This window comes from Genypterus blacodes, unplaced genomic scaffold (assembly GCF_046128005.1).
Source record: "Genypterus blacodes isolate CSIRO-AG114 ecotype Tasmania unplaced genomic scaffold, CSIRO-AGI_Gbla_v1 ptg000119l_1, whole genome shotgun sequence".
Lineage (NCBI taxonomy): Eukaryota > Metazoa > Chordata > Actinopteri > Ophidiiformes > Ophidiidae > Genypterus > Genypterus blacodes.
Window position 1 is genome coordinate 226473 of NW_027466922.1, and position 121208 is coordinate 347680.

Sequence of the window (121208 nt, forward strand, 5' to 3'; positions counted from 1 at the left end):
CAGGCGTCCCCTTGAAGTGGGAGACAGTGGTAGGAAGTGTGCAGATTTATGGCCGGTCTGTAGCCGGCCATTGTAGCTGCCTTCACCGTGGCTGTTGACCAGCAGACAGAAGGGGAGAGAGAGGGAGAGTGTGAGAGAAGCTGTAAATCACAGCGAGAGTGTGTCTCAGACACACACATACACAAACAGATCCAGCCCCACGCTCACAGCTCCCAGCCAGATAACGTGCAGAGGAAGGGCGGCTCCTTCTGTGCTCTGCTGACATGATAGAGCTGTTCCTCCATGAACACGCCGGATTAGTTTGACTCGCTTGAATTTACAATCTCAGATGAAGTCCATGAAAACCTTTGAAAACAATCACAGCTAAGAAGAATGCAAATCCTTTTACTTCACTTTGAAGACAGGCCTGGATAGGAAAATGCTCCATAGCAACAGTAAGTAGAAAGTACAAATCTAATAAAGTATCAAGAGTAAACAAACTCATTACGAAGCCTGATCAGGGTCAAACTGACTTCTTCAGCTCGACACACGGTGACGTTCCTCCACTGTGACTCAGGTCTCCAATTATGAGTTGAAAAGTCAATCATGAAATTATACAAAATCCTAAAATAAGAGAGATGCACATTTCTTCCACAGAGAAGTAAAAAGCTTCTAGCTCCTAAACTCATTTTCATGCTTTCAGGTCAGTTAAAGGGTAAAGTGCTGCTCCGCTCGCTCGATAAGCTCGCCCACCAGTTTTCAGGATAATTGGGGTAATTCATGAAGAATCACAGTAACCACACACACACACACACACCCCCACACGCACACACAGTAACCACAGCAGCAGCAGGCTTACAAATGTGTGCAGCCATAATTAGAGCTCCGGTGTAACATTCCTGACGTGTTCAGAGCGCATCAGGTGAGAGACCAGGAACAGCAGCTGCATGTTGAAGAGTCCAACCAATCCAAACTGCGAGGGGAGACGAGAGATGTGGTCTGTGTCTCTGTCTCTGTCTCTGTCTCTGTCTTACCTGCCACATGTTGACCTGCTGTTACTTTCCATGTCAACCAATAGAATCGTACCAGCATCCAGTATGTTGCAGGTTTCTGATTGTAGTCATCATATAAATCATTTCATAATAAATCAGTTGGTCCAATCACACACTCCCTTACCTTCACCGTTTCCCTCTGCTGCTCCGCTCTGTATAAACGTCGGCCGGATCTCTGGAGGCGTTCCTAAATGCTTTTCCACAGAATGGAGCCTCTACACGCAAAGAGACTTTTGTCCATCTGTTCCGATAAATATCTTCTGTGTTCATCTAGGATTCCATACTGCGCCTCTCCTGGGTGGAGGGTTAATGTAGACAAATAGCAGCACTGTTCCTCTCTGGGTCTCCTGGGCTAGCTGGGGCCTACACACACAGACACACAGACACACACACACACACACACACACACTTGTGGTCCTGATATCTCTGCCGACCGTCTTTCAGACACAGTAGAAATTACTTTGATGTCTGCAGAGGAAAACGTACGGCCTCCATCGCGTCTGTCTCACAGCGGTTTATTATTAGCTGCGGTCTTGCACGCTTGCGAGCGCGACTGTCACCATATTGTGTCTTTAGGTGAGTGTGCAGGAAGTCACATAAGAGGTGTCCTGTTACTCCACTTCACTCTAATGTTCCCCTCAGTGAAACGACTCTCTCTGTCTCTTTCAAGGACCATTGAGTCGGTTTCCTTCACAGGGCGGTTAGAGTATCGCGTAACGTATAAAGAGCACTTATATATGTATGTGTGTGTGTGTGTGTGTGTGTGTGTTCATGTATACATACACAAGCACGTGTGTTCATCTTGGCAAACAAACATGCGTGTCCGTCGGGGGTGTAGATCTTCAGATTTACACTCAATTGAAGATAATTCCATTGTTTTTCATCGTTTGAGTCTTTTGGAGAACATTTGTCTTTATTTGTCTCGTCTTTCCGCTCAAACTGTTGAGTAACCAGTTTGAGAAGTGGACCGGCTTGTTGTTTTTGACATTAATATACAAACGTCCATTACCAGAAGACAGATGGCTTCGCTTATGTCAGTCTTCTTGTCTCCTGTTGAGTTTTGAAAGCCTTATTTTCATTATACAAGTGAAAAGTATCTGCCCATGCAGCGAGACGATTCCAGCCTGTTTCTAATATAAACTCCTTCTGTGAATGTTCTAGAAACAAACCTTCAACATCTCAGGGTTTTGGAAATGTCTTTGGACATTTCGAAACATCTCTTGTTGTTTGGATGTTGGCAGAAAGGTCCAGAGTCTCTCATGCTAACATTTGTTGCCCATTAACTTCTATTAATCTATTTTCAAGCATATTTAACTTTAAAGGCACATGTTTAGTTCTTGCACACATGAAGCCAAACAGGCACAAACTGAATCTTTGCTACTTTTACACCATGCCAGATATTCTGCAGAGGGTATTTCTGCAGCATAATGGCTTTAGCAGATGGGGTGGTCTCGTCATACTTCGACTGCTGTGCCCACATGGACTCTGGCCCTGGTTAGACCATCCATCCTGGCGGCGGCGGCTGTGAGGCCCCCTCGGTGAACGTGCGCTGTGCCCCGTGTGTACACAAGATCTCTGGCCCCGGCAGGGAATGTTTACCCAGCTGAAGTCCAACTGTGTCCCACTCTCGTCCCAGCTGTACTGTATGGGCTGTGGAGCTGGAGGGGGATTCGCTCAGGACAAATCTATTGACCAATATCAGATCTGTCCAGAGGCTTTCAGGGGGGCTGCATTAAATCTGTTACTGTGTCTTTTTTGGAAAGTGGAGTTTCTCAACTGGAGGTTTCAACATAGGTTTCCCAGACGAGTGACGCCGTGAATATGGAGGTTTAAAGGAGGAAAAGTCCAGATTAAAGTCATCGTGTTCCATTCAGCAACAACTACCTATTTCAAAACAGACCTTTTCCAAATGGTATTGCATGATTTGTGCACAGGTTGGACGAGATTAATGCTACATAATCTGCATATTTACATTGGGAATAGATGACATGTAACGGGATTGCGGGGCTCTTTAATCAGGCGAGTCTAATCTCTGATGTCAGTTTAGCGTCAGAGAGGCAGCAGGTACAAATGAGCAACCGTCGCTTTTGATGGATTAGTCAGAAACGTGTTAGGACGAGCAGAAGGACATCTTGAAGGTGATGTTCTACACAATCGCACCATTTAAACCGCGCTCTCTTGGGTAAGCGCAGTGTGATTGCGTCACCTGATGTGAGGATTCGTAATCACGTAATGGTGTAATGTGAAATTAATTCGTAACCTTCTGCTCTGTTCTTACATTACGTCGCCTCTTTCAAGTCCAGAACAGAGAAAAGAAGAAGAAAACTACTCGACTACACCTTCAACCCTTTGCACTCCCATAATTCACCGACTCAATCTGTCTGCGGCGGGAGCGCTGCAGCTCCATCATCATGCAATAATGCTGGACTCAATGGTAGGTAAGGAGATGATGCTCCGCGGGGACGGGCCTTCCCCCCTCTGCGATAAACCAGCTTCTGGCGAGTGCTGAAGAGATTTATCGGCGTGTCTGTTTAAATGTAGCCAATTTTGCCTTAATGCGATATTAAAGAATGATGCATGCCCACGCTTCAAACGCTCCCGTCGAGGGAATCTCCTCGCCTGCCTGTGGCACTATTCACAAACCCAGCGTGGCGAGCCAGTGATAGCGCCGTGTAACGTTCAATATTGATAACAATCGTGAGCAAAAAATGGGGCTGTGATCATTTATGAAAATATTGCACAGCCGCCGCCGCGCGTTTTTTAACTACCGACTCTTGGCGCCGTGCCTGAATTTCACGGCATCCATCAGCTCGGCGCGATGGGCGGAGATCTGCAAACCTCTTATCGCCTCCATTCAAATGAAGTTTGCGGAGAAGCGGCGCTGTGCATACGAGGGGGAAATGTGTTTGGAGAGGCGCGCGGTAGATTTGTTTGTGAGATTATTGCGTTTTTTTATTTTATGGGATAAAAACATATAAGAGACGGCCGTGGAGAAAGATGCCATCAAAACACAGCCGCTGCCCTTGAATTGTATACAATCACGCCGGGGCTTATTCTCATGGTTTTTTAGACAAAATAGCTGTGTTTATGACTGTGTGTGTGTGTGTGTGAGGTGGTCCCCTCTTCCTGCCTCTGTGTGCGTCTGCAGCGTTGTGTGTGTCAGCTCTTGTTGATTTCCGTAAGGGAAGTTGCCTCAGTGCTATCCTCAGACAAAGCCCTGACCCCGGGGTTAAGGAATGTGAACCCTGGGCTGTGACGATGGAGACCTTCCCCCGGGGGCAGACAGCGGCGAAACACCTCCGACAAACGCCCCGGTGATCTCACGCGCTTTGGTGTTTCGCCGTAACGCACCTTCTTCCGATTGTGTCCTTTTGAGGGGGAAAATGGAAATGTAAGGCATTTCCTCCCAATATAAACTAAGTCCACACATGCTGAACTAATTGCTTTTATTTGTTTCCTCTATTCAGTGAAGAGCCTTGGCTTGGTTTTAATTGAAAACATGGGTCGCAGTGTATTTTTCCTCAATGTTAATGTATTTGATAGTAAATTCCTCCGCATTGGAAGCCATTGTCATTGCCACTGAAAGCAGCCATAATCACTTTTACGGATGAGCTTGTCGTGAATGGTCAAAGTACAAAGGAGACCAAAAGGCTCTTGTCTCATTTATCACCCACTTTAAGAGGGGGAGGGCGAGGAGGAGGGGGGCTGTCAGAGCAACCATAGCGGAGTGTATCGTAACAGTGGTGGTCTCGTCCCCCGAGGGGCCCGGAGCACATTGCTTAAAGTGAGGACGGACACAGAGAGCGAGAGAATGAGACGGAGGTGGAGAGAGAGAGAGAGCAAAAGAGAAGAGACAAGAAGGGGCAGAAAATAACTGAGAAGGGAGAAGAAGAACGCAAAGGAGTTGGTGAAGGGATTTGGTCGATTGTGCGAGAGCCAAAACAGCCTCCAGAGAACATCCAGGGATGGAGGTGAAGGGTCAGGCTGCCATTAATCACAGCCCGGGTTGAGGATTAAATAGCTCGGTCTAGCTGGCAGATGAGAGGACGAGGGACGGTGGAGGTGGAGGTGTTTGAAATAAGGACTGTTGTGTCTGTCTTCTATTACAGAGTGCAGGCCCAAGGCGACGAGTCCTCCTGAGCCCAGGACAAATGGGATATCCAGTCACCCCCTCCCCCCCCTCGCTCTCTCCTGCCCATCGGCCCTCCCCTCCCCTCACACTCCCCCAGCAGCATTTTTTTCACCCCACCAATTAAGTCACTTAACGTCCACTAGCAAACGGGACACTCGCGCATGATTGATTAATTGCTTACTTGGATGATGTATGGAGAGATTAAGGGCAGAGAGGTGAGGAGGACTTCACAGGCGCAATCAGCCTTCATCAAGCTCACTCCTCCCTCACTGCAACAGCTGAGGGAATACTTTTACTGCGGCGGAGTTCAGCTCTCTATGAAAGTGAATCGCTCAATAGATAAAGTATCAAGGTGAAGAAACACTGAGAGGAGATACACGGAGGTTTGGAGGAGGAGAGGACAGCAATTTAGAATAGCTACACTGATGTAAATGTTGTTATTGTGTCTGTTGGTTTCATTGATTTGGCACCTAAACATAGATCATCATCATACATTCATTTACGTTCTGAGAAATTCGTGAAATCTGCTGAGTTGTTGTGTTGTGTTGTGTTTGTGCTCCGGGGGTTAGAAATGCATCGTACCTTCCTGCTGCATAACGCTGAGATCGGCAACTAGTCGACAGTGATGAGCTAACTAGTGACTCCAGCCATCAGATACACAGAGTGAAGGCTAGAACACTGCATTCTAATGTATAGCGGAGTGGAATATAAGAGGAAAAAAGCTCAATATTGTGTATACGGTGATACTTTGTTCAACACTGTACTTTTGACTTCAGGGCTACACACACACACACACATTTGCATGCCTACATAGAAACACAGGCACACACACGCACAAACACTCATGAAATATGCATAGATTCTCCCGCGCAATGGCACACACACACACACACCTTGAATCAGTGCCCAGTCAAACTTAACTTTTCTCTTTTTTTTCTCTCCGCACAACTGCCTTTGATCTTCCATGTGCCACGCATCGCATTAATTATGTATCTCGCCTCAGTAGAAATGTTGTGAACACCTTGGAGTACTTAATGGTGTGAGTCTCCTCGCAGGCCTGGAGGAAGACTGCAGGATGGGATGTGTACCCAACACGCTGCACAACGTAAGGCCTTTTACTCAAACCGGCCTCGGACCGGCGTCTCACGCTCACGCAGTGTGTGTACGACTCGGCGGAGCTCGGAGCTCGGAGGTGGACGTGTGATGGATGTTGTTTTGATGAGGCATAAATCGTCACGCTCAGAAGAGAGATGGCAGCCAGAACAATGATGGAGAAATGATCTAAATCTAACATCAATGCCATGTGAGTTATGCAGATTGGATGCGCCTGGCTGCTCGGGGGGGCGGAGGGGGGCGATGTGTGTGAATCGGCCCCCCCAAACTTTTATGCGTCTGCAATAAATTAATTGATTTTTTGGTGCTGCGTTGACAGCTGGCGGTATGGATACAGTTAGCATTAGCAGATCCAGAAAGAGTGGCTTTGTAATGAGGAGAGATATTGATGTTGCTGCCGTGCGATTCTCTCCGATTGAATTCACATTTCACACGCTCCTCTGAACTGTTCACCTTTTGTGAAGGAGGTTGTGTGTTTCTGCCTGCATCTCATTGTCAATGTGTTTGTTTGTTTGTTCGTTTGGAACGCCTGAACCTGTTTATGAAGCGGAGCAGGGAAGATGTCTCATTTTCTCATGATTGGTCAACATCAGGCAACATATTGTGCAACATTTTGTTCAGTATAAATATATTAAAATAACTAATAAAAATAGCTATTCATATTGACAATGAATAATACATTTAAATACCAATAAGTCCATTTTTTTATTTGATTAATGTAAAATATTGCAGAAGTGCTGCTGTCTGCATGGACGGAGGTATGGGAGCCACCGTATCTAGCATCTCCTTATCTCCCATCTCACACGGTGCTTGTGTCATTAGCAGCCCTTTAAAGCAGATAAGGGTGATTGTTTTGGAGTAATGGATCAGCGCAGTTGTTCCATCTTCACACCGGGCCAGCAGCCATGTGACCAGGTTACAATAACAGCAGATAAGCGGCGGAGGAGCCGGTAGCCGCTCCGCACCGCTCATTCAGGAAACAATCACCGTCAAAGCGAGCGCACCTAAACTCTTTGCACACTTTGTGATGACACGCGTTGATCGATTGTGCGTTTTTGGTCGCATAAAGTGAATTAGAGGCGATAATAATGAGGCTGGTGGCGTCGCTGCAGCTCGGGGCGCGTCAGTGCGAGTCCCCCCCTGCGCGGTCCCTTTGCAGTGCAGATCCAGTAGTTGGAGTTGTTGTACACACACACACACACACACACACTCAATCCAGTAGAGAGAGAGAGAGAGAGAGAGTGTGTGTGAGAGAGAAAGGGAGAGAGAGAGAGAGAGAGAGGGGAGAAGTGTGTGCACAGCAGCGGAGTGAGCAAACAGAAGTAGAAACATCAGGTTTATCTCCGAGTCTATCAGCCGTCAGCAGACTTAGTGTCACTTTTACCGCTTCGACTCGAGTCCCGCCTGGCTGAAGCGGATCTGAACCCAGCAGCAGCACCAGTACCAGCAGAACCACCAGCAGCAGCAGGAGCGGCGGCGGCAGCGGCAGCAGCGCCCTGGTCTGGCCGACACAAACTCCCCCGAACGCGGTCGTGTCAGCGGGCATGAGCTAACCGAGCAGACATGGAAACCAAACCGTTCTTGTCATTGGGTGAGTTTGTTTGTTCTAATGTCGCTTTTTTTTGCGTTGCGCATTGGACTGGATCGCGTCCTCTCGTGCGGGTGTGTATGTGTGTGTTTTTGACAGCGCGTGCAGCCGAGTTGCCCCCAAAAAACGCATCAACACGTTGAAGAAAAACGCGCAGACGCTTTTTTAATCACGCCGCGGCGCTTTTAAGCGTTAATCGTTGTTATCGTTCACCTTAACTGTCCACGTTTCTACTGTTGCTACGCGACTTTCTTGACGTGTCGCGTTGACACGCTGTGACATCTCAATCGCGACGTTTCGCTCGTGCGCCCGCAATCAAAACGTACAACTTTCCAAACGCATTTCGCTTCAAACTAAACGTCGCTTTGTTTTTCTTGCGTTTTCAGGGGAAAAGCGCAGAAACCAGACGGCCGCGGTCGTTGAAAGTGTGAACGCGGCGCAGCTTCAAAGACGCAGTTTAGGTTTCAACTTGAACGCAGGAGTTTTGTTCCGCTTCGCTGCGCGGATTAAAGCAAAATTACACGCAAGAAATCTTCGATGGCGACGCGATAAACAAAGCTGATGTTGTTTTAGAAACAAACACACGCAAAGATCCACTCGTGTGTGTGACTCTGTGTGTCCTGCAGCGAAACGAGCTTCCGTTTGACTTTGAGTTATGATCTGTAAATGAGTTCAACCAGTAAAGCGTCAGGGAGAAAGTTTGGATGTACATGAAGAGTTTCAGCATCAGTCTCTGCTTTGTACTAAGTAGTTAAACTTGTTAAGTCAGTTTAACCTGAGAGATAAAGACTTCACTTACTATCAGCTGAGGTGGAATCTTCCTCCTAAGCTCCTACAGAGGTTTGTCTTTTAATCGTCATGTAGAGTCAAAGCGTGTTTAGTGAGAGTGGAGTGGAGCATGAAGCTTCTCGTCTGTGGCAGATTGTGGGTTTCAGCCAAGTTTCGCCATATTTTTGGGGGATTTTCACTTCTATTTCTGTAGAAAGGGAGAGTTTAGGAGGAAAGAGGAGTGAAAGTACTTTAAAACGGAAACAGACAAGAACAATCGCCTTCATTTGACTCCTTAAATCTCCTAGTTTGGACATTTCCAGCCTCCAGGTCAGCGAGGTCAACCTAATTTTCTAGTGAGTGTTGAGGATTTAAAGGCAAATAAAGATGGATCATTTTTGCTATCCACTTATGACACACACACACACACACACACACACACTCGCACACACACAGGCGGGCTGCAGTGTAAATCATTAATGCTGAGCCCTCCTGTGAGCTCGTAGCAGAGAGCAGACCTTGTCCCCTGTAGCAGAGACACAGCACAGAGCTGCAGGCCGGCCTTGTTATTGTGTCTGCAGCCCTTTCATCAGGGCGTCGTGTTACACCTTCACACACATCATCGGCCGCCTGCACACACACGCACCCGGCCGGGAGAGAGTCACTGGGAGTTGTGAGACGCCGGCCCTCCCCGCTTTCTTCTGTTACAGCCTCGCTCGTTGCTCGCTCGCCGGCCGCCGTCGCCGCAGCGCTCCCTTCATGTGGCTCCGCAGAAATCTGTTAACCTACCGCCATTACAGCGAGCGGACAGGCTGTTATTACAGGTGCGGCGTGTTGTGTGTCCTTATTGAAAGTGATCGGCGTGTCAGTCACCCTGAATGTTCTCCGGGCTGAGGTATCCCATGAACACGCCGGCTAGACAAAACACCCGGCGCTCTGACAGGCCAGCGCTCCCCCGTAGCGCCTGTGGCCAGCGTGCGGGTATAAGCGAGGGGAAGTCTTCGTCGTTCAGATCTCCTCTTCCCTTCCCGGGCCTCATGCTGGATCAGCAGCTCGCTCCTTGTTTGTCGCTCTTTAAACCTCCATTCACACAAACTTTCTCCATCAAAGCTCTGATTGTTAATTGCCCCCCCCTCCCCTCCCCGCCCCTCCTCTTCTTCAAGGACACCACTATCTGCTAGAAGCCCTTGAATGTATTGATTAGTCGCTCACTCTGTGTAATTATCCGTCGCGGCGCATTAGCAATTCTGACGCGCAACTGTTTGGAATGACAGCGAGTACATTTCACAGTTATAGATGGTTTGTTGGCTGCGGTGACGACATCCCCCTCGGCGCTGCGTGTGTGTGAGAGTGTGTGTTCTGTAGGTAGGCCTTACTCAGACGTGTCCCGTGTGACTTTAAAGCTCTAAGGACGGCGGGGGCGATGACATTGACAGGAAGAACGCGTCGTGTAAAGCAAATCATGACCGCCGAGCCAAACAAACAAACTTAACAGCAAACAGTTGAACTCCAGTGACGTCGCCCCATCGTTCAGGATAAGTTACTTAAAAGTTATGTGGTGTTTAGTTAGCGGTTAACCCTGCGTGCCGACTGAACCAACACGGCAGCAGAGTGACACTCAGAGGTGCCGCATGTCTACAGATTACAAACTCAACTCCAATAAGAAACGAAAATGTGACTTCAATGTGTTTTGTTGCTGTGAGTCGACCTCAGACGCAGGTTTCAATAAATATCCGTGTTTAAGTCTTTATTGTCTGCAATCGCTGTGAAGAAGATTGTTGGATTGCCTTGCATCATAATGAATGTTTAGCTCCCGGTTGTTCTCACTCTCTCTCTCTCTCTCTCCCTCCCTCTCTCTCCCTCTCTCTCTCCTTTTCCTCGCTTTACCGTCTGGCTGTAACGGGTGTTGTTGTTGTTGTTCTTGATTGCAGCGGTCCGCAGATCTCAGACACCCCACTGTACGTATACAGCACCCCAACACACACACACATACACACACACACACACACTCACCATGCTCCTTTCTCAAATCATGGTCTCTGTCTTTAAAAAGCTTGTGTGTGTGTGTGTGTGTGTGTGTGTGTGTGTGTGTGTGTGTGTGTGTGTGTGTGTGTGTGTGTGTGTGTGTGTGTGTGTGTGTGTGTGTGTGTGTGTGTGTGTGTGTGTGTGTGTCAGAGAGAGAGACACACACACACGCAGGGCTACATTCCATCTCTGGCTGTAGCTTAGGAACAAAGGTAAAAGTGGGAGAGGGTGTGTGTGTGTCTGTGTGGAGGTGTGTGTGTGTGTGTGGTGGGAGTGGGCTGGTGGAAGTGCGCTGCCAAAAGCATTTGGCCAAGTTTGTCTTTTATGGCCGTCCAGTTTTGTGTTCCTGATGTGATGCTGTCGCTCCTTTGAGTCGAGGCTGCAGCTGTCATTTTTATGGGAGGAGTTTTATAGAGAGACTTAATGGCTTAAAGTGACAGCTCTCTCTCTCTCTCTCTCTCTCTCTCTCTCTCTGCCTCTCTCTCTCCCTCTCCCCCCCCCCCCCCCCCCTCACGCCGCCAAGGTTTACACTTCAAACTCGGCCAAGAGAAATCAGATTTATGCTCCAATTATAAACGCGTCAAAGAAGTGATTCTACATGATTGCCTTTTAAGTGTGAAAGCAGCCTTTTGTAGAACGTCTCTGCCGGTGTGATTTAATGACCTCGTGACGACAAAGAAGAAGAAGTAGAAGAAGAAGAAGTAGTTGCCCTGATGGCTGCAGATAAAAAAGCGCTTGCACGTCTCCGTCACGTGTTGTGGCACACGCTGTTTACCTTCTAAACATAGCAGGAATCGGAGGCGGCTGCTTCCAGGACGCCGCGGCGCCCCCCGCGACTCCGAGCGCTTGTTAATTATTCACGTTTCTGGCGTTCGCAGGAGGTCTTTATTGATAAGGCCCGCGCTGAACTCTGCTCCTCAAACCTTGACCTCTGCCCCCCGTACGCTCGATCATTTCAGGAATTTGCCTTTGGCGTTAAACGTGCGGTTTGAAGCTTTTGGAAGACTGTCGTGTCTGTTCTCCCCTTCTTTCCCTCCTTTTTCCATACGTGAGGCCACAGCCTTCCCTCCCTCCTTCCCTTCTGTCCTTTGAAGACCGTTCCCTTCCTTTATGTGTTCTTCTATTAATCTTCCTCTACAACACACTCTTGGCTTTAAGTTGATCTGCGTTCGTAGTTCGGGAATTCTACCACCAAGGCCACAAACTCTTCTTTCTCTGACCTCACGCACACAAATGACTCACGCTCCCCTCCTCTCACTGCGGTTAACACGGCGTGACTTCTCTCCTCTCGACTCTGGGCTTAATCGCATTCTGCCTTTTAATCGCCAGTGAGGACAAATACCCTGAGTATTGAGTGCATGTAAACACAGAGAGCGGCGCTGTTAGGCTGAGGGTTTTTTTTTTTTACTGCAGGTCCTCAGAGCGTCTAAGTGTCCTTTTCTGTGGGCCGGCAGTATGCAGGGTGCGTACCGCCTCTCTTTTGAAGTGGAAACGTGGGCTCTGTGGGGATTTGACTAGATCACACTCATAATTCGCACTGAGAGGAAGGTCGGTTTGCCCTCTCGCACCTAGAAACTCTCTCTCTCTGCATAAGTGAAGGAGAGAGTAAGGGGGAGAGAGGGAGAGAGGGAGAGAGACAGGGGGTTGAGGCGGATAGAATCCGTGCGATGAAGGAGGGAAAGAAAGGAATTGGGAAGGAAGTAAAGCAGGCAGGCAGAGAGAGAGAGAGAGTTGGATTGAAACCTCAGCGAGCCTCTGCAGCTCCTTCAGTCCTGCCCCCGCTCTCTCTCCCCCACAGGCGTCAAAGTCGGCGTGTTTTTAATAATAAAAACAACTGTCAGCTCCCGCTCCGCCGTCGCTCTAACCCGTGGAACAGCACGGGCGCTGTTTGCGTGTGATATATGTTGTAATTAAGCGGCGGCCCGTGCGCTTTGATGGGTATTCACTGGAGAGGGATGAGGAATTGAGTGCAGTTCAGATATCTTCGTCTCCTCCAGTGTGTCGTTACGCTTCCGTATACCCGCACATTTCTCCACGCTAATTATAATCGGCCCCAATGAGAAGCGGAGATGAAAACAAACACATCATCCTTTATTCTGTCTCCACCAATCAGTGAGAGCGACGCAGCTGGATGATGAAAACAATGAACGCTTTAGTTTTCTGCGTCCGGCCGATAAGTCACAGAAGTGAGATTAGATTACAGCGGATTATTGCTTTATGTGTTGCAATGAAACGTATTTGTTACGCCCCCGCTTGCGAAATCACCAGAGTGTAGCCAGATCCCTAAAGTTGTGTTGAGTTTGTGGCGCGTTTGATGTTTTTTCGGCGCCCTTCAGAGAGCAAAACAAGGACGTCCAACTGTGAGCGCCTGTTTACCGAGCCGCACATGCAGGTGGATGCACGGAGGTACACACACACACACACGCACACACACACACACACACATACACACACACACACACACACACACACACACACACACACACACACACACACACACACACACACACACACACACACACACACACACAGATCGCCCCGCAAGCATTCTGGCTTGTGTACATGTAAACACTCCCCCCACCCCCCCCACCCCCAGAGCAGAAATAGAGCGGGGCAATAAAGAGCAGCGAGCCAGCGTGCGAGCCTGCAGGCCACAGAGGCGTGTGTGTGTGTGTGTGTGCACCCTCACAGGTCGGTTCTTTGTGTGGTCGGCGGGGCTGAGAGAAAGGTGTCCCAGTGCCCCCAGTCCCCCCCCACTGCCGCCGCCGCCTCTGTTACGGCGGACTGTCACCTCACCAGATGCCAGGCACTTCATCTGTAGGGGCGGGGCTCCTGTTCCCCCGTCATGTTCTGCATGTAGGAGAGGCTCATGCATGCCATCATGAACCGTATATATATGATGGCACGTCAGCTGTAATATCTGCACGTCTTTGTTATTTGATCTGAGTACTTTATACCGACTGCGTGAGCGTGGGGGCGACTGCTCTTTCACCACGCTCCCTAACTGAGACTGAAGGAGTGCAGTTCTGTAGTGATGCACCAATGATGGCACTGCGTTTGGGTAGACACGCCCCCTTGTTATCGTGACACGTCTACGATCTCTTTGGGCGAAAAGAAGGCACGTTTTTTAACCCACTTCCTCGCCAGTCGCCACGGGGCGGCTGCAGAATGTTTCTGTCATTAGCTCAGTCAGCTGCAGGCAGGAGCCCATAGGTACTTCAGTCAATCGCTGCTTCTTCCTGCAATTTCGTAATCTCACGTGGCCAAACTGTAATTTGGATGTGGATTTGATTAATTGGGGCATTTGTAAGTGATAAATGGAGCACATGTGCTGTGTTCAGACCCTCTAAAGTGGTTCTGAGTGAGTCTGCCCGTGCACACACACATCCACCATTGTTGTATTGTAGATGGGATCTAATTCCCTCTTATTTACAGAACATTACCATGCCGATTTGCCCTCATTACACCAAAATACACCAAACGTTGGCGCGTGTGAGTGTGTGTGTGTGTGTGTTGTTTTCCTTGCAGCCTGCCGGTGGATGTGAGCGCTGAAGTGCTGGTGCTGTTATTTCGGGCACCGTTCTCTGCATTGACACTGACTCGACTCCAGGGCCTCGGCTCCGCACAGAACTTTCTCAGTCCCATCACGAGTGTAAACCACGATGACCGACTGAAAAGAAATGACCTGTTGCGTAACGGCGGTATGAAGCCAGCGCCCTGTGGAGTCCACGCATGTGTGGGACGCTCACGCCGACGTTCCACACTGCAGCCCGAGCTTCTAACGCCTACATGAACACACTGGCTTCTCCTGCTGACTCATGAGGCGTCTGGTGTATTGATCTAACGTTTCTTTACATTATCAACAAGATTCCTGTGTTTCTGTGTAAGAACGCGCTGCAGCTCCGTGAGATCTAGAGGTCCAAACTCTCAGTACTTGGAGTCAGGAGTACTTGGGAGTACTCACCGCGGTCGCTTGGTCAGGTGGTATCGCTTGACTCTGACTCATTCATTATGATTGATCATTTTTAAAGCCCACCTGGTAACGGTTGCCGAGGCGAGGCCGCGCTCCGGAGCTGCGTCTCGTTAACGACGGCGGAGAACTTTGGCTAAAGCCGTTAATGCGTCTCGGCGAACTCGCTCGCTCGCTGCGCCCACCAGACGCAAATCAAAGCGGGAGCGAAGCCTGCGAACGATCCTTCAGTGTGAGAAACGCCAACATCTTTAATGAGACTTCACCAACGACTGCTACTCAACATTTGGAAATCATTGCTAAGCTTCCTGCAGCTATAATTCCCCCTTCTTACAAAAACAAACTTCTAAGCTCCATAAAAGTCGGTTTCACCTTAGGAGCTCTTTTACGGGCCGAGATGCTTTGCGGATGGCTTTTATTAGGAACGAACCTCATATTTACGGCGGAACGTTCTGAGGGAACGGCGTCGCTCTGAAGTCCCGTGAGAGTCTCAGACCGAACCGACCCTCTCTGTTCTTCTCCCCCCCGCGACTGAAAGAGTAAAGTGTTTGTGTTGGAGAAGAGTGGGATGAAGCCGCAGCCCCCTAATGTGCCGGTGTAACATCGCTGAAACAATAGGTCCTTTTTTTTCCTGGGGTTGGGGAAACAATTAGTGACCTCGTGGTGGCTTTGGAAACCGCCTGCTATTAGGAAACGAGCAAGGCACTTTCAGCCGCCGTTACCGCAGAACACGATATTAATGACAGGCTGTTATTACACTGCAGCGTGGAAACACTCAGCCTCTGTCCGTCTGTCCGTCCGTCCCGATCGGCTCGCCGCTTCTTTCAGTATCCTGAGGTTTCTTTCTTTGTTGCCGTTGTGGTGGAAAACGAGTGAAGCGCGTAAACTAAACGCCGGTGAAGGACGCTTTGTGTTCCATAAGACCACATAAGAGGTGGGATAGAGAGGGAATAGTTGATCGATCGCCACCTGGGTTTAATGTCCCCGTGCAGCCGAACGCAAAGAGAAAAAGCAAAGAAATGAGAAACTGAGAACTCAAAACGCACATTTTAGAATCAAAACTCCCAGACTCCAACTGATTTTTTACCAATTTTAATAATTACAACAAATACTGAAAGATTGCCTCATTTAAAACCCCAAACAGCCGTGTTTTGGCTTTATTTCTGTTAGATCCATGTTCCATCATCCGTCTGCCTCATTAAGTCACCATCAGGAGTTCTGGCGTCATCTCGTGATTCATCCTGTGTTCGATGCCTTCAGTTGGACCGCGGTTCAAACCCAAAGGGCGACACGAGTTTCCACCGGACACTGCGAGGGCAAGCGATGGTTTATTCGGTGTTTATTGTCGTGGAGCGTCGGCGAAACGGTCCATTAAATCAAGCAGGTAGAGATTAGAGTCTGAGATGGCAATTATGATAAGTAAAAGATCCATTACAGGAGGTTCTGGATTACTGATAGGATGCAGGACTCGAGGGAAGGGGGGGGGGCAGAGATGTAAGACCCCCCCCCCCTTTAGATCGAGGGCGCGAAGCCTCAAAGACCTGTATTCTAAATGATTGTGGCGATTCGGCGTGCGGGAGAGAGAATGGAGGAGAAAGTGATGAGATGGGAGATAGCAGAGTTCCTCTCAGGGTTTCTGTGCGCCTGCAGTGGAGGAGAACCAATGATTAACTGTTTGTTGACGCCTGCAGGTCTAGCGTGTACATACATCCGCCCAGACACACACACACACACACACACACACACACACACACACACACACACACACACACACACACACACACAGACACACCTGTATGCATGTGACCACAGAGACACACGCACACACTCACACACACACACACACACACATAGGAGTCTGCAGGGCTTTGTCACCTACGCTTAGACACCTTGCAGAGGCCGTCTGGTTTTAGGAATGTTCTCAGCAGCAGGAAGGTGTGTGTGTGTGCGTGTGTATATATGTGTGTGTGTGGGGCGGGGGTGTTAAGGAAAGAGGGGGAGAGGCCGTCTAGCTGGAAAAACAACACCGGTGACATGAAACCTTTTTTTTTTTTTTTGTAACCGTGCAAAACTTCACTGTAATCAACCGGAACGACGTGTTTGAAACCTCTCACTGCTCTCATACCTGCTCGCTCTGACCCAGCACACACATACACACACACACACACACACACACACACAGCCCGCCCCTTCGTTCAGGCTCATACAGTGAGACATTCAATCCGTTTTCGACTTCAAAACTTTTATAGCCCCATAAGGGAAATTTGGCTTGCAGACAGAGGGGAGGGGTGTGTGTGTGTGTGTGGGGGGGGGGGGGCAGTAAAGCCACATAATGGAGGCAAGCAACACAAAAACAACAAGACCACAGTGAAAATGTACGTTTACAAAAAGCAACAATGGAACACAGAGCTGCAGCCTGATTGGTCGTTCCATTGAACTCCGATTCATGGAGTCACAAACACCAACATGTGATCCAAGACGACACAAGACCGACATCAACGGCTCTCCTCCTCTCCTCCTCTCCTCCTCTCCTCCTCTCCTTATCTACAGACAAATGCTGCTTTGTGCTATCGAGGAAAAAGGTCTCACAGGGATGTTTGACATTACACACACACACACACACACACACACACACACACACACACACACACACACACATATGCAGCACTGACTGTCCTTGTCTATACTGTGTATACACTGATGGGAGAAGAGCCTTGAGCAACCAGGTTTACTAGGTACACACACACACACACACACACACACACACACACACACACACACACACACACACACAGGTAGGGAGGCGTGTTTGTAAATAAGTGCTGATGGCCCAAACGGCTCAAGTCCAAGTCCTCATCTCCCCTAAAGGATGGAGGGCAGAGGGGGAGAAGGTGGCAGATCAGTCGGGCCGAGTCTGAGTCAGAGCGCTGAGTCTGAGTCAGAGCGCTGAGGCAGCGTGCGTTTATCTAACTAAAGCACTTAATCCTGTGTGTAAATATCAGCGCTCTGCAAGTAAAACAGGACGCCTTATTAAACATTCTACCGTGTCTGAACGTAAACAAGAGTTCACTTCAAAGTTTAGGTTAAGAACCAGGAAGTCAGATAAGGGAGGAGCTCATGTAATGATGATGTCATCGAGTCTGGGCCCACATTTAAACGTTATCATGTTTAAAAGGTGAAGTAGATTGAGCTGCAAGATAAATGAAGAAACAACATGTGACTGAACAAACACACACAAGTACACACGCTAAACACACTCCCCTGTGTGTGTGTGTGTGTGTGTGTGTGTGTGGGCATGCCTGCACACACACCTGCACTCCTGCGTGATAGCTGATGGTTCTTCATGTGTGTGTGTTCTGAAGTGGAAGCAGCGAGGATGATCCATAAATGTGCAGCGACTTGTGTGTGTGTCTGGGAGAGGCAGGGTCAGGGGTTGAGGCTGGGTCACGCTCTGCGGGAGAGGAGCTGCTCGGCAGACGTGACAGCATGAGAGGAAGAGGAGGAGAGACTGATGGAAGGGGGAGAGCAGAAGGAAGGAAGTGTGTGTGTGTGTGTGTGTTTGTTTCTGTTGTCTTCCTGCTGCTGATCTGCTGCTGCTATTGTTAGCAACACGGCTAATTGTTAATTGATCCAAAACGTGATAAAACAAGACTGATAATTCTCTCTCTCTCTCTCTCTCTCTCTCTCTCTCTCTCTCTCTCCCCCTCTCTCTCTCTTTCACACACACACGCTGTGGGGAATGAGAGTGGATGTTTATTACAGGATCCTGCTGGATGCTCAGGTGCCCTGGGGTCTATTAAAGCCCCCCACTTAAGAGGCGCTATCAGGGAACGCCGCTGTAAAGGTGGGGGGGGGGGGGGGGGGGGGGGGTTGGTGCCAGGAGAGAGGGAGAGAGAGAGAGGGAGAGAGAGAGTCCTTGGAGCAGTGAGCAGCAGAGGGAAGGCATAAACACAGCGAGCACATCTGGATTGCCTCAGCAGAATATTTCTGCAACATCTGGAGAAATTCCCTGGAATTTAAGGGTCCCTCCTTTGATTTCACTCATTTCTTCCCCTTCTTTTTCACGTCTTCCTCCTGTTTTCCCCCCTCTTCAAAGTCTCCCTCCCTCTCTCTCTCTCTCTCTCTCTCCCCCTTTCTCCCTCCGATGTGGCGTCCTCTCAGACTTTACTCAGGGCCAGATTGGGCCCATGTGAGCGGCTCCCCTTCATGCCGGTCCAGGCTTATTAAGTGGCACAGAAGCGATGGGGGCCAAGACTGAGGCCAGACCTGAGCCGAACCCTCGTAAAGAAAGGAAACACAATCCTGCTACTAACCACAAACAATCTGCCTGTGCAAAGACGCGTCTGGTGCAGCATGAGAGACGACGTGTTTCTTGTCTACCTCCAGAGTTCTGATGCAGCTCTTTTTGAGGTGTGAGGCCGAGACGGGCCGGATCGTTGGACCCAGCCTGGGGGGGCGTTAGACGGGCTCGTAGCGAGGCCGCGCTCCTCTCTGATTAAGATTCAGGCGAGCTGGCAGCATCCTCCTGTCTCACCTGGGCCGGGCTCCTTCTGAGGCGCCCGCTGGCTGACGAGCAGGTAGCCGCTCTTTGTGAACGGCGAGGCGCGCGCAGGTACATGCTAATGCCGCCGCGGCTCCGTGATCAAAGGAGACGCACGGCCGCGCTTCCCTCTGATGGGCTCGCTGATGCCGGCGGGCCCCTCGAGAGCAACGGGCAGGCAAAGCCGGGCCGCGATCAGAGGGAGGCGAGGATGAGGAGGGGCTGAGGAGGAAGGAGGGGAGAGAAGGACATAGAGAGGAGAGGAGAGATGAAGACTGATGAGACTCCTGACCCTGTGAGGAAGAGCTCGGTGCTTTTTGCTGTGTGCAGCTCTGTGCTTCACCGGCCCGTTGCATCATGGGAAATCTGCAGGTAGAGGCAGTGAGGTCAGCGTTTCGGAGGTAGAAATGAATTTAATCATCACAACCTTCCGCTTTAAACATGAAGCAATTAGCATGGCAGATTTATTTAAAGGATCAATCTGGTCTTCACCTCTAATTGCTTTTAAATAAATAGGAACAAATGTCCTTTGATAGCAACACTGCCAAATAATTAACAAGAATAAACAAATCCCAGCCGCGGCGATGACATCATCCTGCTGGCAAACACCTGCAGATATTTACAGTAAATACCAGTAAAGTCCAGCTTTGTTTGGAGTTTGTTGTAGCAACCCGGCAATTTCTATATTAAACTCTTAAATTATGTTCTCTTATTGCAAAAAAAGGCCCACAAATGCAGTTTTCCACCGTTAGAAGCATCAAACAGGCGTCACACTGCAGTTTATCCCAGCAAACGATTGAGCGTAAGCACTTAGTGAAAGAGATGTTTAAGTCAAAATCCCCGTCTGAGGATAAATGTCAACCAAAGGTCAGCGGTGCACGAGCTCGCCCATGTTACACAACACCGGGCTGCGGCTGTGGCAACATCTGTGCGCTTTAGCTCCCCGCTGCAGCGACACGGCCATCTGCAGGCGCAGCGCCAGGCCCGCTGACCCAGAAAGCCCCGGGGTCAAACTGATTGGAGGGAATTGCCACGGGATCACAGCAGCGGCATTACACGGCATTGATTGGCTTAGATCCGATTGGCAATCAGCACGCGGGGGTTGAGGACTTCGGTGAGGATTTGCCTGACCTTGCTTGCAGAGTTTCAGGGTTTTCGCTGTGTCACAGACGGGTTTAGATCCTTCTTGTTTACCCATAATGCCTCTCTGTCTCTCTCTCTCCCTCTGCGCCACACATTTTCTGGGTCCGTCTCCCGGGTCAGCTGACCACTGATGTGAATGAGCGATTGGTATTCAGCTAGGCCGACACCGGGGGGATTTCAGCAAGCTTATGGCCGGCTTAGCCTGCTTGATTGGCAGCTTTAGTTTCCTCTTTCGATGCGGGGGGGAGCAGGGGTTTGGTCGATGCAGCACCCGTGGCATTTGGCATCTTGTGATATGTCACTCAGTGTTACACGTGGGTCTTAGTCATAAGTTTGATGATCTACTCAGACAGGAAGTGAGTCAGACAGTCAGATCAGTCTTTGCCATCACCTTATTGCTGTTTGTTGCTGTTATTATTATCATTGTGTTTTTGTTGACATCTCCATCCATCCTCCATACCTATAGTCTGTAGATTGGACCTGTATGGATCCATTATTTCCACCCAGGGAAGTTGTAGAAAAGTATCCAAGTTCTAAGTTTGGTTGCCTACAGCTCAGCCAATACCACGGCTCCGTTTGGAGACTGTAGGCCAATCACAGGGCTCCACTCACAAACATAACAAAGAGCCAGAAGCAAATGTACTGTGATGAGTAGGCTGCTTCACTCGTTTGGTCGTTGGAGGTTTAAGCTGCAGAAATGTGGATCTAAGCTGCAGCAACAAGTTTGAAAGGAAGTCTAGCAGAGATTTCATCACACATTTGGTTTCGGTGCATCTGGAGTGAAAACGCGCAACACATTTCTCCAAACATCTCAGTGTCCTTTGTTTTTGCGGCAGGGATAATGGACAGTGAATGTTGCTCCGTCTCATATTGGAACCATGTCTCTCTCCTGTTATGATCATTTTCATGCTATCTCAAGCTCCCCCTTTGTTTCCTGTCTCTGAGGGAACAGCTCGCTCCATCGCCCGCCCGCCCGCTCGGCTCCTTAAAGCTCTGTGTTTTTGTGTGCTCGCTCGCTCGCTCGCTGAAAAGCTTGGTTTCAAAAACCCAGAACACGCCGCCGCATCACACCCAGCGTTCCCACTGTCCTCAGCCCCCACGGAAGAGGAATCATTTATGAAATGAATTCTACATTTGTTGTGTAAATGACCACATGCTGCAGGAGATTTAATCCTGCCTGCAGTCGATCCCAGTCATGTGACTTGACCTAGTTTTCTCTGCCTCTCTCTCTCTCTCTCGCGCTCTCGCTCATTCTCTAAGCATTATTTCCCTCTTCCTCTCTCCATTCACTCAGCGTTGTGTGTGTGTGTGTGTGTGTGTATTTATGTATGCATTAGAAGCTCTGCCAAATCGCTCATGCCATCATCCTCCAATCCTCTTCTGGGCAGTACCACCTTGAAATCTCTCGCCCGCGCTTTGTTTTCCCTGTTTGCTGTACATCTCTATTCAGCGGCTCCGGTAGTAAATGGCGAGAGAGAGCTTTATCTGCGGCTTGAATGAGGAGCTTTGTGATGCGTCCTCTCCGTCAGCCTTGTCCTTCACTTTCCTCCTCTGTTAGCTTTGTTCTGCTCACCTTCCCCCTGTCCCTGGCCTCTGAGTGCACACACACACACATCGTTTTTCAATTTCTAAATTGTTTTGTCGGTGTTGAGAGAGACAAAGTATGCGGTGCTATGTGGACGTGTGATTTTTTTTTTTTTTTTTTTTTCTGTATTTTTCTCTTTTCCCGGCGTATGAATCAGGCGGTGAATGTCAGCTTGTCATGTTGAATTAAAATGGATCTCTGGATCTGCTGTGTTTTCTAATTCCTCTGCGACTATGATAACAAAACAACAAGAAACACTGGAACTGATAGGCGTCTATCTGATTCAACTTGATCCATAGTCTTTGACAAATGATACATTTAACTGTGATGCATAAATATTACATAAATCCCTGGTGAACCATTCCAACTCCCTTCTGTGTTTCACTTTTAAGCGGTGGGAAACTTTTACTCTTGCTGGAGAAATGATGATGATCTTACATTTGGCTCTCAAACTAGCGTTGAGAACAGACTTGGGTTAGTTAGCCGCTCCTCATGTAGCTGCAAACTCTCTCTGTGTCGGCAAATATACCTAATTTCATGCTTCCTGAGTCAGGAACGATCCGGTCCGGTTAACTCCGCAGGTTAAATCTCGGAATTTGTGGACTTTTTTAGTGTTTACATTTAAGAGTGTTTGTTCAGGCTTTTGTGTTCAGATTCCATGAATTTTTTCCCTCTCGCAGAAACTTCATGGTTTGGACAGCGGCTGATTGAGTGGGCGATTTATAAAAATTAGATCAGCCGTGGAATTTCTTCCTCGGAATTGGTACCGAGTCTATTTTTAAAAAGCTAAAGTAGGAAATTATAATCTTGCGGTGAAGTAAAACGAGGGCGTATCATAACTGTTTGCTTTTCAAAAAATGTAATCTAAAATGGAAATCTAACTACAGACACAGCCAAACGTAACCATGGGTACCTTTTTATATCATCTCATTTTAGAGCCAAGACAGGCACTTGGCATGTTTGATAGAAAAGCCTTCATGAATCAAAGCGACACAGCGAGCAGGAACACAAAACCTGAAGGAAACATTGTGTCCTACCTCCAACACCACTGCAGTAGTTCAGAGCAGTAACACTAAAGTCTTGGAGGGCATAATGAGGAAAAGGATGGACGGGATGGATGGATGGAAGGAGGGATGAGGGATGGATGGATGCGTTCCCTCGTGAGAGCAGCTGCAGGCCTGCTTGGCAGAGTCTCAGGAGGACAGAGTTGCCAGCCCCTTGGTATGCGCGGCATGTATCCATTCCTGAAGAGAACAAGAGATCACTCAGGCGTCAGGCTACTGTAACCCACCAGCAAACAGCTGTGTGTGTGTGTGTTTAATTTTGTGACATCTTGTGACGTACTGCAGTTTGTGTGCTGAAGTGGATGATATGTGGAGGCAGATAGAAATTGTCCATTATCATTTCCTTTCTTCTTCCAGGATTGGCTCATTAAGAGTTATTATTGGACTGTAGGATTGTTCTGTTGACGTTGAGCTCAGCTCCGTCCAGCTCCCAGCCACAATTTATAACTTTTACATAACGTGATTGCTAAACAGGGACCTGGTTTCTTAGCCAGAGCTTTCCCGGAGGCGCACAGCCCTCCGCTTAAGACGTCAAGATTAACACGTTGGGGAAAACCATGTCATGTTTAAGAGTTTTCGCTCTGTTTATGGGTTTGTGCAACTGTATAAACTTTGTGCTTGATGGTTAATTTATCTGAACGTGGGATTTATTCAGTGGCCAAGTGTGAGTCAGAACAATCCCAAATGTCAGAGGTGTGAACTATTGCGTCCCTGTACTTCTACATCATGCGTCTCAGAGCAGGACGGTCCGTCTAAAGCCCCTTCACTGCTCCTAAAAGGAAAATAATACTTTCTGCAATAGCCTCAAGGTTTCTTGGGACTTGTATTTTTGAGACGGCGGTTATTTGAGGCCGTTTCTGTTGCAACAATGGGCCGTTATTGCGTTATAGGGACACTGTTCATATCCATTAAATCAGCTTTGTGTTTTGTCAATGTTTGGACAACACAGGTGTTCGTATGTTTTTGGCCCATTTAATCACACCGAGCACAGAGGGCCTACACACAGGCAAGAGCATTCAATCACTTATTAGGCTGCTGAATTACCTTCATTCAGACGCTTTCTTGGAACGCTGATGCAGAGACGTGCCAAATTGAAGTCTGTTTGTTTTTATGAGTTAAGAGCGAGTATTACAAACAGTTATTTCCCACTCAAGCTAAAAGACTCTTAAGATGTGTCATTTAGATTGGAACTGAAAAGTTGACGCTTGGATGTTTTGCTCTCGCCGCGCTTTTGTGAGGGAGCCCTGTTGTCTCTAATCATTATCTTGGCCAAACGCCTCCATTCCTGTAAGTGCCGCTTTCCTGTCCAAGTCCTTTCCCCAGTCTGGCTTGGCTTGGTGTCACCTCAGGGCCTTTGTTGAGCTGGAGATACAGAATTGGGAGGTGTGCACTTCGGAACCAATTTGCTGAAGATTTGAAAGCCGGGGATGGGATTATTCCAATGATTCGTTCCTGGAGTCCTCTCACTAGAGTGGGCGGTGCTGTTGAAGGAATGGAATCAACATTACGGCTTCTAAAGCCAGCTATTCAGCTTTAATGAGGGGCATTGTAGGCAAAGAGTGCACTTAATCCCTGCTTTTAAATCCGTCCCACAAGCTCTCTGTCTCATTGAATATATGTACATTTCTTTGTTTTTGACAAGTCTAATATATTTCCTGTGTCAGCGTCTTTATTGTCGTTGTGCTGTTCTATGCACGCCCAAGCAGAGCCCCGGCTCCAGCTCCAGATGTTTTTGCTTTAGCTTTTGAAATACACCCGACTTCATACAGCATTAATACGTTTTACATAACAGGCCCAAACACTCTCTTTCCCAGGGTCTGGATGCGCTTTGTTTTCTTTTAATCATGTGGTTTCCAACATTGTTCTGTTGTGAATTTCCAGTTTAGGAATAGCAGGCTATCATTAATGAATCATCATCCCAAAAATATATAAGAATCCATGTCCCTGGAGTGTAGTGATGGTAACAAGACCCATCTGCTGAGCGAGCGCTCTTCACATATTGATATTAGATTTAGTTCAGTACTTAATATGTACATGTTGGAGGAAGAGGTCTCCACTCATTGGTGTCACACTTTTAAACAAGCAAGCATGAGGTTGTGTAGAAAGTGTTGTTGTGTTGTGTTGTTGACTTGTGTGTGATTCCTCTCATGAACCCCCAAGGGTCTCAGACTCTGGAACCACTGATCTTAAAATGTGTTTCTGGTTTGTATCTTATGCTACCATACATTCCGGAAAAAATGTTGTCTTCAATTGTGGATTGAAGAATGAAGCTCTGCATTGTGGGTTGGGTCAGACTCTGCAAGGCCACGCTTGAGTGCGACCGGGGGTCGGCCAGCAAAGGCAGAACGGTGATGTATCTCTGCACTTTCACGTCAATAGACCTTGATTGGCGCTAAGCGGCGTATTGTTCTGAAGGGCTGTGGGCGGCTGGGCTCGCACGTTGCCGCTTGTACGTGTTTACATCCTTGGTACAAAGATTTCAAAATGTACCAGAGCCGAGGCGGTGGCGGGAGGCTAATGAGAGAGACTGCGTGCCCCTGTAGAGAAGGAGAGGCGGCGAGCGGGGGCGTGTGGAGTCAATTTAGCAACGCTAACAGGAAGCGTGCTCCGGGACCCTCCATCAGGACACAGGTCACTTAAGCTCCATCGCTCCTCGCTCTCTGCCTGGAAGCGCTGATGAAGATACTGAAAATTCATCTCCACACCGTGAACTCCCGCTTTATTATTATTATTATTCTAAGGTTTGTTGCTGGAGGTAATATTCTTTGATCATTCCCGAACGTCAGCGATGATCAAGGGAAATCAAGGCCACGAACTCGGGATGGAAGCGCGTCCAATCGCTGAGGCTATAAATAGCTCTTCTGACTCTGGATTGATGCAGAGCAGGGCCAGGGTGAATCCCACAAAATGCTGAATGAAACTTCCAACAGCGACCCGTTACACGCTAGACAAAAAGTTATCTCCTGGTTTGTTTTCCGGCTGGTGATATTTCACAGAGAGGGTCAGTGTGCGCCGTGCCAAAGGCTGCAGAGACTCTGTCATGTGAACAGCTACTGTAAAGATCAGCAGAGGGATTGTAGACTTTAAATGCTTCCTTGTGTCCGCTCCCCCTTGCTGAAAGGAGCCTCTCTTACCGTGGCAGCTCTTCTGAGTCCAATCACAGAAATTTGATTAGAGTCGTTTGCCCAAGGAGCTGCTCTCCCTGCCGGGCTGCAGTGAGGCCCCTCGTCTCCCCCCTCCCCCACCCCCTCCCCCTCCTCCTCTCTCCCTCCGCATTCGCCCTGAAGAAAGGTTTTGACGTTCACAAGCAAGTCTTTGAACCAGCCCCCTTTCTTTTCTTCCCCACTAACGTCGTTTACCACACTCTCTCTAGTTTCTCTCTGTCTCTCTGTGGCCGTTCGCCTTTGGGTCCATCTCGTCAGGCTGAGTGAGACAAATGACTGTTATTTATTATCAGAAACCACCGCTTTGGCGTCTTCTTAGCTTAACCTCGGTGCTGCGCAATGTTTTTAACAATACCTCAGCAGTCAGGCTCCCCCTGTCCCGGGAGGCGGTGGATCACTGTGTGAAAGGTGAACCTGGGAGACGGAACTCTGCAGAGGAAACCCTAAACCATATCCATCTGTTCAAACCAGATATTCCCTACAACTTCAGTCACGACCTTCATCTGGCAAAAACCAACAGCACAGCGTATCTGTAGATGTGTGTCGTACATCTGGAAGTACCTGTGGTGGCTTTTGAAACCAATTAAATGGCAAATGAAGTTTGAAAAAGCTGTGGGTGGAGCCTTGTCAACCAGAATGTCATCGTCTTGTTGTCTCCAGATGTGATCCTTTACTCTCTCTAGTCACAGGAAGGGACAGAATCGTGTTTGACACGCAGAGCTGAGTCATAACAGGAACCGCCGCCACTCTCTATGTTCACATAGGTTAGGGTTTCGTCCAGGCAGTGAATGCAAAACAATCATTAACATCAGTGTTAATTGTATCAAAGTCCTGACACACACTTTTAAGTGCAGAGTGTTGATTGTTAAGGAAATAAACCACAGGGAGTATAGAGTTTTGATCTTGAAACTAAAATGATCTCGTAGCCTTGGCAGAATTTTCTAAGGACGCAATAATAGAGAAAAAAAGAAATTCGGATTTTGGCCTTTGATGTAAACATTCTTCATCATATTTATCATCATAGACTGAACACTTTGAGCACTCTGATAGGTGGCCTGAGTGTAAGTCAGGCCTGTAGACAGACATGTGCTGCTCATAATAGCCTTCCCTAAAGTTCTGCTTTCACAAAGGTCATCTGTGTCAGTTGTACCTTTTCCTGCAGATGCCTCGCGGCTCCAAATGCCACACCGGGGCAACTGCCACTTTCATTATGCTGCGGCTGTGTGAAAGTGCGAACTCAATTTGAGACGGAGTAGAAAGACATTTTGATTTTTTTTTTTTCAAAGAGCCGTTATTGAAAGGTGCTCTTGTTCATCTCAGAAGCGCCTCAGTTCAGGCCTCGCAAAAACACAGTTGCTTAATAAGTCATTCAATAAAGCTGTCCAGTAAAGCTTTTATTGCCGGTCCAGACCTCTGCAGCCGCCCGGGCCTGTGACACACAACTCGAGAAAGAAATAAGAAAATGCTTCTTTGTTTTACTCACTTTTTGTTATTGAGTTACTGAGATCAACTGGCAGCGTTAAGCATCTTGTGCAGATCTGGAGTCGTTGTGTTAAAGGCAGTTTCAGTGGGTGTGAATGTTCTGTTGTGGCTGAATCTGAGAATGCGGTGTCTTCCAGCCCAAGGTCTTCACGGGCATCTGTGTGTGTAGATGTAGTCTAACCTCCATTAGGGCTCAGAGCCCTCAGGTGGCTTATGTTGCCCTGTTAATGCATCCAAGGCAGAGGAAATTATGGCTCCAAAGAATCCGCAGCCATTCCGTCTCTTTGTCCGAAGTGAGTCACACATACCTGATACGCTGTTTGGAGTTTAAAGCAAAAAATTCCAAATGAAGAATTGAGCATAGGTCTGTAATTACCCTCAGTCCCACAGCCCTGATTCACCAGAGGGGTCAGCTGAGACCCATATGAGCCGGGCAGTTCTAGTTCAGCCCAGTCCAGAATCTAGATTGGCTGCTCGGGGGACGGCGAATGACAGCGACGGGGTCCCACTGCGTCTTTTAAGGTCTTAGCTTTAAGCTGATCCGAGTCCTCTCAGTCTCATAGCTACTGTCACAGTGTTAATTGTTGGTGTAATGGAATGTTTCTGCATGGGATTAGCTCTCTTTACACAGATCAAAGGCCTCTTTAAGTGCAGCGCTTTTGACTAATCGGAAAATGACATTGACATTTTCCTGACATGAAATATGAGCACTCAGAAATCATTTAACCGCTCTAATGTATTTATTACAAATCATAGATGTGTGCCGATCTTCAGAAAATGCATTTATAGGGGGATAAAAGAGGAAATGTGAGACAATCGACGGCAACTTGACAGTCAATAATCACACATTGAAGCTTTCTAGGCTGCCGAGAGAGTATACGCTGCGTGTCGTCCCTCATGTGGACCTGGCAGGCTGCGGCAGAGTGCTGCTGAAGGTGACTGGCGTTCACAAAGGAAACCGCGGCGATTGATAGCTCCTCTGCTGAACTGTCCTTCGGCGCGCTGCAAGGACCTTAACCTCGCGGAGTCCCATGTGGGAAAGGCTCTTTTTATTGCACCTGGGAGATGCATTAAGGGCCCAATGATCTTTGACCTTGGGCTTGATCACCCTAGCAACACCGAACGTGAACAATAGCCGGACTTTAAGAGAGCTCAGCTGCAATCCCTTAACTCTCGTAAAAGCTTGAATGTATTTCATTCAGAGGACTTTGGGTTTGTGGGGATATAGTAAAGAATGTGAGCACTTTCCCTGATGCGTCTGTGAGAAATGAGAAGGAAACGTTAATGAAAATACTCCCAGAGTGTTGTAATCATTGAGTGTAACTTCTGTTACAGGGGCAAATTTACACACCTTTGTTTCATTAGAGCGCTGTCATTAAGTCTTTCTTTTATTAGGCTTATATCAATAGAAGCCCTTCTTTCATTAGCAGAACATCTTAAAGGCTCTCCTTCATTAGAGCGAGGCTGTAAATGCTGGATGTGCTTTCATTAGCAGCCTATCTATAATGAGGAAACCCCCAGCGTGTTTACATTACCGGCTGGGAAAAGGAGGCCTCTGATTGGCTGTCGGCGGGCGAACGTCGGAGCTTGTCCCCTAAAGATGGGATCGAGACGTTATTAAAGCCAGCGAGATACATCCTCCCCCTCCCCCACCCCTTCCTCTTCTAACGAGTGAAGAGGAAGATCAAACGTCTCTGTAATCACCGTCCTGCAACAGAATACCAGCCCAGACGTAATGACGAGATGCGAGACCTTTTTAATAACGAGACGTGAACCCACCTCAAGAGGTCTCCAACCTGCAGGTACACGTCCGGGCTGCCGAGACGCCTTTCACTGTTTTAACATCAAGGTCAGAAAAGAAAAAAGCAAAAGCTCGTCACTAGAAAAGATTGATGGTGCCAATGTGGAGAGAAAACAGCCTTACATACGTGTGCAGACCTGTGTGTGTGCATTAAAAACAGCAAAAGGATCCAACAGCCCTTTGAGCCTCAGGTGAAATTGAGTGTTTGAACCCCAAACTCTGCCCGTCTCTGTGTCCCGTGTGAGTGTGGATTATTCCGGTGGTTGCCTGGCAGCGTGGCGGCGGCGGCGGCGGCGGCGTTCTTTGGGGCCTGCTGTCTGTTTAGTTTACTCCTGATTTTTTGGTAAAGTCCAAAAGCGGCCCGGGCTCATATGCTAATGACTTAATGTTCAGCGACATCGCTCAAAGCCCCACGCCGCTGTGTGTGTGTGTGTGTGTGTGTCATTGTTTGCCCTTCAACCCCCTTTACACAAGCAGGGACGGGCTGGTTTTTAGTGAAGATGTCTGAAAAGGCCAAACCCACTCCGAATAGACAAATACATCAAAACGTCATTGATCATTGCTTAAGTTTCCTTCAGGGTTGAACCACATCACAAGTTCTGTTCTGGAGATGTCACCTGTTATTGCTTAAATTCAGTGTTTGAAGCCTCATAACTCTACTATCTAATATCCGTGCGTGGTGTTTCTGAGTGATTCCATCACACTGAGCTCCGTCCTTCTGGAGGCTTTGTTACTGTGAGAAACACTGAGAGGCAATTAAGTCTCACTCATCCCCTGCCAGCGGGCCTTTAGTCTGTAATGCTGCTTGTAAACCTTTGTGCTCTCCACTCTGCTGACATTGTTTCATCTGATTACTCTGCCCAACATGTGAAAGTGAAAGGAGCTTTAATTCTCCTCAAATATACCAAAAATGAGGAGAATACATCTACTTTACTCTTATTTCCTGGCGGGATGAAGCTCTCGTCCTTTATGATGTAGCTCCAGATGATTTCAGTCAGTCTGTCTGTGTGTCTCTGACAGGTCCAGACTTGCTTTTCTTCCTCTGTCCCTGGATTCATCCCTAATAACAGACGAAGCATTGAAGAAAGCATCAGACCCCCACAACACTCCAACCCCCCCCCCCCCCACACACACACACACACACTTCCATATAACCCCATATGTGTGTGTGAAGACTCACACAGACACACACACGCACACACACACACTTATACGCAGAAAGCATCAGCATCCCAGACAGCTTATCATGGGGAACTAATTCAATATCCCTCTGCCTGTTTTAAATGTCATTCTCTGAGCTCATCTGGAGTGACATGTTTTTCATGGTGGAAATAATGGAGCTTTATCGGGCTCAGAACGCAGCGACAGGGGCTGTGTGTGTGTGTGTGTGTGTGTGTGTGTGTGTGTGTGTGTGTGTGTGTGTGTGTGTGTGTGTGTGTGTGTGTGTGTGTGTGTGTGTGTGTGTGTGTGTGTGTGTGTGTGTGTGTGTGTGTGTGTGTGCGTTCTCCTTGGCTTCATGCGCTTGATGTTTGCATGAAATCCTAAAGGTCCTCATGAGGAATAAATGAAGTTAGGATTTGGCGATGAAGATCCGCCCGAGCGACCCGGTCGATAATAAAGACGCGCTCGAATCGTCCGTCGGCGAAGCAAAGTGAAGCGCGAGCAGGAAGTTTTCTGCTGAGGCTGGAGGCTGGAGTGTCAATCAAGAAGCGAAATGCCACTCGGATGGCGTTCTAATTCTATTTAAGGGATCATCAGGAATTTCAAAAGGTCATAAATGTTGACGTAAACAGACTCTGAGTTTGGCGTTCCCGTTTGTCTTCCTTTCACTGGAACACTTCTCTCTCTTTCTGATTTTCATTATAATTCAAGAAGTGTTTCCAGACGACTATTTTTGTCCGTCTACGTTTGCTTGTTGCTCTGGCTCTTGGATGTGGATGATGTCAGGCGGCGGGGCGCATGCTGCTCCGGACGGCGTGCAGACGGCTCAGTCGCCCCATTGTGCCAGATAATAACTTCCCTATTGAAAATGACCCCCGCGACCTCGGAGACAGACAGTAAGACGGCCTGGTCCAAACCCCCGAGGCACCCTGGGCTTCATTTGGCATTTTGCCCACTCAGAGCTGCTAACCTCGGTCCCGTGGCGCTGAGCTTGTGAATGTGAGAGGGTTTGCGGGGTCGGATGGTGACAACAAGCTCCGGTCTCCTCAGAGTTATAAGCTTCTATATCTAAGATTCCTTGATGATGTTAAGTTAGTGACTTGACACTGACAGCGTGACTTTGATGACAGGAACTTGAGGTTTTCCTGAGTCGTAGCAGAAGTTGGCATCAGCGTGTGGTTTCTGCTGCCAAACCCTTTAACCATGATTGAGCCGTTGTGATTTCCTGACACTTGTTTCTGTTGTGAAAACGGTTTACAGTGAAGATTTAATGTGAAAGTGTCTTCAAAAAAGGAAGGACATGATCTTCCACTCTGATTCTGACTGATCCACCACTGCGTTCTGTAGCTGTTAACTCTGTTGCTTTATGTCTTCATCACCATCTCTCTCTCTCTCTCTCTCCTCAGGGTTCCTGAAGCCCCAGTGCTCGTTGGCTCCTCCCTCCCAGCGAGGCCGACCAGGTGAAGCTTGTACCTGTTTCAGCGGCGTATGTCACCTCCATCAGCGCCGCCTGTCCTCGGGTAAGGCAAAGCTCCAACAAGCTGCTACCGTGTGTGTGTGTGTGTGTGTGTGTGTGTGTGTGTGTGTGTGTGTGTGTGTGTGTGTGTGTGTGTGTGTGTGTGTGTGTGTGTGTGTGTGTGTGTGTGTGTGTGTGTGTGTGTGTGTGTGTGTGTGTGTGTGTGTGTGTGTGTGTGTGTGTGTGTGTGTGTTTTTGTGTACATGGTAAAGTAGTTTTGTTGTTGTGCGACTCATTCTCTGGCCTTCTAAAGGAGACGAGGTTGGGTGTATGTGTGGCATATTGTCAAAGTCCCACAATTTGACACGCACACACGCACACACACACACACACTTACATCCTGCTCTGGAAACATCTGCTTTGATTTTGATTGGTCCTTTCACACCTGGTGAGTCACTTCCACAAAGAAGGAAGCTTTGAGTGTGAGTGGTTGACCAGCAAGGAGACACTCCCTAAACGGTCTGTTTTCACTCAGTGTGCATTGCTGATCAGTGTGTGTGTGTGTGTGTGTGGTTAGGTTCACATTGAAGCATTGCAGCGGTTGGATAAATGGAAACAAGACCATGGGAATGTTTGTAACGTGACTAAGTTGGTTCATAATTATTAGAGGGTAGAATTATGGAGTGCAAACAGCAAATCAAGATAATTATGATTGATTATCATTGTTTAGCTTTAGATTAAGTTAAGCTTCTGTAAATGGTTAGAGAAGCTTTGTATTCTTTATTTTTAGTTTCATTCCCGCTGGTTTTATTGTGTAATGGAAAATATTAGTTGTGCTGCTGTCGAACCAGTCACACACACACACACACACACACACACACACACACACAGAGCCTAGCCTCCAGTCAGAGGTGTGGCCGGGGGCCTTTTTGGGAGGCAGCGTCGAGTCTGGTTTTCATGATTAATGGCGTCTTTGCATGTGGAGCCCCAGTGATGGACAGGTTAACAGAGGTGTACAGAGCCCCCCACCCACCCACCCACCCACCCACACACACACACACACACAGAGGCCAGCAGCTCCAACTGCATGGGTGCTGCATGGACTTATCGTTGTGGTTGCGTGGCCGATAAGACGTAGATGCACAGGCGGTTAACGCTGAAACGTTTATCAGTCCAGCCTCATGTGATCGAGGCAGGACTCACTGTTATGGCAGGGCTCACTCACATTATGCAGGTCCATGGGAGCAGCCATCTCTGAGTTGTTAGACATACTGTATAGAGAGAGGACGTGCTGCTGTGGAAAAGTTTTTCTTGGATGTAGAAAGTTTCTCAGTTCTGGTAGATTGGAGAGAAATCTGCCTGAGCTGATGTTTTCATACAGCTCAGACAAAAACAAGATGTGTTTGGAGCGATTCCTCAGCAGTCCTGCCTTCCACAGTGCGCTGATTCATTCCGTCAGGAGCTTTTAGCCGACGTACAGAGCAAAAAATTGGGAACAAAATAAGTATTGGACATAAATGGTTTTTAAAAGAAATTTCATGTAGAAATGTTGAGGAGGAGAGTCTGAGGCCAGCTGGCACCGGGGCAGCTGGGAATTACGCCTGAGTTGACCCGGAGCTCTGTCATGTCTCTCATCTCTCTCAGACACGACAAGAAACTCAAGTCTGTGTATATTAGGACTAAAAATACAGTCGGAGCCCTTCAGATCCGCTTATTATGTTAGCAGAGGCAAAGAAGCAGAACTCTCTACCCTCCGTCTCTCTCTCTCTCTTTCGCTCTCTCTCTCTCTCACACACACAAATGCACAAAGGCAAATACTTTTTCATCGACAAGTTTCAGCACGATCCTTGTTTTTCCGCCAGCCTTCATCGCCGCCGTTGCGACTGTTGCAGCGCCGTCCTGATTGATTGCAGCATTTTTTACTGTCACAGCCTGCAGTAAGGGTGGACATGCTTCCTGAACAATTAGGAGCATCTGGATTAGAAGTACAGTCTTGCTAAAGTATGCCAAAGGCTCTTCCCTCTTTGTGTTGTGAAGTTATTTTAAGACCTGGAACACACCAGGATGTGGGTCACATTTGGTTATTCATTTTTTTCCTTCTCCTACCTGAGACTCAATGGTAAATGGAGGAGAGGAGGAGAGAAGGAGAGAAGGAGAGGAGAAATATTGTGTCTAGAGGTTTTCCACAGTCATGGGGATCCTGGGAAAGTCATGGGGTTTGACCTCTTTCTCTCCAGGCTGTGAAAAGGTGATGAAATTCACCAATAGACCTGGAAATTGTTACCTTAGAAGCGGAAACGATTACAATGTGACTGATTTATTCCCTCCCACATCTGAGGAAACCCAGGAGCTGTGAGATGTTGTGCTGTGATTCCCTAACTCCACTTTATTTACCCCAAAGGGACACTCAGACACTAACTGTATCTACTGTATGTACAACTGGTTACTACGGAACAAATATAAATAATGGTTATGGTGCTAAACTGTAGCAGTGAAGAAGCCACGCAGCAGCTGAAGCTCATATAATGCCCCGTTTGCTGTCATAACTTTTAATGCCTTGATGTAAATTCTCTAAAATGGCTTAAATAATGCTCGGTTTTCTGCATATAAGTGTAAATTATGGCTCATAACGTTAAAGACAACACAGGATCGCATACGTTTGGGATTCTTCAAGTAGCAATCCGTGTTTCAGCTCTGCTAACAAGTTTAGTCATTGTAAGTAGCATTGCTAAGTAGCTGTAAAGGTTGATTTGCTTATGAGGCCATGACGAAGTTCAGGAAAACTCGAGGAAGTTTAATTGTTCATTAGAAGCGTGTATGTACTCTGTGTTCTGCTCCTGAGCCGGTTGTACAGGGTGTACTTTTGGAGTAACCAAGGTAACTGTCGAGTCATGTCAGTAGCAGCACATGCAGCGGGCGGACGGCCGCTCCGGAGTCTGAAGTTTATAGAGCCTGTAATGAACACGTGTTTAATTATAGAACGTGTTACTGTAAATCCAGCAGCATCCCTCAGATTGTGTGATTGTCCTCCAAAGCTGCGTGTTCCAGCCCGTCCGGCGTGCGACCGCAATGACAAGCTGCCGTCGGAAGGCACGAGGCGTGCAGCGGCGGTGACCGAGCGGGAGATTCTGGGAAGGCTTGTGAGCCTCGCCCGAGGAGCCGTATCCAGCAGTGATCCGCTGAACTCTGGGCCGCACACTGATGTGGCTGAGCTCCGGTTTCAGCGGTTTTACATTGTTTGGGCTTTTCAAAAACAAACTCTTACTGGAAAGGGACCGTGAGAAACGTAGTGTTCGGAACCTCGCTACTCCACAGATCCTTTAAAAAAAAAAAAAAGCAATCGTTTCTGTTTTTTTTTCCCTCTTTTTTTTTTTTTTATGAGGACTCGCAACAGAAAAAAGAGGAGGCATGATGGGGGGAAAAGTTTTTTTGTGTTTTTCTTTTTTAGAGTTGTGGTGTGTGAGGTGAGAGAGAGAGGGAAAGCGTAAAAGAGAGACGGCATTGAAAACAGGGCTTTCTGAAAGGCCCTCACAATGCCGTCCTTGTGCTGTGATTTGGTCTGTCCTCGCCGAGCTGAGCAGAGGAATGGAAAAGATTATCCGCAGGAATGTCTGGGGTGCCCTCAAACGGAGCGGGCCGCGTGACTGGCCAATGGGAGCGAGGCCTGCAGAGCGGCGGGCTAATTTTTTCCTGATGAACTCAGCCGCCTGCTCCACAATGCAGTCTGATTGCCAGGGACTGAACTCACATATGGTCTGCGTTTGGAGGGTCCAAATGACAGGACCAATTCCTGCCTGGAGAAAAAAGGTGGTGGGGTGGGGAGGGGGGGTTGGGATGGGATGGGAGGGGGGCGTTGGACAGAGATTCTTATTACTGGCTCCCCCTCTTTGTTAGAAAAAGAAAAAAAATTCATTAGCGCCGCTTTGGATGCGCTGCAGAGCTACGCCGGCTGATCCCAGCGCCCCGCCTCCCGGGTTCCTGGCCGCAGCTCGCTAGGATTAACCCTCCAGGTGTGCGCCTGTTCTCTTGATGAATCACTCCTTATTAATGCCACTTTGTTTGAATAAGTAGCCATTATCCACTGAGCCAGGGCCGTATTAGCGCTCATGGCTGCCCGCCGCCCGCCTCATCGCAGCGCCTCGGAATTATCGACCTCACAAATCCTGCCAATTAATTTGGAACCCATTTACTAGTCAGGGTAGTTGGAAGGAGGCTCCGGTGCCACTCCACCCTAGAACCGGGCCAGAGTCAACTACAGGGAAATGCAGCTGACACAACTCCAGCTCTGTTCAAGGAATGTGTGTGTGTGTGTGTGTGTGTGTGTATGTGTGTGCACGTGCGTGTGCTTATTGTTTTTAAGAGGCTGTGCAGAGCTTTTAGCATCAGCACGGCAGTAAAAGCCATGTGGCGGGCCTCTGGAGAGAGGCAGCATGTGTTTGTAGACCTTGTGGTCACACAGCAGGGTTTGAGACTACGGGATGGGGGGGGGCAAGAAGGCTAAAGAGAGGGTGGGGGGGTGCCGTGGAGTTAAAGTGCCTCCTCATATTTCCCATAGCGGGGTCCTACAGGGGTGAGGAGGGTCAGCGAGAGGGAGCTCGTTAGTTCCGTGCTCCCTGCGCTCTAATTGGCCGGCAGCAGTCGGTGCAGCTTCCCGGCTACTTCCTGCTCGGTCAGGATCAGTACGCCCAGCAGGTTATTTTCATACACACGCTCCCGACTATCACCGTGCGAGTCATCCGCAGAAGCAAAGGGCTAATCTCTGCCAATGCCTGTTTGTTTTAGCTAAATCCTCCAGCCGGGTGAGTGGAGGTCACTGGACTGGTGTTTGTCAAAGCAGGGATAAGAAACTTCCAAACTATTCTCTTAATTGGCTGTTTTGGTGATGGTTCCCAAAATGATCCGGTGGTGGGAACCGTACATATAATCCAATGAAACGATATCATCAGGAGATTGTAATCCTGCTCTGTTACTCATCAAACGCCTGATGAAGATCTCCTTGTTGCCGTGTTGTTCCAGCTCTTAGACCCCACCGCCGCTCTCTCTGGGTATCAGATAGCGGGTCCATAATTAAAAAATGGGGAAAATGTGTTTTTGTCAAATTGAAGCATGGGAATGATGCAATAAAGTGAAAAAACACATTATAATCTTTATTTCATGTTTGGTTGACTACATGCTGATGCAATCGTGGCTTATGTGAGTTCATTTAAAGCGACGGCTCCATATGGAGGCTGCATGTCGTTACTGTGTCCAGGCTGTTTGTGTTATTGGGAGGTTGTGTTTCCACCCAATTTGTTGGAACGGAGGAATGTTGGGATGAGACCTGTTTATGTTGTGGTGCCCAATTTTGGATTCAGGAATTTTTCTGTTTTGGCATTTCTCTATTTTCTAATGATTACAAATGAACTTAGTGACCACAGACTTCCCATAGATATGTTCTGTATATGTCCAGATCCAGACAAGGAGTCAAATCAGTGTTTGGACATGTACAGTACAGAAACCTGCATTAACTAGAGGGGTCACTACAGTGTATACCTCCACCAAGGCCCAATTATGGCTCCATCTCTCCATGATGAAATTTAACAGGTTATTGCCTCAACCTGACCTTTAATAATCCAAATGTCACCGAATACCTCAACAAATAAAGAGGGGGGGAAAAAATCGGATCCCAACTCCCAACTCCCAACCAACCCACCAAGTTTTATGATCTTCTATTGATAACTTCTCAAGTAATCCTGTTATCCTGTTTGTTATAGTGTTCAGTTGTGATACGCTGTGGCTTCTGCTTGCTCAGCCTTGTAGGAGGTTTAAGCTCTCAGCAGCAGCCTGTTCTGCTCTGTATTACCCACTTTTAACCTACACATCAGCTTGTATCTAATGGGGATTGCCTCGGTTCTGGTCTCGGTCTCCCCGCCGTGTCAGCCTGCAGGATTCCCCCGGCGTGGCACGACCTCTGCCTCGGCCCAGCTGCAGTGGCAGAGGCCCGGGCGCTGGCACAGAATGACAGCAGCCACTAGAAATCAGAGCGACTAAGCCTTTGATAACTCCCTGAGCCTATAATCCCCTCGCAGCGCCATCACAGTGAAATGCTATCTCATTGTTACAGCTCTGACACAGAGGAGAGCGAGGCGAGGCGGGCGAGCGAGCGAGCGAGGGACACGGCAGGGGGAGAGGGAGGAGGGGGGGCTGCACCCACCGTCACCTCTGTAATGTAACGGCAGGGTCGAGGTCCGCTAGGGACTGAACTCGTATTCTCAAAGGCCATCGGCACGGAGTTGAAACCGGAATTGCGGTCAAAAGGAGAAGCGGCTCACGTTAGCGCTGTCGATCACCTCGGCATATTTTAGCTTCTAAGCGATTCTAACTCTCATTGGAGATGATCCTGACGCTTAAGTGAGGTTTACAGTGTAGTGTGAGTGTGTGTGTGTGTGTGTGTGTGTGTGGCTCACATCTGGAAGGAGCGAAGGGAAAGAAGAAGAAGGAAAAAAAGAAGCTTGCATTTTTTATGAACATCAATTAAACATGGATAAGCAGGTTCTCCTTCTCCGGCCCCCTTGTTGCCTCACACACAGCAATATGTTAATCACGGCAAAGCGTGTTAGCTGCTCCGCTGTAACGTTTGGCTGAATGAACCACTGCAGCGGATATAAATGTAAACGTACATCTTAACCCAGATATCTCACGACTGCATCTCCAACGGTCCAACAATGCCTCCAACCTCTCTGAGCACTGAGACAAGATATGGACCAGCAGAGACTGATTGAGCTTTATTTAAGGATGATTTGAGTATTATAGAACATTAGGAGATTTGTTCCTTAGGTGTAGAAAAAAGCAACGCAGACGAGGAATAGAAAACGTCGAAAAAGACGTGTTTGATAGATAAACGGCAGAAATCGTTTCTCCCTTCTTTCGCCATGATGGAGAATCTTTAAAGACGACAGCAAACATCTGGGTCAGCTGGCGGCAGAAGGGTCCAGATTGATGCGGATGAGTCCAGACAACAGGAAGAGACCAATTTAGTCTCTTTACTTTTCCCCCTGCGATGCTTTCCACATATCGCAGTGTTTATTCCTGGTGTTGCTTTCTTAACTGACAAGAACAACAACACAAAGAATGCGGGGCCATTTCTCTTCCTTGGCGTTTCTGCCCCTGTAATGTCAGGACACCGGGTCACGACTCTGCAGATTATAAGTATTTGTGTTTCGGTGTGTGTCGTCTGCCAGTGATAACAGAACGTTCCCCTCCCTGCTTTGTATAAATATTCCTTTATGGTTTGCTGCTGCTGCTGCTGAAAATAGGAACCCGCCAACAAAGAGTGTGAGGAATATGGAAGTTCATGCACCCTGGCTTCCTTTAGGTTCTCCATAATGTTAGCATATGTTGACCCTCGCATGTGTTCACTTCGCTGGTGTGTCCATGCTTCACTTCTCTCTGCCAGCCTGTGTGTGGTGAGTTGTGAATGTTAAGTAGGTTTGAATTCCTCTCTGTCAACGCTGCCAGAGGAGAAGTGAAAGTGAAAGTGTGCACTGTTATTCCTGTTTACTGTATAGAACCCTTGTCTAATCCGTTTAAGTTCACAAAAACACACAAAATGCCTGTGAGAGATCCTGTTAATGATCCCTCTCCTCTCCTAGAGTTGGAAGTTGAAGCTGTTGTCCTCATTCATGTGATTCACCTCATTTTAATGCTACATATATACGATCCATATGTTCCATACGTGACACCTGAGTTTAGATGTTGAGGCCTGAAACAACCTGCCTGTGTACATGAGGGTTAAGGTTCTGAGCCGGAGCTAAGCAAACTGACACAGCGGATGCTGATGAGACAATTATACAGCATGAAAGGTCTGCAACCGCTTAATTATGGTGGAGAATCATGTGGAGGCTCCAGCAATGATCACTGCTACGACCTTCATGATGAATGAATGAATGCTTATTCTGTTGCAATAATGATAATATGGCAAAGGAATCTGATGTTCTTTTTCGATGCTGACAGCAGTTCTGGCTTTTCATCTTCTTGCTATGCTCACTTGCCTGCGTCGTCTTCTGTGTGAATCTGGAGGACGATGGCAGCTACAGATGGGCAAACTCCCCTCCTGAGGTGAATCCTGCCAGAAAAAGACAGAAGGAGATGGGAGCAGAGGCAGAGAGAGAGGGAGAGAGAGAGGGGAGGGTGAGGAGAGAGAGGGAGAGAGAGAGAGATGGAGGGTGAGGAGAGAGAGAGAGAGAGAGTGGAGGGTGAGGAGAGAGAGAGATGGAGGGGAGGGTGAGGAGAGAGACAGAGAGAGAGTGGATGGTGAGGAGAGAGAGAGAGAGATGGAGGGGAGGGTGAGGAGAGAGAGAGAGATGGAGGGGAGGGTGAGGAGAGAGAGAGATGGAGGGGAGGGGGGCGCTGTTGGTATTTTGACGCTAAAGCGATCCGACACGCTTGGCATTATAGCCGGCTCGGCGGCGGGGGGAGGGAGGGGCGGCGCGGCCGAGCGCTTGATCCGAATGTCACCGAAGCCGAGCTCATGCAGTGGAAGGTCAGAAGTGTAGCACCTGCCGCCCAGACCTTGCACAGGCTCCGCCCCCCCCCCGCCTGTCCTCCCACGAAGAGCAGACTAGAAACGGGGGGTTCACACAGGGTCGAGCAGGGCAGAGGAAGTTGTGTGTTTCTCAGTGTACTTTAGTGTGTGTGTGTGCGATTAGGATGGGGTGGCAGCACTCTGACCTCCAGATGTCACATGTCTCCGCCGCTGCACGGCAACAGGCCCAGCCGAGTGTGCTAATGCAGGCCGGTGGCACGCTGCGATGTGAGAGGTGGATGTGGTTGTGTGGTGGGGAGGGTGGAGTGTTCGCCTCTCCCACGTGCGCCTCCTCCTCCTCCTCCTCCTCCTCCTCAGAGAGCCTCTGGGACGCGTGGCGGTTGAGGAGCAGAGGTGGTAATGCGGCGGCTAATGGAAATGTCTTGTCGGGAGGCCGTGTTGGTCTGGGGAGATGGGTGGACCGGGGCGGCGGTGACGACTCTTAAGGCAACGGCTTTCGCTCTTTCACCGCACAAACAGAGCAACAATTTGAGTCACGCAGAGTCTGAGGGCTGTTTGGTTGTTTTATCGATCTGAACAGAATCACAACGGTCCCTTCGGCTGAGAGCTTCCCGGTCGTCGGATCCGAGGCCTCGGTCGGGGGAACTGTTGCAGAAAAGTGACCTTTAGCGTCGGGGCCGTGCAGGGAGCTCGTCGGCGGGACTTTGGGATGGACAAAGCGCCGCAGAGCTGACATGTCCTCCAGTCCCTCACAGTCACTGACATTGAGCTAATTGACTGACGTGGCTGTGCGGCGACTGCAGCGTGAAATCGGAGCACAGATGGGAAAGTTGGAGCAGGAGGCTTCGCTTGGGGAGGGACAGGTCAAAGGTCAAAGTCAGGACTTGCCTCCGTGCCGTCTGGTTATTAGTCGTCAGATGTTTGGGTTGTTTGTTGCGGCTGGGCGGAGCTACATGCGTTCCAACTCGACATGAATTGATGAAGCGTTCATAAATGGATGTATTCAGTCATGTGACATCTTAATCTAAGCTTTAATGTGTGGAGACAAACTGAGTCTTAATGCTTCTTGATTGACAACAGTTGGAAATACGACTTTAATAGCAGTTAACGTTCCATTCTTCTATACTCTATTCCAGAAATGACCTGAGTGACCTTTATTCTAGTTCTCACTCATGAGGTGCGTCACTCTCTTCTTCTCTCTCACCTGCCTCTCTCTCTCTCTCTCTCTCTCTCTCTCTCTCTCTCTCTCTCTCTCTCTCTCTCTCTCTCTCTTTCTCTCTCTCTCTCTCTCTCTCTCTCTCTCTTCCTCTCTGTTACTTGTCTCTCTCTCTCTCTCTCTCTCTCTCTCTTCCTCTCTGTTACTTGTCTCTCTCTCTCTCTCTCTCTTCTTCTCTGTTACTTGTCTCTCTCTCCTCTGTTACTTGCCTCTCTCTCCCTCTCTCTCTCTCTCTTCCTCTCTGTTACTTGCCTCTCTCTCTCTCTCTCTCTTTCTTCTCTGTTTAGCCTCTCTCTCTCCCTCTCTCTCTCTCTCTTCCTCTCTGTTACTTGCCTCTCTCTCTCTCTCCCTCTCTCTCACACTTCCCCAGTCTCGCCCAGGAAAGAGTTAAACATGTACGTGACAGTTTTACACTAAATATTATGAAACCACGCAGCGGCTCTGGAACATTTAGTCCTGGTGCGTTCGCGCACGCCTAGTAAAGACGCCTGCGTGTTCAACGGGGACGCAGCAGAACGAGGACAAAGCTTAGAGCCGCCGTCACAGGCCCTCATGCTGTGTGTGTGTGTGTGTGTGTGTGTGTGTGTGTGTGTGTGTGTGTGTGTGTGTGTGTAACTCGTCTAGGTAGAGTCACACTGAGGAGAATAAAGTGGTAATCTGAGTCGTGCTTCTGTGAGTAAACAGGAGGTGAACGAGGGGCCTGTGGAGGCTCTGGAGATGTTCGACTGCTTGTAAGCTTCCTCCTCTTTTGAAAGAAGCACCTCAGCACATTATTATTATTCTCTGTATCACAACATTAGATCGATTGTTCCCTGGAGCCCCGGCTGTGTTTCCAGCACACTCTGACCTCCTTCCTGTGTCTTCTGGAGATGTTATGACCTTATTATTTTCCAAATCCCGTGTTGTTCCCTCCCGACAGTGGCTCTAACACGCCGTCACACTCCCTCCAGCTGGACTTTGACAGTATTTTGGAATCGTGTCGTACCACCCAGGCCTAATCCTCAGAGCATCCCGACCCTCCCCCCCCTCTTAAACGACTTGTGTTTGGCTTCTGCTCGCCGATTAGTTTCCCGCCCCTCTGCCCTCCTGTGCAGAGTTCATCAGGCTGTGATTTTAGAAGAACACGGACGTCACCGGTGAAATGAGCAGCGGCAGCTGCCTGTAACCCAAGCTGATAATGAGCGTGTATTTGTGTTTATTTAACACCCTCCCCGCCATCTGTTCCATGTATTGTGATATGCAGACCGGGCACGTGTGTGTGAGCCTGATGATTACACAACAGCCGGGCTCGGTTTGTGGCGGCGGCGGCGGCGGCGGCGTCTCACCCAACACCGCCGAGGCCCCCGACTGCATTATTCAGACTCACTGTTCACTGACACGAGGCACGAATCCACACGCAGACGGAGACAGATCTCAAGTCTCAGGTACACGTACATACACAAGAGAGGGACGCAGCACTCCTACCGGGCGTCCTACTGGTTGCAGAGACACACACACACATAAGAGACGCCACCAACAAGCAGAGGATAGTGTTGTGTGTTTCTCTGCCCTCCATCTCCCTGCTGAAGGTCTCGGGGGTTAAAAGAGAAATTTAGATTCCGCAGAAAAACAAAGCGGGGTTAAAGCTCTCTGATAATTAAACCTCTCATTACCTGCTCACATCATAATTATCTGCAAAGCCTCCACATGTCGTCTGTGGGAGGGAGCAACACTTCAGCTTACGTAACCATGCTAATCTGAAAAACAGCTTTTCCTCTCCGCAGCGCTCAGACTCCAGCAGATATAACTCAGCTTTACGAGCCGTATCGGCAAAAATGTTGATAATATTTGATGTCAAATCGTGACTTTGGCCCGAGTTAATGGTTGAGGAGATGTTTTATCTGCTGGAACGTTACCTAATAGGGCTTTTCTGCTGCGTGTCAGCACAACACGAAGATAGAGATTTGGAGACGTTAAAGTGACAGGGGGTTGTGTACTTCTGTCTTATGTTCAAGATAAAGTGGTAACGCACACACACACACACACACACACACACACACACACACACACTCCTCAGTTTCCTCCTCAAAGGTCGCCCGGCCTCCTGGTCCCACCCACGGCAGTAACGCGATCAGACTTTAAGCTTCTCGGGGCCGAATCCTTGCAGCTGCAGCTTGGATTCACATTGAGGAGGGTGTAGACTGTAGACTGTAGACTTTGTAGTCTCCGATGACACACCGGCTCCTGCATGATACTTCAAGTGTCAACTTGAAGTATCATGCAGGGCCTTTGCAGGGCCTTTGTGGATCTGAAGGAGGGGGGCGGGGGGAAGTACTCACTCGCCTCAGCCATCTATGATCTACTAAATCAAAAGGAGGAAGAGCAGGAGCATCTAAACTCTAAAGGACTCGTTGTCGTGTCGTAAAGGAATGAAAACAGGGCCTGGAACTTTCTCCGACCCAAACGCACGGAAGGTCTGGGAGACATTAAGTGCAGTTTTTATAATCGGTTCTGTCGTATCAAAGATTCAGAAATGTCGTGGAAAAGAAAATGCACCTACTAGCAATTTAAAGGAGGAGGAACTTTAACGTCCGGATTACGGGAAGAGAAGAGAAAATTGTGGAAAACGGAGGGAGGGGTTGGAAGGGAGGAGGAGGGAGGAGGAAGGAGGGGATGGAACGAGGTCACAGTGTGGACAGGGGAGCCCGTCCACTGACCACAGCAAACCCAGTACATCTGCAGCTCACATATCCTGGTTTTGGTTTCTCCGCTTCAGCAGTTGTTTTCCGTGAGCGTGTGATGTGGTCGGATAAGGAGAGTCTGTTTTATTCCCTCTGACAAAGTTTGGAACGTCGTCCAGAGAGAGAGAGAGAGAGAGAGAGGGAGAGAGAGAGAGAAGGAAGGAGGGGGAACAGCGTGTGGTTCAGTCAGGCTTGATCGATGGTGAAAGCTGTATTAATTGATTACTTCGGTGACTCCGGGCTGGAAAATCGAGCCTTTAGCTTGATGGTATCCGGATGTCACACTTCTGTTCTGGTCCCTGTCCGGCTCATCAGCGGCTCTTGTTGAACCTTGAACCCTGGTATGTGGGAGATCAGGAGAGCTGTGAGAGTCGAGCACATGTATGCAAATAGAGGAATCGGAGGGATAACGAAGCAATTCCGATTTTCCAATATCTCCTCCCCTTCCCGCTGTGACGTGTGTGTGTGTGCAGTTCCTCTGCGTGTTTACCTCCCGGCCGCCCTCGTCTGAGGCTCGGCGTCCCTCAGCGCGGCGCACCAGGAAGACTTCAGTCCCCTGCCTTCCTGTTTGTGCGCAGCCGGGAAACCCAAAGGGAAGCCGAGCCTTGGAAAACCAGAGGGAACGTTTCTCCCTCACAAACAAAGCAGAAACACATCAGCCCCTCTAAAGCGTTTAATTACAAAGACAATGCTGCCTTGATCTCCGTTTAGGCTCTCCACGGAGCGGATCACCATGTTTCCCATTTCTTGTCTTAATGTGAGGGATTATTTGATATTTCTTCCCATTTTTGCTTCATTATGCCGTGAATTTCGCAGCAATTCCTCAATGTAAGTAAGTGGCCAGACGTGCTGATGAGCCCATCAGAGCTCAGCCAGACCCTCTTCCTCCCTCGCTCTGCCTTCCTCCTCAGCTTCCTCTCAACTCGTCTTCCTCTCCACATTTGTCCCTTTCGTTTCCATCTTCTCCTCAGTATTCCTTCTCTCTCAATTTCTCTCTCTCTCTCTCTCTCTCTCTCTTCCTCTCTCTCTCTCTTCCTCTCCCTCTCTCTCTTTCTCTTCCTCTCTCTCTCTCTCTCCAGCTAAGCCTGCCACTGCATATGGCCGAGGTGATTGGAGCCTTCTGCCCGTCTTGTTTACACAACAAGCGGCCGCCTGTACCCAGAAGAGGCGCTGACCTTTCTCTCACACACACACACTCACTCACAAGCACACACACACACACACACACACACAGGCCGGTTCACCTTTTAATCTTGCATCACTGTGCAGCTGATGAGTCAGCCACGGTCGGTCGGGTGGTAACGGGGCTGTTTCTGCGACTGGAGCTGTGAAGAAAAACACGCCGGCGTGTGTGTGTGTGTGTCTGTGTGTGTGTGCGTGTGTCTGTGTTGAGGGAAGAAGGGATGTTTTCTTCTGATGTTCACGTCCATATAGTTTCATCGCCCCTGGTGCAGGGCTTATTTATTGAACATGGTGTGTGTGTGTGTGTGTGTGTGTGTGTGTGTGTGTGTGTGTGTGTGTGTGTGTGTGTGTGTGTGTGTGTGTGTGTGTGTGTGTGTGTGTGTGTGTGTGTGTGTGTGTGTGTGTGTGTGTGTGTGTGTGTGTGTGTGTGTGCGTGTGTGTGTGCGTGGGAGACAGAGGGAGCGTTGTGCAGCCGCCGTCTCATGAATCAAGTGCTCCAGTGATCTCGTGACCCGATGTTCCCTCCAGTCAGCTCCAGGGTTCAAAGGTCACTTGTCTCTAATCTGCACTTCAGTGTTGTCAGAAGAAGGTGTCAATTGTCCCCCCGCAGGCCGAGAGTTGACACTGCACCCTCACGGTGAAGAGAAGTCTTTCTGCCAGCCGATAACAAAGAGGTGTCATCATCTTCATCACAGGCTCGGTTGTGTAATCACCTGTAGAGTCAGCCGTCTCATCTCCCGGTTGATTACATCCTGGTGTGTTGAGCTTTCTATGGCAGAATGTAATGAGGCTTGTTATCTGGGATTACGGAGACAACATGTGAGAGCCTTGTTTCGCACCCTAAGGTGTTCCTGGGCAAAAAAAAAATGACCTCATTATGTGGCCGGTGCATGACCAAGCACAGCAGTCATCAGACCTAACGAGGGCAGAGAGCCACGGTAACAATGGGACACAGGCCTGGTAAATAAAGGGTGAAGATAAGGTCCTTATTCTATAAATAGACGCTCGACTTGTTGCGCCAATTTGCCACTCGTTCCTCTGAGAAAGTGTGGATGGAAGTAGAGTTTGTTTTGTGGAGCTTCGCCGGTTCGAGTCCCCGTATGGACCCGGCGTGGACCGGCAGCTACAGAGTGGCCTCGGGGGCACTGCCCGGGTGCCCTTGAGCAAGGCACCGAACCCCCAAAACTGCTCCAGGGGGGCTCCGCGTCTTATCTATCCTGCAGTCACTTCCTGGTTCCTGGTCCAGGAATCTATAAGCTCCATTTAGCTTCTATGGCGTGCGTGTAACTCCTCTGTGTCTCAGTCAGAGTGAATGTTACACCTCCATGTGATTGTGTAGTTCATCAGGCGACGCCTCCTCCCCGCTGTATGTTTGACCCGACGACCCGACCACCAGCCTATCCCTGTTACCGCTCATGTCGCACGCCGGTGTTGATCTTATTATCGCCCAGATGTTGGCGTCGGGACCGCGTCTTGTTTGGTCCGCTGTCAAGCAAACAAGCGTGTGATGGGCGAGCGGGATCCCCAGCCTGGGAGCCGGCCGTTAGATTGTTTTAAAGAATGTTCCGCCCGCCGGTGTTTACGCTGCAACATGCACTTAATCCTTCCCTCATACCATCCTCCATCACTTCACTCCTCTGCTCCTCCTCTCCCAGCACTTTCCCCCAGGCTTTGGGGAAGTGGAAGGAGGGAGTGGAGCGAGAGAGAGGGAGAGAGAGAGAGAGAGAGAGAGAGAGAGAGAGAGAGCTGAGATATCCTGCTGGGGATTGTGGGAACCCACTGATAAAGGCTTGCATCTTAATCCACCCTAAGGCCTGACTTACGGTGCGCTGTGAGCTTTTATGTGATCATTAAGAATGTGTGTGTGTGTGTGTGTTAGCGTGCAAATGAGGCCTATGGATGTATGCGTGTGTGTGTGTGTGTGTGTGTGTTTGATATGTAAATGTTTTCACAGATGCAGTGGATCTTCTCTCTCACTGATCTTCTGAGCAGCTCCTGATGAGACGTGTGCGTGTGTGTGTGTGTGTGCGCGTGTGTGTGTGTGTGTGTGTGTCAGCCACTCTCCTCTCTGACAACAGGACAACAGTGGGAGTTTAATAAGTTGCTTTATGGCTGGCGAGTGTATAACAAGCATCAATTAATGCACCTCAGTCTCCCTCTAATGCTGACTGAGTGCCAGGATCTCTCCCTCCCTCTCTCTCTCTCTCTCTCTCTCTCCCTCTCTCTCTCCCTCTCCCTCTCTCCCTCAGCTCCCTTGCTCCTCTTTGAGCTTTAGTGGAATTTGGCTGATGTGCACTGAGGGGAGGAGATGAGGGAGGCGCTCATCTTGTTTCAGTGCTTTATGAGTCTGACGTGTACGTCTGTAATTGCGGTTATGGGTGATTAAACTCCCGATGCCCCTCAGGATCCTCAGCCGGCAATCACTCAGCGTCAATCCCAGGCACACAGCGCCGCTCTCAGAGCTCAGATGGCTCGGGTCTGAGCGCCTGTGCCTGGTACCGGGCCGCCTCGTGTCACCGTGCAGCGCCGTGCTTCAGAGGCTTGGTGAGGTAACGACACAGAGACGCAGATCTGCTTCCTTAGTTCAGTCTAAATTTATATTGTGTGTGTGCGTGGGAGGATGGAAGAGAAGAATCTGCAGTGTGTGCATCATATAGACGCTTGATCATTTCATGGTATCTATATGTTTATGCACTCATGCCTATGCACGATGTGCTTTCATGCATAGACACGGCAAAGGGACTGTGTGTGTGTGTGTGTGTGTGTGTGTGTGTGTGTGTGTGTGTGCATTTGTTTGTGTGTTCAGATTCTATTTCTGTTTTAAAGAAAGCGGCCTTGGGGCCTGCTGTTTCCTGGTCTAATTGGCATGTTAATCATGCCTATGTGGGTGGGATATTTGTGTGTGTGTGTGTGTGTGTGTGTGTGTGTGTGTGTGTGTGTGTGTGTGTGTTTGTGAAAGATCCATGACTTATCTCCAGAGGCAACATGTGACCACGGGGGTCCTGTCCTCATCCTCCTCGCCGTCCCGCTCTGGCACTCCCATGGTGAGGAGGAGGAGGAGGAGGAGGAGGAGGAGGGAGCGTCTCTATGGAAGCCAAACAGGCATCCAGGCATCCGAGCCGCATCGTATCTCACGGCGACGGGTCCAAATAAAACATTTTAGCGTGTGTGTGGTCATGGGTAGCTGCGTTTCTGTGTGAGAGAGGATCTGTCGGTGGCCTCCTCCCACCGGTTTGCCGGCTTGGCTCGGCCTGTGTTGATGTTTGGATGTTTTCTCTCTCTCCCCCACTCCACACACACACACACACACACACACACACAGTAGCAAAGAAGGGAGGAGAGGGGAGGAGGAAGGAGAGGAATACCACACCGCCTTCACCCTGAGGATGCCTCTGTGTTAGTCATGGCAGAGTGACCTCAGAAGAGTACAGAAGAAGAAGTGGTGTCAAAATATAGAGGGAGAGATTTGATAAGAACAGGAAGGGAAGAGAGGAAATGATAGAAGAGGACGAGGAGGTGAGAGTTAGGTGAGGAGAGGAGACGGAGAAGTGAAGAAGCAGCTGAAAGCGTTGGGCCGTGTCTGACGCCGAGCTTAGAGGCAAAGCGTCTGGGTCAGCTCGGCTCAACCTGGGTCCTCCTGGGTCCTCCTGGGTCAGCTCGGGTCCTGCTGGGTCAGCTCGGGTCCTCCTGGGTCAGCTCGGGTCCTGCTGGGTCAGCTCGGGTCCTGCTGGGTCAGCTCGGGTCCTGCTGGGTCAGCCTGGCCTCATTATATCCAAAGAGTGTAGCAGGACTCACAACATCACAAACACGCTGCTAAGCCTTTACAATTTCTTATCCAATTCAAAGCACGACTTAATAACGTGCAATTACCAGATCGCGACTAGATGCGATCCAATTAAAGGTGAAACAGTGTGAGGAGCCTCTGACGTGCTGCCAAACGGTGACTGTGCAGTAAATCAAGTTCCTTCCTGATTTAGCTGCAGCTGCTTGATCTCATGTTGTTTACACCGTTGTCATATGTTTAGCAATAATGGCGTTTTGTCTATTTTTAACCCCCGTCGGTCTACATCATGATTCAGCGGAGCGCTGGTTGACCGAACAAACACACAGTCTCAAGTCACGGCTCTAATTTGAAGTCTTCTGTTCTTCTCTGTGTTTTTCAACCTTTTAATCTTCATCTTCTCTTTCTCTCTGGGCCAAAGCTGAAAAATCCCCCTGATCTCTGTGGAAAAACCCGAGCTGAAGCTGCTTGTGAGTCGTACTGGACTGTGTGTGTGTGTGTGTGTGTGTGTGTGTGTGTGTGTGTGTGTGTGTGTGTGTGTGTGTGTGTGTGTGTGTGTGTGTGTGTGTGTGTGTGTGTGTGTGTGTGTGTGTGTGTGTGTGTGTGTGTGTGTGTGTGTGTGTGTGTGTGTGTGTGTGTGTGTGTGTGTGTGTGTGTGTGTGTGTGTGTGTGTGTGTGTGTGTGTGTGTGTGTGTGTGTGTGTGTGGGAAAGCCGCCAGTGAAAATGCACGAGAGGGGAAGTCAGCAGACTGGCCGTCCTCTGTTCACCGTTGTTCAGATCGAGCGTGTCAGGCTCGGCCTTTGAGGCCGGTGATCCAGGTGGTCTGCGCTCTTCGTCCTCCCTCCTCATCCTCCCTCCCTCCCCCGCCTCCCCGTGCCCGCAAACATGCCAGGCGTCGGACAGCTTCCTCTCAAAGCGGCGGCGGCGGCGGCGGCGCTGGCGTCCTTACCTTCCACCAATGGTAGCACTTCCTGGGCTATGGGCACATCCATGTGAGCCAATGAACACCTGTCTCTCTCTCTCCAGCCCGGCTCGCCGCGCCAATCATAACACCCACTTTGTTTGGCCTCTGTCGCCAAGCCAACGCTAACACGCCATTCACGGGCAAGGACTCGGCGAAGAAATATGGATTTTATCACTGGGGGAATAAGGCTTCCAGAAAATGACTTTCCCAGCACAAATGTCACATGACATGTGCTCTGCATCATTGCATCATTGGAAAAGTGGCTGGCAGAGCGGCGAGCGCTTGATGGGACAGAGGGGCCTTTGTTCAGCGCTCAGACTCTGGGAGAATGAACTCATTTTGTTGCCTTTTGAACGTGCAAAAGAGCCCGTAGGCCTGTTAAAGTTTGGGTTTGTGTGTGTGTGTGTAGGTGTGTTTGTGTCTGTATACACACATACTGTTTGTTTGTACAGTAGAAAACACACACACAGTCATCTGAGTTAGTCCCGTTGTTCTCGGTTAGGGACGACATGCTCATATTTGTCGTCATTTGTCATCTCGCTCTGCAGATGTCATGGCCTGTTTCAGTCTGTGTGTGTGTGTTTGTGTGTGTGTGTGTGTGTGTGTGTGTAAGGACCTGATGCTGGGATCACACCATGGTCTCCTGTCCTCACGTTGCTCCTCAGTGTTGCGTCCAGCCTGTGGATCTCTCTCTCTTGGACGATTGAAGGGGCAACAGAGGGAGAGAGAGAGATGGAGAGAGTGAAAGAGAGATGGAGAGAGTGAGTGAGAGAGAGAGATATCTAGAGAGCAGCGCGACTTCCCAGGACTTGAAAGACGGAACGTGGCAAACTGGGATTATGGTTCCTCCTCTGGGGAATCCTGCAGAATGAGCGTGGAAGGCAGAGAGAGAGAGAGAGAGAGAGAGAGAGAGAGACGTTGAGGGAAGGAAGGGCGGAGGAGTGGGAGGGAGAGAGAAATGAGATGTGAAAGCACGAGCATGAGAGAGATCAGGAGATGTCCGTCCACAGGGATGCCCGCTCCACTTAAAGGCCCAGCTGCTGCTCGCTCTGATCCGCCAGCAGGGCCGCGTCCCGCTCGGATGCGGGCCCGTCCTGAGAATGGCGTCCGGTCCAGTTGCGATCCGTCCTGGCTGACAGAACGGGACCTACAGTAGCGGATGCGGGGGAACAGAGGTCTGGTAGCGTTCCGTGTTGAAACAAGTAGCCTGTAGCTGTCCGCCCGACTCATTCCATCAATAATGGGCCAAAAGTTAATGGACCTGATGTGAACCGGAGGAGTCACCTCTGTGTCGCCATGGAGCCAGAGAGGAGGGGGCGGGGTGAAGGGGCGAGGTCGAGACGCATCAGTCACAGCGCTCATATTTTCATCAGCTTGTTTGTTTTTCTTGGACACTTCGTCCTCCCACCCACACACACACACACACACACACACACACACACACACACACACACACAGCCAGGCCTCGGCCCTCCAGGGTTGTTGTTATTTGTTCTCTGCGAGTCGATTGGGACGATCCAAAGTACACTCTGACAGTGACAATCACACACACACGTACACACACTTAGAGTCCCCCCTCCCTCTCTCTCTCTTCAGCGAGGCGCGTGCCCCCCCCCCCCTCTTCTCTCTGCACGTAGATGCATATTTTCCCAGCCCCCCCCCCCCCCCAGGTCCCCAGCCCCTCTCTCAGAGACACTTGCTCGCTTTCTCTTCCTCCTTCTCCCTGTTTGAATCTCTCTTATCTGCCTATGTATCTCTCCATCTCGCCAGCATTCCATCGATCTCTCTCTCTCTCTCTCTCTCTCTCTCTCTCTCTCTCTCCCCTTCGTCTCCCCTCCCTTCCTTTGTGTAGTGCTGGTTCCCCAGGGGGAGGGAGGGATGCTGGGCCGTTCCAGCTACAGAGCCAGGAGCCAGAACCTTCCTCCATTTGGATTTCATTACAAACAGACCAGCACCTCGCAAGACGAGAACAAAAGAATAATAATCGTGGTTTGGGGAAAAAAAAGAAATATAGGAAAGACATAGAGGGAACATTTGCTCCGAGCTGTAATCCAGTCAATAAATTCAACTTTTCCCCCTTGTTGTTATTCCTGCTCCCCTCACTCCTGGAGTCAGACCTCCTTCCTGTTGTCAGAGCCACACACAAACGTTGACCGATCCGTTCTCCTCAATCAATGCCCGATCAAGAGCCGTTGGAGTTCTTACGGCGCGTGACACGACCTCTCCAAACCTGCCGGGGGGGGGTCGGACACGCAGCCGTGTTTTCACCCAGCGGCTGGCTTGGGACGCAGCCAAGTGCTGCCAAAGATCACACACACACACACACACACACACACACACACACACACACACACACACACACACACACACACACAGTGTTTAGCTGAGGTGATGTGCCACAGCTCCTTCTGCTGTTTGAAGGAAGCCGCCGCCGTCCAGCGACACATTCCTCCTCCTCCTCCTCCTCCTCCTCCTCCTCCTCCTCCTCGCCGCAGGGAAGGAGCGCTTGTTTTTAGTCCTTCATAACGACCATAATTAATCTCCACAGACCGATGGCTTTATGACTTAAACGCAGTCATAACTAGACACTTGTAAAGCCAAAACACTCTGCAGTTTAATTCCTCTTCCTCTCCTCCCCTTCGGCGTCTGCTCTCCTCCTCCTCCTCCTCCTCCTGTAACCAAGTCTTAATTGCCTCAGTTTTGAATGGAACCTAAATGTGCCATATGGTTTTAGATGAAGAACGTGCCGGTGTCTCGCTCCACCACAGGACTCCAGTCGCCCCCCTTATGTGTTGTAAACCCGGGGCCCCCGAGTCTCCGGTCTGAACTGAAATCCCCTCCAGGACCAGGCGCTGTGGGGCGGAGCTAAACGTCTAGAACGCCATCAGCACCGCGTAACCATTCAGGTCAGGGGAAGAACATGAGACTGTTTTGAAATCTTTTCAATCAAAATGGAGTCAGACTACAGTATTTTGGTCAGATTCGGGGCCTGTGCAGGGACATAGTGTATCTATGATGTCATCGTTTGCAGGCCACTACAGCAGCGACCAAACTGAGATGTGAGGAAAACAGATCAACCAAGCAGATCTCAAAGAAAGTGTGCGAGAAACAAGCGAGCAGGTTTCCAATTTCATTATTTGATTTCTGCACAAACTAGGATTTAGGTTTTGGTTGCCAGATCCGTGAACGTGAAACCCTCCACTCAAAAGAAATGTAATCTGCAAAACAAACATCAGACTGCAGCGCTGAGGTCTGGAGTGTGAACACAGCGCTTGTGTTTTACAGATTATTATTATTATTATAATCCATTTATCAAAGAGCCGTTTGCTTCCATCTCATCTCCACAGTGAGAGAGTGAAGCTGCAGACTGGACCCTTGCTTGATAAACTGCAGGTTAATCCATCATCATCATCATCATCATCATCATCACCATAAGAAACGTGCCAAATACAATTTCTTATCAAAGATGCAGAAACATGGCTGACAGTAATATGAACGTAATGGAAAGCATCTGCAGCTCCCTGTGTTGACATGAGCTCCTACATGTGTGTTCTTATGGCTGTGTGTGTGTCTGCAGACGTGTGTGTGTGTGTGTGTGTGTGTGTGAGCTCAGCCATGTGCCTGCCAGTGTGTTTTGGCAGCGAGCTGTGCCTGATAAGAGCCTGTGTTGCCATTTTCATTTCTGGGCAAACAGAGAGAGAGAGAGAGAGAGAGAGCTGGATGAATCACGGCTTCCTGGCCGCCTCGCGTTCCCTCGCTCAGCTGGGTGCGTTTGTGGCGCGGCGACTCGGCGGGGCCCCCGCGGCGGGCAGGACTAATATCTGCGCTCTGATTCTGATGGATTCAAGCCGACTCTATTATGGATAGAATAAGCCAACCCTATTTCCTTAATGGTAGGAGTTGGGCAAGGATAAGAGGACGAGCGGAGAGTCTGAGCTTTCACATCACCATCAATCTGCAAGGCTTGAAAAACACTCCGTCATCCCAGCATCCTCTGCTGCACACGGCTGAGGTCATCCTCAGAGCTTGTTGTTCTCCGCCCGCTCCCTCTTTATTAGGTTAGCCTGTTTGCTTGCATTTTCCCTAAGCTGCCCTCGGAGAGAAGAGGAGGATGAGGAGGAGGAGGAGAGCGTCGGGAGAAGATGTAATTTTCTTCTCTTGAGGGGCGGCTCCACAGGTTGCCGTGGTAATTACTACTCCATGATGTGTCTTTCTCTCGCTTTAATCAGCCGCTATTGTCGACGGCGGCGGCTGCTGAGATGAGCCGCTGACCGAAAGGACGGCCGGCATGGAGCGCTCACCGTAGATGCTCTCTCTCTCTCTCTCTCTCTCTCTGTCTCTCTCTCGCCCCCCCCCCTCTCTCTCTCTCTCTCATTGTGTGTGTCCTTGTCAGACTTTGGAGCGGCAGATGTGATATTTTTCCCTTCACATTCAGTGTGAGAAAGGTGAATATTTGCTATTCACACACTCAGACTCTCTCACACACACACAGACACACACACACACACACACACAGGCAGGCTCGATGGTACTTTTTTTTTTTTAAAGGCAGATTGAAGCCTGTGACCTTCATCGAGCATCGTCTACCTCATAACTAAGGAATGAAATAGCTCAGTGTTGTGATTGGCAGCACAGGAGTCAGTTTGAGTGCAGAACATCGCAGAACATCGCAGATCATCAGATATTAAAGTGATGGTGAGGCCATTTATGAAGTTTCATGGTTTTGTGAGGAGGAAATTACATCCTACTCTGGTCCCAAGGTGTTTCTGTGTAGGTTGGAGCATTCTGGAGATGTTTGTCCTTCACTTTGGGATGTAAACCCCACAGACTGTGACTCTGAGGGTCTGTGACTCTCCAGAGGACTCCAGACTCCACACTCCAGAGTCCAAAATGCTCCAATTTACAAAAAAAAGATCCAATTCTGTTGTAATTTTCCCGAAAATCATTAAAATGTATCAAATTGTTGGCTTATCTATTTAAACAAACATCCTCTGGCGTCTCACCAAGTTCTTCCAGCTGAACCTTTTCTCAGCGTTCCTTTCCAAACCAGCCGCTCCCGTTTCTCCTTCTAGCGAGCAGGCCAGGGCTGCTCTGGCTGCTCTGGACTCACAGGGAGCGATCTGGCCTCACCTCCGAGCTAAAGAGAACAATTAGCTCATATCAGCAGATCAGCGCGTTGGCAGCCGGGGCAGAAGTCGGCAGCAGCGTCGGTAATCTGCTCCCCTGGCTGCTGGCCCCGCGCGGCTCCGCTCGCCTCTCCAGACCCTCCAGAGTCATGGAGGGCACGGAGGAAACGCCACCTTCGTCCCCTCGTCCCCTCGCTATCAGAGCCACGAGCTGAAACAGAGAGCGGAGGGAGAGAGACGGAAAGTATTCAGTCTTTAATGAGGCCAGGTGTTTGGGCAGGCAGGAGAGAGACTCCGGGTGGATCAACATGAAGTATCAGATGTTCCTGAAGGCCACCTACTGTGAGCCGATGGGTGGCCTGGGCGGCTTCTTCTCCGTCACTTAGCTCACGTTATGGAAAAGCCCTTTCTCTTTCTTCTTCATTCTCTCTTTCAGCGCGTGCGAGCTGACTCACAGATCCCAGACGACAGGGGGGGGGGCTTAATAGAAGAGGAGCGGGGAGAGGAGATACTCTTGATTCTGAGCTTCCAGCTGCAGCCGTATGTGTCTGATCACGTCCCGCAGTGACGCCGGGAGCCGCCATGGCGTCGCGGCTCCTTCACCCTCTCCCCGGCCTCCGTGTGCGTGATGTGTGACAACCAGGCTGGGACTTGTCGACGTGGTGAAGTTTAATTGCACGGGGAGTTTAGGAGGTGGAATGTCTGCGAGGAATCAGAGGCTGAGAGCGACGCTGTGTTTTTAAAACTCGCTAGTGAATGAAATCAGACGATAATGGCCTCTGTGCCGCTGCTGTCATCCGTCTCTCATCCAAATCTCTTTTAATCGCCCAGATTTGAGTTTGCTCTTTCTTTCTACCAGACGTTAAGTGATGTGAGGTGTTTAGATCAGCTCCATGGATGCATGGTTAGTGTGAGGCCGAGACCGGAAATGAACTTTAATAATAGATTGATGATGTTTGGAATTCTTGTATTCTAGGACAAAGGAGCAAAAAAACGAGAAATATGCCAAGTGCTGATTATGTGGGATTTGTTGCCCCAATCTGAAACACACACACACACACACACTCCTACCACCTCTCCTCCAGCCACAGAGTAAACACATCAGACTGGGCTGTTTACTTTCTGGACCTCAACTGCAGGGAACAGATTAGCCTGTTTATGTTGTGAAAAACAGTAGAGAGAGATATTCACTGACTAATGAGCACACACACACATGCACACACACACACACACACACACACACACACACACACACTCTTGCACAAACATAGCACTCCAAAACGCGGTACTTGATTTCATTGTGCTGACGGCAACACGAGGCGGATACATAACAGTCTGTCTGTCAAAACACACACTTGACACGAGCAGAATGTCAGCCGGTTGTCGCCATGACGATATAGACATCCGCGTTTAGAAACTGTCGAATAGAAGCCGTTAAACAAACTCGAGTGTCACCTTACCCAGACTCTCCTTCCTTCCTCCTCCTCTGCCAATAAGACAAACCTGCGCCTCATCTTCAACACAACAACAACAACAACAACACGCGGGCGTCAGGCGGTCGTCCTGGGTCACATGGAGCTCCTTTCTCTCTGCGGGGGAGGGGGAGGAGGTGGGGGACTGTATGTTAACCCGCTGGCGGTGTAACGGACGCAACGTTGCTTCGTTTTTCAAGCCAAAGCGTGACATGATGGTCTTTTTCCTGGCCGGCTGTCTCGGCGGTGGCATCATCCCCGGACCGAGCCGTGTGCCAGCGGGGGCGAATGGAAAAACGCAGCGGATCAAGTGTGTTTGCAGGGCTGTGAAATGATCCTTTTGTGTGTGTGTGTGTGTGTGTGTGTGTGTGTGTGTGTGAGAGCAGGTGAAGTACAGACTGGCTCCAGAGTGTATTCAGCCTGTTTGGTTCCACTCACGCAGCTGTGCTTTGTGTCATGATGTCTTCAGGAGCTGCACAGGGACGACGCCGTGTCCTCGTCCCCGGCCGCCACCTTCTCTAACGCCGCCCCGCCCCCTCCCTGCTGCTGCCACCCTCTGTGTTCTCCCTCTATGTATGTAGGTCTGCTCAGGTCGGCCGCAATCTAGATAGGACCTAATTATCCTCCAGGTCTATTTCAGATCCTCCGCTCCTTCTCTGAGTCTTTTTAGCCTCTTTCTTGTTTCCAAAATGAATTTATGTACGCCGTCGTCATCGTGAGTTGAAGTTTTTCCCACTGGTCTCCTTGGCGTCGGTTCTGAAAGGTTTGACCCCTGGCCTGGACTGACATGCACGAAGCGGCTCTCAGGAGAGTTTGGCTTCTACACGTATAAATCTAAAGCTGGAGCTTTGAACGCTTCCCTTAGTGACTGAAACTTCCCAGAGACTTGAGCTGTGATGTGTGTGTGTGTGTGTGTGTGTGTGTGTGTCCACTGACAATCGACTCCCTCTGGTAACAATTCTACTTTCTATAGAAGCCAAACTACAACTGGACAGATGTGATTAAAGAAGAATTTATGCGCTCTGTTTGTGTGTGTGTGTGTGTGTGTGTGTGTGTGCGTGTGCGTGTTTTCTCGGTCCCACGCCCTCACATCCTGATACGTCTCCCCCGTGGCACCGAACGCTGAATAATGCAGGCGGGCGGAGAGTTTGTGAAAACTAAGCATCTGTGTGCCCGTGCATGGGCACACACACTGATCCTTCTGTGTGTGTGTGTGTGTGTGTGTGTGTGTGTGTGTGTGTGTGTGTGGACTTCCCGACTGGATGTGATGGAGATACTTTGCGGTGCATCGTCGCGATTTTCTCATTATCATCTGATCACGCTGAGTGAAAACAGCCACGTAGAAGCTTGAGGGAAAGTAGAACGAGACGTGAAGAGTCAGGGAATCTGACCTCTATGACCTCACAGGTGTTGTTTCCTGTTCCTGTGCTCACGGGCTGACAAACACCTTTGGTTTCCTTTCTGTCTTCACACCTTCCACTTCTGTCTACAAATGAAACTACATCAAGCAGAAATAGAAGAAAGTTGTAGGATGCAGCATGGCAGCCTGCTGTAGCCAGGTGGTAGGTGCCAAATGAGAGTGTGTGTGTGAGTGTGTGTTTGTTTTGAGACATTGTACGACCGCTCTCTGCGTTCCAGGAATGCCAGACATCTTTCTCTCCTGGCCTGCCTGCAGGATGATGTAACAGCAGGAAGAGATGGAGTCAATGTGAACGCTTTTAGTGGTCTGGGGGCAGGACACACACACACACACACACACACACACACACACACACACACAGTGACTAAGTGTATTAAAGATAGATGAGAGGGACAGAGAGTGGGCTAAGTGCAGTCAGGGTTCCTCTGACCTTCACCCTGTCACCTCTGGGTCCCTGAACCTTCTGCTCGGCCCTAAAGGAGGAAGGTCAGCAGCTTTAGAGGTCAAACTCCAGGTCCAAACTAGGTCACTGACTGTGCAGCATAATGGAGATGTCGCTCTGTAAGTGTGCGCTCGCTCTCCTACAGAGAGAGAGAGAGGGGGGGGGAGAAAAAGAGAGAGAGAGAGAGATTGTTTAGAAATAGGAGATCCTGTCCTTGTGTTGAGCACTGGAGCATTAAGTGGGGACCCTGTTAGCGCCTTCTAGTCAGACTGGTCTTCATTATTCCATCTGTAGCTGTCAGTTGTGCTTTTTGTGCGTCGGCTCGACAGGCAGAGCGGCTGCAAACAGGCAGAGCGGCTGCAAACAGGCAGAGCGGCTGGAAAGCTTAGCAGCACTTTTGATCATCTATCAAAACAGCGTTTGGATGTTTGGCCCACAGATCCTGGATCTCTGCCACTCTCTTCTCGGATCGCTTGCTGGTTCTTACTCGACCTTACTCACTTCTCCCTGCCCCCGCTCACTGTACACCCACACACACATACACACACTCTTATCTAGTGGTGTATGCAGATGTATTTGATGCTCTGTTAGGTCGAGCAAATGGTCGCTGCAGCTCGAGTTGTTTTTCTTTTTCAAAGAAAATATGTTCAGAGGCGATGTAACATCTATACTTCATGGAGATAATGGAAAATACTCTTCCTCCTCTCTCCTCTCCTCCTCCCTCCTCTGCACTTCCCTCTCCTCTTTTCCTCCTCTTCCTCTCCTTCCCTCTCTGGGGAGGATTAGGACAGACTCCTTTTCATCCTGCTGTAATCCTACACTGGCAACCCAACTCTAACAAGAACAAACACACACACACACACACACACACACACACACAAATGCAAACAGACACACTTGCTGTGTGCGCTGTGTGATATGTGTGTGTTCTGGGTGTTTGCCCGTGGAAAGGCCGCTCACATACAATGTGATTAGTTTGTTCATGGTCATATGAGAAAAGGAGGATGTGCTGTGAATGTCCTCTTCCTCCTCCTCCTCTTCCTCCTCCTCCTCCTTTTCCTCCTGTTGAAGAGTGTAAGAGAAAGAAGAGAGAGAGACTAGGAGACATAATCTGATCCATCTTCCATGTCATTTCCCCTGAGGTTGCTCTTGTTGGTGCTCAGCTGATCAGATTGGCAGCTCTCACACCTCCACCTGCTTTATCAGTCTGAGCTGGGAGCCCGATTGCAGATGGGATCTGTGTGTTCATGGACACATGTAATCAGGGGGATATGTGCTTTAGAGAGGAGGATCATTTACAGGATAATGCTCTGAGATAATGCAGCTAGACTCTCTGTTCCTTTAACGAGAAGGAGCCGCGTTTGTGTTTGAAAGCGTGGAGCGAGCGTGTAGTTACAGGAAGTGCTGGTAAGGCGAGCGGGATTTTGGGGAAGTGTTTGGCTTGGCTGATCCAGCGGGAGAGGAGTGAGGATTCTCCCTAATTTGTCCTCCTTCGGCTCCTAAAAAACAACAAACGCAGGCGAGAAGTGAAACATCCGGCGGTGGGGAGATGAAACGGCCGAGCCAGCGAGCTCCAAACTGGACTCCTTACTCTGGGCCGGCCACTAATCGAGCCATCAGTCAGTTTTATTCCACCGCGCGGAAACAGAGGGACCTGGTCAGTGTGATGGACGAGACACACACACACACACACACACACCACACACACACACACACTCCCTCTTATTACATCACGATGCCATGTCCTGTATACAGAACACACACACATACCGAAGCTCTGCTGTCAGAAACAGAAACGGGACAAAGAGCTCATCAACCGACCCCGGAGATGAAGATGAAGTATTGTTTGCATCGTTCCTTATTTGTGTGAACTGAAGAGTGAAGGGGAAGAGGAGAGACTCACAGACGCATAAGTGGATTGACTGATGTGGGGGGAGAGAGAGGGAGGGAGAGAGAGAGGGAGGGAGCGAGAGGAAGCGGTGTTGAGAGACGAGAGGAGCGAGGGAGGCGGTCGTTATCGGCGCACATAAAGACCTGTCGCCAAATCCAGGGTGACATATGGCAGGAGCCTCCCTCTCTGCTCACACTCCTGCCTGCCTCATATCTCCTGCGCTGACAGCTGATGGGATGATGGCCGCTTGTTCAAGGGAACCAGAAGGACGAGTCAAAGAGGGAGGGAGGGAGAGAGAGGGAGAGGATGAGAGCGTGACCTTATCACTCGCTCTGACCGCAATCTGGCTGCAGGTTTCTCCTCCGTTCCTGCTTCAAGGTCACATTTCTGAATTCCACTGAGACCCCCAACCACCCACCCACCCACACACACACACACACACACACATCCACCCGCACACACACACAGCCTGTCCCTCATATGTAACATGTCCTTATAGATTCCTTGGAGAAGCATGTGTGAAGCCTCAGTGGGAAGCAGTGAGCTCATGTGTGAAATAGCAAGAGACAGCGGAGGGCAGGGGTTCTCAAGCTGTGGTGCGTGTACTTTCAGCGGTACGTGAAGCGTCGCCTGGTTTCACGCAACTGCTGCACATTTGTAAAGGATCAGAAACACTTGATCAAACGTGTGTGTGTGTGTGATTGTCACTTAGCTCTTTGTAGTAAACGACTGCGGTCGTCATGACACTGTGACTAATAATCCTCCCTCTGTTCCTTTGTTCAGACTCGTCGGGTCAGGTGACCTCGTCGCCCCTGGGCTCCCCCACATCCCACCGGGGGATGCACCCGTCTCTGCTGAGCCCGACCTCCATGGGGCCCTCGGGCTCCCTCCACTCTCCAATCAGCTCGCTGAGCTCGCCCATGAACGGCCTGGGCTCGCCCTTCTCCGTCATCAGCTCGCCCATGGGCCCCCACTCCATGACCTCGCCCGGCATGGGCTACGGCCCCAGCGTCAGCCCCCAGGTGAGGCCCGGCAAAGGGACAGAGATGGAGTACATACAGGATTACACACACACACACACACACTTTGGGCACTTCAGACGCGTTGACACCTGCTCACAGGAGCATACAGACACATGACTGTACAGCGTGGACGCATTCTTACAGTGGGATGCGGCAGTGTGTATGCATTGTCCCAGCACTGCACTCACACACTTCTGGAGCCATACACACACACATATGCACCACTGACACACACTTCCCAGATCCAAAGTAAACTTGTAGTCTGTAGAATGGACATGTTGAACCTTGATAACCTTTGACCCTGAACGTCTCTGGATCATAACACAGTTCCAGTGGGGCGTTGATCTGATGTGTTCATAACGTGCACGTCGCCAAAACATGCTCCAATTTACCAAAAGAACACTGGTGACCTAGTTAGGATGTAATTTCTCCATCCATTCTCCCTGTTCTGCTGTCATGGAGGCTAGCATGATGTGATCACAGGCACTCAAAGCTCTGAATCCTCTCAGCTGAGTTCCATTGAGCGTTGAAATCAGCTGGCGGTTTTGTTTTTCATCGCGACTAAAGACCGGGCGGCGCCTCTCGGCGCTCCGTGACACACGGTTTGACACGTGTGACTTAGGCAAATAGCGCCGTGTCTTGCGAACACACTTAAACGCATCGCACATGCATAATTTCCCTGTCAGACACAAGAGGCCCCGTGTTGACCCCCTGCCCCAGTTAATCAATGCCTATTCAAATGGGATTCCAGCTCCGTCATTCACTCTCCGCCACGTCCAGGCCCGCATGTGAAGCTCTCTCCTTCCATATCTCAGTCTCCTCTCTATCCCCTCATTCTCTCTCGCTCTCTCTCTCTCTCTCTGGCTGATCTCTTTCTTCTCTCGTCTCTTTCTTGTCTTCAGTCCTTGTCTCTTTGACACAATCACCATTTCTTCGCCTTCTCGCTCCGTCACTGAGACGTATTTTCTTTGGCGTGAAAAGGGGGGAAAAAAAGAAAAAAAAACACAATTAAGACATCAAAGCCTTCAGTGGCCCAGTTTCTGTCTGGACCCATATCTGAAATTGAAACAGTCCCCCCCCCCCCCTGTCTCCCCCCCCTGTCTCCCCCCCTGCCTCCCCCCTCCCCAAAATGGAGTTGCTGGGCTGGGTTTTTTTTTGTGTTCATTAGTAATTCTGCTGAAGTGTGTCTGCAGTGTGATTGTGTTTTGGGACGAGTGTTTCGGAGGTATTGTCGAGCTTATCGCCGTGTTCTAAGCGAAAGAGTCCCAAATGTAACGGAGTCAAGTGTGGATTAACAGGCATTCTCTGAAAGCCACCACAATCATGGCTAGAACCCCCCCTCCTCCTCCTCCTCCTCCTCCTCTTCCTCTTCTTTCCCCCCCTCCTCCTCCTCTGTCTACTCCCCCCACTCCTGACTCCCCTTCATCTTCATCCTCGTTGTGCCGTCTCCGTCTCTGAGCTTCATATTTGTTATGCAGTTGGAAAAGAATCTGCAATTTTTATTATGCACTTTCTCTACTCGACATGTTTCACTTTGCTTCATGGTGTTGCTGCCCGTTTTAACAGCTGCGTGACGAAGAGCACCTTGACACAGTTGCTAATCGGGGGTGCAGGAAATCAAGGTGGCACTCGCCTTATGAGTCACGTCTGGTTTCCTGTCTGATAGATTGATAGATTACAGCTGAAAAAGCCCCAGAAAAGTCCTTGAAAATTTCCTAAAACTTCACGAGAGGAGACGAATGAAAGGGTGAAGAACAGAAGTACCTCAGCAGGTGTTTGTCCTGATGTTAGCCACCACCCAGAGCTCCCAGAGCAGGGGGTCGAGACATAGATTGACTGATAAATTGCGAGCTTCCCCCCTCAGCTCAGCTCAGCTCAGCTCTACATCCGTATTACCATCGGCACATTCTGTACCAGTGAACTGTCAGAAAGCAGCTCAGAGAAACTGCCACCTTGCAGCCGGCGGAAGAAAATAACTTTGACACAAACCGCCGCATCACAAAGTGTGAGAAAGTCTGCAGTGGAGGAGAAAAGAACAACTAGTTTCAAAATGAGAAAGACAACTGAAGCCTTTATGCACCAGCAGTTTTCCAAATCTATATGAAACTTTAAGATTTAATATAATCTGCTGAATGAAACCGCCCTCAGAAGCAGATGAAGGTAGTAAGGAACGGTCTTAGCTTAACCCCGACTGCTGCTGCCCTTTTCTGAGCGTATGAGCGCTGAGAGGGTGGTGTGTGTGTGTGTGTGTGTGTGTGGGGGCAGGGGGGGACAGGGACCGTGGCTGGATGAGGATGAAGATGGTTGCGGGGCCCTGCGGTGCTGAGGCGCGGCTCGTCTGATGAAACACGATTTGAGTCATACGGCAAACGCCACTTTGCTCTCAACGCTGCTTTTTTCACGGGCAGTCGACTGGAATGAGGTCAGAAGTCGGGCCTTTCCCTCCTAAACCACCCAGAGTTTCGGTACACACCAACCACGCGCACACACACACACACCATATGCACACACAAGCGGACACACACTGTGTACCGTGTACATCCCACAACCACAGAAACATTGACTCTGCCCTAAGTTGAGCTCTTCTCTCTCTTAATGCGTTTGCATGCATGCAGGGTATTCTAACGACCAGTGTGGGTTAAATCTCCACATGTCTGATTCCATGATGAAGTAGAAGTAAACCGTAGAAGCACACCAGGCTCCACTTCAAAGACACAAATGACAACCTCCGTGAAGACCGGGGACAGGAGGAACAAAACCCGTATTCTTAGTTGAATTCTGCGACCTCCGAAAAGCCAAACCACATGTAAAGACCCGGCCGCCCCCTTTATCATCCGCCAGGTCTTACATCTGCAGAAAGAGACGGAGAACTTTCCTCTGGAGCTCTGTCCCCAACATCCAAACACACACACGCACACACACACACAGTCGTGAAGTGGGTTTAGAGTAAGTGTGTGTAGGGACTCGACTCGGCTATAGCGGCTTCATTCTCTCTTAGTGTCCTTGTGTGTGTGTGTGTGTGTGTATATGGTTTCGTGTCAGTATAACGCCCGCATTGTTCCGGTGAGGCCCACACAGGCCTTCAACTGAGAGATTTTGACAGAAAGAATTTGTCTTCATGGATGGATGGACGCTGGATAAGGATACTTTATCTTTCACTAAGTGGGTTTCTCTCCAGTCTCTGGTCGAAGACATCGAGAGAGAAGACGGATCGATGTCTTCCAGGGCATCCGGTCAGGGGGCGATGCCAGGCCACGTTAGGATCAGACCCCCCCCCTTCGCTGGTATCTGCGGGCTAGAGCCTCCGACTAAAACGGAGACCGTCTCTCCCATCGCCGACGCCGCAGCTCGGCAGGCAGCTGGAAGGGATTAGGCAGAGGGGTGGATCACATTTTACACTTCCAGTGACAATGGGAAGACTTGTCTGGCCGTTGTTTCGGCTGAAAGGGATTCTTTATCGCTGGCTCAAACACAAACCCACAGCCACTACTGACTTAATTTTCCATCTTGTGGCTCCGTCTAGCCCTCTGGCTTCCTCTGCTCCCTGTGAAACCTTCCTGACAATCCCAAACCAACTCCAGGCCCCGCAGTGTCTCTCACTCGAGCCTCAGAGACCAAGCAACAAAGCAAAGAGTGTTTCCGAGCGAGTCCAGCGATAACGCGAGAAAGGTGTAAACACTTACGCAAGAAACGGAACGCACGTCTAATAGGATGTGAGTGAGAGGCGGCGGTGATGTCATGGGCCGCATTGGGTCCGTTTTGTTTAGGGGAGGGTCGCTAGGAGACTGAAACATAACACGCTGTAGTGCAGAAGGACAGAGAGAGAGAAGGAGAGAGAGAGAGAGGGAGTATAGAGTAGAGTAGTGGACTGCAGCCCTTTCCTGAGTCGGAGCAATAAAGCAGCAATCCTCTTTGATGGACCTGGATGTAGTCACTCTGCATGACATCATGGTGGCAGGGCTCTAATGGCTGCACAATGGGGCCGTGTGTAGAGGCCTCGGGAGGACAGTTAATGCTCCCCGACGTCAATCAGCCCTCAAATGGATGAGGGGGCGGGGGGAATGTTTTTAGCCAAAGCTGTCTCCAGGTAGCCGTTAGAGACCGTTTGTCCATTCTTCTCCTCCTGATGGGGCAGCTCAAGGAAATGTAACTAATGTGGGACTATGTTTAGACACGCACACTCACTGACACACAGACGCTGGTGTGAAGCTCAACAAAGCCTGAAACTTTGTACTCTTCCTCACAGTTTGTCGGTACAGGTTCTCAGTTGTGTGTTTGCTTGGTTAGAGGTCTGAACTGTTAGAGGTCTGGTGATCCAGCTCCAGGTGTTTGCGGTGCCGCAATGTTGGAACCTTGCCGGCTTTAAAGGTGGAGAGAGAAACAACATGAGGTTTGAGACCCGAGCTGTGGTTTGAGATGAACACATTTACTCTAAACCCGGAGTAAAGTGTGTGTGTGCCTGTGCGGACAGATGTGCGCCGTCACACACCTCTGAAGTGGAACAACACTTTGGAGTGCCGGGACTTCTGCTCCTTTCTTGCCGCTGACACACACACACACACACGCACACACACAGACGTACACGCAGACATTTTTGCATTTTTATCTCACATTTCCTCGATTTTTGAGGGATTTCTGGGAATATTTAGCTCTTTTTTCATCTATTATCTACGGATTTCTTTGACTTTGTACATTGTGTCACTTGTGGCTTCTATCTGGCTGAACGTCTTCCTGTCTGGAGCCAATGTTGACTCACAGGGTCACGCTCTTATGGAAATTTAAATCTGAATATTACCACATTACTTTGGGATAAACAGGAGTCGGTCAGTCTGTACGCAAGGTTCGACAGGGAAAACATGAGGGTATCCAAAGCTTCAAGCGAGCTGCCGGTGGAAAATAGAATGAGCGCTCCATTACGTGCTGGAGGAGGAAGAGCGGACAGTGGAAACTCTGCTGGACTCCCAGAATATGAAGCTCGTACTTCGTCTCTTGACCCGTTCAGACCAGAAGAAATGACCTTTGGGTTCAATCCAGGGTCTCAGAGGCGTCACGGGCCCGCAGAACAAATGGTTCCAGACCCGCCCGAGGAGGAAAAACTCCCTAATAGGCATACAAAGTTGTGAAAAGAAAGGAATTACAGAGACAAAGGAAATGAAATTTAAATGAATCCTGAGTCCTGAGAGAGAAGATGGTGTCGTATTCATTGATTGGTGTGAAATCGTCGTTATCCCGTTGCGTCGGGTCGCACATATTTGTTTGCATTTCTGTTTCTGTATTTCCAAAGTTTGTGCCGTGAGTTTTGAAAGTGGCGAGTCGCTCCTGAAGCGAGCGAGCGACGAGGCGACGTGAGCGGGAGGTTACAATGCAAACACGCCGTGAAGGATTTCCGGCACGGAATGGAACAGGACAGCCTGAGCGTCAGGCGTGTGAGAGAGCGGCTCTGTCAGAGGCAGCCTGCCTGTGTGTGTGTGTGTGTGTGTGTGTGATGCCCACAGGAGCAGTGCCACGTCTCTGAAAACACAAACACACACACACACACACACACACACACACACACACACAGCATATATGCGCACAAAGCATGAAACAAATCCATGAAACACAAACACATTTGCATAGACAGGCACAAATGCTCAGGGAAATATACAAATATACACAAACATGCAAAGAAAAAGTACAAACAAACAGAAAGATGTACATGCAGGTACACACACACATATGCTGCACACACACACGCACGTTAACTCCCATGGTTGCATAAAATATAACACTTAGACAAACACACAAGACACCAGCTGTGTGTTTGTGTGTGTGTCTGTGTGTGTGTGTGTGTGTGTGTGTGTGTGTGTGTGTGTGTGTGTGTGTGTGTGTGTGTGTGTGTGTGTGTGTGTATTCCCAGTTCACTGCAGTAACACTCACTGGCTTTCATGCTGCTGATCGTCTTAACATTCTGTATGCAGTGTAGCAGAAGTTTGAGTGGAAACACGCACACACACACAGACACACACAGACACACACACACACACACGTGTTCCTGCAGCGCCTGCATTGATTCATTTTATGTGGTGTGGCACAGCGTGGAGCCGGAGCTGGAAGTCTCCCAGCTGTCTGGAGGAATGTCAGCTTCTGCTAAATTCTGTCCAGAGAGAGAAAAGGAAGTGTTCTCAGAATCTCTCTATTGTGAAGACAAGCTGTCACTCAAAGCTTCAGATGAAGTCATATCCATTACGAAAGAAGTTGATTTGTTGTTGTTTACAAGTTGGAGGTTTTCGGCAAAGAACGAGGAAACCAAATAAATAAACTGACTAATCAACAGTGTAATGGAGCCGTTTGTTTGGTGTGTGTGTGTGTGTGTGTGTGTGTGTGTGTGTGTGTTTGTGCCCAGGGGTGTGATGATTTGCGGGTGTGTGACAGGTGTCTGTCAGACTTGTAACCGTGCTGTAAGTGATCCTGAAGGTTGTCTCAGTATGAATACACACCGAAGGCCACAGGAGAAACCAACCCATTAACAGACCTCCCTGTGTGAAACCTGACCCCCGCCTCGGTCCAGATCGGACGCCCGCGCCCCCCCGCACACACACACACACATGCACCCACACCCACACACACACACGTGCTGCGGGGATAGGAAGAAAGTCCTGGCTCATTCCTCTCGTGCTTTGAGGCGGCCGTCCAGATAAGATGGAGCTTTTTAGCAGGAAGTGATTGTGCGGAGGTGTCAGAGGTCAAAGGTGACGGGAGGTTATCTTCGGGTGACGATCGTGACCTGATCCCTGTCCTCGCCTCCGTTGATCCCCTGAGGCGAGGTCGGCTTAGGTGTTGTCCCCTGTCAATAGGTGATTTGTGTCCCCTCTGCTGCCACACACACACACACACACACACACACACACACACACACACACACACACTCCTGTTCCAGTGTGAGTGTTTTAAATGGGAGTTGCATTGATTAATGATCCTTAAAGCGGCTCTCTAAGTGTCCCGGCCCTGTAGTGTTTTGTTATTGTCACTTGTTTACATTTTGTCACCGCGGCTAAACTCCAAACCTCCAAAACCGGCGCTGTAAAAAGAGTTACAGACACAGTTTAGGTTGTAGAAGGACAGAGCAGAAGGAGAGCCGATCTGCTTTACTCCTCACTTTTATCTGCTGTATGTTTATATGACGGTCAGGTTCTCAGGTTGAAGAGTTTGAGGCATTGAGCACCGGGCTGTGATTCAGTTTAGGGATCCAGATCGATATCGCTGGATTGTGAAAGCTTCAGACTGTGAAGCTCTGTGATAGACTTCTACTCGGGCGAGAAGAAGAAGAAGAAACTTTCTCTCGGTCTCTTCTCAAAAGGTGCCCTTGAACTGTGAAAGCGCCCAAGTTCCTTACGCGAGGGTTTGCGCACGGAGCGGCGAGCGGCGCGTGAGGATTTGATGTCTGCGTTTGAAGTGTCTTTACCAGCCCAGTCTGCGCTCTCTCTCTCTCTCTCTCTCTCGCTCTCTCTGTGAAGAGCAACTAAGCCTCGACTTAAGCAGAGGCCTCCGCTGTCTCCTGGCTCCTCTTCTCCTCCGCTCACTCTGGGACTCGCTCTCTCCCTCTTTATTCCCTCCATCCTGCGTGTTGCTGTAGCATACAAATACTTCTATAGGACTGAGCTGCTTAGATTACTCACTCTTCTCTAAATGAATGTGGATTAAAGAGAGGATGTGGGCCTTTATTTACAATATTACAACTCAGACTGACTAACTGATGGTTTATCATTATGAAGACTTTGTAGTTTAATTGAAACCACAATTATAAGAAGCATTTCCGGGTTGCCAAGTTGTGGAAACTTCCTTCGTCTGTTTAGATGTTTCTGTAGTTCTCCTTGCTTAGATGTACAAACCCAAATTAAATGAAGAGTACCTCCAGCACCATGGTAACCATTGAGCGCTATGGATAGACGATCAGTTTGTTCACCTTGATCAAGTAGAAGTAACTCTGTACCTCCTTCCAAGCCAAAGTAGGTGGAACACGGGGAGAGAGAATCCTCATCTCAGGGCCGTAATGATGATAGAAGCTTTAACAAACGGGTTAGAAACACATCAGGATCATCTAAAGTAAGACATTAGTTACAACTGGAAAATCTTTTTTGTAAGTTGTTCCCCAAAGGCTTAAGTGTATTTTTAACACAAAGTAGAACTTTCAAGGCATCTTTCAAGGCTGTCGGCGTGATGAAAGTTAACTTCCTTTACTGTGTCTCATCTGATTCTCACACACACACACACACACACACACACACACCCCTCCTCCTTCCAGGCCATAATCGCTCCAAATCTCTCAAAGCTTTCTGCTTCACGAGCGAGGAGCCAGCAGGCAGAGCTCGGACGCTTTGGATCAGTCGGTTGCAGCAATATGTCTCAAATCTGTTTCTTGAATTAGGAAGAGAAAGTTCTCCGTTCCCTTCCTGATGTGATTTAGTGGATGAACATCCAAACCTCCTCCTCCTCCTCCTCTCTCTCTCTTGTATGTACGAGTGTTCTAAGATGTGTTCACTGGCTCGTCTCGTGTCTTTTGAAGTGTAGCGGGGCTGGATATCACTGGATCTGAGCGGCATTGTCCTCTCTGAAGGCTGAGACTCTTAAAGGAAGTCTAAATGAGTGTCCTGTGTGTGTGTGTGTGTGTGTGTGTGTGTGTGTGTGTGTGTGTGTGTGTGTGTGTGTGTGTGTGTGCGCGCAGTGAGCAGCAGCCTGCGGGTGGCACAGGACACATAATCACATATATCAGATGGGTGAAGAATGTGACACCCAGGAGCAGACGGAGACCCTCGCTGTACTAAATGTCCCCCCGCTCCGTCCTCTACATGTTATGTAACACCTCCGGCATATGAAGCGTTGTTACTCATGTGGGCCGCTAACGCTGTACGCCGTTCTGCAGGGATCCTCGTGTCCTACATTTGAGAACTTTGATGTTAAACACGGCCTGGTCTCTGTCTTCTGCTCCGTCTGCGCGCAAGAAACACCGCCAGCTAGCTTGAGCGCGAGCAGGAGGCTGCAGGCGAGCGAGCGAGGGACCGGGCGGGCGAGCGAGCATTTGATCGTCAAGGGGTTTCCCAAGGAGATACTGCTGCACACACACTCACACACACACACACACACACACACACACAGCTGGCATGTGAAGGGTCACATGTATGTGTTTTTTCGGGGAGGGAGCATGTATTCTATTTCCAGAGGCCTGAGCCGCTTTAATCCCCCCGCCTTGCCTCCACTGCCATGGGGGCAGAAGAGAAAGAAAGGCCCCCCCTGGCCCCCCCTGGCCCCCCCGGCCCCCCGGTCCACCCCGCCGTGGGGAAGCGTGTTGCCCAGATTGAGTTGCAGGTTTCACTGAAAATAGATTGTGAGTGGAAGAGTGTTTTCTGTCAGGCAGACAGAGGGTTTGATAGAGGCGATCTCAGCCCGGGAGACGGCTCTGTCAGAGCGGCGCTGCGGGGGGAAGAGAGCAGACCTGGACAGAGGTAAGACCTCATGCTGGGTGCAGAGAGAGAGACGCACACACACACCGCACACACACACACAGGCTGCTGGAGCTGCTACCAAACAAGTAATGCATCCTCCTGTGTGTGAAGTGCACATTCCCAACACAATGGTGTGTGTGTGTGTGAGAGAGACGTACAGGAAGCTGACAGGAGACGAGCTGAGTCTGATTCAGGCTGAGTTTGAGTTTAAAAGACGACTTAGTTCCTCTGAGAGATGAAGAAGTTGGTTTGATATTGATGATACAAAGTTGTGACAGGGAAATAGTGTGTGTGTGTGTGTGTGTGTGTGTGTGTGTGTGTGTGTGTGTGTGTGTGTGTGTGTGTGTGTGTGTGTGTGTGTGTGTGTGTGTGTGTGTATAAACACAGCGTGCAGAGCAGGTCAGGGGTCAGTGTGAGTGTGTGAGCTGATGACTTTGGTGTGTCGGAGGGCTTCACCTCCTGAACCCTGCAGACCCTCCAGGTGATCCATCATCCACACGCACGCACGCACGCACGCACACACACACACACACACACGACGGACTGCAACAGGTTTACATCTGAAGACCTCATCACATCTGTGCAGCCTGGAATTCATCATAAATGTGTGTGTGGTGGCAATCAGGGCGTCTTCCTGTGTGTGATGATTCCATACGTCACCTGGGATGCTGAGGAGCTGTTTGTCTCCGTGTGTGTGTGTGTGTGTGGGTCCATCTGTGTGTGTGTAAGTTTATATTAAAGACGAAGCGATTGTTTGAGTCTTTAAACGTGTTCTAGGACCTGTTTGTGATGAGAGGCGTGTCAGATCTCCCCAAACATAGCTGAGGGACACACACACACACACACACACACACACACACACACAGAGACACACACACACGCCTACCGTATGTGGGCTCTGTCTTTACCAGGATCACCAGGACTAAATGGTTCCTCTGTCTGGCCCTGAGTCTCCCTGTTGCATTGTGGGTTATAATTAGAGCCCAGACGTGTTTGTGCTGTCACATGTGTCCCTAGTGTGCACACTTAATGAAAACACGTCTGGCTGCATGAGTCCGTGTCATCGCTCTGCCAACTCTGGCCCCCGCCACTGTGTGTGTGTGTGTGTGTGTGTGTGTGTGTGTGTGTGTGTGTGTGTGTGTGTGTGTGTGTGTGTGTGTGTGTGTGTGTGTGTGTGTGTGTGTGTGTGTGTGCGCTGTAGTAAAGCCGTTCTGAAGCTTTGGACCCGGATCGGCACTTTTATGAGATGAAACGTAACGCTCAGTGTTTTAGGATCGTTTCCCTCCTGCTGCCCTCTAACTTTTATCTACTCTGGAAACAGCATGTAGCTACTTAGAATAATTAGCCTCCTCTTGCTCTGCGCTTTTAGTCTGAGGCGAGGAGAGGAAGGGAGAGGAGAGGAGAGGAGAGGAGGGGAGGTCACTTTAGATGAATTTTATCAAAGTGCCTCTTTTTCTTCCCGTAGAGGAGAGGAGGGAGCGAGCGAGGGAGCGAGCGTACGACTCGGGGCTCCAGCTGCACTCACACTAAAACAAATTCTGCCTCTTTATTCGGCTGTACTGATAAATTTTGCAACGGCGCCGCGCTGGTGTCGAACATTTGGGAGCCGCGGGTGGGATGAGGGGGGAGGAGGGGGGAGGAGGAAGGGGGGAGGGAGGGAGGGAGGAAGGGGGGTGTCTTGTTGGAGACCATGAATAAAAGAGTTCCCGGGGTGGAGTGGTGCAGGATCCCACTGCTCCAGATTTAGATCTGAAACAGAAGGAAGTGAAGGGAGGAGGGAAACAGAGAGAGAGAGAGAGAGAGAGAGAGAGACGGCTGCAGTCTGACCATCTGTATCCACTAGGAGACGTCATGTTATCCTCCTCTGCACCCCCTGTGTGTCATGCGGGGCTCAACACGTGATGTCATGATGTAAACAGGAGCCGGGTGCCGTCGTTGTACGCATTGTTGCTTGGAGTTGCTTGGTGACCTGTGGTGTGTGTGTGTGTGTTTGTGCGTGTTGATGTTGCAGTTGAACTCGCCGATGAACTCGGTCAGCAGCACGGAGGACATCAAGCCGCCGCTGGGCCTCAACGGCGTGATGAAGGTGCCGGCCCAGCCCTCAGGCACGGTCCTGTCGCTCACCAAACACATCTGTGCCATCTGTGGAGACCGGTCCTCAGGTGAGCTTCTTCTTCTCCTTCTCCTTCTCCTTCTCCTTCTTCTTCTCCTTCTTCTCCACCAGTGGCCCAAATTTAACTGAACTCAACTCAGTGAGACCAAAACCTCCTGCATGGATGTAAGAATCATGCTGAGGTGACAAAATTAAGGCGACCCTGCTGCATTTTTCTGCATAAGTAAGATGAATAATCGTGTTTTATGTTGAAACAAGCATCATTAGGTTTCTGAGCAGCGAGCTGGTTGAGCAGCTATGCAGTTTAGCTCCAGTTTAGCTCCAGCTCCTTCTCTGAACCCAGAGTTCCTGTATGGATCGTATCATTTCTTTTGTAAATAGATGAAAGATCTTCTGAGTTAAACGGAGCTCAGCTGAATCCAACAGTTTGCTTTTATTTCATCCAAACTTCTTCCGAATGTCCTTGAGAAATTGTTTGTATGAAGTCGGCCGGTGGTGAGACGACCAATCAGCTCTCAGCTTCATCTATTATTCAAGCGCAGGATTGTGGGACGCCATCAGCATGAAGAGAAGAAGCTTTTTACACTTTAGAAGAAGAAGAAATCCTGAAAGAATGTGAGAGACCTTGCAGCTTGTTTCTGATTCTGGTTGTCTGAATGAAGAACCTCCAGAGACCAAGACCCCTACAGACCCCTACAGACCCCCACAGACCCCTACAGACCCCCATAGACACCCATAGACCCCCACAGACCCCTACAGACCCCTACAGACCCCTACAGACCCCCACAGACCCCTACAGACCCCCAAAGACCAGTCTGGCAGGACTACACAGCTCAGTGCCTCTGGAGATCTTTTTGGAAACATGGACTAAATGTGGCGAGATTGAATCCACGCCTGAGAAACTCCATGGTGACATCATCATCAGCAGCAGCAGCATCAGCAGCATCAGAGGGAGAGAAGCTGGACGCACTGTGATGAAACCAAAGCTCAAAGAAAAGGACTGAAAGGACTCAGAGAAGGAGTCTGAGGGGAAACCACGCGTGGCCCGTCACTCATCCTCTCCCGTCCCGACCTGTGGGTGGGCTGACAGGGACCCCACGGAGGCAAAGGAGAAGAAAAGCTGAAGAAGCCAGAGTCTGACAGCGTAACACAACCAAATCTGCTCCAATTTGAATAGAATTTCAGATCAAAACAGCAAAAAAAACTAAAAAATGTTTTTCCCCGACTCCAAAGCAGCGTTCAGCCATCAAAGCTTCATCATGGAGCCGCAACATTCAGCAACATTCTGACACAACATGCAACATTCAGACTACAACCTGTGTTTTTACCCGCGTTATTCCCGGTCACCGTAGCGACGCCACCTTCAAGGCAGAGGAGCCAGACTTTGAATTTGCGAAAACAAGAGTCCAAACTTGGCGTCACGCTCATCTCCTGCTGCTGCTGCTGTTGTTGTTGTTGTTGTCGTCGTCTATGAGGCTTAACAATCGTGAGAGAACTGTCATGAAATCCAAACGGTGTCCTTGGCAACCGAACCCGTCTGTGATTCAGCAGGCGTGACGTGCGTGAACGCTCAGACGCTGTTATTGTGCAGTTTGCTGATTGTTACAAACACTTAGCCTCTCCTCCGTCGTCTGGATGTTTTCTTTGTTATTTGTGGAGTGGAGTGTGTTTGATTTACTGAACACCTTAAACATTCAAACCTTCTGCTCATCTTCAAACCTGAGTCCTCCGGTGTTTATTAAGGTTTATAAAAGGCGTTTTTTTGGTAGGAGGGGCGGGGGCGGCGGGGGTTAAGTTATCTCATTCAGCTTTCTTGTCATCCTGCGTCGTCAGCGCCACACACACACACACACACACACACACACACACCCGAGGGGGAAATGAAAACAAAGTTGCGGCGGCGAGGTCACGCTTCATTTAGCCGCTCGCAGGCTGTATTTGTCTTCTCTGGTGGTCTGAGCAGCACAGAGCCAACAAAGGAAGGAGTCTGACACCAGGAGCAGCAGAGAGTGCAGAGGAGCAGGAGGAAGATACTTTGTGTTTGATGAGTGGCGAAGATTAGAGGAAGACTCTATTCGGCGTCACGACACGAGGTGATGAATGGATACGATGAAAAGATAAATCAGGTAAATGAGTTTACAGCTTACAGGAATCTGCAGCCTGCAAAGCCCCAGAATGCATCTGTCAGCAGCTGTTTGTCTTCTGCAGGACGCCACGGCAACGTGTCAAACAACAACAACAACGCCTGGGAGGAAAAATCAGCAGATAATCTGATTGATATCAAATACACTGTTTGGCCACGCGGCAATCAACAAAGTGTCTTAAATGTATGATGTCGTGTGCTGAGGTCACCATGGTGATCAAACAGCTGCATTCAAGTTTGTTCATCTCATCTCTGCTGACATCCAAATCTCTCCTCTCTCTCTCTCTCTCTCTCTCTCTCTCTCTCTCTCTCTCTCTCTCTCTCTCTTCACCCCTCACTCTCTGTCTTGCTCTCTCGCTCTCTCTCCCTCTCTGTCTTTCTCTCTTTCTCTCTCTGTCTCTCCTCTCTCCCTCTGTCTGTCTGCCTCTCTCTCTCTCTCTTCCCCCCTCTCTCTTTGTCTCTTTGTCTCTCTCTCTCTCTTCCCCCCTCTCTCTCCCTCTCTCTCTTTCTCTCTCTGTCTCTCCTCTCTCCCTGTCTGTCCCCCTCCCTCTCTCTCTCTTCCCCCCTCTCTCTTTCTCTCTTTGTCTCTCTCTCTCCCTCCTCTCTCTCTCCCCACCCTCTCTCTCTCTCTCTCTCTCTCTCTCTCTCTTCCCCCCTCTCACTCTCTCTTTCTCTCTCTCACCCTCCCTCTCACTCTCTCCCTCTCTCTCTCTCTCTCTCTCTCTCTCTCCCTCTCCCTCTCTCCCCCCTGTCCCCCTCTCTCTCTCTCCCCTCAGGTAAACACTACGGGGTGTACAGCTGCGAAGGATGCAAAGGTTTCTTCAAGCGGACGGTGCGTAAGGACTTGACCTACACGTGCCGCGACAACAAAGACTGCGTCATCGACAAGCGTCAGAGGAACCGCTGCCAGTACTGCCGCTACCAGAAGTGTCTGGCTATGGGCATGAAGAGAGAAGGTACAGCACATACCGTTGAGGATAATGTCACCTATCTAACCTCTCTAACGCTCCCTGTGTTTCTTCTTCTGTGGTGCTCTGATGGTTTAGTGGAGAAGCCTCTGTGCTCCTCAGAATAAATCTAATTTTGAGTTTTCAAAGTGACGCCGGAAGGAAGAATGCTTGTAAATTGGCCGTGACTCCTGCGTGACTCACGACCTCTGAAGTTATGCGTGCGAGCCAGCGTGTGTGTGTGTGTGTGTGTGTGTGTGTGTGTGTGTGTGGTCACAGAGCCGCAGTTCTGCCTGTTTAAACACACGGACAGTTACTTTTGGTATGAAATGTTCTCCGCTGAAAAGGTGAAAAGTTTGTAGGGACAAACACACGATGACGACGGTCCCTCCTCCTCTTCCTCCGCTTCCGTCTTTTCAGATCCGCAACTTTGTTTCCTGTCCCGCCAGTGCCAAATGTTCACTTTCTCCGTGTTCCCCCCCCGCCCGTCACGTTGTGTTCCTGGCAGCCGCCGCTCCTCTTCTACCGTAATTAGCTTTGTTCTGCTCCAGGCGCCACTTTTTGGGGCAAACTAAAACGTAGCGGCTTGTATTCGCAGCCCCGAGCAGCTCAGCGTTTCTGTCTGGTGTGTGTGTGTACGTGTGTGTGTGTGTGTGTGTGTAGATGCAGGGAGAGGATTTGTGGAAACAGGCGCTCCTGTGGGAGAGCAGGAAGCCAAACTCCCGCCTGCATGTCACCGCTCCCGCTCCTGTGCCCCCTTAATGATCCAGCGCTCAGACCTGAACCTGCAGCCTGTCGACTTAGAATGATTTGTCTTTCTTCACCTGAGCACGTGAGTGTGTGTGTGTGTGTGTGAGCTCCGTGTGCACGACTGCTGCAGAGAATCGCACTCATCTGAACAGAAGACACGCGTGGAGACGTTGAAATTAATCACACGCGATGATTTGAGGCGAGAGTCGAGCGTTTGGTCCGTTTAGACACGCGAGCTCTTCGTCACAGAGCCGGGCGAGTGTGTGTCCGATCCAACGGCAACAGCTGGGTGAGGTGAGGAAGACGAGGCAGAGGGTGTGAGCTTTAACACTCGAGGAGGAAGGTGTGAGGAATATTCGCACTTCAGCAAATCAATTACTGCCTCTCCCCGATACGATCGCCACGGTTACTGTAGAGAAGTCACACACACCCTGCGTGGTTTCAAGGAGAGCGAGGTGTGTGTGCGTGTGTGTGCACGCCTTAAACCTGTATATGGAGACACGTTTGTTTCTTGGAGTGATGCATTCTGGGGGCTTCTGTCTTCTTCGTCATCCTCCTCTCTCCGCTCCTGCTTTGATTGTATTTCTTCTTCTTCTTCTTCTTCTTCTTCTCTCTCTGTCTCTGGTTCTCTCTCTCCGCCTCGCTCGGCCCTGAGGGCTGCGTTAGGGGAACAAGGCAGCAGAGCCCAACAGGGCCGAAGCCAATCCACAGAAAAACAGGATTAAATGAATTTATGCTCCCTCAGTCTGGGGGAATAAAGCTAACATGATTTCAGCCCGGCTCACCTCTCGCTGACTCCAACACAAGCATGCTACCCTTGGGCTGACCTCCACCAGCAGACAGCAGTTCCTCTAAAGCGGGGGGCCCCTTTCCTCCTCTCCTCTCCTCTCCTCGCCCCCTTGAGCCCCGCCCCCCTCCCTCCCCACCGCTCACGACCTCTGCGATTCCCCAACAGAAATTGGAGTCGAGTCAACGTAAGAGGATCTTCCTGCAAGCCTCTGTGTGTGTGTGTGTGTGTGTGTGTGTGTGTGCGATACGTCTGTGTGTGTGTGTGTGGGAGGGGGGGGGGGGGGGGGATCTCCAGGTGTGTGTGTGTGTGTGTGTGTGTGTAGACATGCTGACACAGAATTTCCAGAGAGCTTCATCGTGCGTAACTTTGGAGTAAAGCAAACGTCTTTCTGATGTGTGGGGGAGAGACGGATTAAAGCCGCGGTGCTTCTCTGTGGTGTGTTATATTAGCTGAGTTATAGCCTGAATACACACACACACACACTCTCACACACACTCACACACACGCGCGCATCTTTCCGTCCTGGCCTCTCTTGAGGCTGGAGGTGCGGTTTCTCCTGCCGGGGCCACAGTGAGCCTCCGTGTCTGCTCAGCACACAAACCATTTCCTGTCTCTCCCCCGCCAAGCCAATCAGAGGAGGGGACGGCCGAGGGGTCCTGCCTCAACCAGACGCTTCTATGGACCAGAAGAAGAAGAGAAAAAAGAGAGCGAGGCTGCGAGACAAAGTCCTCATTGATCAGCGTGGTTTCCTCTCTGTCACACAGACGATCTCGTGGCCGCGGCGTCGTGCTTAAATAAGCGGCGACTCCTCTCCATTATTCATGCGTCTATAAATGATTTGTGTTCAAAAGACGACGTGTGTGTGTGTGTGTGTGTGTGTGTGTGTGTGTGTGTGTGTGTGTGTGTGTGTGTGTGTGTGTCTGTGTGTCTGTGTGTGTGTGTGTGTGTGTGTGTTGTCCAGCGCGACATGAAAAACACATCTCTGTGATAAGAAAGTGAGCCGGGCTCCTTAATGTGCTCCAGACGCTCTGCAGAGGCTGGGATTGATGACACGGCCGCCATCACACACACACACACACAGTGAAGAGTGTGCGCCCTTGTGTGTGTGTGTGTGTGTGTGTGTGTGTGTGTGTGTGTGTGTGTGTTAGAATTCAAAGGGGAGATTGAAGACGGCAAACAAATTCAGAGATGCGTTTTGCTTGAAATCATCTCAGAGGAGATATACGTGTGTGTGTGTGTGTGTGTGTGTGTGTTTGTGTCTGTTGTGTATCTAAAGCACACACTGGTTGCTCGGTCGGCATGCGAGGGGGAGAAGTGAGGAGGTGAGGAGACACACAGAGGCTGTGAGGTCTCAGCTCATCCATGTGTCAATCATCAATCATCAATCTACCATCACGTCACTTTGGTCCGATACTCAGTGATGTCACTGTTATGATGTCACTGTTATGATGTAATGTCTGATTCTGACATGTTCTGCTTTTTTTAAGGACTGAAAAATTGATTAATCAATAAATTTTTTCCCCTCTCATTTAAAAACTTAATTAAATATAAAAATAAGAATAATAGAAAAATTCATGCTGAGTTTTTTTTCCACTCAATTCTGTTTAATTTAAAAATCCTCTTTACATTTTTCTGCAATTCTTCCTGCTTCTAGTGGAGTTTCCTCTTGCGTGTAAATCATCTCAGCAGTGTGTAGATGTGTGTGTGTGTGCGTGTGTGTGTGTGTTTACTGAGGCTCAGATGCTCTTGACGCTGTGAAAACAGCAGTAGTGACCGGAACTAGTTTTGTTACATGCAGCCGTTCAGGAGGAGCGCCAGCGAGCCAAGGAGAGGAGCGAGAGCGAGGTGGAGTCCACCAGCTGTGCCAACGAGGACATGCCTGTGGAGAAGATCCTGGAGGCCGAGCAGGCGGTGGAGCCCAAGACCGAGACCTACGTGGAGACCAACCTGGGGGTGCCGTCCAACTCGGTGAGTGGCTTATACACACACACACACACACACACACACACACACAATGAGGGCTTTGTTTTCATTTAAGCCGGGAAAACAAATGACCTCATATCTGTGTTTAGTTGTACATTTATTCAGGTTCTATTTGTTGTGATTTGTCGTAGCGGTCATACGTTTCCTCCAAGAGAAAGAAAGAAAGAAGGAGCTGCTGCCAGAGTGTGAATCAGATCAGTTGTGTGTGTAAAGTGTGTTGGTTTCCTGCCCCCTGCTGGTTCTGCATGGACATGAATTCCGTTTGGGTTTTCCCGCCTGTCCACCGTCTCTCCGTCCCGTGGGCGGCGCCTGCAGCCGGGGAGGTAGCGTGACCTAGATCACCTGTTCACCTTGTATCATCTCCTTCGCTGCCCCGTCCCCCTCAGACGCAGCCGGGCCCGGTGGACTCTGACACAGAGGAGACGAGGAGATGAGAGACATGAATAATGCAGCAGGCAGCCTGTTCCTCAAAGCTGCACACAAAGCTGCAGCTTTCTCAGGAATTTCTGCTGGAACATGAGAAGCAGAGGAGCTGTGCGGCGGGGGGGGGGGGTGAGAACGAAGGAGCGAGTGTGTATGCTTATGTATGTGTGTGTGTGTGAGAGAGGGAGAGCTTCTTCTGGGATTCATCTGCTTCAGGGGAGGGAATGTCCTGTGAAGTGAAGGTAGAAATGTGAAGGCTGTTATGTGAGTAAATGGGGAGAAGGGGAAGGAGGAACAGGGGCTCACACACAAACACACACACACACACACACACACACACACACTCACGCTGTGTGTGTGTGTGTCAGGCTCTGCCATGGCGGGTCCCTTGTTGCCCGCTGCCTGACATCAGGACGAGCTGTTTGAAATGATTGTAAAGGAGAAGAACACAGCTCTGATTACCGGCTGCACATCAGCAGGTGAGACGGCTGAGACCGACCAGCGGGGGCGCCAGAGGGCATCAGAGGGGGCAGCAGGTGTTTGTACTACAGGAGACATAGATACAAGCGAGCAGTCAGAGGCAGAGACATGAAGACAAACTGCTCTGTCTATCTGTCTCTTGGTGACTTTTTGCTCCTCCTCCTCCTCCTCTTCGGGCAGCGTTTCTCCACGATGATTGACGGACAGTTACGCCTCAAGTAGCGGCGGAGTAGTTTTTGACAAGCATTTAAAGAGATCTGCTCCATGTTGTGCTTCATTAAAATGGAGTAATGGAAAGTTCCCCCTCGCTCTCTCTCTCTCCCTCTCTCTCTCTCTCCCACTCTCACTCTCTCTCGCCCTCCCTCCCTCTCTCTCTGGTCTCAGGCCTCATGTCATCAGCTTGTCACTCACCTGTGCAGACTTACGGGCCTGAGTCGTAGAAGCAGCGGAATCATAAGAACGCCTTAACTTTGTCGAACCATATTTGTCTTCCTGTAAGTCAAATGTAACAAAGATCTAACTAACTAGGACAACTGCAGCAAAACTCACATAAACAAAGAGAAACCAAAGAGTTCCTCAGGCTTCTGTCTCGCTCAGTTCGTTCAAACTTTGATTATACAGCCGAACGTGTTTTATTTTCACCTTCTACCCGTCACAAATGGAAGAACCCTTAACCTGAGGATCCTGTGACTGTAAGTGGATTCATTCAGGCTCGTCCGCTCTCATCTCCTCAGCCGGCCTCTCACTGCGGCAGAATCCTATTAACTCCACCCGTGCGTCTGACTCCGTCCTCTTCCTTCCTTCATGGCGGCACAGACGCACGATCTTGCTCGCTGAATGTAAACACAGCGTCTCTCCGTCTGTGGCAGCGCCGAGACCTGAGGTGACGATCCTTCAGGTCTCGGTTCGCGGCCCAGTCTCTTCCTAATTGCTCCTCTGCGCCTTGAACAGTAAGTACAGTCATGTGACGCCTGAGGAACGTGTCGTCTCCTCGTCTCCTCGTCTCCTCGTCTCCTCTCCTCTGTCATCTCCACACACAAGGAGAAACCAGGTCAGTATAAACACGGATAAGATCATCATGCAACATTCATGAGCCTCACATGAGCCTGAGCCATGAGCGTGTTTAACCAGAACCCTGGGACGTGGATCCTTCTGAGGGGGGGAATCCTCACTGAAGCCCCCCCCCCCCCCCCCCCCCCCCCCCCCCTTCCCTCCTCTTCCTCCCCCCTTCTTTGCCTTTTGTTTTGGCTCCGGCTGCCCTTTGGAATGAATTAGCCGAATCTTGTTTGCGCGTCTTGCAGAGGAAGAGGAGCTGGGGAGAAACCGCCGCGGCGTCCACGTCTCCCGCGGAGATCACATGCTGAAATATTCATAAGATGCCTGTTTCCTTTCTCCCCCCCCCCCCCCTGAAGAAAAGAGGAGTTTCAAAACAGTGTTGTCTTTGTGTCTGCTCGACTTCTTCATATCTCTGCCTGGTGCTCTGTGAGCTTCACACCGCCGGGAGAGGAGCGGATGGATTGAGCGGTTCTCGTCTCAGGCCTGTGTGTGTGTGTGTGTGTGTGTGTGTGTGTGTGTGTGTGTGTGTGTGTGTGTGTGTGTGTGTGTGTGTGTGTGTGTGTGTGTGTGTGTGTGTGTGTGTGTGTGTGTGTGTGTGTGTGTGTGTGTGTGTGTGTGTGTGTGTGTGTGTTATGAGACGCTGTTTTCCTCCTCATCTTGAACTAATCTTCTCCTGAGAGCCTGCAGTTGATGTTGGGATCCTCCAAGCTTTCCCCCATTGATCTGCGGGATTTTCGGAGAAGGAAGTCGGGAGGAAGTTTGCTGACTGTTTATGTCAGCGCGAGTTCACACAGGGATACTTAGACTTTAGGATGTTTACTTGATTTAAATTATGCAGAGGAGATGTGGAGCCTCAGCCTCTTTGTTCCTGGGATGTAGATGTGGATGCTTGATTACTAATCTGTGCTTTTTTGGGATCTTTTCTTTGGCCAGTTGACACTTTAGTGAGAGACGTTAGGATCAGGATACAGCTCATAAACTCCGTCTGGCTCATGTGCTGGTTCTCAAACTGTGGTCCGTGTAGCCCAGGTGGTACTTAAAGCCTTGTGGAGATCTTTCAGAGGTTCATAAGGTCTCCTAAGGTCTCCTTTGCTGCCACTGCACCTGATTTCCTCATCAAGTCTACATGTTTGAAGCCTTACATCTGCAAATATGAGGGATATCTGGAATATTGCAGTGTGTTAGGAATAATAAATGAGGACGTGTGATTATACAAAACCACCAAACATAAATGTTCCATGTCTGCATTAATATAATAATCATGTCCGTGCCTCTGAGCTCTAAGTTTCTTCTCTCGTCGGCCTCCTTTTCATCCTGCTCTCCTCGGGGCTTGAGTAGATTATAATGAGCTGAACGCACTGCAGCTTTCTCCCTGTTTCACCTTCACTTCATTGTCAGTGTGTGTAGCTTCATCGCCAGCGTGCTTTTAAGTCTTCAAGTCCACCATTATTACTGTTCTAATCATTTTACAAACTATTAATTGTGACTAGATTATGAGGCTGAATATAATTGGATATGTTGGATTCCCGGGCCTCTTCTTTGTTGTCTTTATCTGATTGATTGAAGACTCTAGTGGAATTTACACATTGAGGATGAAAGTGTTCAAGCGGGAGATGATGGCCGGTCATTTTCACATTTTTGCCGCTTCCTTTCCAACACTTACGGCCCGGCTCGGCCCGGCCCGGTAACGAAGTCCCACTTGAGCTCCTAAGCGCTCGGTCTGTTGTGAAGTGTCGGTGGAGAGAGGGGGACGGCCCCCCCGAGCCCCCCTGAGCTCCGCCGGCTGTCTGAAGGCCTGATTTGTGTGAAGGTTAAAGGATCCCCGAGGAAGGATTCTGCTCGGTGAAAGTCTTTTTTTAAGCAGCAGGTATTTCCTCCACCAGCTTTGGCAGAATCACTGTTTGTTTTGTCGTCCTCCTTACGCCTCCTCACGCCTCTTCATAGCAGATCAGTCACTGCACAGCGCGAACGGAAGCGTGTGTGTTTTTAGAGTTTGGTGGCTCGTAGAGAAAATGACACACAACGCGAAGAAAGAGCCGTTATTTATTTAACGTTTTAATTGTGTGTGTAACATGAAGACGTGTGTGTGTGTGTTTGCTACCCTGCAGCCGAACGACCCGGTGACGAATATCTGCCAGGCCGCCGACAAGCAGCTGTTCACCCTGGTGGAGTGGGCCAAGAGGATCCCCCATTTCTCTGAGCTGCCGCTGGACGACCAGGTCATCCTCCTACGAGCAGGTCAGTGTGAGAAGGAAGAGGGAAGAGCTTTGATTTAGAAGAATGGGACGAGCTCAGACCACACACACACACACACACCTGCCTCCATGTGAGCAGCAACATTGCGGCGTAACATTCTCCATCATGCGTTTCTGGGCTGTCGTTCCTAATCGCACCATTCCATTTTCCCTCCACGTTGGGGGGGGAAATGCTATTGCACACCCATCCTGTCCCCAGAAGAAACCCCTCCCCCCCCCCATCAGTCCTTATCCATCGCACATACCAATGATGGAGAGACTTCAGCAGAGGAGAGAGAGAGAGAGAGCGAGAGAGAGAAAGACGTTATTATGGAGCGCTCCTCTCCTCTCGGCTCTCAGGTTTTCTATAAATAACCGCTTTAGTTCTGCTGTATCGCAGATAAAAGCATCCCTGCTCCTCTCATATCCAACTCAACTCTGGGGAGAAGAGGAGAGTGTTGCCAGGCAGAACAGTTAAAGGAGCCCTGTCACTCAGAAAGCGGCGCCCTTGTGTCTCTCCGCCGCTCTCTCTGGGCGTGGAGGCCCCTGCTTTGCCACATCAAGGCTGTTGTCTTCATGGCGTTGGCAGGCGCAGCTCATCCCTTTTACACGCTTGTCTCCTCAGGAAGCATGATGCAGATGTCTTAGTAAGAACCTGATGCCCGCGCTTCAGAGAGCTGCACGCTTTTACCACGCAGCTTAATTGATACATTGGAAATTCCCCCCCCTTTGTTGTCACTTTGATTTCGTCTGAATGCAGTGTGAACTTTTGGACTGGGATTTGCTTCATCCTCCCTCTCTCTCTCTCTCTCTCCCTCCCTCTCTCTCTCTCTCTCTCTCTCTCTCTCTCTCTCTCTCTCTCGCTCTCTTCCTCTCTTCCTCTCTGTCCCAGGTTGGAATGAACTCCTCATCGCATCGTTTTCGCACCGTTCCATAGCGGTGAAAGACGGTATCCTGTTGGCGACCGGGCTTCACGTTCACCGCAACAGTGCCCACAGTGCTGGAGTGGGAGCCATCTTCGACAGGTCGCTGTTTAAACATATCTCCTGAGACATTTTGCATTCAGTAAATTGCTTATTGTTACCTCACAGTTGCAAAAAAGAAGTTTGTGTACCCCCTAAGTTTAGAGTTCCTTTATTTTGAGGCCCTAGACAACCATTCAGACTGCTCCTGTCTTAACACCAGCTTACCCCTAGATGGCAGCAGAGACTAAGGATGGTGCGGCCGAACGTTTGACTGCATCGTCACCGCCTGCTGAGCCGGATCCAGAATGGTCCTGCCATTATTGAATTATGGATTTCCATGAATATCTCCTGATCTAATTAAGACGCAGATATTGTTCCTGTTAAGACGGGAAGATATTCAAGCTCAAGGAGTCAGATTATTAAAGTTAAATCCTGTGTGGTGCTAGAGGGGAGTGAGGGGGAGGAAGGTCTGCAGTTTGTGCTTTCTTATTGCAATCCACTTAAAGTAATGAGATTAGATTACATTAGATGGACTTCACAGCAACAACAGCGTCTCAGAGACAAGCAGACAAAGAATACAGAGATAGAGATGAGGAACACACACACACACACACTGCAACCTGTTGTTGTTGTTGTTGTTGTGTGTGATCAATGAAAGCAATAGCAGCAACTATTTATGGACTCCAATCATCAATCCGTACATGAAGCTCTAAGCAGCGAGGGTCACACAGAAACACTGAAGTGCTGCAACAATGTGGAGGAGAAGAGTCTGTGCACACGCCGTTCATGCTGAAATGAGCCGACGAGCTCCATGGTGACGCTCTCACTGACGTGTTCAAGGTCTGACAGGCAGAAATCTCACTCCAGTCTGCAGCGTGTGTTCAGCTGAATCTCTCCCAGACCGGAGCCGTGTGCTGGGTTTGGAAAGGTGCAGGGAGAATCAATGTGTTCCTGCATTCTGTGTCTGCACTCTGTCTTCCTCTCCTCCATGGCGGCTCCTCGGGCTGCGGCGCCTCTCTCTCTGTGCAATCATCTGCTTAGCCAGAGGATGCATTACATCTCTGCATTAAGATACACAAGGCTGATAATGTTTCTTTATCTGCTCCTCCCTCTGCGCCGTAGAAAATGAAGAGGCTGATTAACTTAAACACTCCCGAGTCTTTCTTTTTTTTTTTACCGCTGTTGTTCCTCGGAGCAAATTGAATTAGAATGAGCTGAGAGCCACAATTGACTTTACTATCGGAGAGAGAGGGAGAAAGAAGCGGAGCGAGAGGGAAAATAAAGGGAGAGCGAGCGAGCGAGGGTGTCAAGGAAGGGTGAGGAGTTCAAATGACTCCACGCAGCGACACGCCCACCTGTGATGTCACACACAGACAGTGGGAGTGTTCAGTGTCGGATTACAGCCGGTGTTTACTCTGTGGCTTCTGTGGCTTTCCCTTTATGAAAGCCATGTACTGAATGTAATTACTCTGCAGAGCTGTAAACTTTTCCAGTGATTTAAGTGCGTCTGTGTGTACGGGCGTGTGAGCACGTCTGTGTGTGTGTTTGTTGTATTTTAAGTGCGTTTGAGCCAAAGTGCAGTGGTTGAGGGAGCAACATATGGGCAGAATGTACAGGAGGTGGAGGATATAGAGGAGGTCTAGTGTGTGATTACTGCCACGCCATGCAACCAAATGAGAACCAGATTGAAGTTGTTCCTTATTTTTGCAGGATCCACATGTTTGACTTGTTTTGTCTCTTTTGCCTCACAGAGTCCTCACAGAGCTGGTGTCCAAGATGAGGGACATGCAGATGGATAAGACAGAGCTGGGGTGCCTTCGAGCGATCGTCCTCTTCAATCCAGGTACGAAGGACTTGAAGGTCGAGACTCAAACCATCTTTAAGTCTGCAATAAGATCTGTATGTAGTTTATACTGGTGACCTCTGACCTCGACTCCACAGACTCCTGTACTGTCTAAACTTTAAATTAAGGTACACAAGAGTTCTTGATGGTCAGTGGGTCACAGGTTCAATTCACAGTGTCACTTGTTACGGTGCCGTTTGTATACAAGTCCTTCTGCAGTCCATCACGTTTACGACCTTTGACCTGCCCCTCCTATTTGACTGAGTGGAGCTATCAGGACTCTGTGTTGGACTGGATTTCACCTCTATGTTAGTTGAGGGTTATGATTATGGTTAGTTTAAAGGCCTAATGGTTCTGTTTCTGGTTGGGGTCAGGGTTTGAGACTCAACCATGCTGCTCAGTCTGTCTTTGAGCCCCAATTGGTCCAAACCTGTTCCTGTAGCTTTAATGGCTCAGTGTAATGCTTTGCTGGCCTCCCTCTGTCCCTCAGAGGCCACTGCAGACACACAGATCCCTCTGCGTGCCACATTTGGTTCGGTCCACTTACAGCACACAGACCTACTGGTTGACAGTTCACTTCTCAGCCTGATTCTCTTTTTAATGTGGGGCTGTGCTGGTCTGACCTGCCCACAGAGCCGGGGTCAGGGGGTGGAGGCTTTATCTTCCCTCTCACACCGTGACCCAGTAACAGCAACAGTCATTGTTGAACACTGTTAATCAGGAGGTTTGTCCTGGAATGAACCTTAAATTAGTCACGTAAGGACATTACAGACTTAATTGGACTAACACAGAATGTTGTGGCACGTGGGTCAGAGGGGTTAAAGCTCATCTCCTAAGTTTGCACTGGTCTACATTCCTCATAGCCTAGCATCACAGAGCCCAGTGTCACACACACACATGCGCACAGGTGTGTTCACTCTTGGTTCAGTCCGGTTCAGTTGAGTTCATTCCCTCTTGGTTTGCTTTGTTGGGCAGCAATCAAAACCACGACACCAAGACCAGTATGAAGAAGTGGTTTTGGTTTAATCCCAAATGAACAAGTTAGTTTGTAGTAAGAACACGATCCAAACGCGTTCTGAACCTTCTACGAGCCAAAAGCAATACGTGATTCTGCAGACATTTCCATAGAGTGAATTCAAATTCAGTGTGTGTGTGTGTGTGTGCGCAGGTTTGCTTGGTGTCTGGCCCCCTTGATCATTGATGTTCTTGTGTGTGTGTGTGTGTGTGTGTGTGTGTGTGGGTGTTCACAGACTCTAAAGGTCTTTCAAACCCAGCCGAGGTGGAAGCGCTGAGAGAGAAAGTCTACGCCTCGTTAGAAGCCTACTGCAAACACAAGTACCCCGAGCAGCCTGGCAGGTAAGGGTGCAGTCCACCACTGATGGAGTCTACTGTACGTGCGTTGTTGTCCAGGGATTTGCTCTGTACGATGCAACACAGATGCAGGAGCTCTGTGCTCTGTGTCAAACTATGTAACCTATACGGTAACTAAACACACAAGCTCCCTCGGCAACCGCTATGTGACGCTCCGAGGATTCATCTTCAGTGTGTTTGGAGTTATGACACAATGGAAATACTTTCAATGTTAATACATGTGAGCATAAAACAGCAAGAACTCTGCTTTATCTTAACTTCTATGTTCTCAGTGCTGTTTGATTCATTACAATTTACAATTTACTCAAATAAAACATCAACAACAGGCAGCATTTAGTGTTTTTACCTTAGTGATTTGTGAACACTTGTGTTGTAGTTGTGATGTGTAACTTGTCTCCGCTTGTGTGTGCTGGCAGGTTTGCAAAGCTGTTGCTGCGGTTACCAGCCCTGCGCTCCATCGGCCTGAAGTGTTTGGAGCACTTGTTCTTCTTCAAGCTCATTGGCGACACGCCCATCGACACCTTCCTCATGGAGATGCTAGAAGCTCCTCATCAAATGACATAATAGTGGACAGGGGATGAGCCCTCGTTCCCTTCCTCCTTTCCTCCTCCTCCTCCTCCTCCTCCCTCAATCGGACCTGGATGGGGAGCAGGGTCCTGTAAAGCCCCCTGCTCCAGCAAGCGACAGATCACGTGATGATTTTGGAGGGAGGATTGCGGGGGGCGGGGCCATTGGGCGGGGCCACTGGGCGCCGCTCCCTCCCCGCCCCCCCTCCCTCCCTCTCGTCTCTCCTCAGATCCCTTTGATGTGTTTCAAAAGAATGAGTTCATCATGTCTCTGGGTCTGTTTTATACCTTGTAAAAATATATAAATAAGAAATATATATATGAGAACCTCTAGACAACATCAGTGGACTGAAATGAGGACAGACTGAGGATGATAGAAACGTATTGAGCCATTTGTTTTCGTCTTTGCTTTTCTTAACCTCGACAAGTCAGGCGGAGACGATCAGGTGGAACACACAGTTACGCTCGCAGGAATTCAAAGCGGTGGTGATGTCACATCTGGACACAGCACAGCATCGTGATCGGGACAATCGTCTTGGACTTGAGGAGCCTCAGGCTGATCCTAGACTTGGACCTGAGCACTCTGGCTGTCAGGACTTACACAAGGGAGGGACAGCGGCGACAGTGGGGGGGGGAGGGGAGGGAAGGGGAGACGTCTGCTCACCAGAACTCATCAGTTCCTGCCCGACTCCGGTGAACCAGTCGGGTCCTGCACTAGCTGTTTTCAAGGGGACTCGGAGGTTTGTCAACAAGGCTGCCAGAGCTCAACTCAGGTCTCTGCCCAGTTCCAGCAAATCAAAGCACGTCTCATTCTAGCAGCACTGTGGAATACTGGGGAGGACGCTTCAGTAGTTGGGAGAACTCGATGCGGAACAATCTCTGCAGCTCTTTCTGTTGTCGTCTTCAGCTTCACAAAAGCTTTAAGCTCCACGGGCATCACTGGATGTTCTGATAATCAATGGACGGTGCAGGAAAAAAAAAAAACTTGCCGGGCTATTTGGAACGTTCGTCACAACTCTACGAGGCAAACTCAAACGGCTCTGTGTCATCCAAGGCGATACCGCGGGGAATTGCACTGCCATCAGAGCTGTGACGGCATGACGTCGCCGTGCGCGCCGGCCCTCTCAGCTCCTTTCATCCTTCCCTCCCTCGCTTGTCATTTTCTGTGAATTTCAGCACACCATTTACACCTCCACACTCAGTAATCCCTCTGCTCGGCGCGGAGGATTCTAGCTTTAGAAACACCTCGTATCTACCTGTACAGAGAGTTACAACCACACACAGTATTGATGGTATTTTCATTTACAACAGCGATGCACAATTACCTCGGTCTCCATCCCTCAGACTGTCGGTTCCTGAGACTCATCCAGTTCCGTATACAGTGTGTATGTGGGAGAAGTGCTTGTCAATGCAGCCGAGCCATTGTTTGTTTATTTGTTTGTTGTTACTTGGCACTTAACCTCATGACAGTGGAGTCGGGTTGTTTCCCAGAGTGTGATCTACCTCTGAGGAAGACTCGGGGCCCAGGAACACCCTCATGTTGAGCCTCTTCTTTCTTTGGGGGTTTACACGCTCACTCTCTGCACTTCTCTGGACAAACCATGTGTCATTCAAGTCCAACTGAAATATTGAAATGTCTCCTTTTTATGTATAAATATGCTTAATGCCCATTTTCTGCTTTTTGGTTCCTTTTTTTCTCGACATGCTGCAGCTGCTGCACAACTATGCATCGATTGCGTTTCCAAAGATTGTCCACAGAACAAAGCATCGTTGGTGAAACCGATTTGATACCTTTAACTGGACAAAAGCAGTGATATGAGACGTGGGTCCATTGGAACGTTGTGATTCCTGGTCAGGAGTAAATACCTCAGACACTTTTGTCTTTGACCGTCGTTCTGTATTTACAAATGTATTCATTTTCCCTGCAAACTAAGGGTTTATTATGGCACATTGGAGCATTTCTCAGCTATTGCGACACCTTTGGCAGTGGAGAATCTGCAGTAAATCCTGCCTCAGATGTGCCAGTAGCCATGTTTCCATCCAGGTTTGGAATCAAATCCAAGCAAATGAATGAAAAATCACAAAATGAAACTGAATTGGAGCACAAATATAAAAAGAAAGTCACTATTTCATTTTTTCAAAAGACAATTTACACCCCTGAAGCAAATGTTTTCTACATTTTTATATTTCTTCAAAGTTTGCATTAGATATGGTTTGGTGGAAACATAATAACGGATAGGACCAGCAGCCAATGAGCCACAATACAATGGAAACATCTAGAAGAAAACATACTTCAAGGTTCCTTCTGAGTCCAGGTTCCTTCTTATGCCTGAAAAATAAGGAATATTCTGAGGTGTTGACTCCTACCAGGAAACCACTGATCAATCAACCGTGGGAGCAGTGTTCCAGACGTTCAGCATGTTAGAGGGCTTCTAATGGGGGAAGTGTGTGTGTTGAGCTGTGAAACTGATGCCCACATGCCCTCATAGTGTCTCTGTGCGACAAAACAATGCCAACAATGTAACCGTTTGATACACAACAGGCGTGATTGGAACATAGAGGAGTTTGGACAAGACGGAGTGAGCGATGTAGAGACTGTGGAAGAGCTGTGACCTCCCCCTAGTGGAGGAGAAGCGGAACTGCAACGTTACTTGAATTTTCTACAAGTATTTAATCAGACAAAAAAAAGATGGCACTTTTTCACTGCGTCGTTATCATCCATGTTGGTGTTCACATTGATCAGACAGAAACCTCAGTGTTTGTGCTCGTGAAGACTGAAAAAGTAGCAATAATTCCAGTTTGAGCTATTGGCTTTTCTTATTTCTCAATTAACTCCAAACCATCCAGGTGACAGTATTGACTGCCAGCTCTGAGCTCAGTTTACAGTATTTGTAGTCTTTAAAAGAAGCAACAAAAGGAGAAATTTGCAAGGAAATTTTCAACTCAATGGCAAAGGGGAATTTTATTCTTGCCGGAATTTCACTGTCACAACCTTTTCTATACGACTGCATATGGTAGATTTATCCAATTCTGTTTTTTGGAGGATATTGCCGATCTTCCGCCTGCTTTTTCAAATGAAATCAATTCTTTCTGGAGAAGCCCAAACTTTCAATGAAATCTGCTCCGGTTCTCTTTAGTCTGACGTCTGGTCTTCATTGTTTTGCTGTTAGTTTACTGTGACTGGTGACGCCGGGTAATTTAAGCCATAAAGTGGAAGTTGTGCAAGCTCACTCCCCTGTAGGAAAACGGAGAGAAGGGTTTTTAATGAGGAGATACAGAGAGAATCACCCAGATGGAACGATTAACTACACAAATGCTTTATAACATAAAGCTCTATTTTGTTTATATGTATATGTGTATATATTTATAAATATATATCTACAAATCTGTTGAATATTTCCGATATTGAAAGAGGGAGAAGAGTCATTCAGACTAAACTGTTCCGCACCAACTTTTCACAAATGTAAAAGGGTTTTTTGAGCTCGGCATGGAAATTCAATCGACCAGCAGAAACGCCAGCAGCTCTAAACTCAGAAGAACCAGCGCTCAGCTGTTCACGGGACCTCAACAATGATCAAAAAGGAAGAAAAAAAGGACTTTAAACCCTCCAAACTGTACGTGTTGCTTGGCTGTTGTATGTTTTAAACTTGTAATCAGGAAAAGCTGAGCTTGTGACACAATCACTGCTTTCTCTGTTGCATAGACGGTAAAAAGGTTCAAGTAAAAAAAAACACTTGGAAAAAAATCTATTTTTGTACAAAGGTAATTTTATCCCTGGCTTATGTACTCTGTTCTTTCCTCTTCTGTGGGCTGTTGTATACATTGTGGAAAATGTTGATTTGAAAAGAGAAAGTCTTCAGGCGGAGGAGCGTCAGCAGTGGCACTTTGGTTTCTGTGTCGCCTTTTACTTTGCTGTTTCTGTTCCACCTGTTCCACTTTTCTGTCGCTGCCAGATGGGAACGTTGTCTTTCATTTATATTTTTGTCTATTTTTAAGGAGATTGAATTTCATCATCTGTTCTTTGTGGGTTGTTCTCTGATGGTCTATCTTTCATGGACAGAAAAAAGGTTATTAAAAAACTTAAAGTTTACCTGATCTGAGGGATTTTCTGTTCTTTCGTGACCTCCATCAAGGTTTTACATCTTTCAGCTTTCATTTGACATATCTAGATCCTGTGTATTTGTGGAAGGAACTCTACGAAGGTTGGGTCATCTAGGACATCTCGTTCTACTCTGTTGTGCCACTTACAATCCAGTAGAACATACAACAAGCCTTTGCTCAGCCACAGAAGCCTTTATGGATCATATTTTTGCATCTCTGGACTATTTGTAGATAACAAATTAGAATATTTAAGTACTAAGTGACATTTGCCCACACTCCTAAGATTAAATATTATTATGTGAATTGTATATAAAAATGACTAAATTCCCACATTTTGATTAATGACGAACCCAATGTCGCTATCTTGGATCAAAGATGGACTGTGAGGAACTTGATGTGATGTTTTGCTGGAGATTCTCCCGCTGCTGTGATTCACATTCTGACCAGAGAGAGAGAAACCATCTGCAGTAGTGACAGATGACAAACTCAAACATGACTTCAACAAACTCAATGCTGTGGTAAGAATCTTCCAAAATACTTTCTGGAAAAAGTTTTTTAGCCCCCTTAAGATAGAGATACAGACTCTAAACCAACTCCCACATGTTTCTGGGGGCCTGAAGGGCACCGGGCCACGTTTCAGACCTCAACCTCAAACCCTAGACCCAAGACCTCCATCCACCTCTAAGGTTTGGAAAAATGTTCCCACAAACGATCCACAGAAGTGTCTCCAGAAAGTGTCCAGCAGCCTGTTGAGGCCCTCTAGAGTTGATCATATGGTGGATGCGGGTTAAGTTCAGGTTGAGTCTCTTGTCCTCTACAGATAAAGTTGCCTTGCGTTGCCTCGGGCTCGGGCTGTGGTAAAGTTCTGAGATTATCTTAGGTTTTACTGCTGTGACAACCGGTTTCTACAGTCAATATTAAAGAGAATAAGGATAAGATGTCTGATGCAATATTTAGTGGCATTTCTCAGGCCATTTAGATTTGAAGCCCCGCCCCTGCTCCGCTTTATAAAGGCTTCTGATTGAAAGACGTTCAGTGTGGGTGGAGGTAATGCGCCATTAAGCTGGTTTGCTAACTGCTAATAAACCGTAAAGAAGAAGGAGAAGAAGTTCAGCGTGAGCAGCAGCAGCATCTCGACGTGACACTTGGACATCTGGCAGGTAAATACAGATCAACTTTGATGCTGATTTTTAATCACTTTATTTTTTTCTCAGCCGTTCATCAAATTACAATTGTTTACATAAACAGACTGAAACAAAGTCTGCCTCCTCTTCTTCTCTACATCCTCTTGCTTCCTGTCACCTCTTCTCTAATCCCTCCTCCTCTCCTTCACTCCACAAAGTGACGGCAGGCTCTGCGTCTTGAACCCAACAACTCTTCAACAGATGGCATCACTGAGCTGGTTGATGGCGGCGTCCTCGCTCCTCCTGATGGCAGGAAACTGTTTGGGCGAGGGACGTGCTGGAAGAAGGTGAGTCCAAATCTGTCACTAACCCTGAGTCTAACCCTTTGTCAAAACCTGGGAACATGCCACTCAATCCACATAGACCAGACCCACTTTATGGAATGTGTCACCATGTAGAACCACCAGTGTATCAGTGAAGCTGGGAAGTTTCTAAGGAACATTGCTGATGTCTACACACTTTGTACAGGGAAAATAGAATGATCTGCATGTAAAACTAAGCTCTCTGTGTGTGTGTGTGTGTGTGTGTGTGTGTGTGTGTGTGTGTGTGTGTGTGTGTGTGTGTGTGTGTGTGCGCGTGCGTGCGTGCGTGCGTGCGTGCGTGCGTGCACGCGCGTGCATGTGTTTCTTTGGCAGTTTGGCAGAGAGCGGACAGTTCTCTCCGCCTGTAAACGTCCCACAGCAGCAGGTTGCTGAACCTAAACTAAAGCCTAACATGAATGCTATAGATTATGTCATCAACACAGAAATGTACACAGACAGGTCGATGATTGAACCTAGGAGAAAGGAGGGCAGAGCTAGGAGTAGGAGTCGTAGAGGGGGGGGGACGAGGAGGTGGAGGACTCCGAGTAGTAGAGACAGGGAAAGTACTGAGAGAGGGGAAGACACAAATCAATTAAGGCCCCCAAAGGTTAGAGGTCTTCTGATTCAGATCAAACTGATTTAAAATGATCTGAAATCTGCAACGATCATCTGAAATCATGCATGCATGGAGGGAAATCAAACATTTCTTCTTCTTTATCACTTTACCTTCATTCACCTTCACTGTTGGGATTTGTTTCTTTGACAGAGCGACGCTTTTGAGTTTATAACAATCTGGACATTTCAGACAAATGTGTGTTTTGTGCGTTAACACAGCTGTAAGTTTGACCTCAGCGGGTTCAAAAGTTTAGAAGAAGAAAACTTCTGGTCTGTTTGTGGTTTCATACATTTGCCAGTGAGAAAAGGAAACACATGGAAGCTGACTTAATTACCAAAATAAGAGCACTTGTGTATCTGCCTACATGTAAAGAAAGATGAGGAGTACAAATTGAAGATGTTGATGTACAGTGAGATGTTACAGGGAGTTTAAGCTAGAATGTGAGCTCGTCTCTGTATCACTTCCTAATATTTGTGTCTGACCAATGTAAACATTTAACTCTTTCTTGTTCTGTCCTATCACAATAAAGCTTGGCTCAGCATTCAAACCTGCTGTCTTTTATATAACAGAAAGGACTGAATGAAACTTTAATAAACTCAAGACTATAAGATCCAAAGAAGTGTCTCCAGAAAGTGTCCAGCAGCCTGTTCAGGCCCTCTGGAGTTGATCAGATGGTGGATGTGGGTTAAGTTTGGTGTTAGATAAGCATGTTGAGTCTCTTGTGCTCTACAAATTAAGTTGCCTTGCGTTGCCTCGTGCTCAGGCTGTGTTAAGGTTTGGAGCTTAGCATAAGTTTTACTCCTGTGCCAACCGGTTTCCACAGTCAATATTAAAAAGAATAAGAATAACATATGTCCCTTTTTCACCCAGCCCTGTTTCGGTCAGCAGTTCAAACACCTATTTCAAATCTTTTCGTTTTGTTTTTGCAGCATCATGACAGAATGAGATTAGATCTGGGTTGTTGGTTGTTTGAGGTGTTTCTGTTACAGAGAGATGTTGGCACAGTGAGTGTGCAGCATTTGTGATAGATTAAAGTGAAAAAGGCAGGTAAAACATCAACTAGATCTGGATTTAATTTTATACTATATTATTTTAATCAGAAATCTAATTTTAATTATTTCAACTGATGTAATTATTTCTTTAATTTACAGATTAACTTTGACACTCAGTTTTAATTGGTTTTCTATTTTTCAGCCATCAAATTTGAATTGTTTACTCAAACAGACAGAAGCAAAGTCTGCCTCCTCTTCTTCTCCTCTACATCCTCTTGCTTCCTGTCACCTCTTCTCTAATCCCTCCTCCTCTCCTTCACTCCACAACGCAGCCTTCAACAGATGGCGTCGCTGAGCTGGTTGATGGTGGCGTGCAAACATCCCACTGTCACAGTTTAATGACAGTAGCTTTAACTCCTCCAACCTGAAGAACATGATAAAGCCCGACACCAATGCTAAAAAGGTTATTAACAGAGGTCGAGTGTACAAAGGCAACATGGTTGTTGTGGCCAAACCTGATCCTCCAAAACATTCAGAGCTCCGTGTTCTTGAGGAAATCAGTGACTGGGACCCCACAGGAAACTTCCTACTCATCTACTCCTACCTGTCCTCATGTGGTGGAACGTGTACAAATCCAAATAACCCATTCAAAATTCTGGGCTTGATTAAAAACTGTACTACACGTTGGGGAGGTAATCTTGCCTTTGTGTTTACAAAGGTATTTGACCGGACGAGGGCAGGTGACTGTATAGAGGTGAAGGATTCGATAAGAGCTCTAAAGAATCTTGCAAATGCTAGTCTCGGTATGAACAACATATTCCATTGTTACAGACTAGGAAAAAAGTTTCTGTGCAGCACCTGCTCATCAGGTGGAGGGATTGCAAATCACTGCATTTATAATAATGTAACAACGCAACAGGGAGGAAGCACAGGTCAAAGTTCAAGCAGAAGAAGAAGAAGTCTCAGCATTGAGCAGGACAGCAGCAGCAGTGGAGGGAAAGGTGGGAGGAATGAGTGCAGAACTAGAAGCAAGGAGAGTAGAGAAGGGCCGAGGGAGAGCAGAGATCCAAGTCCAGAGCGCAGAAGTGAGAGGAAGGAGCGCAGAGATCAGAATAGGGAGCACAGAGCTAGGAGCAAGGAGCGCAGAGATCGACCAAGGCAGCGCAGAGGTGGGAGAAAGGAGCGCAGAAATCCGAGTAGGAGTCGGAGTAGGAGTGGGAAGAGCAAGCATAAGAGGAGGTCCAACAAAGGTTAGAGGTCTTCTGATTCAGATCAAACCGATTTAAAATGATCTTAAATCTGCAACGATCATCTGAAATCATGCATGCATGGAGGGAAATCAAAGATTTCTTCTTCTTTATCACTTTACCTTTATTCACCTTCACTGTTGGGATTTGTTTCTTTGACAGAGCGACGCTTTTGAGTTTATAACAATCTGGACATCTCAGACAAATGTGTGTTTTGTGCGTTAACACAGCTGTAAGTTTGACCTCAGAGGGTTCAAATGTTTAGAAGAAGAAAACTTCTGGTCTGTTTGTGATTTCATACATTTGAGATTAAGAAAAAGGAAACACATTGAAGCGGACTTAATTACCAAAATAAGAGCACTTGTGTATCTGCCTACATGTAAAGAAAGATGAGGAGTACAAATTGAAGATGTTGATGTACAGTGAGATGTTACAGGGAGTTTAAGCTAGAATGTGAGCTCGTCTCTGTATCACTTCCTAATATTTGTTTCTGACCAATGTAAACATTTAACTCTTTCTTGTTCTGTCCTATCACAATAAAGCTTGGCTCAGCATTCAAACCTGCTGTCTTTTATATAACAGAAAGGACTGAATGAAACTTTAATAAACTCAAGACTATAAGATCCAAAGAAGTGTCTCCAGAAAGTGTCCAGCAGCCTGTTCAGGCCCTCTGGAGTTGATCAGATGGTGGATGTGGGTTAAGTTTGGTGTTAGATAAGCATGTTGAGTCTCTTGTGCTCTACAAATAAAGTTGCCTTGCGTTGCCTCGGGCTCAGGTTGTGTTAAGGTTTGGAGCTTAGCATAAGTTTTACTCCTGTGCCAACCGGTTTCCACAGTCAATATTAAAAAGAATAAGAATAACATATGTCCCTTTTTCACCCAGCCCTGTTTCGGTCAGCAGTTCAAACACCTATTTCAAATCTTTTCGTTTTGTTTTTGCAGCATCATGACAGAATGAGATTAGATCTGGGTTGTTGGTTGTTTGAGGTGTTTCTGTTACAGAGAGATGTTGGCACAGTGAGTGTGCAGCATTTGTGATAGATTAAAGTGATAAAGGCACAGAGTTTGCTAAGCTACACTCAGGACACATCACATAGTAGATACATGAATAGATCTAAGTTTGACAGACACATACAGGTCTGATCACAGAGACAGATTCACTCACAGGGACAGATTTATCAACAATGTGTTCACTTCATTTGGTTTAATAACACTTAATTAAAGGGTTGTTATTATTATGGTCACACTTTTCTGAGTTTATTAAGTTTAATTACAACCTCCAATTGAATTAAAATTGTCCCATTTTAATGTAAAGATGTTATTCTTTGTATTTGATGTCTTCATTGTCTTCAGATATGATGAAACTCCCACTGCCAGGTAGAATTGGTGCTTTTTCTCTCCTCTTTCATGGGAAAAGAGTTGAAGCCACGCCCCTGCTCTGCTTTAAAAAGGCTTCTGGTTGGAAGATGTTCAGTGTGGGTGGAGGTAATGTGCCACCAAGCTGGTTTGCTAACTGCCAATAAACCATAAAGAAGAGGAAGAAGGAGAAGAAGAAGAAGGAGAAGTTCAGCGTGAACAGCAGCAGCATCTGGACGTGACACTTGGACATCAGGCAGGTAAAACATCAACTAGATCTGGATTCAAATCTAATCTTAATTATTTCAACTGATGTAATTATTGCTTTAATTTACAGATAAACTTTGACGCTCATTCAACCAGTTTTCTTTTTTTCAGCTGCATATCAAATTTGAATTGTTTTCAATTCAAATTTGAATAGTTTGAATAGTTTGAATAGTTTGAATTGTTTAATGCAGCCTAAAGGGGGCACGAGCCAGTGCCTTCTTTGTGCCGGTCCCAAGCGTGGATAAATGCAGCCGGTTGTGTCAGGAAGGCCAGCAGCCTAGGAGCAGGATTTAAGATGTTCTATCATGGTGCTGCTGGTGGGAAAAGGAATGGGGTAGGAGTTATCTTGAAAGAGGAGTTTGTTAGGAATGTTCTGGAAGTGAAAAGAGTGTCGGATAGGTAGGACGTGAGTTAGAAGAGAAGGAGAAATTCTGGAGTGAGTGGGATGAAGTCATGCAGAGTATCCCCACAGGTGAGAGAGTGATGATTGGAGCAGACTTCAATGGACATGTTGGTGCAGGCAACAGAGGTGATAAGGAAGTGATGGGCAGGTCTGGTATCCAGGACAGGAATGCAGAGAGACAGATGGTGGTATACTTTGCAAAAAGGATGGAGATGGCTGTAGTGAATACTTTCTTCCAGAAGAGGCAGGAACATAGGGTCACCTATAAGAGCAGAGGTAGGAGCACACAGGTTGACTACATCTTGTAGAAGATGTAATCTGAAGGAGATTAGTGACTGCAAAGTAGTAGCCAGACAGCATAGGATGGTGGTGTGTGGGAGGACCCTGGTGGTGAAGAAGATGAAGAAGACAAAGGCAGAGCAGAGGACGAAGTGGTGGAAGCTGAGAAAGAGGTTAGTTAAAGAAGAAGTGGGACACTGAAAGATGTGCAGCAGGTCAGGGTGGTGAAGGATAAAGAGGGAAATGTATTGTCAGGAGGCAGAAGTGTGATAGGAAGATGGAAAGAGTACTTTGAAGAGTTGATGAATGAGGAAAATGAGAGAGAACGAAGAGTAGAAGAGGTGACCGTTGTGGACCAGGAAGTACCAAAGGTTAGTAAAGGTGAAGTGAGGAGGGCATTGAAGAGGATGAAGAGTGGAAAGGCAGTTGGTCCTGATGCAATATGGCTTCATGCCAAGAAAGAGTACCACAGATGCAGTATTCACTTTAAGGATGTGGATGGAAAAGTACAGAGAAAGACAGAGGGAGCTTCATTGTGTCTTTGTAGATCTTGTAAAAGCTTGTGACCGGGTACCGAGAGAGGAACTGTGGCACTGTATGAGGAAGTCTGGAGCGGTAGAGAAGTATGTTAGAGTGCTGCAGGACACGTGGAGGGAAATCTGGAGAGGTGGAGGTATGCACCGGAAAGAAGAGGGATGAAGATGAGTACATGTGTGTGAATGAGAGGGACACAAGTGGAACAGGGAGGTTACAGGGAGAAAAGATAAAGGAGGTGGAGGATTTTAAGTACTTAGGGTCAACAGTCCAGAGCAACAGAGAGTGGAAAAGAGGTGAAGAAACGTGTGCAAGCAGGTTGAAACGAGTGGAGAAAAGTGTCAGGAGTGATGTGTCATTCAGCAAGAATGAAAGGAAAGGTGGACAAGACAGTGGTGAGACCAGAGAGGCTGTACGGTTTGGAGACAGAGGCACTGAGGAAGAGACAGGAGGAAGAGGTAGAGGTAGCAGAAATGAAAATGTTGAGGTTCTCTTTGGGAGTGACAAGGATGGATAGGATCAGGAGAGAGTACATAAGAGGGACGACACATGTTAGATGTTCTGGAGATAAAGTCAGAGAGGCCAGGCTGAGATGGTTTGGACATGTACAGAGGAGGGAGAGGGAAGCTATTGGGAAAAGGATGCTAAGGTGGGAACTGCCAGGAAGGAGGCCTAGAGGAAGACCGAAGAGGAGATATATAGATGTAGTGAAGGAGGATATGAGGTAAGTTGGTGAAGGATGACTTGCTGTGGTGACCCCTGAAGGGAGCAGCCTAAAGGAAAAGAAGAAGATCAAGTTTGAATTGTTTACTCAATTAGACTAAGAAACAAAGTCTGCCTCCTCTTCTTCTCCTCTACATCCTCTTGCTTCCTGTCACCTCTTCTCTAATCCCTCCTCCTCTCCTTACAACACAGCGTTCAACAGATGGCGTCGCTGAGCTGGTTGATGGTGGCGTCCTCGCTCCTGCTGATAGCAGGAAACTGTGTGGGAGCTGTGGACCAGAACCGGCTGGCTTAGGTCGTAAAGGCCGTCAGGAAACAGTGAGTCCAAATCTGTCCCTAACCCCGAGTCCAATCCTTCACCAAAACCTGTGAACATACCAATCAATCCACATAGACCACACCCACTTTATGGAATGTGTCACCATGTAGAACCTCTGGTGTATCGGTGAAGCTGTGAAGTTTCTAATTAACGTGGCTGATCTCTGCAGACTTTGTACAGGGAAAATACTAAAATACTACAGTAAAATGGAATGGTCTGCATGTAAAACTAAACTGTGTGTGTGTGTGTGTGTGTGTGTGTGTGTGTGTGTGTGTGTTTGTGCGTGTTTGTGCGTGCATGCGTGCGTGCGTGCGTGCGTGCGTGCGTGCGTGCGTGCGTGCGTGCGTGCGTGCGTGCGTGCGTGTGTGCGTGTGTTTCTTTGACAGGTATGCAATAAGCGGACAGTTCAGTCTGGTTGCAAACATCCCACTGTCACAGTTTACTGACCGTAGCTTTAACCCCTACGACCTGATGAAGATGATAAAGCCCAACACCAATGCTATAAATGATATTAACAGCGGTGGAGTGTACAAAGGCAACATGGTTGTTGTGGCCAAACCTGATCCTCCAAAACATTCAGAGCTCCGTGTTCTTGAGAACATAAGTGACTGGGACCCCAAAGGAAACTTCCTACTCATCTACTCCTACCTGTCCTCATGTGGTGGAAAGTGTACAAATCCAAAAAACCCATTCAACATTCTAGGCTTGATTAGACGCTATGTTCCACTTTGGAAAGGTAATCATGCCTTTGTGTTTACAAAGGTATTTGACCAGCCGAAGACAGGTCCTCGTATAAGGGAGGTGGATTTGAAAAGAGCTCTAACGAATCTTGCAAAAGCTAATCTCGATATGAAAAACATATTCCATTGTTACAGACCAGGAAATGAGTTTCTGTGCAGCACCTGCTCCTCAGGTGGAGAGATTGCAGATCACTGTATTGATAATAATGTAGCACCGCAACAGGGAGGAAGCACAGGTCAAAGTTCAAGCAGAAGAAGAAGAAGTCCCAGCATTGAGCAGGACAGCAGCAGCAGTGGAGGGAAAGGTGGGAGGAATGAGTGCAGAACTAAAAGCAAGGAGCATAGAGAAGGGCCGAGGGAGCGCAGAGATCCAAGTCCAGAGCGCAGAGGTGAGAGGAAGGAGCGCAGAGATCAGAATAGGGAGCACAGAGCTAGGAGCAAGGAGCGCAGAGATGGACCAAGGCAGCGCAGAGGTGAGAGAAAGGGGCGCAGAAATCCGAGTAGGAGTCGGAGTAGGAGTGGGAAGAGCAAACATAGGAGGAGGTCCAACAGCGGTTAGAGGTCTTCTGATTCAGATCAAACCGATTTAAAATGATCTTAAATCTGCAACGATCATCTGAAATCATGCATGCATGGAGGGAAATCAAAGATTTCTTCTTCTTTATCACTTTACCTTCATTCACCTTCACTGTTAGGATTTGTTTCTTTGACAGAGCGACGCTTTTGAGTTTATAACAATCTGGACATTTCAGACAAATGTGTGTTTTGTGCGTTAACACAGCTGTAAGTTTGACCTCAGAGGGTTCAAAAGTTTAGAAGAAGAACACTTCTGGTCTGTTTGTGATTAAATACATTTGTGAGTGAGAAAAGGAAACACATGGAAGTGGTCCAAATGAACTCTATTGATCATGTTTCTGGGGCCTAAAGGGCACTGGGTCACGTTTCAGACCTGAGCTTGAACCCTAAAGACTAACCTCCATCTAAAAGATCCAAAGAAGTGTCTCCAGAAAGTGTCCAGCAGCCTGTTCAGGCCCTCTGGAGTTGATCACATGGTGGATGTGAGTTAAGTTTGGTGTTAGATAAGCATGTTGAGTCTCTTGTGCTCTACAAATAAAGTTGCCTTGCGTTGCCTCGTGCTCGGGCTGTGTTAAGGTTCGGAGCTTAGCATAAGTTTTACTCCTGTGCCAACCGGTTTCCACAGTCAATATTAAAAAGAATAAGAATAACATATGTCCCTTTTTCACCCAGCCCTGTTTCGGACAGCAGTGCAAACACCTATTTCAAAACTTCTAGTGTTGCAGCATCATGACAGAATGAGATGTGATCTGGGTTGTGGGTTGTTTATCACAAATGCTGCACACTCACTGTGTGAAACATCTCTCTGTAACAGCGACGCCTCAGATTAAAGTGATAAAGGCACAGAGTTTGCTAAACTCCACACAGGACACAAAACATAGTAGATACATGAATAGATCTAAGTTAGACGGACACATACAGGTCTGATCACAGAGACAGATTCACTCACAGGGACAGATTTATCAACAATGAGTTCACTTCATTTGGTTTAATAACACTTAATTAAAGGGTTTATTAGGTTTAATTTCAACCTCCAATTGAATTTAGATTGATCCATTCAAATGTAAAGATGTTATTCTTTGAATTTGATGTCTTCATTGTCTTCAGATATGATGAAACTCCCACTGCCAGGTAGAATTGGTGCTTTTTCCTTCCTCTTTCATGGGAAAAGAGTTGAAGCCACGCCCCTGCTCCGCTTTATAAAGGCTTCTGGTTGGAAGATGTTCAGTGTGGGTGAAGGTAATGCGCAATTAAGCTGGTTCGTTAACTGCCAATAAACCGTAAAGAAGAGAAGAAGAAGGAGAAGGAGAAGTTCAGCGTGAACAGCAGCAGCATCTGGACGTGACACTTGGACATCAGGCAGGTAAAACATCAACTAGATCTGGATTGAATTTTATACTATATTATTTTAATCAGAAATCTAATTTTAATTATTTCAACTGATGTAATTATTTCTTTAATTTACAGATTAACTTTTACGCTCAGTTTTAATTGGTTTTCTATTTTTCAGCCATCAAATTTGAATTGTTTAGTCAATTAGACTGAGAAACAAAGTCTGCCTCCTCTTCTTCTCCTCTACATCCTCTTGCTTCCTGTCACCTCTTCTGTAATCCCTCCTCCTCTCCTTCACTCCACAACGCAGCCTTCAACAGATGGCGTCGCTGAGCTGGTTGATGGTGGCGTCCTCGCTCCTCCTGATAGCAGGAAACTGTGTGGGAGCTGTGGACCAGAACCGGCTGGCTCAGGTCGTAAAGGTCCTCACGGAACAGTGAGTCTACATCTGTCCATAACCCCGAGTCCAATCCTTCACCAAAACCTGTGAACATACCAATCAATCCACATAGACCACACCCACTTTATGGAATGTGTCACCATGTAGAACCTCTGGTGTATCGGTGAAGCTGTGAAGTTTCTAATTAACGTGGCTGATCTCTGCAGACTTTGTACAGGGAAAATACTAAAATACTACAGTAAAATGGAATGGTCTGCATGTAAAACTAAACTGTGTGTGTGTGTGTGTGTGTGTGCGTGAGTGCGTGCGTGCGTGCGTGCGTGCGTGCGTGCGTGCGTCTGCGTGCGTACGTGCGTGCGTGCGTGCGTGCGTGCGTGCGTGCGTGCGTGTGTCTGTGTGTTTGTCTGTGTTTCTTGACAGGTATGATGTAGGGGAAGGCATACAGTTCAGTCTGGCTGCAAACATCCCACTGTCGCAGTTTACTGACCCGACCTTTGACCGCTCCAACCTGATTAACTTGATAAAGCCCGACACCAATGCTATAGAGGATATTAAGAAACGAAAAGTGTACATAGGCACAAGGGTTGTTGTTTCCTTACCTAAGAATAGTAGACATGCAGAGCTCAATGTTCTTAGGGCCATACCTACTAACTGGGTCCCCAGCGGAAACTTCCTACTCATCTACTCCTTCAACTCCCCATGTGGTACTAAGTGTACAAATCCAGAATTCGATAACAACATCCTAGTCTTGAATAAAGAGTATGTTCTACGTTGGGGAGATAATCATGCCTTTGTGTTTACAAAGATATTTGACAAGCCAACTTGGGGTAATATTATTATAGACAAGGACGTTTTGAGAGCAGCTTTAACCAATCTTGCAAATGCTAATCTCGGTATGAACAACATATTCCATTGTTACACACCAGGAAATGAGTTTCTGTGCAGCACCTGCTCCTCAGGTGGAAGGATTGCAGAACACTGTATTGATAATAATGTAGGACCGCAACAGGGAGGAAGCACAGGTCAAAGTTCAAGCAGAAGTAGAAGTCCCAGCATTGAGCAGGACAGCAGCAGCAGTAGAGGGAAAGGTGGCAGTAATGAGCGCAGAGCTAGGAGCAAGGAGCGCAGAGAAGGGCCGAGGGAGCGCAGAGATCCAAGTCCAGAGCGTAGAGATCAGAATAGGGAGCACAGAGCTAGGAGCAAGGAGCGCAGAGATGGGCCAAGGAAACGCAGAGATCCAAGCCCAGAGCGCAGAGATCAGAGTAGGGAGCACAGAGCTAGGAGCAAGGAGCGCAGAGAAGGGCCGAGGGAGCGCAGAGATCCAAGTCCAGAGCACAGAGATCAGAATAGGGAGCACAGAGCTAGGAGCAAGGAGCGCAGAGATGGGCCAAGGAAGCGCAGAGATCCAAGCCCAGAGCGCAGAGATCAGAATAGGGAGCACAGAGCTAGGAGCAAGGAGCGCAGAGATGGGCCGAGGGAGCGCAGAGGTGAGAGGAAGGTGCGCAGAAATCAGGGTGGGAGTCAAAGTAGGAGTCAGAAGAGCAACTACAGGAGGAGGTCCAACAGCGGTTAGAGGTCTTCTGATTCAGATCAAACCGATTTAAAATGATCTTAAATCTGCAACAATCATCTGAAATCATGCATGCATGGAGGGAAATCAAAGATTTCTTCTTCTTTATCACTTAACCTTCATTCACCTTCTCTGTTAGGATTTGTTTCTTTGACAGAGCGACGCTTTTGAGTTTATAACAATCTGGACATTTCAGACAAATGTGTGTTTTGTGCGTTAACACAGCTGTAAGTTTGACCTCAGAGGGTTCAAAAGTTTAGAAGAAGAAAACTTCTGGTCTGTTTGTGATTAAATACATTTGAGATTAAGAATAAGGAAACACATGGAAGCTGACTTAATCACCAAAATAAGAGCACTTGTGTATCTGCCTACATGTAAAGAAAGATGAAGAGTACAAATTGAAGATGTTGATGTACAGTGAGATGTTACAGGGAGTTTAAGCTAGAATGTGAGCTCGTCTCTGTATCACTTCCTAACATCTGTCCCTGACCAATGTAATCATTTAACTGTTGTTGACTTGTTCTGTCCTATCACAATAAAGCTTGGCTCAGCATTCAAACCCGCTGTCTTTTATATAACAGAAAGGACTGAATGAAACTTTAATAATCTTCATACTCAAGGCTATAAACAGTTACATTTGATCAATTTGAATCTCCTGTTACATAAACTGTTCCACTGATGCAGATTTGATCCTTTTTCTCTGAGTGGATGTCAGAGGTGAAATGGATCAACTGAACCCTATTGATTAATAGCAGAAGGGGAGGAAAAGGTGGGACGAATGAGCGCAGACCTAGAAGCAAGGAGCTCAGAGTAGGACCGAAGGAGCGCAGAGATCCGAGTCTGCAGTTCAAACACCTATTTCAAAACTTCTGGTGTTGCAGCATCATGACAGAATGAGATGTGATCTGGGTTGTGGGTTGTTTGAGGCGTTGCTGTTACAGAGAGATGTTTCACACAGTGAGTGTGCAGCATTTGTGATAGATTAAAGTGATAAAGGCACAGAGTTTGCTAAGCTACACACAGGACACATCACATAGTAGATACATGAATAGATCTAAGTTAGACGGACACATACAGGTCTGATCACAGAGACAGATTCACTCACAGGGACAGATTTATCAACAATGAGTTCACTTCATTTGGTTTAATAACACTTAATTAAAGGGTTGCTTTAGTATTGTCACACTTACAAACTGAGTTTTTTAGGTTTAATTTCGACCTCCAATTGAATTAAGATTGATCCATTCAAATGTAAAGATGTTATTCTTCGAATTTGATGTCTTCATTGTCTTCAGATATGATGAAACTCCCACTGCCAGGTAGAATTGGTGCTTTTTCCTTCCTCTTTCATGGGAAAAGAGTTGAAGCCACGCCCCTGCTCCGCTTTATAAAGGCTTCTGGTTTGAAGATGTTCAGTGTGGGTGAAGGTAATGCGCAATTAAGCTGGTTCGTTAACTGCCAATAAACCGTAAAGAAGAGAAGAAGAAGAAGAAGGAGAAGGAGAAGGAGAAGTTCAGCGTGAACAGCAGCAGCATCTGGACGTGACACTTGGACATCAGGCAGGTAAAACATCAACTAGATCTGGATTGAATTTTATACGCCGGTTATTTTAATCAGAAGTCTAATTTTAATTATTTCAACTGATGTAATTATTTCTAATTTTTACAGATTAACTTTGACGCTCAGTTTTAATTGGTTTTCTATTTTTCAGCCATCAAATTTGAATTGTTTAGTCAATTAGACTGAGAAACAAAGTCTGCCTCCTCTTCTTCTCCTCTACATCCTCTTGCTTCCTGTCACCTCTTCTCTAATCCCTCCGCCTCTCCTTCACTCCACAACGCAGCGTTCAACAGATGGCGTCGCTGAGCTGGTTGATGGTGGCGTCCTCGCTACTCCTGATAGCAGGAAACTGTGTGGGAGCTGTGGACCAGAACCGGCTGGCTCAGGTCGTAAAGGTCCTCACGGAACAGTGAGTCCAAATCTGTCCCTAACCCCGAGTCCAATCCTTCACCAAAACCTGTGAACATACCAATCAATCCACATAGACCACACCAACTTCATGGAATGTGTCACCATGTAGAACCTCTGGTGTATCGGTGAAGCTGTGAAGTTTCTAATTAACGTGGCTGAACTCTGCAGACTTTGTACAGGGGAAATACTAAAATACTACAGTAAAATGGAATGGTCTGCATGTAAAACTAAACTGTGTGTGTGTGTGTGCGTGCGTGTGTGTGTGCGTGTGTGTGTGCGTGCGTGCGTGTGTGCGTGTCTGTGTGTGTGTCTGTGTGTGTGTCTGTGTTTCTTTGACAGGTATGATGTAGGGGAAGGCATACAGTTCAGTCTGGCTGCAAACATCCCACTGTCGCAGTTTACTGACCCGACCTTTGACCGCTCCAACCTGATTAACTTGATAAAGCCCGACACCAATGCTATAGAGGATATTAGGAAACGAAAAGTGTACATAGGCACAAGGGTTGTTGTTTCCTTACCTAAGGGTAGAAGACATGCAGAGCTCAATGTTCTTAGGGCCATACCTACTAACTGGGTCCCCAGCGGAAACTTCCTACTCATCTACTCCTTCAACACCCCATGTGTTACTAAGTGTACAAATCCAGAATTCGATAACAACATCCTAGTCTTGAATAAAGAGTATGTTCTACGTTGGGGAGATAATCATGCCTTTGTGTTTACAAAGGTATTTGACAAGCCAAGATGGGATGATATTATTATAGACAAGGACGTTTTGAGAGCAGCTTTAACCAATCTTGCAGATGCTAATCTCGGTATGAACAACATATTCCATTGTTACACACCAAGAAATGAGTTTCTGTGCAGCACCTGCTCCTCAGGTCGAGAGATTGCAGAACACTGTATTGATAATAATGTAGCACCGCAACAGGGAGGAAGCACAGGTCAAAGTTCAAGCAGAAGAAGAAGTCTCAGCAGCAGTATTGGAGGGAACGGTGGGACGAACAAGCACAAACCTAGAAGCAAGAGCAGTCCACAGCACAAACCGATTTAAAATGATCTGAAATCTGCAACGATCATCTGAAATCATGCATGCATCAAAGATTTCTTCTTCTTTATCACTTTACCTTCATTCACCTTCACTGTTGGGATTTGTTTCTTTGACAGAGCGACGCTTTTGAGTTCATAACAATCTGGACATTTCAGACAAATGTGTGTTTTGTGCGTTAACACAGCTGTAAGTTTGACCTCAGAGGGTTCAAAAGTTTAGAAGAAGAAAACTTCTGGTCTGTTTGTGATTAAATACATTTGAGATTAAGAATAAGGAAACACATGGAAGCTGATTTAATCACCAAAATAAGAGCACTTGTGTATCTGCCTACATGTAAAGAAAGATGAAGAGTACAAATGAAGATGTTGATGTACAGTGAGATGTTACAGGGAGTTTAAGCTAGAATGTGAGCTCGTCTCTGTATCACTTCCTAACATCTGTCCCTGACCAATGTAATCATTTAACTGTTGTTGACTTGTTCTGTCCTATCACAATAAAGCTTGGCTCAGCATTCAAACCCGCTGTCTTTTATATAACAGAAAGGACTGAATGAAACTTTAATACTCTTCATACTCAAGGCTATTAACAGTTACATTTGATCAATCTGAATCTCCTGTTACATAAACTGTTGCACTGACGCAGATTTCATCCTTTTTCTCTGAGTGGATGTCAGCGGTGAACTGGTTCAAGTGAACTCTATTGATCATGTTTCTGAGGCCTAAAGGGCACTGGGTCACGTTTCAGACCTGAGCTTGAACCCTTAACTCTAACTTCCATCCAAAAGATCCAAAGAAGTGTCTCCAGAAAGTGTCCAGCAGCCTGTTCAGGCCCTCTGGAGTTGATCACATGGTGGATGTGGGTTAAGTTTGGTGTTAGATAAGCATGTTGAGTCTCTTGTGCTCTACAAATAAAGTTGCCTTGCGTTGCCTGGGGCTCGGGCTGTGTTAAGGTTCGGAGCTTAGCATAAGTTTTACTGCTGTGACAACCGGTTTCCACAGTCAATATTAAAAAGAATAAGAATAACATATGTCCCTTTTTCACCCAGCCCTGTTTCGGCCCGCAGTGCAAACACCTATTTCTAATCTTTTCGTTTCGTTTTTGCAGCATCATGACAGAATGAGATGTGATCTGGGTTGTTGGTTGCTTGAGGTGTTTCTGTTACAGAGAGCTGTTTCACACAGTGAGTGTGCAGCATTTGTGATAGATTAAAGTGATAAAGGCACAGAGTTTGCTAAGCTACACACAGGACACATCACATAGTAGATACATGAATAGATCTAAGTTAGACAGACACATACAGGTCTGATCACAGAGACAGATTCACTCACAGGGACAGATTTATCAACAATGTGTTCACTTCATTTGGCTTAATAACACTTAATTAAAGGGTTGTTATTATTATGGTCACACTTTTCTGAGTTTATTAGGTTTAATTTCAACCTCCAATTGAATTAAAATTGTCCCATTTTAATGTAAAGATGTTATTCTTTGAATTTGATGTCTTCATTGTCTTCAGATATGATGAAACTCCCACTGCCAGGTAGAATTGGTGCTTTTTCTCTCCTCTTTCATGGGAAAAGAGTTGAAGCCACGCCCCTGCTCCGCTTTATAAAGGCTTCTGGTTGGAAGATGTTCAGTGTGGGTGGAGGTAATGTGCCACCAAGCTGGTTTGCTAACTGCCAATAAACCATAAAGAAGAGGAAGAAGGAGAAGAAGAAGAAGGAGAAGTTCAGCGTGAACAGCAGCAGCATCTGGACGTGACACTTGGACATCAGGCAGGTAAAACATCAACTAGATCTGGATTGAAATCTAATCTTAATTATTTCAACTGATGTAATTATTTCTTTAATTTACAGATAAACTTTGACCCTCAGCTTTAATCAGTTTTCTTTTTTTCAGCTGCATATCAAATTTGAATTGTTTTCAATTCGAATTTGAATAGTTTGAATAGTTTGAATAGTTTGAATTGTTTAATGCAGCCTAAAGGGGGCACGAGCCAGTGCCTTCTTTGTGCCGGTCCCAAGCGTGGATAAATGCAGCCGGTTGTGTCAGGAAGGCCAGCAGCCTAGGAGCAGGATTTAAGATGTTCTATCTATCATGCTGCTGGTGGGAAAAGGAATGGGGTAGGAGTTATCTTGAAAGAGGAGTTTGTTAGGAATGTTCTGGAAGTGAAAAGAGTGTCGGATAGGTAGGACGTGAGTTAGAAGAGAAGGAGAAATTCTGGAGTGAGTGGGATGAAGTCATGCAGAGTATCCCCACAGGTGAGAGAGTGATGATTGGAGCAGACTTCAATGGACATGTTGGTGCAGGCAACAGAGGTGATGAGGAAGTGATGGGCAGGTCTGGTATCCAGGACAGGAATTCAGAGAGACAGATGGTGGTATACTTTGCAAAAAGGATGGAGATGGCTGTAGTGAATACTTTCTTCCAGAAGAGGCAGGAACATAGGGTCACCTATAAGAGCAGAGGTAGGAGCACACAGGTTGACTACATCTTGTAGAAGATGTAATCTGAAGGAGATTAGTGACTGCAAAGTAGTAGCCAGACAGCATAGGATGGTGGTGTGTGGGAGGACCCTGGTGGTGAAGAAGATGAAGAAGACAAAGGCAGAGCAGAGGACGAAGAGGTGGAAGCTGAGAAAGAGGTTAGTTAAAGAAGAAGTGGGACACTGAAAGATGTGCAGCAGGTTAGGGTGGTGAAGGATAAAGAGGGAAATGTATTGTCAGGAGGCAGAAGTGTGATAGGAAGATGGAAAGAGTACTTTGAAGAGTTGATGAATGAGGAAAATGAGAGAGAACGAAGAGTAGAAGAGGTGACCGTTGTGGACCAGGAAGTACCAAAGGTTAGTAAAGGTGAAGTGAGGAGGGCATTGAAGAGGATGAAGAGTGGTAAGGCAGTTGGTCCTGATGCAATATGGCTTCATGCCAAGAAAGAGTACCACAGATGCAGTATTCACTTTAAGGATGTGGATGGAAAAGTACAGAGAAAGACAGAGGGAGCTTCATTGTGTCTTTGTAGATCTTGTAAAAGCTTGTGACCGGGTACCGAGAGAGGAACTGTGGCACTGTATGAGGAAGTCTGGAGCAGTAGAGAAGTATGTTAGAGTGCTGCAGGACACGTGGAGGAAAATCTGGAGAGGTGGAGGTATGCACCGGAAAGAAGAGGGATGAAGATGAGCCGCAGTAAGACAGAGTACATGTGTGTGAATGAGAGGGACACAAGTGGAACAGGGAGGTTACAGGGAGAAAAGATAAAGGAGGTGGAGGATTTTAAGTACTTAGGGTCAACAGTCCAGAGCAACAGAGAGTGGAAAAGAGGTGAAGAAACGTGTGCAAGCAGGTTGAAACGAGTGGAGAAAAGTGTCAGGAGTGATGTGTCATTCAGCAAGAATGAAAGGAAAGGTGGACAAGACAGTGGTGAGACCAGAGAGGCTGTACGGTTTGGAGACAGAGGCACTGAGGAAGAGACAGGAGGAAGAGGTAGAGGTAGCAGAAATGAAAATGTTGAGGTTCTCTTTGGGAGTGACATGGATGAATAGGATCAGGAGAGAGTACATAAGAGGGACGACACATGTTAGATGTTCTGGAGATAAAGTCAGAGAGGCCAGGCTGAGATGGTTTGGACATGTACAGAGGAGGGAGAGGGAAGCTATTGGGAAAAGGATGCTAAGGTGGGAACTGCCAGGAAGGAGGCCTAGAGGAAGACCGAAGAGGAGATATATAGTCGAGTGAAGGAGGATATGAGGTAAGTTGGTGACGGATGACTTGCTGTGGTGACCCCTGAAGGGAGCAGCCTAAAGGAAAAGAAGAAGATCAAGTTTGAATTGTTTACTCAATTAGACTAAGAAACAAAGTCTGCCTCCTCTTCTTCTCCTCTACATCCTCTTGCTTCCTGTCACCTCTTCTCTAATCCCTCCTCCTCTCCTTCACTCTACAACGCAGCCCCCAGCAGATGGCGTCGCTGAGCTGGTTGATGGTGGCGTCCTCTCTCCTCCTGATAGCAGGAAACTGTGTGGGAGCTGTGGACCAGAACCGGCTGGCTCAGGTCGTAAAGGCCGTCAGGAAACAGTGAGTCCAAATCTGTCCCTAACCCCGGGTCCAATCCTTCACCAAAACCTGTGAACATACCAATCAATCCACATAGACCACACCCACTTTATGGAACGTGTCACCATGTAGAACCTCTGGTGTATCGGTGAAGCTGTGAAGTTTCTAATTAACGTGGCTGATCTCTGCAGACTTTGTACAGGGAAAATACTAAAATACTACAGTAAAATGGAATGGTCTGCATGTAAAACTAAACTGTGTGTGTGTGTGTGTGTGTGTGTGTGTGTGTGTGTGTGTGTGTGTGTGTGTGTGTGTGTGTGTGTGTGTGTGTTTGTGTGTGTTTGTGCGTGCGTGCGTGCGTGCGTGCGTGCGTGCGTGCGTGCGTGCGTGCGTGCGTGCGTGCGTGCGTGCGTGCGTGCGTGCGTGTGTGCGTGCGTGCGTGCGTGTGTGTGTGTTTGTCTGTGTGTGTGTCTGTATTTGTGTGTCTGTGTGTGTGTGTGTTTCTTTGACAGGTATGCAATAAGCGGACAGTTCAGTCTGGTTGCAAACATCCCACTGTCACAGTTTACTGACCGTAGCTTTAACCCCTACGACCTGATGAAGATGATAAAGCCCAACACCAATGCTTTAAATGATATTAACGACGGTCGAGTGTACAAAGGCAACATGGTTGTTGTGGCCAAACCTGAGCTTCCAAAACATTCAGAGCTCCGTGTTCTTGAGAACATAAATGACTGGGACCCCAAAGGAAACTTCCTACTCATCTACTCCTACCTGTCCTCATGTGGTGGAAAGTGTACAAATCCAAAAAACCCATTCAACATTCTAGGCTTGATTAGACGCTATGTTCCACTTTGGAAAGGTAATCATGCCTTTGTGTTTACAAAGGTATTTGACCAGCCGAAGACAGGTCCTCGTATAAGGGAGGTGGATTTGAAAAGAGCTCTAACGAATCTTGCAAATGCTAATCTCGATATGAAAAACATATTCCATTGTTACACACCAGAACATGAGTTTCTGTGCAGCACCTGCTCCTCAGGTAGAGGGATTGCAGATCACTGTATTGATAATGATGTAGCACCGCAACAGGGAAGAAGCACAGGTCAAAGTTCAAGCAGAAGAAGAAGAAGTCACAGCATTGAGCAGGACAGCAGCAGCAGTGGAGGGAGAGGTGGGAGGAATGAGTGCAGAACTAGAAGCAAGGAGTGTAGAGAAGGGCCGAGGGTGAGCAGAGATCCAAGTCCAGAGCGCAGAAGTGAGAGGAAGGAGCGCAGAGATCAGAATAGGGAGCACAGAGCTAGGAGCAAGGAGCGCAGAGATGGACCAAGGCAGCGCAGAGGTGGGAGAAAGGAGCGCAGAAATCCGAGTAGGAGTCGGAGTAGGAGTGGGAAGAGCAAGCATAAGAGGAGGTCCAACAAAGGTTAGAGGTCTTCTGATTCAGATCAAACCGATTTAAAATGATCTTAAATCTGCAACGATCATCTGAAATCATGCATGCAATGAGGGAAATCAAAGATTTCTTCTTCTTTATCACTTTACCTTTATTCACCTTCACTGTTGGGATTTGTTTCTTTCACAGAGCGACGCTTTTGAGTTTATAACAATCTGGACATTTCAGACAAATGTGTGTTTTGTGCGTTAACACAGCTGTAAGTTTGACCTCAGAGGGTTCAAATGTTTAGAAGAAGAAAACTTCTGGTCTGTTTGTGATTTCATACATTTGCGAGTGAGAAAAGGAAACACATGGAAACTGACTTAATTACCAAAATAAGAGCACTTGTGTATCTGCCTACATGTAAAGAAAGATGAGGAGTACAAATTGAAGATGTTGATGTACAGTGAGATGTTACAGGGAGTTTAAGCTAGAATGTGAGCTCGTCTCTGTATCACTTCCTAACATCTGTCCCTGACCAATGTAAACATTTAACTCTTTCTTGTTCTGTCCTATCACAATAAAGCTTGGCTCAGCATTCAAACCCGCTGTCTTTTATATAACAGAAAGGACTGAATGAAACTTTAATAATCTTCATACTCAAGGCTATTAACAGTTACATTTGATCAATTTGAATCTCCTGTTACATAAACTGTTGCACTGATGCAGATTTGAGCCTTTTTCTCTGAGTGGATGTCAGAGGTGAACTGGTTCAAATGAACTCTATTGATCATATTTCTGGGGCCTAAAGGGCACTGGGTCACGTTTCAGACCTGAGCTTGAACCCTTAACTCTAACTTCCATCCAAAAGATCCAAAGAAGTGTCTCCAGAGAGTGTCCAGCAGCCTGTTCAGGCCCTCTGGAGTTGATCACATGGTGGATGTGGGTTAAGTTTGGTGTTAGATAAGCATGTTGAGTCTCTTGTGCTCTACAAATAAAGTTGCCTTGCGTTGCCTCGTGCTCGGGCTGTGTTAAGGTTTGGAGCTTAGCATAAGTTTTACTGCTGTGACAACCGGTTTCCACAGTCAATATTAAAAAGAATAAGAATAACATATGTCCCTTTTTCACCAAGCCCTGTTTCGGTCAGCAGTTCAAACACCTATTTCTAATCTTTTGGTGTTGCAGCATCATGACAGAATGAGATGTGATCTGGGTTGTTGGTTGTTTGAGGCGTTGCTGTTACAGAGAGATGTTGGCACAGTGAGTGTGCAGCATTTGTGATAGATTAAAGTGATAAAGGCACAGAGTTTGCTAAGCTTCACACAGGACACATCACATAGTAGATACATGAATAGATCTAAGTTAGACAGACACATACAGGTCTGATCACAGAGACAGATTCACTCACAGGGACAGATTTATCAACAATGTGTTCACTTCATTTGGCTTAATAACACTTAATTAAAGGGTTGTTATTATTATGGTCACACTTTTCTGAGTTTATTGGGTTTAATTTCAACCTCCAATTGAATTAAAATTGTCCCATTTTAATGTTAAGATGTTATTCTTTGAATTTGATGTCTTCATTGTCTTCAGATATGATGAAACTCCCACTGCCAGGTAGAATTGGTGCTTTTTCTTTCCTCTTTCATGGGAAAAGAGTTGAAGCCACGCCCCTGCTCCTGAAGATGTTCAGTGTGGGTGGAGGTAATGTGCCATTAAGCTGGTTTGCTAACTGCCAATAAACCGTAAAGAAGAAGAAGAAGGAGAAGAAGAAGGAAAAGTTCAGCGTGAGCAGCATCTGGACGTGACACTTGGACATCAGGCAGGTAAAACATCAACTAGATCTGGATTCAAATCTAATTTTAATTATTTCAACTGATGTAATTATTTCTTTAATTTACAGATAAACTTTGACCCTCAGCTTTAATCTGTTTTCTGTTGTTCAGCCATCAAATTTGAATTGTTAACTCAAACAGACAGAAACAAAGTCTGCCTCCTCTTCTTCTCCTCTCCATCCTTTTGCTTCCTGTCACCTCTTCTCTAATCCCTCCTCCTCTCCTTCACTCCACAACGCAGCCTTCAACAGATGGCGTCGCTGAGCTGGTTGATGGTGGCGTCCTCGCTCCTCCTGATAGCAGGAAACTGTGTGGGAGCTGTGGACCAGAACCGGCTGGCTCAGGTCGTAAAGGTCCTCACGGAACAGTGAGTCCACATCTGTCCCTAACCCCGAGTCCAATCCTTCACCAAAACCTGTGAACATACCAATCAATCCACATAGACCACACCCACTTTATGGAATGTGTCACCATGTAGAACCTCTGGTGTATCTGTGAAGCTGTGAATTTAGACCAATAAGCGGACAGTTCAGTCTGGCTGCAAACATCCCACCGTCACAGTTTACTGACCGTAGCTTTAACCCCTCCAACCTGATGAACATGATAAAGCCCGACACCAATGCTATAAATGATATTAACAGCGGTGGAGTGTACAAAGGCAACATGGTTGTTGCGGCCAAACCTGAGTTTCCAAAACATTTAGAGCTCTGTGTTCCCTATTGATCATATTTCTGGGGCCTAAAGGGCACTGGGTCACGTTTCAGACCTGAGCTTGAACCCTTAACTCTAACTTCCATCTAAAAGATCCAAAGAAGTGTCTCCAGAAAGTGTCTAGCAGCCTGTTCAGGCCCTCTGGAGTTGATCAGATGGTGGATGTGGGTTAAGTTTGGTGTTAGATAAGCATGTTGAGTCTCTTGTGCTCTACAAATAAAGTTGCCTTGCGTTGCCTCGTGCTCAGGCTGTGTTAAGGTTCGGAGCTTAGCATAAGTTTTACTCCTGTGCCAACCGGGTTCCACAGTCAATATTAAAAAGAATAAGAATAACATATGTCCCTTTTTCACCCAGCCCTGTTTCGGCCCGCAGTGCAAACACCTATTTCAAATCTTTTCGTTTCGTTTTTGCAGCATCATGACAGAATGAGATTAGATCTGGGTTGTTGGTGGTTTGAGGTGTTTCTGTTACAGAGAGATGTTGGCACAGTGAGTGTGCAGCATTTGTGATAGATTAAAGTGAAAAAGGCAAGTAAAAGATCAACTAGATCTGGATTTAATTTTATACTATATTATTTTAATCAGAAATCTAATTTTAATTATTTCAACTGATGTAATTATTTCTTTAATTTACAGATTAACTTTGACACTCAGTTTTAATTGGTTTTCTATTTTTCAGCCATCAAATTTGAATTGTTTACTCAAACAGACAGAAGCAAAGTCTGCCTCCTCTTCTTCTCCTCTACATCCTCTTGCTTCCTGTCACCTCTTCTCTAATCCCTCCTCCTTCACTCCACATCGCAGCCTTCAACAGATGGCGTCGCTGAGCTGGTTGATGGTGGCGTGCAAACATCCCACTGTCACAGTTTAATGACAGTAGCTTTAACTCCTCCAACCTGAAGAACATGATAAAGCCCGACACCAATGCTAAAAAGGTTATTAACAGAGGTCGAGTGTACAAAGGCAACATGGTTGTTGTGGCCAAACCTGATCCTCCAAAACATTCAGAGCTCCGTGTTCTTGAGAACATAAATGACTGGGACCCCACAGGAAACTTCCTACTCATCTACTCCTACCTGTCCTCATGTGGTGGAACGTGTACAAATCCAAATAACCCATTCAAAATTCTGGGCTTGATTAGAAACTGTACTACACGTTGGGGAGGTAATCTTGCCTTTGTGTTTACAAAGGTATTTGACCGGACGAGGGCAGGTGACTGTATGGAGGTGAAGGATTCGATAAGAGCTCTAAAGAATCTTGCAAATGCTAGTCTCGGTATGAACAACATATTCCATTGTTACAGACTAGGAAAAAAGTTTCTGTGCAGCACCTGCTCATCAGGTGGAGGGATTGCAAATCACTGCATTTATAATAATGTAACAACGCAACAGGGAGGAAGCACAGGTCAAAGTTCAAGCAGAAGAAGAAGAAGTCTCAGCATTGAGCAGGACAGCAGCAGCAGTGGAGGGAGAGGTGGGAGGAATGAGTGCAGAACTAGAAGCAAGGAGTGTAGAGAAGGGCCGAGGGTGAGCAGAGATCCAAGTCCAGAGCGCAGAGGTGAGAGGAAGGAGCGCAGAGATCAGAATAGGGAGCACAGAGCTAGGAGCAAGGAGCGCAGAGATCGACCAAGGCAGCGCAGAGGTGAGAGAAAGGAGCGCAGAAATCCGAGTAGGAGTCGGAGTAGGAGTGGGAAGAGCAAGCATAAGAGGAGGTCCAACAAAGGTTAGAGGTCTTCTGATTCAGATCAAACCGATTTAAAATGATCTTAAATCTGCAACTATCATCTGAAATCATGCATGCATGGAGGGAAATCAAAGATTTCTTCTTCTTTATCACTTTACCTTTATTCACCTTCACTGTTGGGATTTGTTTCTTTGACAGAGCGACGCTTTTGAGTTTATAACAATCTGGACATTTCAGACAAATGTGTGTTTTGTGCGTTAACACAGCTGTAAGTTTGACCTCAGCGGGTTCAAAAGTTTAGAAGAAGAAAACTTCTGGTCTGTTTGTGATTTCATACATTTGAGATTAAGAAACAGGAAACACATGGAAGCTGACTTAATTACCAAAATAAGAGCACTTGTGTATCTGCCTACATGTAAAGAAAGATGAGGAGTACAAATTGAAGATGTTGATTGTGAGCTCGTCTCTGTATCACTTCCTAATATTTGTTTCTGACCAATGTAAACATTTAACTCTTTCTTGTTCTGTCCTATCACAATAAAGCTTGGCTCAGCATTCAAACCCGCTGTCTTTTATATAACAGAAAGGACTGAATGAAACTTTAATAATCTTCATACTCAAGGCTATTAACAGTAACATTTGATCAATTTGAATCTCCTGTTACATAAACTGTTGCACTGATGCAGATTTGATCCTTTTTCTCTGAGTGGATGTCAGAGGTGAACTGGTTCAAATGAACTCTATTGATCATATTTCTGGGGCCTAAAGGGCACTAGGTCACGTTTCAGACCTGAGCTTGAACCCTTAACTCTAACTTCCATCCAAAAGATCCAAAGGAGTGTCTCCAGAAAGTGTCCAGCAGCCTGTTCAGGCCCTCTGGAGTTGATCAGATGGTGGATGTGGGTTAAGTTTGGTGTTAGATAAGCATGTTGAGTCTCTTGTGCTCTACAAATTAAGTTGCCTTGCGTTGCCTCGTGCTCGGGCTGTGTTAAGGTTTGGAGCTTAGCATAAGTTTTACTGCTGTGACAACCGGTTTCCACAGTCAATATTAAAAAGAATAAGAATAACATATGTCCCTTTTTCACCCAGCCCTGTTTCGGTCAGCAGTTCAAACACCTATTTCAAATCTTCTGGTGTTGCAGCATCATGACAGAATGAGATGTGATCTGGGTTGTTGGTTGTTTGAGGCGTTGCTGTTACTGAGAGATGTTGGCACAGTGAGTGTGCAGCATTTGTGATAGATTAAAGTGATAAAGGCACAGAGTTTGCTAAGCTTCACACAGGACACATCACATAGTAGATACATGAATAGATCTAAGTTAGACAGACACATACAGGTCTGATCACAGAGACAGATTCACTCACAGGGACAGATTTATCAACAATGTGTTCACTTCATTTGGCTTAATAACACTTAATTAAAGGGTTGTTTTTATTATGGTCACACTTTTCTGAGTTTATTAGGTTTAATTACAACCTCCAATTGAATTAAAATTGTCCCATTTTAATGTTAAGATGTTATTCTTTGAATTTGATGTCTTCATTGTCTTCAGATATGATGAAACTCCCACTGCCAGGTAGAATTGGTGCTTTTTCCCTCCTCTTTCATGGGAAAAGAGTTGAAGCCATGCCCCTGCTCCTGAAGATGTTCAGTGTGGGTGGAGGTAATGTGCCATTAAGCTGGTATGCTAACTGCCAATAAACCGTAAAGAAGAAGAAGAAGGAGAAGAAGAAGGAAAAGTTCAGCGTGAGCAGCATCTGGACGTGACACTTGGACATCAGGCAGGTAAAACATCAACTAGATCTGGATTCAAATCTAATTTTAATTATTTCAACTGATGTAATTATTTCTTTAATTTACTGATAAACTTTGACCCTCAGCTTTAATCAGTTTTCTGTTTTTCATCCATCAAATTTGAATTGTTTACTCAAACAGACAGAAACAAAGTCTGCCTCCTCTTCTTCTCCTCTACATCCTCTTGCTTCCTGTCACCTCTTCTCTAATCCCTCCTCCTCTCCTTCACTCCACAACGCAGCGTTCAACAGATGGCGTCGCTGAGCTGGTTGATGGTGGCGTCCTCGCTCCTCCTGATAGCAGGAAACTGTGTGGGAGCTGTGGACCAGAACCGGCTGGCTCAGGTCGTAAAGGTCCTCACGGAACAGTGAGTCCAAATCTGTCCCTAACCCCGGGTCCAATCCTTCACCAAAACCTGTGAACATACCAATCAATCCACATAGACCACACCCACTTTATGGAATGTGTCACCATGTAGAACCTCTGGTGTATCTGTGAAGCTGTGAATTTAGACCAATAAGCGGACAGTTCAGTCTGGCTGCAAACATCCCACCGTCACAGTTTACTGACCGTAGCTTTAACCCCTCCAACCTGATGAACATGATAAAGCCCGACACCAATGCTATAAATGATATTAACAGCGGTGGAGTGTACAAAGGCCACATGGTTGTTGCGGCCAAACCTGAGTTTCCAAAACATTCAGAGCTCCGTGTTCCCTATTGATCATATTTCTGGGGCCTAAAGGGCACTGGGTCACGTTTCAGACCTGAGCTTGAACCCTTAACTCTAACTTCCATCTAAAAGATCCAAAGAAGTGTCTCCAGAAAGTGTCTAGCAGCCTGTTCAGGCCCTCTGGAGTTGATCAGATGGTGGA

The 121208-nt window shown here is 47.9% G+C and overlaps 3 protein-coding genes and 2 long non-coding RNA genes across 9 annotated transcripts; all 5 read left to right on the forward strand.

Annotated features, from left to right (window-relative positions):
• Positions 1-7477: 7477 nt before the first annotated feature.
• On the forward strand, positions 7478-93020 carry rxraa (retinoid X receptor, alpha a). 5 transcript variants are annotated; one of them, XM_076162038.1, is made up of 12 exons: positions 7478-7867; positions 10564-10590; positions 31974-32087; positions 61546-61784; positions 73278-73428; positions 76299-76478; positions 79793-79977; positions 84060-84189; positions 85078-85210; positions 86902-86993; positions 88244-88349; positions 88781-93020. In XM_076162038.1, exons 1-12 carry the CDS (start codon positions 7840-7842, stop codon positions 88926-88928), a joined length of 1533 nt encoding a protein of 510 aa, XP_076018153.1. In that variant the 5' UTR covers positions 7478-7839; the 3' UTR covers positions 88929-93020. The 5 variants fall into 5 exon arrangements, with proteins under 5 accessions (XP_076018153.1, XP_076018155.1, XP_076018152.1 ...); XM_076162040.1 differs by having other exon boundaries at positions 79808-79977; XM_076162037.1 differs by having other exon boundaries at positions 61546-61783; positions 73268-73428.
• Positions 93021-101188: 8168 nt separating this feature from the next.
• On the forward strand, positions 101189-102739 carry LOC143009947 (uncharacterized). The gene is made up of 2 exons (XR_012964751.1): positions 101189-101252; positions 101640-102739. It is a non-coding gene; the product is annotated as an uncharacterized LOC143009947 (long non-coding RNA).
• A 1045-nt stretch (positions 102740-103784) lies between these two features.
• LOC143009958 (uncharacterized) lies at positions 103785-106418 on the forward strand. The gene is made up of 3 exons (XM_076162061.1): positions 103785-103932; positions 104212-104337; positions 104722-106418. Exons 2-3 carry the CDS (start codon positions 104222-104224, stop codon positions 105872-105874), a joined length of 1269 nt encoding a protein of 422 aa, XP_076018176.1. The 5' UTR covers positions 103785-103932; positions 104212-104221; the 3' UTR covers positions 105875-106418.
• An 880-nt stretch (positions 106419-107298) lies between these two features.
• Positions 107299-108857, forward strand: LOC143009946 (uncharacterized). Its single transcript, XR_012964750.1, has 3 exons — positions 107299-107434; positions 107715-107840; positions 108182-108857. It is a non-coding gene; the product is annotated as an uncharacterized LOC143009946 (long non-coding RNA).
• Positions 108858-112851: 3994 nt separating this feature from the next.
• On the forward strand, positions 112852-114894 carry LOC143009967 (uncharacterized). Its single transcript, XM_076162069.1, has 2 exons — positions 112852-112957; positions 113449-114894. The coding sequence occupies exons 1-2, from the start codon at positions 112863-112865 to the stop codon at positions 114359-114361; spliced, it is 1008 nt and encodes a 335-aa protein (XP_076018184.1). The 5' UTR covers positions 112852-112862; the 3' UTR covers positions 114362-114894.
• Positions 114895-121208: the final 6314 nt, after the last annotated feature.

Excerpts from the sequence above, each read along its gene's own strand:
- rxraa (XM_076162037.1), top strand. The coding sequence starts at position 7,840 with ATGGAAACCAAACCGTTCTTGTCATTGG. Across the intron at positions 73,429-76,298 it reads CTGTGGAGACCGGTCCTCAG|GTAAACACTACGGGGTGTAC; the intron begins GTGAGCTTCTTC and ends CTCTCCCCTCAG. Across the intron at positions 85,211-86,901 it reads GTGGGAGCCATCTTCGACAG|AGTCCTCACAGAGCTGGTGT; the intron begins GTCGCTGTTTAA and ends TTTGCCTCACAG.
- LOC143009958 (XM_076162061.1), top strand. The coding sequence starts at position 104,222 with ATGGCGTCGCTGAGCTGGTTGATGGTGGCGTCCTCGCTCCTCCTGATA. Across the intron at positions 104,338-104,721 it reads GTAAAGGTCCTCACGGAACA|GTATGATGTAGGGGAAGGCA; the intron begins GTGAGTCTACAT and ends GTTTCTTGACAG.
- LOC143009967 (XM_076162069.1), top strand. The coding sequence starts at position 112,863 with ATGGTGGCGTCCTCTCTCCTCCTGATAGCAGGAAACTGTGTGGGAGCT. Across the intron at positions 112,958-113,448 it reads GTAAAGGCCGTCAGGAAACA|GTATGCAATAAGCGGACAGT; the intron begins GTGAGTCCAAAT and ends TTTCTTTGACAG.